This window comes from Monodelphis domestica (genome assembly GCF_027887165.1).
Source record: "Monodelphis domestica isolate mMonDom1 chromosome Y unlocalized genomic scaffold, mMonDom1.pri SUPER_Y_unloc_1, whole genome shotgun sequence".
NCBI lineage: Eukaryota > Metazoa > Chordata > Mammalia > Didelphimorphia > Didelphidae > Monodelphis > Monodelphis domestica.
In genome coordinates, this window is record NW_026605000.1 from 360,700 (window position 1) to 500,000 (window position 139,301).

At 35.6% G+C, this 139,301-nt stretch overlaps 5 protein-coding genes across 12 annotated transcripts in view; 2 read left to right on the top strand and 3 right to left on the bottom strand.

The window, feature by feature from the left end:
* LOC130456237 (PHD finger protein 6-like) overlaps positions 1-827 on the bottom strand; it is a 20,723-nt gene extending 19,896 nt beyond the window's left edge. The window contains exon 1 of the mRNA XM_056809919.1: positions 460-827. Coding sequence (XP_056665897.1) covers positions 460-569 — 110 coding nt within the window. The 5' untranslated portion in view covers positions 570-827. The remainder of the gene's footprint in view (positions 1-459) is intronic.
* Positions 828-8,620: 7,793 nt separating this feature from the next.
* Positions 8,621-14,820, top strand: LOC130456242 (P2R1A-PPP2R2A-interacting phosphatase regulator 1-like). 2 transcript variants are annotated; one of them, XM_056809934.1, is made up of 5 exons: positions 8,621-8,767; positions 8,886-8,974; positions 11,248-11,309; positions 12,189-12,285; positions 13,285-14,820. In XM_056809934.1, exons 1-5 carry the CDS (start codon positions 8,636-8,638, stop codon positions 13,433-13,435), a joined length of 531 nt encoding a protein of 176 aa, XP_056665912.1. In that variant the 5' UTR covers positions 8,621-8,635; the 3' UTR covers positions 13,436-14,820. The 2 variants fall into 2 exon arrangements, with proteins under 2 accessions (XP_056665912.1, XP_056665913.1); XM_056809935.1 differs by having other exon boundaries at positions 11,251-11,309.
* Positions 14,821-21,537: 6,717 nt separating this feature from the next.
* LOC100379645 (RNA binding motif protein X-linked) lies at positions 21,538-29,272 on the bottom strand. Of its 3 annotated transcripts, none has more exons than XM_056809902.1 (9): positions 29,132-29,272; positions 27,626-27,752; positions 27,352-27,458; positions 25,278-25,449; positions 24,283-24,435; positions 22,769-22,883; positions 22,571-22,696; positions 22,395-22,483; positions 21,538-22,138 (listed from the first exon to the last, which is right to left on the bottom strand). In XM_056809902.1, the coding sequence occupies exons 2-9, from the start codon at positions 27,732-27,734 to the stop codon at positions 21,831-21,833; spliced, it is 1,179 nt and encodes a 392-aa protein (XP_056665880.1). In that variant the 5' UTR covers positions 27,735-27,752; positions 29,132-29,272; the 3' UTR covers positions 21,538-21,830. The 3 variants fall into 3 exon arrangements, with proteins under 3 accessions (XP_056665880.1, XP_056665881.1, NP_001166928.1); XM_056809903.1 differs by lacking the exon at positions 29,132-29,272 and adding an exon at positions 27,927-28,050; NM_001173457.1 differs by lacking the exon at positions 29,132-29,272 and having other exon boundaries at positions 21,755-22,138; positions 27,626-27,759.
* A 17,692-nt stretch (positions 29,273-46,964) lies between these two features.
* Positions 46,965-86,072, top strand: LOC130456239 (PHD finger protein 6-like). Of its 3 annotated transcripts, none has more exons than XM_056809921.1 (12): positions 46,986-47,095; positions 48,784-48,823; positions 54,660-54,823; positions 54,981-55,082; positions 70,502-70,635; positions 70,834-70,877; positions 73,561-73,697; positions 73,888-74,031; positions 77,300-77,404; positions 79,336-79,469; positions 82,541-82,676; positions 84,754-86,072. In XM_056809921.1, exons 3-11 carry the CDS (start codon positions 54,686-54,688, stop codon positions 82,665-82,667), a joined length of 1,065 nt encoding a protein of 354 aa, XP_056665899.1. In that variant the 5' UTR covers positions 46,986-47,095; positions 48,784-48,823; positions 54,660-54,685; the 3' UTR covers positions 82,668-82,676; positions 84,754-86,072. The 3 variants fall into 3 exon arrangements, with proteins under 3 accessions (XP_056665900.1, XP_056665899.1, XP_056665901.1); XM_056809923.1 differs by having other exon boundaries at positions 73,564-73,697; XM_056809922.1 differs by lacking the exon at positions 48,784-48,823 and having other exon boundaries at positions 46,965-47,095.
* A 10,755-nt stretch (positions 86,073-96,827) lies between these two features.
* Positions 96,828-121,159, bottom strand: LOC130456240 (P2R1A-PPP2R2A-interacting phosphatase regulator 1-like). 3 transcript variants are annotated; one of them, XM_056809925.1, is made up of 8 exons: positions 121,055-121,159; positions 112,682-112,725; positions 112,533-112,587; positions 103,045-103,143; positions 102,838-102,926; positions 100,503-100,561; positions 99,527-99,623; positions 96,828-98,527 (listed from the first exon to the last, which is right to left on the bottom strand). In XM_056809925.1, the coding sequence occupies exons 1-8, from the start codon at positions 121,142-121,144 to the stop codon at positions 98,377-98,379; spliced, it is 684 nt and encodes a 227-aa protein (XP_056665903.1). In that variant the 5' UTR covers positions 121,145-121,159; the 3' UTR covers positions 96,828-98,376. The 3 variants fall into 3 exon arrangements, with proteins under 3 accessions (XP_056665903.1, XP_056665902.1, XP_056665904.1); XM_056809924.1 differs by having other exon boundaries at positions 100,503-100,564; XM_056809926.1 differs by lacking the exons at positions 96,828-98,527; positions 100,503-100,561.
* Positions 121,160-139,301: the final 18,142 nt, after the last annotated feature.

A 139,301-nucleotide genomic window follows, 5' to 3' on the forward strand; every position in this document is an offset into this window, starting at 1 on the left:
GATTTTAAACTTATATGGCTGTAAATTTTAAAAATCGTATTTCATTAAAAATTATGTTATTAAAATCACCGTTTATGTTAATTTAAAAACAACAAAATAAAGCTATTGATATTATTTAAAAAAATTAAACGTTTACCAAGTGAGCCTAAATGATCTATTATTTATTTGATGCTATTGTTTTCTGAGATTTTTTCATTTTAAAAATTATGATCACGTCTTCTTTGTCCACATTTTTGGTTAAAATAAGAAGACGAGAATACGAGGTTAAGTATTTTTACTGGTCGGTTTTTTTAAAGAGTTAAATGATTTTGGTTTTAAGGTTTTGTTTTTTTAAACTGGTGGAAATTGTTTTACTTAGCTACGAAAAGGGTTAATGAAAGTTGTTTTCCTCAGTAAACGGTCAAATATTCAACAGAAAAACACAAGTCATATCCGTCCCACCAAAATTTTTTCACCAACCTTAATCCTTGAATCAGAGGAGCGCTGTTCGATCTCCGTAGGTTTCCTCCTTCCATGGAGGGAGCAGAGGTGTTTGCCTCAAGGTCTAGTTCCATTTTTTCCTGAGCCATGTCGGAGAGAGGCAAGAAATCTTCCTGACTATCCCAGGACCTCCGAATTCAGCGCAAAAGAAAATCTGGTCCACGGACCACAGCGGTCCATGCTCTGGTTTATAATGTTCTTTACTCTATGTACTTTCAAAGTGAGTCCGAATTGTTCTAGTCACAAAATTTATTAAGCAAATCTCCTCCTATTAAGCTCACCCCAGAAGACGGAACCCTCCTCAAAAGACTGTAGGCATGTACTTCCGGGTTGTAGTGCGTGCGTGAGTGTGTGTGTGTGTGTTTTAAACTTGATGACGGTTAAGCTGGATGACTTCGTAGAAATCTCTTGAAATGCACACACATAAAGTATGACGCATCCCAGATAACTTTGTCACGATAAAAAATTAAAAATTTGTGGGGCTTCCCACATTTTAAAGAAACCAATGCCTCCTTGATTACCTAACATGTTTTTAGGGCTTTAAAATCTGAAAATGGAATTGGAAATAAAATACAATATATACAATATAAAAATTGAATTGGAAAATAAAAAAAATTAATTATATTACCTTGAGTACAACACAACAAAATATAAGAAATACAACAGTAAAGACAAATATTAAATTTCTTTTTCATTGCATAGTCTTAAATGCCAAATCATCATGGCCTAAAATTTTTTTGAATAAAACCAACTAATTTTTATAATTCCATTTAATATACCCAACTCTATTATAACTAACTTACTTTATGCAACAACAGAATTCTCTATCATTCACCTAAAATATTGAAATCTTACTTTTTCACGACTAAACTTTCTTTATACATATATATTTGCTACACAAATATCCCTGGACATCCAATTTCCAATTCTTTGTCACTACAAAAACAGCTGCTAGAAATATTTTTGTGCAAGGAGATCCTTTCCCCCTTTTTATTGTCTCTTTGAGATACAGATCCAGTAGTGGCATTACAGGATCAAAGGGTGTGCAATGTTTTATAATTCCTACACACTAGCATTTCTTTTTTTTTCTTTTTTTTTAAACCCTTACCTTCTGTCTTGGAGTCAATAGTGTGTATTGGCTCCAAGGCAGAAGAGTGGCAAGGGCTAGGCAATGGGGGTCAAGTGACTTGCCCAGGGTCACACAGCTAGGAAGTGTTTGAGGTCAGATTTGTACCCAAGACCTCCTGTCTCTAGGCCTGGCTCTCAATCCACTGGGCTACTCAGCTGCCCCCTACACTAGCATTTCTAACACAATATTAAATAATAGGCAATGTGTCTGAGGCCAGATTTGAACATAGGACCTTTAGAGTCTAGACCTGGCTCTCAATCCATTGAACCATTCAGTTACCCCCAATAAATATATTTTTAAAAATAACCAGCCCTTTATTCCTGGTATATAAATCCCACCTGCTCATAGCAAATGATCTTGTGATATATTTCCAGACTCTCCTTGATAGTATCTTATTTAAGATTTTTGCAATTATATATGATTAATTAAATTGACATATAACTTTCTCAGTTTTTGCTCTTCTTAGATAGCAGTACCATCCTTATGTCGTGGTAGGATTCCTTCTCTGTCAATTTTCTTAAATAATTTACATAGTATTGGGATTAAAAATTTGATATGGTTTGAATCCATCTGGGAATTCCATAGGGAGTTTTTTGATGGGTTGTTCAATTTCTTTTTCTGAGAGGGTTTTGATTATTCTATTTCTTCTTTTTTCTCAATCTAGACAATTTGTATTCTTGTTAATACTCAATCATTTAACTTATACTGTCAGATTTATTGGCATATAATTAGGCAAGTATAGCTGAAAAAAACTGCTTTAATTTCCTCTTCATTGGTATTGAGTTCACCCTTTTCATTTTTGATACTGATTATTTGATTTTTTCTTTCCTTTATAAATCAAATTAACCAATTCTAGTCTATTTTATGTTTTACATAAAAACAACGTCTAGACCTCTGAATATTACTGTTCCTCAGACTAAAACTGCCCCCGTTCTGGCCACCCCACCCACTAGATAAAACTTCTAGTTTTCCTGACCTATTTTCAAAAACCTTAAGAAAAATTTATCTGTAGCCTGGGAAGAAAGCCAACTATAAGATAAGAAACAATTTACTTTCAAAAGTTACTTTTTTGTCCCTAACTGAAAATCCCATGATAGTCACGGGTTTTTCTTGATCATGGGGGTTTTTACAGGTATATAATGTTGACAATCATGTGTTTAAGATTGTAAACATCACAGCTTCCCCCACCCCCTTCTATGAGACTGGATAAAGGGGAGGAGGAGAATCTTGTGTCAGGATTATTATAAAAGTCTGTGATGGTACCCAGAAGAGAGGACATTCTTGCCCCAAGCAAGTCACTTGTGTGGGCAGAATCCCTTTTCCTTACCTTCTCCTCCCTATTCCCCTCCCTCACCCTCTTCCTACTGTCCACTATTTTCTCTCAATAAAGCCACTTTTCTCTGCCAACATCTTATCAATCTTCCTTTCTGCTCATTAGAGTGATTTCTGAGGTATGAATCTCTCCAGAATTTTACTCCACACAGTTACTTTCTAATCAATCCTGTTAAAAATCTTTTCAACCAAATATGTTTCCAAACCCATATTTCTCCTACTGAAAATCACCCATGCTAATCTCAACATAATAAAAACAACTTAAAAGTATATTAACACATAATATAATTTAAAATTTTATTAGCAAAATAAAAATTAATTATTATATAAACTTGATATTATATACAAATAAACAATATTGATCTACAAAATATAAGAAATACAACACATAATACAAATATCAAATTTACTTATTCATTGGATAGTCTTTAAAAATAATAAATAATTAAGTCACCATATATGGCCTAAACAATTAAAAAAAAACCTAATTTTTAAAATTCCATTTAATATACCCATTTCTATTATAACTTAGCTAACTTTACTCAACAACACAATTCACCTAAAATATTATAAATATTATTTCATTGTCACAACTAAACTTTCTAAATACATATCTAATACACAAATATTATCTCATAACAGTTTTACAATACATTGACCATTTAAAATTAAACCTTTAACAAACAAACCAACAAAAAACACATGATTATCTAAATAGATGCAGAAAAAAACTTTGACAAAATACAACACTCATTCCTACTAAAAACACTAGAAAGTATGGGAATAGAAGGGCCTTTCCTAAAAATAATAAACAGTATATATCTAAAATCATCAGCCAACATCATCTGCAATGGGGACAAACTAGATGCATTCCCAATAAGATCAGGAGTAAAACAAGGATGCTCATTATCAGCTCTATTATTTAACATTGTACTAGAAACACTAGCAGTAGCAATTAGAGAAGATAAAGGAATTGAAGGTATTAAAATAGGCAATGAGGAGACCAAGCTATCACTCTTTGTGGATGATATGATTTGTCTACATAAGAATCCTAGAGTATCAACCAAAAAGCTAGTCTAAATTGCCAACAACTTTAGCAAAGTTGCACAAAGTAAACCTACTTAGTCATCAGCATTTCTATATATCTCCAGCAGCAAGAGTTAAAAAGAGAAATTCCATTTAAAATCACCCTAGGCAATATCTGCAGAGACAAACACAGGAACTATATGAACACAACTACAAAACACTCTCCACACAATTAAATCTAAACAATTGGAAAAAACATTAACTGCTTATGGGTAGGATGAGCTAACATAAAACACACACACACACACAAATCCTACCCAAACTTATTTACTTATTTAGTACCATATCCATTGAACTACCAAAATACTTTTTTACTGAATTTGAAAAAAAAAGACAAAGTTAATTTGGAAGTACAAAAGATCAAGGATATCCAGGAAAATCATGAAAAAAATGCAAAGGAAGGAGGACTTGCAGTCCCAGATCTCAAACTATACTATAATATATATAGTGGTCATCAAAACAATTTGGTACTGGCTAAGAGACAAAGAGGAGGATCAGTGGGAGACTTGGAGTAACTGACCTCAGCAAGACAGTCTAGGATAAGTCCAAAGATCCCAGTTTGGGGGACCAAAATCCACTATTTGATAACTGGTGGGAAAATTGGAAGACAGTGTGGGAGAGATTAGTTTTGGATCAACATCTCACACCCTACACCAAGATAAACTCAGAATGGGTGAATGACTTGAATATAAGAAGGAAACTATAAGCAAATTAGATGAACACAGAATGGTATACACGTCAGATCTTTGGGAAAGAAAAGACTTGAAGGTCAACCAAGAGTTAGAAAAAAATCACAAATGTAAAATCAGTCATTTTGATTACATCAAATTAAAATGGTTTTGTAGAAACAAAACCAATGTAAACAAAATTAGAAGGGAAGCAACAAATTGGGAAGCAGTCTTCATAACAAAAACCTATGGCAGCAGCCTAATTACTCAAATGTATAAAGAGCTAAATCAATTGTACAAAAAAATCAAGCCATTCTCCAATTGCTAAAAGGGCATGAAAAGGCAATTTTCAGTTAAAGAAATCAAAACTATTAATGAGCACATGAAAGTGTTCTAAATCTCTTATAATCAGAGAAATGGAAATAAAAACAACTCTGAAGTATCACCTCACACTTATTGATTAACATGACAGCAAAGGAAAGTAATGAATGCTGGAAGGGATGTGGCAAAGTCAGGACATTAATGCCTTGCTGGTGGAGTTGTGAATTGATCCAACCATTCTGGAGGGCAATTTGGAACTATTCCCAAAGGGCGATAAAAGACTGCTTACCCTTTGACCCAGCCATAGCACTTCTGGGTTTGTAACCCAAAGAGATAATAAGGAAAAACACTTGTAGAAGAACATTCATAGCCAGGTACTCTGTGGTGGCCAAAAATTGGATAATGAGGGAATGCCCTTCAATTGGGGAATGAACAAATTGTGGTATATGTTGGTGATGGAATACTACTGTGCTAAAAGGAATAAATAAAGTGGAGGGATTCCATGTGAACTGGAACAACCTCCAGGAAGTGATGCAGAGCAAAAGGAGCAGAACCAGGAAAACATTGTAAACAGAGACTGATACACTGTGGTACAATCAAATGTAATAAACTTCTCCATTAGTGACAGTGCAGTGACCCTGAACAAACTGGAGGAATCTATGAGAAAAAAACAAAATACACATGCAGAGGAAACACTGTGGGAGTAGAAACACAGAAGAAAAAACAACTGCTTGAATACATGGGTCAATGGGGATATGGTTGGGGATGTAGACTCTAAATGAACATCCTAATGAAAACACCAACAACATGGAAATAGGTTCTGATCAAGAACATATGTAAAACCCAGTGAAATTGTGTGTCAGCTATGGAGGGTAGACAGGGAAAGAATATGATTCTTGTAATCAAGGAATAATGTTCTAAATTGATTAAATAAAAAATTAAATAAAATGAAACCTTTGCTGTCTCAACCTCTCATTAGATTATCCTTAATATACCAAATTAATTTTCCTATAACAGGAGCAGAATTATACCATTATCCTACTCAAAAAAATCTGTAATGACTCAAATTTGTCTAAAATCTATCTAATATAAAAGTCTGTCATAAAATAAATTTCTATTTATCTTTTAAAATGATATTTGTATGAGTGGCCAGGTAGTTCAATGGATTGAGAGCCTAGTGACAGAAGACCCTGGGTTCAAATGTGACCTCAGATACTTCCTTGCTGTATGACCCTGGGAAAGTCACAGCATAAAATAAGTATTAAAAAAAAAAAAAGAACTATTATGGGATGGGGGGATTAGAGGAGGGGTGTAGCGTAGCTAGATGGCTGAGTGTATTAAGAGCCACGCCTAGAGACGGGAAGTCCTCAGATCTGATCTCAGGTGCTTTCTTAACTTTGTGATCTTAGACAAGTGATCTAACTCTTCTTGCCTAACCCTTACTATTCTGCCAAAACACAGTACTGATTTTTAAAATATTTTTTGTTATTTCCATATTGGTCACTGTTGTACAAACCAAGCTAAAGCTCCAAATGAAAACCATAACTACATTAATATTAAAGATAATATGATTTGATCCACATTCATTTGACTCCAATACTTCTTTCTTTGGAGGTGGATATATCTCCATCATAAATCTTTCAGAATGGTCCCAGATCATTGCATTATTGAGTGTAGTCATGTTTTCACAGTTGATGATAAAACAATATTGCTGTTATTACATACAATGTTCCCCTGGTTCTCTTTATTTTGCTCAATAGCACTTCCTGTTGATTGATCTTTCTGGCTTTTCCTGAAATCATCTTGATTATCATTTCTCATATTCTTACCAGCATATAGCATAATTTCTTTATCCATTCCACAACTAATGTGCAAATACTCAATTTCCAATTCTTTGACACTACAAAAACAATTGCTATATATATTTTTGTACAAGTAGGTTCTTTCCTTGATTTTATTGTCTCTTTGAGATATATAGATCCAGTAGTGGTATTTCAGAATCAAAGGTGCACTATTTTATTTCTCCTTTGGGCAGAGTTCCAAGTTGTTTTCCAGAATGGTTTAACCAATTCACAACTCCACCAACAATACATTACTATCTCAATTTTGTCACATCCCTTCTAAAATTTATTACTTCCTTTTACTGCCAATATTGGCCAGTCTGCTAGGTGTAAGGTTAGGGTTGAGATTCATCAGTGTGACTTATTTGTTTCATTATAATCAAGAGGACTTTAGAATATTTTTTCATATGATTATTAATTGTGTACTTCTCCATATCCTTTGGCCATTTGTCAAGTGGGAATGGTCAGTATTTTTCTAAATTTGACTTTGTTCTCTATAAATTAGAGAAATTAGACTTTATCAGAGAAATTTCTTAAAAATGTTATGTCCATTTTGCTGTTTTGCTTCTAATCTTGATTATTAGTTTTGTTTGTATAAATGTTTTTCATTTATTATGGTAAAAATTATTCAGTTAAGTCTTATAATGCTTTCTATCTCTTTTTACCCATAAATTCTTCCTTTCCCCAAATATTAGCCAGGTAAACTACTGAGTTCCTGCTGTGTATCACTCATTATAAATAAATCATATTATAATTTCACACTTATCCTGGAATAGAGAAAGATATTGGCCTATACCTCATTTCTACCATACTATTTTCCAATTTTCTTAGTACTTTTGTGTTGTCAAATGAGAACTTAAGGAGCTTTGCAGCAACTGCAGAGGACATGAGGCAGCCAATAGACATCACACAAAAAGTTTAGAAACTCAGAAATGCATAAAATATGTATATCGTGTTATGTGCTATCAACATATTTTCTCTTTTAACACCATAATATACACAATTTAAAAAAAAAGCTAAAATAAGTACAAATTTAAAGTTAGCAAAAAGGACACTAAAACAAAAAATTTTGATGTGGATTTTCCAGCTCACAGGAACATCAAACTCCTATTCTTTACAGTGTACCTGTACTACATGTACTTTTATTTTAACAAGAACTTTTTTCCATCTTTTGCCTTTATTCTTGTTCTCTCTGTTAAAAAACAAATTGTCAGAGTCATAATGACTCGTTCCCTTTCCTTCTGTACTCCCCCAACATGGATAAGAAGGATTTTTACAATCTTCCCAAGAATTTCTTGAGATTGGGATTGGTCTTTGGAAGAGGAGTGGGACTTTACCTGGACACCATCATAAGACTAATTCAAATGACAATGCCTATGTTTAAAAAACAAAAAACTTGAGGAAGAAAAGAAAGAGTTTATTATGTATCTGACACTGTTTTAAGCACTAGAGTTGTGGAACCATGTTAACTTTTGGCGAGTTGGCTTTTCTGATTCTTTAATATTGTTCTCAAAACAAAAACTCTTATGAAAGTAGTAATGCCAAGAAATATTTTTTCCCCAAAGTTGAATTCCTCAAGGACTTAATATTCATTATGGATCATATTTTTAAGATCATTTAGCTTAAAGCCCTCCTTTTTGTATGAGAAAACAGTTTATAAGTGAAGTTTATAAGGAATATGTATAAGAACTATAATAGTGGGTTAGGCTTCTGATTCCAAATCACTTTGCCCTTCAAATATCTTGGGTCTAAATTAATTGATCATCTGAAATGTTGTAATGGTTTCTTTGTGTTTTGTGTTTTTTTTTAAGAATGATAGTGATGCTGAGAAATCATCCTTTCTGAAGCTAATTGAAGCTAATTTTGTTCCAGTTTCCCCAGCACCTTCACCCACCAGGGGAATTGGGAAGGTAAGCCAAGGAAACAAAAGTTTTAAACAATTTCTGAACCTTTCTGGTAGTTTTCTTTTATTACAGTATATTTCAAAATAAGAAAGCATTGTTTCTCTTCCTTAAACTTTTTTTTAAGCAATGTTTCTCGCCATCATTGCAAAGTTTTGTGAGTAGCAGTGGATTTCCTCCAAGCCCTATTCCCAGTCCAACAAGACGATTTACAACGTAAGTACATGTATATTCCTTGGTTATAAATTCTTTGACTTCTTAATTGTGAGGACCTTCCTTTTAGGAATACAAATTGAAATGCCTTCATGCATTTGAAAATGCAATTTTAATTTCTGAATTGCCATGATCCCAAAAATTCACTGGGTACTCACTCTGCTGAAGCCTTTTGGTGTTAAGTACCCTAACCCTAAAAGCATACTTTTCCATTGCAAGACCTGAGAGCTTTGTTAAACTTGGTAAATCTACTGCAAGTTTCAGAGCTTTGTAGAATTGGTTCATCTCCATTCTGTAATGACTTGTTGAAGAAAGACTTTAATGGGTTATTTTGAAAAAACGAAGTAAGTAGATCTGAAAAAAAAATTTTGTTATATAATTTTGTGTTCTTCAAAATTCAAAAAATAATTTATATAATAAGCTCTTTGAATGACTTTTACTAGTCTAATATGAAGAATTACTTATCCACTTGGAATCTCCTAAACTTCCACATATATTTATTATTTATTAAATTTTTGCCCTTCTTTCAAAGTCCAGTTTCTTCTCCAGTCTACCCTTCTGCCCTCTCTCTTTTTTCCTCCTAAAAGTACAAGAGATCTGCTTTTCCAGAATCTGTTTCAATTCAATAAAATACAAAAGTGAGAAGTGACTAGGGATCGCATCCTCAAAGATTACACTGAGCATTTTACACATTGTCATTTTTCACTTTTGTATTTTGTTGAATTGAGACAGAAAGATTTTGGAAAAGGAGATAATTTCTACTTAGTAGCCTTTACGGAGCTCATAATCTTTATGCAAACAACTTTGCGGGAACTTGGCAGTGATCCCCAAAGGAAAGTATTAGTATTAAGGATGCTCTTTTAGCTAAGACTTGAAAGAAGTCAGGAAATTCAAGAGAGAGAAATGACGAGGGGGGGAGAGAGAGAGAGATAGGGGAGGGGAAGAGAGAGAGAGAGGAGAGATAGAGGAGAGACAGACAGAGACAGAGAGAGTCAGTCACCAGTGAAAAGCAGGCAGAGGTGATGAAGAGCTTTAAAACTGGTGAACAAGATTTAGTGCTCCTTTAAAAATTATTTTGATTGATAACATTTGTTTTCCTGTAACCTTTTGCTGATTATCTTCTATTCCCTGATACATAAGCCAAGTGAGCAAATATATTGAATACCCTGTTACTGGTAGGTCCTTAGTTCCTTTCAGCTCTCTCTCTCTCTTTTTCAAACCCTTAAACTTCTCTCATAATCAATTCTATGTATTGGTTCTAAGGCTTCCATCTTCCATCAGTTCATCCAACTATTCCCCAATAAATTCATGTTTAGCAATTCCCAAGTATTGAACATCAGCTGGGTTTCCAGTTCTTTTTCACTACAGGTAATTTGAAAATGTGTGGGACCTTTCTGTCTTCTTAACCTCCCTGGATTCCTTTCCCAATATTAGGCTCTCTGGATCAAGGTGTCTGGATGGGTTAGTCATAACTGTAACAAATTTTGAGGCTTAAAACTGAAGTGGAGTATTTTTAAAAGATGATAAAACTAAGGTGTGATACTTTCTTGAACAACTAATGTAAAATGAAAAGATGAGGTCATGAAAACTGAAAAAGCTAAGAACCTGACAGGTTTAGAATTCATTATTATGAAAATAGTGAAAAATAGATGACAGGTGGAATTAAGAATAATTGCATAAATCATTAAAGATGAGACTGAGAAATGATAGACAGCCTGTGTTTCACTGATGATGAGATGTAATGGATGGGTTGCAATCTATCCTCCTAGAGAAGGAAACCTACATTGTTGTGATTGTGGATATAATCCCTGTTGCCTGGTGTGGTGTACTTCATGAATTCCAACCCAAGCACAGGTTGAGTGCTTAATAAAATGTCTGTTAGACTCAAATGTTCATGTTTTTTTATAGTCCAGTTAATGATTTCTCATCAGCCATATGCTACATAGTTCCTTTTACTTAGTAATTAAGTATAAAGCAATATAAAACATCCTAAAAACCATATGGTTCTGTTTTAAGATTCAGAACATTGGGATAACTTTCTTTTTTTAAGTGAAAGATGGTCAATGGATTATATGAAGCATAATTATGTGATTATGATTAGCCATTGATCTTAGAACTAAAAATCCTTTTAATTGTTATGCTTTTGTCTTCCTTGTCTTAATAATTGTGCTTTTTGTTACTGTTAATTAATCATTATTTTATATATGTGTGTATGTATATATATATATATATACATATATATATATATATATATATATATATATATATAATTCTAGCAGAAGCCATAGTCCCATCAACTGTATTAGACCAGGTATACTTGGAGCAGTGAAAAGAAAAGGTACAGTATGTACACCTGAACTTCAAAATACAATTGTAAAGTGTACTTACAATTACATTATCAGCCTGTTGTCAATTCCATCTCTCCCCCTGCCTTGCAGTTCCAGACTCCTGTTGTTCATCTGTACTCTCCTCTCTTCCTTATCTCTTGACCACTTCATATCTATCCTGTCCTCTACCCTGTCTACTATGCCTCACTCCTCTTCTGTATTATATTAGATATTATATTTTTTCTCTAAGAGGGTTAGCTTCTTATAGTTAGTGTTAAATTTTTGTAAATCTGTCCCTAGCACTCAGAAGTTTTAACAAAAAAGTGTTGGACAGCAAGTTAAGTGAATTTTTGAATAATATTTTGCCTTTGTTGTGGTGGGTAATTGATTCATTTTGTTTCTTTGTTTCCTCTTTACTATGGTTCCCCCTTTCTGCTGTCTTGGGAATCAAACCATCCTTCAGTATGAATATTTCTTTATATACCTGTTCTAATTCATCTATTCTCATCTTTGTTTTCGTTTCATTTTATCACCCCATTTACTTCCTCATACACTGTATCAGAGACTGTTGTTACAATCCCAGGATATTTTTTTTTCCTCAGAGGAGGTGTATTTTAAAAGATTTTTCATCTTTTTTCTATTTTCCATCTGTTGGTTTCTATTTGTAACTTTAAGTGCTCTGTGAATAATGTGATATAATTGAGGACTTCACCAAAGTTCATTTAATTTTTTTCCCTTTACTGCCTCATGTTTCCATTTATAAAGATAGATAATGAGGCAGAGAGATGACATAGATAGCTTATGTGATGTATAACTTTAGATGGATGAATGGAGAAACTATAGCCTCTTCAAGCTGATTGGGAGTACTTTTTACTACTGCTCTTCCATAGGCGAAATGGAAACTGAAGATCAGCCAAAGAGATTTTTTAAAGGCATAACCAATATGCTTTATTCTGATGTTACACATCTGTCAGAGCTAAATGTGTGGTGAGTATTACCTTTGAATTTTTCATATCGATTAGATGTTAATCACAAAAATCTTAGCCATTTTTGCAAGCAGCCTACTTTGGATTTTTAAATAAACTTAATTTCAGGTTTCTAATATGCCAGATCAGTTCTGACACTAAGTATAGTCTTAATTTCATTTGTCTTTGGGCTTACTTCCACCATCTGAAATGTCTTCTTATACAAACAGGTAACTGAATGCTATTAGAGAAAAACAGTATAAATGTCCAAAGTGGGTGGCCAACTTTTATTCTTGTGTAATTTGTTTTAGCATACATTATTTTTTTTTAAAACCCTTTCCTTCCATCTTGGAATCACTACTGTGGATTGGCTCCAAGGCAGAAGAGTGGTAAGAACTAGGCAATGGGGGTCAAGGGATTTCCCCAGGGTCATACAGCTGGGAAGTACCTGAAGCTAGATTTGAACCTGGGAGTTACCCAACTGCCTCCAGTGTACATTCTTTAGAGGCTATTTCAGACTTCCTCAGACAACACCTCCACTCTTAAACTTTCCTTTGCAGTAGTAGACAAAAATATCCATCTTCTCTCCTCTCCTGTAGAATACATTTTATACTTATATAGATGAAAACCTAGAAAAATCTCATACCACTTAAATATCCCAGTACTAAACAAAGTAGAAGTGAGTGACCAGTGAAGTGAGGGGGTTTTACTTTGAGGAACAAAAGGGTTCCCAAATTCTGTTCATCATTTGTGACCCTAGCCAAGGTACTTAACCCTATTGGCCTTAGTTTCCTTATCTGCAAAATGAGCTGGAAAAGGAAAAGACAAATCAGTTGCTAAATGTCCTTGCCTTGAAAAAACACCCAGGAACAAGTTCTTACTTAAGTTGAAATTCTTTTCTCTTTTCATAGCAAAGGCTTTTAAAAAAACAATTGCATTAACATTTTTTTCATCACATATGAATTTTTAGTGGAGTAAATCATTACACATTTCAAATTTTCTGTGACTTTATTTGTTCCAGTTTGTCTTCAGATACCTTTGATGGAAATAATCCTACTGCAGAATCTTCTGGCAGTTCACCAGCTAAAGTCACTACTACCACTGACTCTCCCATATCTCCTTCTGAATCCAGCTCTTCATTTATGTCAGTAGATGAACTCATATCTAAATGAAAACCCATAGGAGACTTACATTTTCCAAATGAGAGAAACCATATTGGAGTGAACAGAAGTCTAAAAAATTTTTCAATTATTTCCTTTTTGACTTTACTCATTTTTAAAAAATTCTAAAGAATTTAACAGTTCCCAAAGATGCAGATACATAATAGAAAGCCTCTAGTCATTTTTTATTTAAAAAAAAAAGTAAAAACTGATGCCATATTTGGAAAAGTAGTAGAGGAATCAGATGATTAATTCCTTAAGCCTCTTCAAACCTCAGTGATGTGCAATAAGAATTCACACTCCCAAAGCCATCAAAGAAAAATCTGTGTTTCCATGTGAAGAAAACTATTGTATTCTAATTTTTCCAGTTCATTTCAGTTTAGCAAAATTTTATTGAATGCCTAATATTTGTAAAAGACTAAAGCAGAGTGAAATTTTTATTAGGCAGTAGTATGACAATTCTTAAGATAGATCTTGATTTTTATGGTTAAGCTAGAAATATACATATTTAAAATATTAACTGCTAATTTAAATTGCTAACATGTTGTAAATATTATCATTTCTCCCTTGTTAGACTAGAGCTATATAGGGAAATTTAATTCTGATAAAATGTACTCTTTCATCAGTTTGTAACACGTGCTTTGCAAATTACATACGCTCTACCTAATAGGCATTTTAAATAAATAATTATTTTATTAGTCTAGGTAATTCTGCCTACCTTCCTTAACAAAAAAGGAAAGAAAAGGTGTAATTCCATTCCAATATTTATCTATACCTGGAACAACTTTGAATTTTCATTGTATATTAAAAAGCCAATTTCTGACTTTTTTATCTTAAAATTAACCTTAAAAATCAATCTATTATTGTTTTTAAATTTATCAAGGATTTTTTTTTCTATTAGGGAAAGAGTAGCTCTAGAAAAATGACAGTTTTAAAACATTTAAGATGTTTTATTATACCACAAATAGCTCAGCAGAATTTTGAAATCCCATGAGACATTTTACAGAAATAAAAGGGCAAAAAACTGAAGATTGTGCTGATGAAGATTTGGGACGAGAACTTCACTAAGTTAATCCTATATAAGAGTTTTCATCATAACATTTATTTTCCACTCTCTCAATTCAGTTTTATCAACCAGTTATAATTTTAAAACACAGCATTGTGACTGAAGTGGCATTTTGCCACCACGTCGTTGTCTGTTCACTTAAATTAAATTTAAGGTTCCTAGATATCAAGATCATAAGGATGTTTAATAGAAGGATCCTTTTCTTGGAATTTTTTCCAGATTAATATTCTGACCAAAAGGTTACTTCACATTTACAAACTGTTTATTCTATGGTTTTGTATTTTTGCTGTCATCTCATACTTAATTAAAGCTACCACTTCTTGGCATCAAATGATTTCATTTTTCTTTTGTCTTCCGGAAAGATAATTTAAAATGTCTCTTCCATGACCCTCCTGAAATAATTAAGTAAAGGACAAAGTCAGGTATGAATTTGTCTTATTTCGCTTGTCATGTTCATGGGTTTCTTTTCAAATTCCAATAAAAGAGTTTTGAAAATCAGTTGTCATTTTTATTTTTATTTATTTGTTTGTTTATTTTAAGCCCTTTCCTTCTGTCTTGGAAGTATTGGTTCCAAGGCAGAAGGGCGGTAAGGGTTAAGCAATAGGGGTGAAGTGATGCGCCTGGGGTCACATAGTTAGTAGTGTCTGAGGCTAGATTTGAACCCCGGAATTCACATCTTGGCTTGGCTCTCAATCCACTGAGCTACCAGCTGCTCCACAATTGTCATTTCAAAAGAAAAATTCTACTGACATCCTTTGTTTTTATATCCCCTCCCTCTTCTTATCCAAAGATATGTTGTCTCCCTACAAAGATTTTATTTAAAATGAAAGAATAATAGTTCCAACAATGATAGTTATCTAATTAATAAATATTTATTAAGCAGAAAGTGTATACAAGTTTTGGGGAGGAATTAAGGTTTCAGATACCAATAACACAATAATGCCTGCTCTTTAAGCATACTGAAGGGGACAGTTTGTTTATATGGGAGCATATACATCCTGGATAAATATTAAAATACAGAATACCTATTAGCTCTGTGACCCTTGGCAAATCTGGCCTCAGACTCAATAGGTGTGTGATCCTATTCAGTTTCTTCTCCTATCAATTGAGCTTCAGAAGGGATTGGGAAATCACTCCAATATCTGCCCAGAAAACCCCATAAAGGGTTAAGACAGTCAAACACATCAAATGCAGCAAAGTCCTCAAAAATGGGGATTAATAACAAAGCAACTTTTCCTCTGGGTTGTTGTGAAGATCAAATATAGTGAGCATTATAAGTGCATTAGTTACTATTATTATTAGGAAGACATGGATAATACATGGAACTTTGGGAAAGTGATTCCTGGCTTTAGTAGGTAGCAGGTAAAGATGGTGCTTGAGCTAAATCTTGAAGGAGGAGAAACTGAGATCAGAGTGGGGAAAAAAAAAAGGCATCCTTGGCCTGCAAGTATTTTGACTGGAGATTAATTTGTGAAGCACTTGAAATATGAATCAGTCAAGTGTTTATTGAACACCTAGTGTGTGCCAGGGATACAAAGAAAAGTAAAAGATAGTTCCTACCTTGAAAAGTTCAGAACTTGCAAATGGGAAATACCTTTTTATTTTTTTATCTCTACTGAGAATATGTTTTAAAAAACTTTTATTTAGTCAATTTAGAACATTATTCCTTGGTTATAAGAATCACATTCTTTCCCTCCCTCCCCTCCCAACACCCCTCCCATAGCTGGCAATTCCACTGGGTATTACGTGTGTCCTTAATCAGAACCTATTTCTATGCTGTTGATGTTTGCACCAGGATGATCATTTAGAGTCTCCATCCCCAGCCATTTTCCCTCGACCCATGTGATCAAGCAGTTGCTTTTCTTCTGTTTTTCTTCTTCTTCTTCTTCTTCTGTTTCTACTCCCAGTGTTTCCTCTGAATGTAGATAGTGGTCTTTCTCATAGATCCCTGCAGATTGTCCTGGATCACTGCGTTGCTGCCAATGGAGAAGTCTATCACCTTCGATTGCACCATAAGTGTATCCATCTCTGTGTAAATGTTCTCCTGGTTCTGCTCCTCTCGCTCTGCATCACTTCCTGGAGGAAGTTCCAGACTCCATGGAATTCCTCCACTTTATTATTCCTTTGAGCACAATAGTATTCCATCACCAACAGATACTACAATTCAGCCATTCCTTCACTTTCCAATTTTTGGCCACCACAAAGAGCGCAGCTATGAATGTTCTTCTACAAGTCTTTTTGTCCATTATCTCTTTGGGGTACAAGCCCAGCAGTGCTATGGCTGGAGCAAAGGGCAGACAGTCTTTGATCACGCTTTGGGCATAGTTCCAAATTGTCCTCCAGAATGGTTGGATCAATTCACAACTCCACCAGCAATGAATTAATGTCCCTACTTTGCCACATCCCCTCCAGCATTCATTACTTTCCTTTGCTGTCATGTTAGCCCATCTGCTAGGTGTGAGGTGATACCTCAGGGTTGTTTTGATTTGCAGCTCTCTGATCATAAGACATGTAGAACACTTTTTCATGTGCTTATTAAGAATTTTGATTTCTTTGGCTGAGAACTGCCTGTTCCTGTCCCTTGCAAATGGGAAATAATTAAAGAAGAAAGACACTAGCTGATGGGCAAAGACTTCCTGTAGCACTTGGAGAGTTCAGGATAAGTGGGCATTTAGCAGCACCTTTTATTTTTCCTAGATATGGCCAATGAGAACTCTTGACCACATTTGTTTATAATAAAGCTTTCATTTCTCTCACTCACAGTAGGTGGAGCAGGGAGGAGTAAGAAACAATCATCTCAAGGCATTCTTGATCATTGAAATTATAGAACTCAATTAACCAGTTACTACCTCAAATGAAATGCATCTCATTGCCAATGCTAAATGCATTCAGTACAAAATATTTCATACATTAAGCATATGAAAACTTTGGGAAGAAAAATGGGATTTTAAAAGTTAAGAATTTCTGGACCTCCTTTTGTCTTCTGCTGGATAGTCCCATCTCCAGATTGCAGCTCCAGTCTCGCCTCTTCAGCTTTTGGGAGGAATTCTTTGTTAATACAACTTTCAGATATTATTTACTAACCTTTAATTCACCAGCAGTTGAGATTATTAGCAAAGTCTCCACCTAAGAAATACATTAGAAAACAACATAAGCAAAAACCCACAGAAGATGGAGAAATCCAGAGCCAGAGCGCTTCTATGAGAAGCTCTTCCATAAAAAAATTTATGACCACTTAAACCCTAAACCACAAAACTTCAATTCATGGAGAAACTTCCTCTATTTTAATCAACTTAAAGCAGTTACTCAGATCCTCAATGGAACCCTCTGGCTCTCTCATTCCAGCTGAAGCATCCCATTCAAAGCTTTCAAGCAACCTTTCACACCTCTGAACTACGCTCCTGGCCCTCACCTTTAACACAGACATGGCTGCAGTTACATACACAGGCACCAACACACACACCCAAAAACTTAGTCAAACTGAGCTTGTAGCTAGGTTGAACTAGACTCCATTTTGTCCAATTTGCCTTGGGACCAGCTTCTGCCATATCTCTTCTCTAACTTTTGCCTCCATCAGGCCCAAATGTTGAAAACATAAGTTGCAGAGCTCATGAGGTGGTTCCTTGGACTACCAGCTGCCTCCTCCTCCTGGGACCACAGACATGCTGTTCCCCATTTCCAGCAGCACCTGGATAGCTCTGGACTCTGCAGCTCTCTATGCAATCCACAGACTCCCACTTAATATCCCCTTAATTAAGAGTGTGTCACTCCCCAGTACTCAAGGCCGAGTCCTACCTTGAAGAGCCACTTACCTAGCCCTCTGCTAACTGGACTCCTGACTCAACCCCAAAACGGTCTGTGTGCGTAACTCACGTCTTGGGGTCCTTTGAGAAGGGGGGCTCAGGCAGCCAGGACTTTGAATCTCAGTGGGACCTCCAAATTGTCACTGGGAAAAACAGAACTATTAGTCAAAATCACTGTTTAATCAAGGGCAAGAGGGCTTCAGTTCTAAAAGTCCTTAGCACTAATAGGCCAAGCAACAGAGCTGTTCTCTCCCTGTGACTGCACAAAATCTGCATTGAACTCTGGCTGCTCTAGTCACTGAGCCCTGGGAGAGTTAACTGTGCTAGAATGCAGAATTCTCAGGAGCCACTAAAATTGGAGAGCTTAAATACCTTTCTAGGTGAAACATGGGGGCTGAGGAGGAGAGGGATAGTTGATTAATTTTACAATAGTAAGAAAGGAAAATGAGTTCCAGACAGACTCCCATGTGACAATGTCAAACCTGTGGTTTCTACCTCCAAACTAAATAAACTGGGGATCACTAAATCTCAGTAAGCTACAAGTTTGGGGACTTCTAGATTCCATAGTGACAGCCCCTAAGTATAAACTATGTGTCACAGTTGAGAACTTCAGGTGCCTGGAAAGCTAAGCAACTGTGTTAGCCCATGGAATTTCCTAGGCGATGTAGAACTAGCCGGGCCATATTTAGTAGTCCTCTTGCTCTGATCATCCAATTTCAGAGGTGCACCCCTGGGGTTCAGGAAGGATACCTTTTGCAATGATGCAAGACTCCAAAACCTAGCTTAAGAATAAAAGAGAAATGTATTAAGGTATTAAGGTAATGTTGAATCTGGCAAGAATGACATCATAGGTGGAGGCCTGCCTCAAAGAGAAAACGGCACAACTGGAAAGTTACGCTCTGAAATGACACAAATTCTGGGGATTTTATACTTTTTACACTGAGGACTTGACTATGGTGTGAGATGGGGGTTGAAACAAGATTTCAAGATTTGAATGACAGATTATGTGGCAGGAATTGAGGGACATTTCAGCCCACATCAAGCTTAAAGCACTTAGTCAAATTCAGGAAACTGATACACTTAATTATATCCTTAATTATATATTTGGATGATCTGCACTTCTTCCTGAGTTAGAAATCAATTATGTTTTCTCCAGACTTGTATCTTATTGTTTCTGTAGAGAGATGGAATCCTGGCTTCTCTTTGTCAGAGAACAAATTTCCACCATGACTTTGAAAAGACAGTATTACAGTTGTAATAAATTTGCTAGGTCACTTAAGGGGTCAATCAAACAGCTTCCTTTTCCATTATTTCTTTTTCTAACTTCTTTTACTCCCTCAGTTCAGTCCAGTGCTGAAAGATATCAAAGAACATATCTAGAAGTAGAGACAACTGATATAACATCTTAAATCTTGCCTCATCACTGTTTCAGAAAAATACTAGAACACAGGGAAAACTGGCAGAATGAAACTGACATTTCCAGAGATGGGATTCTTCAAACATAAAGCTTAGGAACATGTATTTCTTCTACTTTTTCTCATGACTTGGAGCAAGGAGCTTCACAAATTCTATAAAAGTGCCCACAGCATATATTTCTCACCCTGGGGTGCTGGCTAGCTGTAAAAAATAAAAATAAAAAATTCTCAGGTAAATGTTTCCATGATAACTTCAGTGCCTGAGCACTAAAAGTCCAGTTTCCCTGCAATGACTTTTAATATAACATTTCCAAAAGTGTATTTATAGAGCATAAGTCATCTATGTAGAAAGAATATGGGGTTAAATGTTGAGAACTAAAAAGGAATTGACAGCTACTTATTCTTCTCCTGATCTACTTCCCTGAAATGCAAATTAAATGTGTTGCTGTAATAGGACCTAAATGTCCCAATGCTCCCTTTTCCCTCCAAACAATAGTTAAAACTGATTCTTTCTTAAAAAGCAACAAAGTCGGGACTTCATTGACTACAGAATGGAGTAAGGATCAAGCTGTACCTCCCCTGAGCTTTTTTGTAGCTCCTGTCAATATTGATGTTGTTCTGGTGACAAGGGAATAAAGAGCTCGTCCACACCAGAGCATCACCTCCCTCAATAAAGTTGCCATTGGTGCCATTTGATTGCCAGCAGCCCTCCTGAGTGTTTTCTTACGCCTTAGAAACCCCAATTAGGCAGTCCCTGGTGATCCCTGACATCCCTTACTCCTGCGTCAGTAAACATTTGACAAAAATTATATACTCATGATCATGCAAAATATTTCCATATTTGTCATGTTGTGGAAGAAAAATCGCCCAAAGGAAATAAAATGAAAAATAGTATGCTTTGATCTGCATTTCAACGTGCCCTTCTGAAGGAAGACAACATTTTATCATTATGAATCCTTCAGAATTGTCTTGGATCATCATATTTCTGAGAATAGCTGTAATTCACAGCTGATCTGCATCTTTGGGATCTGCTTTGGGGTTCCAAAGCAGAAGAGTGGTCAGGGCTAGGCAATGTGGGTTAATTGACTTGCCCAGAGTTACACAGCTGGGAAATGTCCGAGGCCAGGCTTGAACCCAAAACCTCCAATCTCTATATCCAGTCACCCAGCTGCCCTCCTTTATATACCCTTTCACAATTGTATATATTCCCTTTTGCATCTTCTTTCCATTAGGTAAGTTCAAAGGCAAGGACCATTTGATTTGGTTTGGCTATTAAAGGATCTGGTTGGTGTCATGTCTAACTCTGTGACTATGTTTAAGGTTTTCTCATCAGATACCTAGTTTCAGAAGTATTTTCAAAGCCAAGAACCATTCCATATTCCCAGTTTAGCCAAATGCTTATACTTGGAAATGCTTACTCAACTTGTTTTAGTATAGTTCAACAGCTCCTTCTCCAGGTCACTTTATAAATGATTTGACCAGTCATTCACCTAGATGCCCAAGATCTGATTTTGACTTTTTTCTTCCTTTCCTATCTAGGTGTTCCACCCAGGTGCCCTTCTGGTTTTTCTAGATTTCTTAGCATTTTATATTTTGAGATTTACTCAGTGGGTAGACTTTTAAATTGTTACTTTCAATACATTTTTGCATGCATTATAAGTCTTATATGGACTAACTTTCATTTGATCTTATAAAATCCTAAATCTTATCAAAGTAATACACAGTACTCTGCACCCCACAATTAGTCTACTAGTTTTTTCACCACAGAACTCTTGGCATTTTAATAGATGTCAATCTTAGAATGTCTAATTAACAAAATAATCAAATACCTAAGTTCAGAAAAATTTTATTTTCAAAATAACTACATAAAATTCAAATTTTATAACATCAACTTCAAATTTTATAATTTTAAACTACTGCTTTAAAGAAATACAAACTATATAGAAACTAAATTTTTTTAAATTATGGTTAGCCTTTTCAGTACAACAAACTAGAATCAGAGAATAAAAACGTGCACAAATATATTTAGACCATGGTAGCTCTCTGTGGTTATCCAAACAAAAAAACCGAATTCTTAATTTCTCTGAAAAGGCATTTTTGGTTGAAAAAACTCAAGATTTCTTTTAATATCTATTTCTTCCTCCTCTTTCAGATCGACTTCCTCCACGGCCACCACCTCTTGGTGTTCCTCGGCTTGAACTGCTGTATGAATCACGAGGAGCAGGATATCCTCTATCCATTGAAGGTGGAAGCCCTCTGTCTTGTCTCCCAACGTGATCACGACCACTTGAGTAGATATCACTTCGGCTGCTTGAATAACTCTCTCGACTTCCACCATATCCATCTCGTGAGCTACTATAATCATCATAGCGACTACTTCCTCCATAAGAAGGAGGAGGTCCTCTAGCAGGTGGAGCACTACGTGAGTTTCCTACAAGGTCAATAGATAACTTTAACAACAAATAACTGAATTAACAAAATATTTAGTTGTATTTTTAGGGGCATAAAAATTTATTTTTCTTTGTATCGCCAATGCAAAGAAAAAAATGAAAATGAATTCTTCCATGGAATACCTACAAAGTGAAACTAAAGTAACTAAAAAACAAAACAAAACACCTTAGACCCCCCCCATACCTTGCTAATGTGGCATATGGCCTTGTTTACAATCTAGAAAATTATGTTCTTACCATAGCTCTCATAAGAATCTCTGTAGGACCCTCCACTTGGATGATCTGAATAGTCTCTCTCACGACCTCCACCATAGCTATCACGGTCACTAAATAAAGAAAATGTACAAAGTAAAAGCTATGAAAAGTTTCTGCCATGTACATACTCAAGAAATAAACCCATTTGGATATCATACCTATATCCTCTGGATGTATACTCATCACGTGAACTAGAATGCCCATAATCACGGTATGTGTAGTCCCTAGGAGGTGGGGCATAATCTCTGGTATCCCGAGAACTTGCATAATCTCTGCTGGAATAACTAAAATTAAAGGGCAAGTTAGATAACATAAAATGAAAATGCACCTAGACTAAAATGCATTATTTTATTTACCTCTCTTTAGTACGATAACCATCATCTCTTGGTGAAATATACACATCTCTGCGTGATGACATTGGTTCTCTTCGTGGAGGAACTCCATAGCTATCTCTTCCACGAGAAATGGGACCTTAAAAAAAAAGTTAAATCAACATATAAATTTTGAGGAATGATAAAAAAAAGTTCCATCTTTAAAGGATCTTAAAGGAGAAATAATGCAAATGCATACATATATGACCTTACAAATACACAAGAATGGGATTTTGGTACCTGAATAATCAAAACAAAGGAAACTAAATTCTGGACATTTATAACCTCTCTCTAAGCCTCAAGGTTACTATATACTAATCAACCTCTCAAGATTCAGAATAGCAGCATATAAAGTTAGGATGTCAGACATATTTCTGGAAATAGCTGTCAACTATGGGGTGACTAAAGGTTCTGACCCCATGATTATCTCCCCTTTTGGTTGTTTGCACTTCTGAGAGATTTATTTCAACATTTGGTTTTAGATCATCATTTCCTAAGCAACTCATTTCATCAATAAAGGAATGTCTTTAACTCTATTCTGGCTTTACCAAGTAGTCTTACTCAAATGAAATAAAGCATGTTGATTGAACTAAACAGGAAGGTGTCTCAATTAAAAAAAAAAATTCTTCCATTACTGACCCCAAGAATTTCCTGTAAGAGAAATTAATTTTTCAACTTCAATTCCTAATATGATTTCACTCTCTGAGGAAGGTAGGTAGGTAGTGAAACAAGTACAATCCTTACAAAATGAGGCCAAATGTTAGGAAAATCTAAATACAAATTTGGGTCTAGACACTATAACTGTGACTATGGTCAAAATGGGGAAAATAACAGGACTCACCTTTCTAGGTTATGATAAACTATAGTGCTTTTTGTAAAAGGTTAAAATGTTCAATGAATAAAAATGTTAGATGCAATGATTATGAAAATGTACAACCCCCCTCCCCCCCCAATTTATCAAGAGAACCTAGGGTAAGTTTTCTTTACTTAACATTTTTATTTCTCTTTTAACATAAATGGTAACATAAAAGTATAGTTTTATACTTATTTAAATCTTCAGAAAAGAATCCATACTTCCTAACTTTGCCAAATTTACCTATCAATCTATTTTCTCTCATTATATCCCAACAGAAACTACTTTCTTTCATCAATCCTGGTCTTTGAATCTGGTGGCATATTCTTTCTTAAACTACTTATACTAGCAATCTTAAACCCTAGTTTTTAGAGAGCAATTAAACAATCCTTTTTTGAAATTATAAGCTTATTTTCTCTATATATATTTTAGGTAAATGTGAATTTATACTGTTCTTTAATATCCATTATGCACCCATGACTTATTTTCACACTATAAAATTTAAGTCAAAGAATGTTATTTCTTTTTACATGACAAGACAACTAGAAATACATTCTTTCCCCACATGAAACCCTGTAGAAAATATATTTTTCCTAGTCAAATGATTTTCATTGATAGAAACCTTTCCAAAGCATGCAGAATTTACCTCTTCCTCCCATTCCACTACTGCTACGCACTGGTCCAGAAGGTGCAGACCTTTTTGGTGGAGGACCCCCACTTCGTGGAGGTGGGCCCCTTTTTACTGGGAGTGGTCCTCTGGAAGAACCCATGTTGAAATTAAGAGAATATCCACTGTCATCTATATTAAAAAAAGATAACAATCCATTATCATGGTTATCCATTAATCAGAATATATGATAAAAAATAATCATTTATCCAATGAAATAAAATTTGATATTAATGTTATAGCTCTTATTTTCACTTGATATACTTATATCCAAAGTAATACATTTATTTGAATTAATCAAATTGGTATATGCCCTCCACTTGAATCCAATTTGAAAAACACTTTTGTCTCTAGCTGACAAAGTCAATATACAAATATTCTAACTTCATCTTAACATCACATTATTGTATAAATATAAACCTAAATTTTTATGGGATGCTCCAACAAATGCAAGAATTCAGCTCTTGAGTATGAAACCTTCAACAGAAATGGGAGCCTGTAAAGCTTGACCCTTTTCTGAGTTTTAGATTTTTTATTTCCCTCAGGGGAGAACATATACCTATCAAAGACACCACAGATATTCTGAAGTCTTGAAGAAGTTATTTCATTCCATGAAATGGCTCAACAATATGAAAATCTTATGTCTTCTCTCATTACAAAGTAAACCACATTTTATGTGATGTAACAAAAGAACTTTTCAAACAAATTTTCAAAATTGGATATAATTTCAAGCAGCATTTGTCCTTTTTCCCTTTGAGAGAAAACTATGGCAAAACTTCCATTTAATCTATTTATGGAATCATGAAATTTTACCTGCATCGTAGTCTCAATAATTCAACTTCACACATATTTGCAAAGGAAGTGTTTTCCCCTTCTTACTTTAAGACTAGACAAATGTGCATTTGACAAAAACAACTATTAAAATTATGAAGTTGGAAATTTTTGTCAGCTCAGGCATTTGAGTACTACATTACCCATGTGCCCTCCACGAGGTGGTCCCCTCGCTCCACCACTTCCTCCTCTTCCACCTCTAAGACCTCTTGGAGGACCTCTGCTTCTTGGAGGGGGTGGTGGCCCTCGCCTACCACCACTTTCAAATGATGGCTTGGTGGCTTGTTCCACCTTAATTGATTTTCCATCTAAAGACTAAAAGGAACAACTATTTTATAAAGTGTTAAAATGAGCTTTACTTTAAAGTACTGACTTCTGATTTGTTCTCAACTTATGCTTAAACATGAAATTTTATTGCTCATTCAATTTTCCTTCAAAAAAGCGATTTTTCTCTCAAAGATAGCATTAATACTGACTTCTTCCAATAAATCTCACCAATAACGAAACTTTACATTGAGCATACGTTTTTATTTATCATGAGCAACCCATTAAATACCTTTATTTAGTATTCTTATACCAACTTTGAGAACTCCTTTGGCATTAAGGAAAAAAAAAGTGAGCCATCACGTTCTTAATTTGAGATGGGGTTATGTAGTAAGAAAAAATGTGAGATATCAAGTGAGTAAAAACACATTTTAGCCCCAGCTAAGTCACTTACTAGTTGCATACAACCTTACGTAAGTCAAATTAACCTCTCTGGTCCTCAGTTTGTTTCATCATCCACTTTCCAGGGCTGTTGTGAGGCAAAAATGAACTTTGCAAACAGAAAAGTAATTATGAATCATAGTAATCACATATTAAAAATCAATCATTTCATCATTAATTTTTAAACAAAATGTATTTTATCCAGTTTGATAACCCTTGGGTATTATTATGAATAGGTATTTGAGTTGCTATTGTTTTTTTAAATAACTGATTTAAAAAACTTAAAATTCTCTTCATTTTCATTAGCCTCATAGTACTATTATTTATTTTAAAAAGAAAATTTGCATATAGTTACATAGATCTTTTGCTCATTTCTTATTACCACCCGGTTCCAAAGTTCAGCTTTTTGCGTCTTTCTTTTACAGATGTTATTAATTTTCTTAGTTTTATCACCACTTTTGCTGTTTTTCTACTAAAATGTTTATTTCTAGTTCCTAGCTGGCTTTCTATTTATAGTAGAATATGTCAACATAAATATTCAAATTCTGTGTTTTAAAAACAAATTGCCCCCTTTGTAGAAATGTAAGGATATTACTTTGAGGAAGGCAGTTAGCTATTGAGACATACGCTTCAGTTTAATGAAAAAGATTTCTATAAATTTAACTTCAAAAAATTCCTTCTCTTAAGTTGTGGTTTGAATGTTTGGGTTAGGGTTCTTTGAATTTTTCAGGTGATTGGTTGGTTACTATGACTACTCTTTTTTTAAAAGGTTAAAATAAAAATTGTTTAAGTACTTTTAACTTTATTTTTCATTTGTCCACAAATATATTCTGTAAAGTTTATCAAATAAAATGTAAACTCTTGCTAGATCTAGATCTTTGAAGGTTAAATGTGATCCCAAAGTATTGTGGATATTAAAAAACTTTCAGAAAGACATTACTTCCATCATTTGATTCACCAGAACTCTAAAATAACCAATATGGGGAATACATCTCTTTACAAAAACAGAAATCGAAAATAATAATGTGCAACTGGGTTGTTCAGTGGATAAAAAGTCTGACCTGGAGACAGGAAGACCTGGGTTCAAATGTGACCTCAGACACATTTTAGTTGTGTGAGTCCAGCTAAGTCACTTGGTCACAAACTGCCTAGCCCTCAGTTGTTTTGCCTTGAACCCAGCACACAGAATTAATTATAAGAGATAAAATTTGGTAAGGAAAGATGGTGAAAAGTGTTGCCCAAGGAAGATTGTCCAGGCAAAATAGGAAAGATAGAGAGGTTAGAAATACAAGAGGTACAATTCAGTGAAAGAAATCTTGAAGAAGACCCGAAGTGATTTCCTTAAAAGTTATTTTGAGAACACAAGTTATTTTAAGTTTTGGTTTTTGGTTAGCAGATTAAAGACTTTAATGTTATAATGTAACCATAAAAGCATTTTTCTGAGATTCTATTCAGAAGACAGAAAAATGAAACAAGTTTGAATAAATGAAATAGGTACAAATGAAAAATTACCTTTCCATTCATGTCTCTTGCAGCATCTTTTGCATCAGCTGGGCTCTCAAAAGTTACAAAAGCAAAGCCTCTTGATTTATTAGTTTCTCGATCTTTCATCAAGAGAACTGAAAAATAAGTTTTAAAGTGAAATTTTACTTAATAACCTTCAATTTATATCTAAGTGTAAATTTGTGTCTTGATTTGTAAGGTACATAAATTTATTTTCTACGATGATCTGAAGTAATGTTTCCAAAGAAGTATTCTGATAGCCGGCTTTAAAACAAATAGTTACCTTCTACTATTCGGCCATATTTTCCAAAAACTGCTTCAAGACCTTTTTCATTTGTTTCTGTATTTAGACCACCTATAAACAACTTCCCCGGACGATCTGCTTCCACCATTTTTCTTTTTTAGATGATCTGTGAAGAAATAATAAATGTGGTTATAGCCTAACAAAATACTTAAATTTTCATATCAAATTTCAAAGTTACTATTTTATTCCATTTTATATAAGTGTGCAATTTTGTGGTTTGTTAATTATTCCGAATAAATTTTCCTCAGATAATTTTTTAAACCCATCGATAATTTCTTACCTCAGCTCGATCCGATGGGCGGGGCGGGATGGCGAGAGATGGGAAGAGGCACCAAGCCGACAGGGGAGGAGATGGAGTACAGCGCGAGGTTGAGGTAAAGGAATAAGGCGCGAGGCTAAGGGGAAGGGGCGGAGCGACGTGAGGCGGAGGGAAGAAGCAGTGAGGCTAAGGGGGCGGGGCGAGGCTAAGGGAGGAGGCGGCAGAGTAAAGCGCGAGGAGAGGGCGGAGTAAAACCCAAGACTGAGGGGGAGGGGCAGAGAAACGCGGCAGACTGAGGGAGTAGTAACGGGGTGGGTGGGGGCGGAGACAAAGCGCGAGGCTGGGGGGAGGGGCGGACCAAGTCATCAGGCTATGGGGGCAGGGAAAACTGGGGGGAGGATTCGGAAAGAGGGGGGCTGGAGACCCTTAAATATTTACTCCTTGATATTTTTTAAGTATGTATTTTTTAAAGTCGATATTCAAACACCTGTCTAGTGACCCTATTTAAAGATGTTTTCTCACCCCCATAAACTTTAGTTTGTATATGTAAGATATACAAAATGAATTCTTTGCCAAAATTGTCTATTATGTAATAAAAGTTTTTAATCTGGTCAAATTTTAAGTAATTCTTCCTTTAAATTTAAAATACGTCACTATGCCGCCACTGTTTTGAAGTAAAAACTAGGCGCCAAGTGATAACAAAATGGCGTCTATGCTAATCTGTGACACGATCGACGCAATCCGGCACTTCATTAGATCATTTTTATGTAAAAACGGAGGAGCAACACATTTTAAAGGAATCAAAATGAATCAACATTTTTCTTTACTTCAGATTTTACCTCAGACTTAATATTTCTTCGTTCCTCCCCCACCCGGAAACCCCGCGCTGTTCAAACTAGAAAACCGATTCTGAAGAGAAAGCACTGCTAATCACGGTGCAGTTTTAAGCCATACGTACCTCAAAAAATAAAATTCATCACATATTTTTCGTCCCTCTGAATTCTTTAAAAATAAAAAGCGCAACAATAGGACAATCGAAAATGGCGACCAAAAACATTTTGGTTACTTGGGCAACGGTTACCGTATCTTTTCAAACAACCCAAGTCGCCACCCCAAAAAAGTCGAATTTAAAATTAACAGATTTATCATAGTTTAGTAGCACAGCTTTCCTAAATGACATCTTTCCAAAACCAAAAGATACCACAAATTCCTCCCTAAAACCTTACCTTCTCTTTCTTCAACTCCCACCGACTACGTACAAAGATACCGACCACCACAACTGCGCCACGAATAACGAAGAAAAAAAAAGGGCCGGCTAATTTTATGCGGTCTCAGAACGAGGCTGAAAGACCCGGATGTATAACCGTTTTTGCATTAATTCTAAGGGGGGAGGGGTGGCGTATGAAGGGGGGCGGGGAGGTTGGGAGTCGGGGGTGGAGATGGGGGGAAGGGTATTGAATCATACTGGCACGTGATACTCCCTAAAATCTTATTTAACATGTTTAAACAGCTTCAAAAAATACATATTAATTAATTGCTAGGCCAGTATAGAGTAGGTAGAGGCAGTTGATTCCTTATTTCTAGAAATTATAACTTAATAGAAAATATTTTAGATTTTTAAATTCATAGTAGCATTCTAAATTAGTATTAAAATGACTATTAAAAGTTGGTAGCAATAAGAATAGAAAAAAAACCAAAATAAAAGTAAAATATTTTTCATGAACTAAAATCTCTAATATTTTAATATAAGAAGTACTAGAAAGAAAAAGCCAAATTATAGATAAAATTAATGGTGGAACAATAATAGATAAAAACAATAAAATCATTAGAAGTGGCCAAAAAAGGAGTTCCTTATTTGTTAATAACAAGGTCAGAGTAGACCAGTATTATTTAACATGGAGTTGATGAACTTTTTTTTTTTTTGCTATCCAACTGCTACCAACAGCCCAAGAGAAATAGGAACCTTGGGACAGGCAGCATTGTCAGATCTTTATTTCTCCTTTTAGACGGACTCTCATAGCAATTTTCTTGGGCACTAACATTATGGAGAAAGAAACAGGCAAAGCCAAAGACTTCCACACGTATAGGTAGGCAAGTACTATCAGTTCTGCAATTTATCTTTGGTATGGCTTTTAAATATTGCAAAATTTAGGATTTGTTTTTTAATGTCTTAACTGCCTTCTCTTCTCAGTTCCTGACTAGGAAAGCCTGAATCTAAGAGCCATGGAAATAACTACCTTAGGAAATCATTCCTGCAGTTGAAGAGTAGGAAAGAAAATGGTTAGCATTATCAAAAGGATCAACTTTAAAAATTAGTATAAATAGTGGAGTCAAGAAGATTGGTGGTTATCCTTCATTCTTGAAGAGGACCAGAATGACCTTATGTTGAGGCCAATGTATGATTGATCAGACCAATATGATTTCAAAATGCTTTTACATAGGTTGGGTATAAATAGTCCTTATGAAAATTAGGGATGGAGTGGTATTTCAATTTGTGCACCTCTTGTTTCTTTTGCACTTTTATAATTCTACTTTGCTTACAGAGCACAGTTGCTTTTTTGATACAAGGCATGTTATGCTAGATTGTATCCTATGCCAGTGTCTTCCATGTCTCACAATTGATGTCTCACAATTGATGCCAAAGTCCTTCAGAGACATCTTGAGAATATTTTTGTATTAATTATTCTGTCTTCCATGTGGGCACTTCTTTTATGTGAGTTCTTCATAACACAGTGTTTTAGGCAGAAGTGTATTTGGCATTTGAACAAGGTAGCCAGCCTATTGCAGTTGAACCCTCCAATAGAGTTTGAATGCTTGGAAGTTCAGATTGAAAAAGAACTTCAGTGACTGTTACTGGATCTTGCCATATGATCTTCAGAATCTTTCCGAAGGTCATAAAATGGAGGTGATTCTATTTCCTGGCAACATGTAACAATGAGTAGTATTATGATAATGCAAAACTACTTCCACAATGATCTAAAAAAATGTACCAGAGAGAATTCTGATTTGGAAGGCCAAGAAAAAGTCATACTGATTCATTCTTCCAATCAGTGTTTAGAAAAGCAGATAGATATTAGGAATGGCAATTAAGCATTAGAAGAAAACCAAAACTAAGTATATAGACTTCAAGAGATCCCAAGGTTCCTGAACTAGCTTGGCTTTCTAATACTTTTACATTATTATAGGTTTAAAAAAGGAACGGACCAAGCAATTATATGAAAATATCAAAGATGTCTTATTTTGAATTTTCTATTTATATTTTCAAATGATTAATTCTATGTTTTGCCTCACAAAAATCCTTGTGATTTCATGCTCGAAATCTCCTAACAGACAATAGTTTTCTCTGAGTAGGTAGCCAAAAATACTACACTTTAAAAACTAGCCAGACTGAATCAATTAACTTCTTCTTGTGGTGCACAGAGAATGAAGATGACATTTTACACACAGCATGGGTGCCTATAATAGAACTAGTAAGAAGAAAAGACTTCTTTGCCTTTCTCTTTCTTATAAATAGGTTTGGAGGGTTTGTTTCTATTTCATTTTGGGTGCCACTGATAATCCCTCCTGGACCAGGACTTTGAATTATGGTGACCTTGCAGTCAGGATTCCAAATGGCATGTTACAACAAGGAAAGCCTTAGTTCTAGACTTAGAATTGTGCCTGTGCTATACAAGACCTGAGCTATAACTATATAATTCCTCCTTCCCTCCCTATAGTTGCTGTAGGTTGGGTGGAGGTTATAAGGAACACGGTGAATAAGTTGAAATATCTGTGATTATATCTTTTAAGATAAGTTTAAGATAAGTTTTTTCTTTTTTCTTTCTTTCTTTTTTTTTTAACTTGGAGGTAGACGGGGATCATTCCTTGCTGTTGAAAGGTGAGATAGAACCCAAAGCCCTTGTCAAAGAGCCTAGATACCTTCTGTGTCCCTTAGGGAGTAGCAAGTATTTTTTGTCAATCCATAATCTTTTACTTACTATAAAAATTTGTGAATGACAGACACAGAATAAGGGATCAAACATAATTTTCTATAGATCAGGTGAATAACAATAAATAATGCTAGCAGAGAAAGCAAAACCAAAAATTCACAAGAAAATTATCTTGAAAGGAACCATAGACCACAAACTAATATCAATTCTAAACATGTATGCTATGGTGTCTAAATTAGTAATGGAAAAGCTAACTGAACTATTAGAAAACATAAGCAGTTAACAATAATATAGGAATCATAAGAAAATATTGATAGTAATTAATAGTAAGAATTCAAAGATAATAATAGGAGATAACCCTCAGAATTAGAAAGATGAATAAAATAAAACTATTAAGAAAAAAATTTAATTGATAGAAATTAACATATTTAGACTTGGAAATCTAAATTATGTGACAGGAGAATCTCTGGCTCTTCTTGCTATGTCTGTGATAAGAGAAAGATGATGTGTCAATTCCTCATTTGAGTTTCTAGATTTTATTCTTGAAAGCTCAAAGATCACAAAACCTGACAAACTAAAGGCTTGAAAACGAAGCCCTGCTTTTGATCAGTGGGCAGGTATCCTTACCTTTACCTTCTGTTGCTAATTTCCTAACATGGATATCTTTATTTTCCTCTCCCATTTTCTGTCATTTTCTACTTCTTTGTACTGTTTATTCTAATAAATATATTCTATATAAAATTGGTAACAGTCCTAGTCTAGGCTTTCTTTTTTAAAAATACTTTTTTTATACAGAAGAGTCTGTATACAGAAGATTTCTAAACACAAATAGAATCTAAATATCTTTATGTTGTTTTACTGATTGACAGCATTATTTAATCAATGGATCCCGTGCATAATTTATCTCAATTACTGTAGTAAAGAAATACTGGAAATTCTGGGAAGAAGAATGGCAAAAATAAATTTTGATCAATATCTTATGCCATATTCCTCATTAAGGAATTACATTACATACCCTTCATATATGCACATAAAATGTATTCTTAACCAAACTAAAGCTAGAGGCAATGCCAAAGATAATCTGTATAAAATTGAAAAACTTCAGTGAAAAAATTTTAATGCATCTAGGATAAGAGGGAAAGAGTTTAGAATGGGCAAAACCTGAGAATCACATTTTTCAGCAAACATTTGGAACTTAAAATAGAAAACTCAGCAACACCATCTTGTAAGAAATAACAAAAATGATAAATGTAGAACACAGAAACAAATGTTATATGAATCTATACAAAATAAATTAGGAGAATCCAATAAATCATGCACATAACAACTACAATAATGAAAATGGAAAAATAAGCATAAAACATCAAAAATAAATATTTCAAAATTACAGGTAACAAATCTGGTCCAAAAAGAAGGTACTTCCCATCCTAAGCCTTTTTGGAGGTGGGACAAATCAAATAAAAAAAATTTTTTGTTACATTTTGAGTTCTGACCCATATCCCTTTTTTTTCCCCCTCTCAGCTCCACACTATAGAATGCCAACATTTGACACAGGCGTGTTAGTAATATATACAATCTATCTCTCTTCTCAGGTACTTTTTGTATTTGGTTTGAATATTGATATTACTCAGAATAGCTTAGTTCACATTTACACTTTGAACAATATTTCTCTTATTATCTATATACAGAGTTCCCCTAGCCCTACTCATTAAACTCTTCCTATTCTTCAACCTGATTATCATTTCTTAAAGCCCAGTAGTTTAATCATGATCATATAACACAACTTATTCAGTCATTCCTTAATTGATGACGATTCATTCAGTTTATAGTTCTTTGCTAACGAAAAAAGAGCCATTTACTTTAGAATGCATAGGTTCTTTTCCTTTTCTCCCAATCACCTTGGAAAACAGACTTAATAGTGATATTGCTGGGTCAAAGGGTCTACAGTTTTATGATTCTTTGGGCAAAGTTTGAGATTGTTCTTGGAAATGGTTGGATTAGGTCTCAGTTCCACCAATAGTCTTTTTGTGTCCCAATTTTTCTACATTCTACCCAACCTTTGTGATTCATTTTAGCTAGTTTGCTCAATATTAGATGATATTTCAAAGTTGTTTTAATTTAGAGCATTTTATTATATGACTACATATACATATATCTATACACACATATGCACATAGCTTTGATTTCATCTTCCTAAAACTGTCTCTTAATATCCTTTGACCATTTACCAAGTGGGGAATGACTCATATTCTTATAAATTTGAAAAAGTTCTCTGTGTTTAAGATATTTGAGATAGAAGACTTTTATCTAGGGAAATATCTATTAAAAATAATTCCAAATTTCTGCCTTTCTTTTAATCTTGGCTACACTGGTTTTCTTTGTACAAACTCTTTAAAATTCAATGTAAACAGAACTGTCCCTTTTACATCTTTCAGTGCTCTTGATTGCTTACTTATAATTGGTTCTTATCCATAAATCTGATAGGTAATATGTTCCATGTTCTAGTAATTTAATACAATATCTCAATTTTATGCCAAATAAATTTATCATTTTTATCATATCTCAGTAAATGGTGTGAGATATTGGTTTATGCCTAGTATCTGCTAGATAGCTTTCCAGTTTTCCCAAAATTTTTTACTAAATAGTGAATTATTATCCCCAAAATTTAAATTAATACATTTATCATTTCTGCTGTATAGTATAGCTTATCTTTCACTTCCACTGTTCTACCTTTCTATTTCTTAACCAACACCAGACAATTTTGATAACAATTACCCTCTGATATAGTTTATTTGTAATTGTTAGATATCTTTCTTTTATAGTGTTCATTAATGCTTCTAAAATTCTTGATCTTTTGTTCTTCCAAATGAATTTTGTTGTTATTTTTCTAGTTCAACAAAATAATTTTTGTAATTTAATTGTGAAAGGCATTGAATAAGGAGATTACGATTTGTCATTTACGAATTGTCATTTTTATCATATTAGCTTGGTCCAATATAGACAGAGGAAAAAAGAACAATAGCAATTGCAAAGATAACATATTTCCAGTATGAATGAAAATGCAGCCAGTAATGGAAAGAGTGGCCAAGAAGGCTGTGTCGTCTGCTTTGTCAGAAGAAAGTCAAATTTCATTACGAGCTAATAGATGGAGGGAATTGGAGAAGGAATTGGAGAGTAATAAACTGGAGATGGCTATCAAGACAGTAGATGGAAGATATTCTTCCTATTTGCCTTTTCTAATTTTCCAAGTGCTTACAATCCATTTATAAAAGTATCTCTTTAGAAGTTCTTGCTTCATTAAAAAAAAAAAAAATTCTAGTTCAGTGTGTGCACAACCTATTTTAATTTGAGATTTTGCTTTTAGATATTTCACTCTTTTATTTTTGTATCTTGGGTATTCCATATTAGCTAATTGTCTATGTGTGAATTTGAATGGGGGACAGTTATTTGTTTGCCAGTTCTATTCTACACTTCAGACTTGGTGCTAAGGCTGGGCTTTGATGTTCTTCTACAAGAAAGATTTGAGCTGATAGTATTATTGTTTTCTTAGTATTTCAGTTTAATCCATGCAAAGACAGACTGGGGACATTGTTCAAATACACACTTCTACTGGACTTTATTTTTATCAGCCTTTTGGGAAAGCTTTATTGTCTGAGAGTAGCAGAATTGGAATTAAGCATTCAAGATGGAAAGTTACCTAATTTCCTTTGTCTATTTTATTACAGATGTTTAAGACAATACATTTACTATATTAAAAGGGAAAAAGAGCCTCTCTTTGGCACCACATCCAGGAGAGCTATTCTCCCATATTTTTACTCTATAGAATATAAGCTCCTTGGAAATAGTGATTATTTTTCCCTTTGTATTTGTAACCTGTGTGATTTGGTGCTTAATTGAAAAGGAAGAGAACAAGAATTTATTAATTAGTTACTTTGTGCTACGCACCATAATAGGTACCTCAAAATTATTTAATTTGATCTCACAACAGGGGAATAAATCCCTATTTTAAAGGTGAGAAAATTGAGTCACTCACAAGGTAATTGATTTATTGGAGATCACACTGCTAATAAGAGTTTGATAAGATTTTGAATTAGAGTATTTCTATGTTGGGTGAGAATTTAGGTTTAGATTTTCCACTATTTAGCTGACTAGCTGTTTAAAGAAGTAATGCCTGAGTAAGATGCATGCATATAATCAGCTTTTCAAATTGTTAGAGAAAAGATAAAATTAACAGAAAACAAAACAAAGAAAAAAACATATCTATATTTCCTGTACAATTAAAACATCTGTACCTTAACTTGTTTAAATAAGTTTGCTAAAGATTAAATGAGAGCCAAGATGGCAGAGTAAAAGTAGTGAAAACTCGAAACTACCATGAGAATATTTTCCACTAATTTCTAAATAATGGGGGGTGGAGTCAAGATGGCGGCTTAGAAGCAGCAAAAGTTCAGAGTCTGAAAACCCTTTCTTACCGATCACAAACTGAATGCTCCTAGGAGACTAAAATTCAAACTTAACAACAGGACAGAGGTGGGGAACCCTCCTTCTGAATTCAAATCAAAAGGTATGCTCCCCCAAAAGCTGGAATCTGAGAACACTCGGGTCTAAGGGGAAGGCAGAGGGAAGGTCCTAGGACCCCTCTCCCCCAACCCAGAGGGCTGAGCCCCCGGCTGCAGTGGGAACCTCTGGGTGGGCAAAGGTTCTGGTTTGGAGGATCTACCTTGTGAACAGTGGGGCTCTGGGGTTGGAGCGTCCAGCATGGACAGTGGGGAGGAAGCCAGGGAGAGACTGGGCCATGGCTGGGTCCTTCCATCTGGCTCCAGTCTCACCAGGAGGTTTTTGCCTCGGGGCACATCCAGACCAATCCAGCTGAACCTAATCCCATCAGGACTCCTCAGAGCTCAGGGAGGCCAGGGCCCCCCCTCCTCCCCTCAGTGTGCAGGGCCTCCAGCAAGGACAGGAACCTCAGGGCGGGCAAAGGCACTGGGGAACCTTGTGGACAGCGAAGAAGCAGCTGGAGAGAACTGGAGAGAGCCCGGGCAGCCCAACTTTCCAGGAATCTTTGGCCTCAGAGCACATACAGCCCAACACAGTTGAACTTAATCTGATCAAAAGCCTCCAGAGGACAGGGAAGCTAACATTCCTCCCCTAGAAACTGTACCAGGAGATCTGACAAAGCTCCAAGAGAGGAGACTGACAGCCCCAAAACCAAAAAAATTGAAAGGAGCAAGTGCACAGACAAATATGGGGAGCAAAGAAGGGGTAAACTCGAGCAAACAACAGAAAAAGAAGAAATAAATTACAATAGACAACTTCTGCACAGGTAATGAGCAAAGAACAAACGAAACTGAGGGGGAGGGATCAGCAAAGGAAGAAAAGAGGTCATTGGTAAGTCTTAAAAACTGTTGTTATTACCTGGGCAGCAAACACTTAGAGGGAACAGTGACAAACTGTATAGGATGAAAGGATAAGACATAAATAGGTATATAGATATATGCATGCATAAATACATACACATGAGTATGCATATATATATATATATTATATATATACATATATATAATTAGAGCTTAAAATAGGTTAATATTAAAAGAAATGGGAAAAGAAACAAAAAGGGGCAAATTTATATGTCACAAAGAAGCTCATGGTGGGAGGGGGGAGAACATCAATACACTGGAAGGGTAAAGAGGTCAGAGACAGGAAATACTCAACTTTTACATGCTTTGAAATTGACTCAAAGAGGGAAAAACAATCCAATCCATTGGGGGAAGAGAATAAATTTGTGCCCTATAGGGGAGTAGAAGGGTAACAAATGGTCTGGTGGGGAAGGAAGCAGTACAAAGGAGGGAGGGGGTAGGGGTTTATTTTAGAAAAACTACGGGGAAAATAAGGGGGGGAATAAGAAGGGAAGGGGGTAGAAAAGGAAGTAAAATAAGGGTGGGAATAAGGGGGACTGTTTAAAAGCAAGCATTGGTGTAGAAGGAAATAGTGAAAGAAGAAAAGGCAGGAACAGGAGCAGAAATCAAAATGCTGGGAAATACACAGCTAGTAATCATAACTCTGAATATGAATGGAGTGAACTCCCCCATAAAACACAAGCGAATAGCAGAGTGGATTAGAATCCCAAACCCTACCATATGCTGTCTACAAGAAACACATATGAGAAAGGTAGGTACACATAGGGTGAAAGTAAGAGGCTGGAGCCAAATCTATTGGGCATCAACTGACAAAAAGAAGGCAAAAGTCGCAATCATGATATCTGACAAAGCCAAAGAAAAAATAAATCTAGTTAAAAGAGATAGGGAAGGTAATTACATCCTGATAAAAGGCAGTATAGACAGTGAGGAAATATCTATACTTAACATGTATGCACCAAATCAAATTTCTAAACAAGAAACTAGAGGAGCTCAAGGATGAAATAGATAGAAAAACTATACAAGTGGGAGACCTGAACCTTCCTCTATCTGAATTAGATAAATCAAACCAAAAAATAAATAAGAAAGAGGTAAGAGAAGTGAATGAAATCTTAGAAAAATTAGAGTTAGTAGACATGTGGAGAAAAATAAATAGGGATCTTCTTTTCTGCAGCACATGGTACATTCACAAAAATTGACCACATATTAGGGCATAAAAACATTGCAAACAAGTGCAAAAGAGAAGAAATAATAAATGCAACTTTCTCAGATCACAGTGCAACGAAAATAATAATTAGTAAGGGAACATGGAGAGGTAAATAAAAAATTAATTGGAAAAAAAACAATACGATTCTCCAAAACCAGTTAGTTAAAGAACAAATCTTTAATAAATAAATAAAGAAAGAAAGAAACAATAACTTCATTGAAGAAAATGACAATGACAAGCCTCATTGGGTCTTATAAAGTTAGAAAGTAACTGAATATACATACCTTCAATTTTTGAACCTTGGGGCTTATGAATTCCTTTGAGCTCTTTTTGCCATAGCTTGCATATAAGCCATGGGCTATTCAATTCAGCCCATTTATTGCTGTTAACAGCACTACTATCCCAAGATGTTTGGAATAGACAACTGTGCGCAATTATTCACAAGTTCTGTAATCACTTTGCTCACTTCTTCATTTTGAGCTTAAACCCATAAACCAGGAGAGTAAGTATCTCCCATTACCTTTCAGTGATTAACCTTTTATCACAGGAGCATGTTAAAATGCATCCTTTGTTCCACAATGTATAGTGGACATCTTTCCCTCTACTGGAGCAGAGAATGCTAGTAGCTGTCTGCCCAAAACAGCAGTTTCACAGTTAGTTGTTTTTCTCCTAACTTTGCAAGACTTCATACATAGATGCTTAATATTTGCTTTTCCACACCAATAATAATAAAACCATCATACCATAAATCACGTATGATTTTACCAACTTTTGCTGTGATGCATAGGTGTTATTATTTCTAAACTATCATAGTTAAATTCATAACTAAAAAGATTTTGATATTGTGACTAGAATTATTAATTTTATCTACCAACTTTGCAAAATTTCACTGCAAAAATTAGATCATATTCTGCAAGTAACATTTGAATTTGCATTATTATCATAAGTCTTATATTAATATCATGATCAGCTTCAATAGCTGTAATTCGAGTGAGTGGCAGTATTGCCCATTTTAAATCATTAATAAATAATTTTACTGGCTAACAAATTACTTAATAACCTTGATAATTAACTACTGGTTAACAGATTGAATCCTTTCTACTATATGTCCACTCAGCTGAGAGTGTGTTTCATTTTTCATAGTTTAAGCTATACTAGTTATAAATCATTTGCATTCTGGATACAGTTGCATTAATATGCCTCATAAAGTTTCTGAACTGCATACAGGTTGTTTATTAATCTCTGCCCATTTTTTATCTTGTTGCTTTTATGTCCTGCTTAAGAGATTTTTAATAATTCCCACCTATTTAAAATTTAAATGTATTAGAAATTTCTTCAAAGCATACACTAATTCATGCTAGTCATAGAAGCAATTACACCTAGTAATAATTTGCCTTTTGATAATATTCAGTGTATGTGATAAAAGTTTGTAATTCCAGTTGCAGGAATTCTGCCCTCTAGTTGGCTTAGGTAAGCCTCGTGGCTCAGAGAAAAAACTTTTCCATGCAGCTTCATATCTAATCCCAAAACCTTAAGAAGTCCTGTTTGCACCTTGGTGGTTGATTTACAGTTAACATTTCATTGCAGAGAAAACATCTCTTGTCCTGATATTCTGTAGCATATGCCAAAAGTCAGATAGAGATTTTTAACTTTTTAACTTTTTCTATCAAGAAATATAATCAGACATTCCTTTACAATATTGCCATGTCCAACCCAAATTAGAACAATTTAGTTTTAAAATTTTACTTCACTGTAATTTCATCCTGTTGTAGTTGTCTTTTTAAAGTCAGATTTTTCCTCCTGCCTTACTAAAGCTATACAGACTTTGTAACCTCAGGAGATCCAGGTGGAGGAGGGGTGACTACAGCATGGTATTGCACTGCTGACCCCTGATCCGGTGTGTGTGTGTGGAATGGCATTCCTTAACAGAATTAGAGTGAGTAGGAGAAAGAGTTTCTGAGCTTTTTAATTGCTCTTTTGTTTATTTAAATCCCAGGAGCTCTAGGCAGCTCCTCTCTGTTCCTGCTTTCAGCTTCTGCTGAAGCCCTGGAAAATGCTGTGTTTTAACGCCTGCCCCTTTGAGTCTGGGGTTTGCACGGCCTTTTTCTCTTTTAACTCAGAAGTTAGGATAGATAGAGTAACTGAACACATATTTATAAACGCCCATAAATTAACAATTACTTGTCCAATCTGATGCCCCTCTCTCTTGTATTTCTTTAGTTTCTGACCAATCAGGTCCCACTCATAGCAACACCTTGAGTTTGGCTTTTGAGACCTTATTTCTGCTATTCTCAATTAACGACATTAACAGTCTGAGAGATAGCAAGGTTAAGATGACGAATTCTGTCCCATCCCTGACTGAAATCTTACCCCAGTAGGTCACTCCAAAAGGGAAACAGTTTCGGGCTTCAGTCCTTCGTCCTTTTTTCTTCTTTTCTTCTTCTTCTTCCCCCAATTCTCCGGAGCGCTCCCTGAAAACGTCTGTGTTAGAAAGGAAAGATAGCAACCCACGTTGGGCGCCAGATGAGGCGAGAGATTGGCCAGCAACCCTCACCCCCAAGAGGAAAGATAGATAGAGGTTTGTCTCTGGGGGAACCAAGGATCTGAAGCTGGAGGGATGGCAAGAAAGAGACCAGACATCGAATCATGTATCAATTGAGCTCCACTGACTTAAGCTCCGGCCTTCCACTTCATGGATACATGAGACAGTGAGAAGACCACCACATAATGTCATGGGCATCAGAAATGAGCTTAGAGATCAGGAGAGACAAACCACAGTCCTTAAACCCATGCTATTAACACGGACGGTTACGGCTAAATGATAGGGATAAGAGCAATAAAGGAGAAAGACGGAGCATGGCCAGAGGCCTGCTCCATGAGAGAGAGAGATAGTAGTCAGGAAGAAAGATGAGTGGGTAAAGCTGGGCTGGGCCTGTGGGCTCGTGTATTTATTGATTATCATATGCAAAGATACATAATGCATAGTAATTAATGACATAGGGGATTATCATTGGTAGAAAGGTAAATTGTCATAAGATAAGGGCGGATCCTTCTTCAGCCTGGGGAGAACAAAGAAACCTACTTTTGCGCCCAAACTAGTTAGGATCAAAGTTCATTGCCTCACTGGCTATGCGCAGGGTGGAGAATGAGCTCTTCTTAGGTCTAACTTTATGACTTAATTATCTGTCTTGAGTAAACACAACTGTGGACTGCTACAGACAGTATCCAAGATGAAAAGGGAGACCTCACCTCTAATGAAGAGGAAATCAAGGCAATCATTAAAAACTACTATGCCTGATTATATGGCAAAAAATATGGCAATCTAAGTGATATGGATGAATACTTACAAAAATATACATTGCCTAAAAGAAGAAGAAATAAATTACCTAAACAACCCCATATTAGAAAAAGAAATTGAACAAGCCATCAAAGAACTCCCTAAGAAAAAATCCCCAGGTCTAGATGGATTTTCAGATGAATTCTATCAAACATTCAAAGAACAGCTAACCCCAATACTATACAAACTATTTGACAGAATAAGCCAAGAAAGGGTTCTACCAAATTCTTTTTATGACACAAGCATGGTACTGATCCCAAACCTAGGCAGGTCAAAAACAGAGAAAAAAAACTATAGATCAATCTCCCTAATGAATATAGATGCAAAAATCTTAAATAGGATACTGGCAAAAAGACTCCAGCAAGTCATCATGAGGGTCATCCACTATGACCAGGCAGGATTCATATCAGGAAAGCAAGGATGGTTCAATATTGGGAAAACCATCCACATAATTGACCATATTAACAAGCAAACTGACAAAAGTCACATGATTATCTCAATAGATGCAGAAAAAGCCTTTGATAAAATACAATACTTATTCCTATTGAAAATACTAGAAAGTATAAGAATAGAAGGGCCTTTCCTAAAAACAATAAACAGTATATATCTAAAACCATCAGTAAACATCATCTACAATGGGGATAAACTAGAGAAGCCTTCCCAATAAGATCAGGAGTAAAACAAGGATGCCCATTATCACCTCTATTATTTAACATTGTACTAGAAACACCAGCAGTAGCAATTAGAGAAGAAAAAGAAATTGAAGGTGTTAAAATTGGCAATGAGGAGACCAAGCTATCACTCTTTGCAGATGATATGATGGTTTACTTAAGGAATCCTAGAGAATCAACCAAAAAGTTATTTGAAATAATCAACAACTTTAGCAAAGTTGCAGGATACAAAATAAGTCATCAGCACATAAGTCATCAGCATTTCTATATATCTCTAACCCATTTCAGCAGCAAGAATTAGAAAGAGAAATACCATTTAAAATCACCCTAGACAATATAAAATACTTAGGAATCTATCTGCCTAGACAAACACAGGAACTATATGAACACAACTGCAAAACACTTTCCACACAGTTAAACTAGATCTAAACAATTGGAAAAACATTGATTGCTCATGGGTGGGACAACCTAACATAATAAAAATGACAATCCTACCCAAATTAATTTACTTATTTAGTGCCATACCCATTGAACTACCAAAAAACTTCTTTACCGAATTAGAAAAAAACCATAACTAAGTTCATTTGGAAGAACAAAAGATCAAGGATATCCAGGGAAATCATGAAAAAAAATGCAAAGGAAGGAGGACTTGCAGTCCCAGATCTCAAACTATACTATAAAGCAGTGGTTATCAAAACAATTTGGTACGGGCTAAGAGAAAGAAAGGAGGATCAGTGGAATAGACTTGGTGTAAATGATCTTAGCAAGACAGTTTATGACAAACCCAAAGACCCCAGTTTTTGGGATAAAAATTCATTATTTGATAAAAACTGCTGGGAAAATTGGAAGACAGTGTGGGAGAGATTAGGTTTGGATGAACAGCTCACACCCTACACCAAGATAAATTCAGAATGGGTGAATGACTTGAACATAAAGAAGGAAACTGTAAGTAAATTAGGTGGGCACAGAATAGTATACATGTCAGACCTTTGGGAAGGGAAAGATTTCAAAACCAAGCAAGACTTAGAAAGAGTCACAAAATGCAAAATAAATAATTTTGACTACATCAAATTAAGAAGTTTTTGTACAAACAAAACCAATGTAACTAAAATTAGAAGGAAACCAACAAATTGGGAAACAATCTTCATAACAAAAAGACAGACAAAGGTCTAATTACTCAAATCTATAAAGAGCTAAACCAGTTGTACCAAAAAATCAAGCCATTCTCTAATTGGAAAATGGGCAAGGGACATGAACAGGCAGTTTTTAGCCAAAGAAATCAAGAGTATTAATAAGCACATGAAAAAGTGTTCTAGATCTCTTATAATCAGAGAGATGCAAATCAAAACAACTTTGAGGTATCACCTCACACCTAGCAGAGTGTTCAACATGACAGCAAAGGAAAGTTATGAATGCTGGAGGGGATGTGGCAAAGTGGGGACATTAATTCATTGCTGGTGGAGTTGTGAACTGATCCAACCATTCTGGAGGGCAATTTGGAACTAATCCCAAAGGGCAACAAAAGAATATCTGCCCTTTGATCCCCAAAGAGATAATGGACACAAAGACTTGTACAAAAATATTCATAGCTGTGCTCTTTGTGGTGGCCAAAAACTGGAAAACGAGGGGATGCCCATCCATTGGGGAATGGCTGAACAAATTGTGGTATATGTTGGTGATGGAATACTATTGTGCTAAAAGGAATAATAAAGTGGAGGAGTTCCATGGACTCTGGAACAACCTCCAGGAAGTGATGCAGAGCGAGAGGAGCAGAACCAGGAGAACCTTGTACACAGAGACACATTGTGGTACAAGAGAATGTAATGGACTTCTCCATTAATGGCTTTACAATGTCCCTGAACAACCTGCAGCAATCTACAAGGAAAAAACAACAACAACAACAAAAAACTATCCTCAAGCAGAGGAGAAACTGAGGGAGTAAAAACACCAAGTAAAAGCAACTGCTTGACTACAGAGGTTGAGGGGACATGAGGAGAGACATTAAATGAACGCCCTAATGTAAATACCAACAAGGAAATGGGTTCAGAGCAAGGACACATGTGATACCCAGAGGAATCGCCCATCAGCTAGGGAAGGGGTGGTGGGGGGTGGAGAGGAAGGAAAAGAAAACGATCTGTTTCCAATGAACAAAGTATGAAAATGAGCAAATAAAATAATTTTTAAGAAAAGTAAGCAAGACAAAGAAAGAGTCACAAAATGCAAAATAAACAATTTCAATGACATCAAATTAAAAAGGTTTTGTATAAACAAAAGCAATGTAACTAAAATGAGAAGGGAAGCAACAAATTGAGAAGCAATCTTCATAACAAAATCCTCAGATAAAGGTTTAATTACTCAAATTTCCAAAGAGCTAAATCAATTGTACCAAAAATCAAGCCATTCTCCAATTGGTAAATAGGCAAGGGACAGGAACAGGCAGTTCTCAGCCAAAGAAATCAAAATTCTTAATAAGCTCATGAAAAAGTGTTCTACATGTCTTATGATCAGAGAGCTGCTAATCAAAACAACCCTGAGGGATCACCTCACACCTAGCAGATGGGCTAACATGACAGCAAAGGAAAGTAATGAATGCTGGAGGGGATGTGGCAAAGTAGGGACATTAATTCATTGCTGATGGAGTTGTGAATTGATCCAACCATTCTGGAGGGCAATTTGGAACTATGCCCAAAGGGTGATAAAAGACTGTCTGCCCTTTGCTCCAGCCATAGCACTGCTGGGCTTGTACCCCAAAGAGATAATGGACAAAAAGACTTGTAGAAGAACATTCATAGCTGCGTACTCTGTGGTGGCCAAACAGACGGAAGAAACCAATAAGAAGGTTCAGTGGCTGAGAGGGCGACACAGCAAAGCACTGTGGAGTGTTTCGGGCATGTTGGAGCACAAAAGACAACCCGGCCATTCAATCCCGCTGAGGAAGTCTCCAGGTGTAACGATTTTTCATGCCAATGGACCCAGGCTTCCAACACTGAAACAGTGGGACTGTCTCTCTGCATCGACTTTTCCTCTTAAATCTCCTTCTCGCACAAGTGTTTTTGTGCACACCTCTACAACCCAGATGAAAGGGCACAAAGACATTCCTCATCCTCGCTTACCGAGAGACTACTACTACATATAATATGCAATATCACAATATAACATAATTTGTTTTAAGTATATAATAAGTTATAATAAATATTAGCTATATACAAAAATCTCTAACTTTTCTCCCCTTCTTCTACCTGTCTCTCCTGTCCTTGACCTCTCTCCTCCCCCAAAGCAAAGAAATTCTTCTTAAGGAGGGGAGTAAAACTGATTGCATACATTGAGAATATATACCCTTGCCTTTGATATTAGAATCATTACTGTGTATTAGCGCCAAGGCAGAAGAGTGGTAAAGGCTAGGTAATGGGGGTTAAGTGACTTGCTCAGGGTCACACAGCTGGGAAGTGTCTGAGGCCAGATTTGAACCCAGGACTTCCCATCTCTAGGCCTGGTTCTCAATCCACTGAGTCACCCAGCTGCCTCCTATTTTACTTCTTAAACGGGCTTTTAAAACGACTTCTGTTTAGATTTGTCTCTTACTATTTAAAACTATAAAAAAACCACTCATCTATCATAGATGAAAATGCACAAAGACAATCGTCATCCTCAGTTACCAAGAGACTACTACTATATATACCCATATGTAAAATGGGAATGATTCTAGTAGTACCTATTCTCAGAACTGTAAAGGTCAAATAAAAAAAATATTTCATTAAATTGTATATATATATTATATATGCATATATTTTCATTTTATTTTCATTATTTTTTTTCATTTTTTTCATTATTTTCATTACTGCCATAATGACAAATATTTCTACAGGTTTATCCTGTGTTAACTGAAGGTATTAAATTATTATTAAATCTATGTAGCTGTCACATCTATTATCTCTTTATGTTGTAGGAGATGAATAAAAATTTATTTTTCTTGTTAAATTTGTTTCTTTTAAGTGTATGAATTCAGGATTTTTATTTTATAAACAAATAGAATTTTTTTTCAGTTTTCCTCTTTTATTACTTTAGTTTATGAAGCAGTTACAGCAGTGCAAGAAAAGATGTTAAATATATAAATTTATAAACTGTGTATGTATACAGGAAGTCCTTTAATATTGTTTTGTTGAAGGTGACTTTTATTTTTGTAATAATTTATCTTCTTTATTTTTCTTTAACTTTCCCCCACAAACTTCCCCGACATTTATATTTGTTGTTATTTGAGTTAATTATTTTTGGTGTCTGAATGACTGTTAAGTACAAGTTCTGGAGTATTTGGGTTTGTATTGGAAGTTAAATTTGAGAATATATTTATTTTTATTATAATAGCCACGGTTCTTAACTTTTCTTTACTTGTCAAGCCGCAAAATCCACAAGCTTTGTAGTTTCCAATTAAAAAAAAAAGCGATTCTTAACTACGCATGTGTAATAGAAAAGCAGGGGCGAGTTTAAAAAAAAAAAAAAGGAAGATTTTGCGCATGCTCTGTAGCTAGGTGACTGAAACGCTGTTTAGGCCTTGGAATGTGCTCACGTTCTAAGCCTAGGTAATTTGTCGAGTTTCTTCCTTCCCTAACTCACAATTTTCTTTGGATGAAAGGGGTAAGTCACAATTATTAAGATTTATCGTTTTTTAGGGGTTAAAATACTGCTTAGAAGGAGGGAAACGGTGGGGCCTACGGAGCGTGGGAAGATCTTTTTAAGAGAAAAATTGATAATTTGAGTTTTACAGTTACGATCTCTGATTTTACAAAATGAACCTTATAGTATTATAATGAGTAGGAGGTTTAGAGTTCCAAGTAATGTAAATTGTTTAAAGCTATTATTTACAAGTTATCCAGCAGTTAAATGTTATATTTAGGGTATGTAATTAATAGTTTATAAAGAAAACGTTGGCCTTTGAGATATTTGCCCCTCGGGATTTTTATAATTACTATTTTTAACAGATAATTTTTTAATTTTTAGAAGCTATATTCCTCAAATATTAAGTTTTGCCTACTTCAATCCTTTCTTTTATAATTATATATTTTAAAGTTATTTAAGAGTTCTGTGTTCCAGTTGCCAGTTAACTTAATTCCAAATAAATATTGTAATTACTTTATTACATATTTCAGGATCTATTATTTGCAGTTTAACTATATCCTAGGGAAACAATAATTATATACGTTATTACTTAAGAACACCAAAAATTTGAAAGATGAATTTTAAAATGTAGTGAGCACTACAAGTACTAGGGAAACAAATAAGTAATAAAAGAAAAAAGTTGGTTCAGTTCTGAGAGACGTTTTAATGGGAGAGACAACACATCTAGAAAAATTTTAAATTAGATCATATGGAAAAGTACCATTGTTTTTAATGTAGGGACAGAACAAAGGAAAAAACTTTTTTCCTTCTATTGAGGAAATGATATTTGTTTCCAGTGTTGAACTTGAACCATTTAACAATACAAAGGACTTTGGAGACAATTATTCTAATTTCCATATCTTATATAGCTAAAAAGATTAGTGCTTCTGCATCCACAATAATAGTTTCCAGATTACATTTCCAGATGATTTAAGTCTTATGATTGTATGGGAAGTCAGGTTTCCACTGGAGGGATTCTTTAGACCTTGGGAAATTAATTACTTCTCTTATTTCAGAATCTAAAATATGATATAAAAGCTAAAGTTTCTGATCTTAAAAAAAGGTAGTTAAGATTTTAAAACTTTAATTTCTATTAAGAAAACATAAGAGATTAAGTTTGATTTACCTTATAAGAAATAGGTAGCCACTCATAGCTCTCCAAAACTAAAATGACAATCACACTTATGCTTTAGAAGTATTGCTTTGACATTTTAATATGATATTTTGTATCATAAAAATACTAGAAGCTGAGAGGCCATTTAGGATATGAATTTAATCATGGTGTTTCATGAAAAAGAATGTGGATTCAAATTTCACACCAATGGAATTTATGTACTTATATTAATGTTATATAATGTAATTATATTTATTTTGTACCTTAATACCCTAAGTATGTAGCTTTCACTTAAAAAAATCAATTTCCTTATTTGTAAAACTCATCTGCCGACTCTAAATTTGTGATTCTGAGAGGAAAAATAATTCCAGAAAACGAGCCCACTTTTATTACCTTTACCATCACCAACTGATAATCACTTACTACCCAAATGAAACATTCCCATCTTTCCTACTTTTAACCTATATCTTGCTTCTGAGGGAGGCAATTCAAGTACTGTGTTTGATGTATAATAGGCAGTTCACACAAAGTATTGACCACTTGCCATCCACAGGGCTACTGAAGACCCAGATAGAAAAATCCTGGTCACCAAAGTAAGTGCCCCTGTCCAATGTTTAAACATCAGAGATTAATGGAATTTCATTGGTGGATGTGACATTAAGAGAGATGTTAACATATTCTTTGATATTATTAATGAATTGAGGACTTTTCTGTCTGAATTATAGCTAAAATGTTCTCTGGGTTTGAGAGTAGGAGCTATTCATGTATTCATTTAATTTGTTCATTCAGAGAAATACTTAAAGTCAGATAAGTAAAATGACTTCCTCCAAATCACTAAATTTTTAGAAGGTAAAACTGAGCTTTTACTACCATATAATGCCAGAAATTTGTAACTCTCTCAGATTATGGGCCAATTCCAGCCATTTATTTGTTACGAGAAAAAAAAAAGCAGAGTTTTAAGTAAATTCATTTTTTCCAAATTTAAAATAGATTTGAGTAAAATTCTGAGTGAGATTATTAAAGATAAATTTAAAAATTTCCTAAATACATATGGCAAATAAAAGAAATCATTATTTCTTCACATGAAAGTGAAACCTAGTTTTTATATCCTAATCCTTAAAACACTTGTTTAGATACTTGAATGTTTCTAGGGTTAGGCAGTGTTAATTTATTTTTTAAAAACACTTACCTTTTGCCTTAGAATCAATAACCCTAAATTCCTACTGTGTGTTAAGGGCTAGGCAATGGGGGTTATGACTTGCTCAAGGTCACATAGCTAGGAGACCAGATTTGAACCTATAATAGCCTGGCTTTCAATCCACTATACACTCTGCAGCATTAACTTTGACTTTTTGTTTTGGAATCAATACTGTGTATTGGTTCCAAGGCAGAAGAGTGGTCAGGGCTAGGCAATGGGGGTTAAGTGACTTGCCCAGGGTTACACAACTGGGTAGTGTCTGAGGTCAGATTTGAACCTAAGATCTCCCATCTCTAGGCCTGGCTCTCCATCCACTAAGCAACCCAGCTGCTGTAAAGATTAAAATTTAGGGGAGACTGAGGCAGGTAGAAATTAGTTCTCTCTGCAAGGAGTATAATTTTTATGAGGTTTATTAAAGGTTAAGGATTTAAAGAAATACAGAATCAAAAAGCACATGTCTAGGCCCAGGGACCTAGACAACCTCATCTACATTATGAAAAGAGACACATCTGCTCCAAAATGGAAGTTGAAAAGAGAGGCCGAGCCTATTCACAACCAGGTTTAAATACCCCATCTCGCTCTCGGCCCAGGCGAGAATTCAGTGAGATTAGAGGGCATTCTGGGGAAGTCGACCAATAATTGCTGGACGCATTGACAAAAAAGCCAGTTAGGGGGCAGTCCCCTTTCTGGCATGAAAGTATACATACAAATAAATGTTCAATCAACCACACCCAAAGTTTATTTTTGTGCAGCTTGTGGCCTGGAGGCTTCTTCATGGTATCTTCTCCAACAGTTCAGTTCTCGATTCAGAGAGGTGGCATCTTTTTTTACCTAAAATTCTTCTAAAAAGGAATTTAAACTTTGCAATTTAAATAATGATATTTTTACATTCCCCCCATTAAGAGGGTGATATAAAAAAAAAAGGATCACTTAGGGATGCATGGCTGAGGTATGAGGTATATGAATCAATTGGTAAGAGAAATCAAAAAGACATCAGAAAAATCCAAATGAAAAAGAAAAATTTCTGGATGAAAATATAGACTATCAAAGTCTTATGTGTAAAAATTCTAAGTAAAAGAAAAATAAATCTATAACAGGTCCTTGAATCAGGGCCCAATAAAAATGATCTAAGCAATGATGCATTTACCCAGCCAATAGCCAGGACTACAGAAAGGTACCACACTATGAAAGGCAGAAAAGGGGACCAGATTATATGAGCCAAGGTTTCGGGGATACTCGTCTGTGAGTATTTTCAGAGTGAGTGTGGACACAAGGAAGGCCTACATCTTAACCTAAGTCAAGTGTCGCAACCCCAAGACTCACACTAGGTTCAAAACCTTTGCATTGGCCTAGAAGTGCATCAATCCATCCTGGATTGCGTTTTCTTTGGCTCTGTGCAATGGCTCTTCTGTGTATCTCTTGTCCTGGAATCAGATAGAATCATTAAGCAAAGTCCCATAATTTTTTAAATAATTAGTGGCATCATTTTTATTGTCATGAGCTTTTGGGTTATGCATTAGCAAATGTATTTTAAACTTATAGTACTGAAAAGTCAAAAAGTTAAAGAAAATCTTAATGCTGGTGTGTAAACCTCAAAATTTCTTAGACTTATAAATGTTGGAAATTTCACCATTGGGAAATTTCATACTTGGAAAATTTCCTATTGAGAGTGGGAACTCTATTGGAATGTGAACCCCATTGGCATGGGAGGTTCCTCCTCCTCCCTTCTTAAGATTACTTTAGGACAGAAACCTTTTGCTGAACAATGGAAAGGGCTTTGACCTATGCTTAAGCATAGAACAGGAATTTCTTTGAGTCATGATTGATTTTAGAATTGATAAAATGGAGATACTTGGAATGACAGAACCAGGTCTTGGAAATTGCAATCTCCACCCTACTCAGGCCTAACAGGATTTAGGAAGGGCTGCAGCATAGATCAAAATTTAATTATTCCAATCTCTACCCTACTCAGGGTAACAGGATTTAGGAAGGGCTGTAGCAAAGGATCAAAGATTTAATTATTTGAGAATATGACCTTCAACAGACATGTGCAAAGCCACAGACCTCTGGGCGGTCCTGGGTTAAGCGAGAGCCACCATTGGCACAGGGGAGACATGGACAGTGATTGGTAGATGTGAGAACTGAGGGGAGGGAACTTGGATGGTTTGCTTAAAGATAGAGGGGTCTGAGGACTGAGGGGGGGTGTTGGTTGGAGAGTTTTGGCCCTGAGTGGTTGGAGAGGTGCTCTGAGAAGCTTGCTCTGAAGGAAGCTGGAGGTGGGGGCCTCTGAGACTGTTTCTCCATTTTGGTCACGTGAGTAATAGGGACTGATCTCCTTTCTTTGCCCCAGCTATCTAAGGGCTTGGGCCTTTTGGCCCAGCCTAAACAGAAGAGGTATTTAAGCCCTATTCCCTTCTCTCCCTTCTCTCTCTCTCTCTCTCTCTCTCTCTCTCTCTCTCTCTCTCTCTCTCTCTCTCTCTCTCTCTCTCTCTCTCTCTCTCTCTCTCTCTCTCTCTCTCTCTCTCTCTCTCTCTCTCTCTCTCTCTCTCTCTCTCTAATTCCTTTCTTCCTCGTGTTTGTAATTAAACTCCATAAAAGGTTGACGGCTGACTTGAGTTTTCATTTAGGAATTACATAGCTGAATTCCTTGGTGACCTTAAATTAATATATATCAGTCTTTTAAAGTGATTTCCTTGTCACAGGTGACATGTGCTTGAAATATAAAAAAGAGAAAAAAAACCTGAAAAAGTATATTGCACATGCAAGAAAATGTAATAATAAAAGAGCTTTTAAAAAATTAAAAAATATAGCTTATAATCATTGACACACTGTGTCAGCTAAGAAAATACAGAATACAAGCTTTCTCACCAAAAATGAGATCCATTTCCTCTTCATGTCTGGCCATGCTCCACTGTGAGTGAAAACTAATGAATTGAACAAGGTAACATTTTTCATTTTCAAAGAACAGTATTACAAATATGTAGATATCAATATCCTCAAAATTCTTAATAGCCCAATTAATTACAATAGCAAACAAACACACTATCATATTTCTCACAAGTTGCTGTATAGCATTTTTAAAACCCTATGAATTGATGGATATTTGTCAAAAGGTTTTACAATCATAGCAAATCTTTCAACCTTGGTAATAAACATATTTTTAAACAAAGTAAAACTCATCTTGGGTTAAGAACATAATCAAGAAATATCATTCTGGTGGAAGTAAAGTAATGAGCTGAAGAGTATAAATGAGAGATGCTTCATTTTTGGAGGCTTTTTTAGGGGTACAAATGCCCTGAGATTAATTGCCCTAACTTCCATTCACATATTTAGAAATGTGGGAAGGTTGGGGGTTATAATTGTATTTCACTTCAGCTACTAGAATAGGCCTTACACCTCATGTTAGGGGCAGGCAAAAATAACCAGAGATTGTTAAAAAAAAATTCCAAAAATCATATTTAAAAAACCCTTAAAATAATTTTGAGATATTTAGCACATTAAATTTTCTAAAGGTTGTTATAGCAATTGTAACCAGTGCTGAATAAGTCCATCTATCCTCTCTGTGACAATTTACAAAGGCAAAAATAGAAAAAAGCTGTTTTTTCATATATAGGCTTATTTACAATAATATTTTTTTCAATATGGTTATAGGGGAAAAAAACGACAGAATTTAACAGTAGTCAAAACTCAGTACATTCAAATGAACAGTGTAACAGAATAATATTGAATCCAGTAATATATGAACTTAAAATCACAAAGTTAAACTTTAAACAAAACAATCAGGAAAATGCAATAGAAATACAGAGATTTTTATAACCATTGGAGTCTGAAATGCCTTAAAAACATACCTCTAGTCTCTTTGAAGTTCCTTGGGTTCTTATCCATTTAAATGCCTATTGTTGGAAGGCAGAGTGGTAAGGGCTAGGCAATGGGGGTTAAGGGACTCATCCAGGGCCCCACAGCTGGGTAGTATCTGAGTCCAGATTTTAACCCAGGACCACATGTCTTTAGGCCTGGCTCTCAGTTCACTGAGCCACCAATTTGCCCCTTCAAAGTTAGTTGAATCTTCTCCCTGACACGCAGGTGAAGGCAATAAAATTACCAGAACAATCAAAAGGTATCCTTTTAAATAGACCATTGCTTTTAAGTTCCTGTTTGGAAAAGTCTGTTTCTTCTCCTCTCCCTTTTCTCTCTCCCCTCCTACACTCTGATCCGCCCAGGTGGTCAATACCCATCCACAAGGCTTAGCCTAAGGGAAAATTACCCATTCTCCTTTTTTTTAAACCCTTATCTTCCGTACTGTGTATTGGTCCCAAGGCAGAAGAGCAGTGAGGTCTAGGCCCATGGCACACATGCCAAAAGAGGGCATGCAGAGTGCTCTCTGAGGTATGTATTGTTCTTTGTCTCCCCTCAGTTCATTAATAGAAAGGCAGAGGGACTTGGACAGAGCTGCTCCCTTCCTTTTCACTTACTTCCTCCCTTGTCAGGGGTAAAGTAGACAGTTCTCATGTGGCAGATCTGGAGGGGAGTGAAGTGCTTGGGTCACTCCCCTCCCTCTTTCTATACTCTCTGAGGACATTCTTTACTTTACCTGTCCCTCCAGCAACCCAAAGGAGTGCTTTCTCCTTGTGTGGGTTAAGGATGGGATATGACACTCAGTCTCTAAAAGGTTCACCATCATGGTCTAGGCAGTGGAGATTGTGTAGCTCACCCAGGGTCACCCAGCTAGGAGGAGTCTGATTCAATTTAAACCTAGGCCAGGCTCTCAATCTCCTGAGCTACCCAGCTGCCCCTTAACCTAATTTTTTTTAATCTAAAAGTGCAAATTTAAAGAGGACAGTATCAAAACAAGACATCATGAGGAAGAGATCTTCTGGAGATCCTGTTAAAATATAGGATCTTAAATGAATAAAAGTTAAAATTTTTGTTTAAAATTTTATTTAAAAACTAGCTGAAATTTTTCTCAATTAATTAATAACCTGATTCTGAGGAATTATAGACTTCACTAGTCAGCTAGTGTGGCCCTTGACACTGAAAAAAAGATGAAGGATTTAGTGAGGTTTGAAATACCTTGCTTGAGGTTATACAAAATCTTCAAGTGGAGTGGTCTTTCCTTTTTATCACACTGCCATCTGAAATTTGCACAACCAGCTTTTTGCTATTCATAGCTAATAGTTTTTCTTCAAAATGAATTACATTGCTTTTTTAATGTGCTTTGTTGTGTCTTTTAGGTATTCAGTGTCATTAATTGGAAACAATGACAAGCTCAGCTGGGCAGAAAAAAGGGTATTCAAGAATGCATAAATGTGGGTTTTGTAAATCTAGTAGAGACAAAGAATGTGGACAGCTATTAATATCTGAAAACCAGAAAGTAGCAGCTCATCACAAATGTATGGTAGGTATAATAAAAAAAATCTAAATGGTATTTACTAAATACTAAAAATTTTTATTTCTTTAGAATTATATCCTTTGTATATTTTAAGAGTATATATTACATGATGCTGTGGCAAGATCAGAGTGATTTTTAAAGTTTCTTTTTGTATAATTTATAGCTGTTTTCATCTGCTTTGGTATCATCCAACTCTGATAATGAATGCCTTGGTGGATTTTCTATTGAAGATATTCAAAAGGAAATAAAAAGAGGCACTAAACTGGTAAGCCATACAGTTTTTAAAAAATAAATATGTATTTTTAAGATACAAAATTTTGCCTATATTTTTATTTCTTAATTAAAATAAAACATACCCTTACCCTCTGTCTTAGAATCAATACTGTGTCTTGGTTCTAAGGCAGAAGAGCAGTAAGGGCTAGTCAATAGGGGTTAAATGATTTGCCCAGGTCACCCAGCTAGGAAGTGTCTGAGGTTAGATTTGAACCTAGGACCTCCTGTCTGTCTCAAGGTTCTCAATCTACTGAGCCACCTAGCTGCCCCCTATTTCTTAAATTTTTTTAAGAGTTAGGGAGTCTGATTAAGTCTGTGAGGGAACTTTGTGGAAAATTTCTATACTGATACAGATCCACAGCTTGACTATAACTTAGTTTTAAGGCACTGAGAGGTTAAATTAGTTGTATTTTATCACCTAGTTAGTATGTATCAGTAGTGGGACTTGAACTGTGACCAACCCTAATGGAACTGAATAGTGCTAAATATTTGAGGCAGCAGAAAATATAACTAATGATAATAACTGTAAATAAGTTGTGCCATTAAGTGCTGGATACTTAAATTTTGAGAATGATCTGCATAATTATAGTGAACCCCCACAGAGTCTTAAAAAAATGAAAAGATCCCTGTTCCCAAGTAGCTTCCATCCAGTATGGGAAAACAGCACAAAGGTATATGAAAGCATATAGAAAATATATTAAAATAGCTGAATTTTTTAGCATAGTTTGGAAAACCTTTAAGAAGGTAATATTGGAGCTGTCTTGAAGGAAACTAGGGTTTCTTTGAAAGACAGAATTTAGAAAGGACTTCATTCTAGGTAGATAAAAGATGGTGCATTGTGTTTTAGTAACAATATGAGTACTGTTTTGGTTAGCTCTTCCATAAAACTCTTTTGTGGAAGTTGCCTTCTAATTGGCCTTCCTATGTCTAGGAAATTTTAACTTTTAGAATTTTTAAGTAACATAAAGTCATAATACAAGATTAATAACAGTTTTTGTCTGTTGATCTGGAACAATAATCTTTAGTTTAGATCTACTGAATTCCTTCTACCACTATTCACCTATATAAAATCAGTATGTGCTTTCTGAATAATTAAAAAAGAGAGAGAACAGATAGGTAGGATAAACCTTGAGATAAGAGAAGTCTCTTTTTTTTTTTTTAAACCCTTACCTTCCGTCTTGGAGTCAATACTGTGTATTGGCTCCAAGGCAGAAGAGTGGTAAGGGCTAGGCAATGGGGGTCAAGTGACTTGCCCAGGGTCACACAGCTGGGAAGTGTCTGAGGCCAGATTTGAACCTAGGACCTCCCGTCTCTAGGCCTGGCTCTCAATCCACTGAGCTACCCAGCTGCCCCCAAGAGAAGTCTCTTAAGGATCCCTCTTTTGGCCTTATTCTTTTTTTTTTCCTGTTGCTATATTATTTAATGATCTCATCAGATTCTATGGATTCAATAATTGTCTGTGTGCTGATAATTCTCAGATTTCCCTATCCTCTCTATACATTCTATAGCTCACCTTCTGTTTACTCTTGAATCAGAGATCTTTGCCACATAATTTTCAGAAAAAATTAAGTTAATTTATTGAGAACTACCTTATTTTCTTTCTTCCTCATGTGCATCACTCAGGTATCTTCTACCACTCTCCTTCATTCCAGTCTCACATGAAATAGTCTTATTCCTTTTCAGGGCCATAAACATTTCCTTCCTGAAAATAAACCTCATTTGATCCTTCTATTCCAACCAGCTACCATTATATAATGATAGCTTTGTAGCTAAATTTTAAAAAGGCCATATACACTAGGTCCTTTTGCTTTCTCTCTAACTTTTTTCTTGTCCCCATACAGTTTAATTTCCTATTGTTCCACTGAAACTGCTCTCTCCAAAGTTACCGGTGCTGTCTTAGGAGCCAAATCCAATGGCCTTTTCTCTGTGCCCATTTTTGTCCTCTCTATTGCTTTGAACATTGTTGATCACTCTATCCTCCTTGATGTCCTTCTCTCTTGGATTTTAGGACATCCCTCTCCTAGTTCTCTTTTATTTCTCTTTTTATCTTCCTCCAGATAATTCCCTCTAACTATAGGAGTCTCAGGGTTCTGACATGGCCCTTTTTCTTCCTTTAGACTATTTTGCTTGGTAATCTCTTTAACTCCCAGAGATTCAGTGATCTCTTCTATGGTAATAATTCTCAAATCCATCTTTCTTGCCCCAACATGTCTCCTTACTTCCAGTCTCACATCTCTAGCTATCTTTTTAGATATCTCAAATGGATGTGCAGTATATATCTTAAACTTAAATTTTGGAAAATTTAATTTAATTAATTAATTTAGAATATTTTTCCATGGCTACAAGATTCTTATTCTTTCCTTCACCTACCTCCACCTCCGTCCCATAACCCATGCACAATTCTGCTGGGTTTTTTACATGTCATTGATCAAGAACTATTTTCATATTATTGATATTTGCACTAGCGTGAACACTTAGAGTCTCCATCCCCCATCGTGTCCCCCTTGACCCATGTGATCAAGTGGTTGTTTTTCTTCTGTGTTTCTACTCCCACAGTTCTTCCTCTGGATGTAGATAGCTTCTTTCTCATAAGTCCTTCCAAATTGTTCAGGATCTGTGCGTTGATACTAATAGAGAATCCCATTACATTCGATTGTATCACAGTGTATTAGTCTCTGTGTACAATGTTCTCCTGGTTCTGCTCCTCTCGCTCTGCATCACTTCCTGGAGGTTGTTCCAGTCTCCATGAACTCCTCCACTTTATTATTCCTTTGAGCACAATAGTATTCCATCACCAACATATACCACAATGTGTTCAGCCATTCTCCAATTGATGGGCATCCCCTCGTTTTCCAGTTTTTTTGCCACCACAAAATACAATGATAAATATTTTTTTGCAAACAGGTCCTTTCTCATTAAAAAAGAAATCTTTTTGGAATACAGATGTAATAGTATTAGTATTGAATCAAAGGGCAGACATTCTTTTAAAGTCCTTTGGGAAGAATTCCAAATTGCCTTCCAGAATAGTTCAGTCCATTCACATCTCCACCAGCTAGTGCTCCAATTTTGCCCTATCTCCTTCAACATTTGTTATTTTCCTTTAGTGTCACATTGGCCAATCTGATAAGTATGAGGTGGTACCTCAGAGTTGTTTTAAATTGCATTTCTTTAATATTTTTTCATGTGATTATTGATAGCTTTGATTTCTTTATCTGAAAACTGCCTATTGATATCCTTAAGGAATGACTTTGATTCTTAGAAATTTGACTTAGTTCTTTATATATTTGAGAATAAGACCTTTATCAGAGAAATATGCTATAAACATTTTTTCCCAGTTTGTTGCTTCCTTTCTAATCTTGGTTGCATTGGTTTTGTTGGTACAAAAACTTTTAAAATTAACAATCAAAATTGTTCATTTTGCATCTTTAATGTTCTCTTTCTTTTTAGTCATAAATTTTCCATAGATCTTATAGGTAAACTATTCTCTATGTTCCCATAGTTTATTTATATAATATTACTCTTTCTGTTTAAATCATATATCCATTTTGACTTTATCTTGTTGTGAGATATTGATCTAAATCTAATTTTTGCATTAGAGAATTTTTCTAGTTTTCTCAGCAGTTTTTCTAAAACAATGAGCTGGGATCATCAGACACTAAATTTTTGAGGTTGTTTATTCTTAGTCTATTTCAGTGAGCCATCCTTTTATTTTTTGGTTTCTAATTTTAATAAAATTTCCTGAGGAAGCCTTTTTTCCCCTCCTAATCCATTTGGAGTTTTTAGATTAGAATATTATTACTATTTCATATGGAGTTAGAATTTTCTTGGCAGAGATACTATAGTGGTTTTCTAGTTCTTTCTCTAGCTTATTTAATAGATAAGGAAACTAGAGACCCCAGGGTTAAGTTACTTGCCCAGGGTCATGTATTTAATATTTAGTAAATGTCTGAGACCAAATTTGAACTCATATCTTCTTGGTTCTACCTAGCTACCCAGCATAATACTGGCAAATCCTTATTAAGTCATGTTACCCTAGGCAGGTCAGAGAGAGAAAGACAGAGAGAGGTAGGGAGAGAGCAAGAATATCCCTTCTACAGAGACGAGAGATGGAAGAAAGAGAGAGTGGTATTCAGAGAGAGAGAGAGAGAAATAGGGGCAGAATGAGACAGAGAAAAAGTTTGAAAGAAGGAATGACTGAGAAAGTGGGATAGACAGAGAGAAAAAAGACAGAAGGAGAGAGAGAGAGAAAGAGCAGAGTATAGAGATAGAAATAGTGTCTGAGGGAGAGGGAGAGACAAGGAGAGGAGTAGGGGTAAGAAAAGGGTAGGTTATACATGAGGCAATATTTGCCAGGCTGAACAGTCTAGAATCCTGGGCCCCAGAACCTTTGGAATAGCAATGCTTTCAGTTAAGGTCCTCAGAAATCCTTCACGGGTAGCAACTTTAGTGGAGACACAACTTGGGGATGACTCCTTCAGATGCTTCAGCTACAACTACAGAAGACCCAGATAGGAGTACCCTTGCTGCCAAAGTCCTTAGACCTGACAAATTGTTCACATCAGAAATGGAGAGGATTTTCTCAGTAGAAGAGATTAAAGATGATAAAGATTAAAGAAAATTTAGCAATTGCTTTGCCATTGCACCATAAGGTTCTTTCTTTTTAGTTTGGGACCTTTACCTCTGACTTGGCAGCTGAAATCTTTTCTGTGAATTGTTTACCTCATTAGATTTGAGCTTAAAAAGCATTGAGTTTCTCTGTGTTTATCCAGTATTTAGCATAGCACTTGGCTATGAATCATCTGATAAAGCCTTCATTCATTCCTATATAGCAATGCTGATAATTATGTGGATTTGTCTTTTATCTTGCAACTATGCTAATTGGTAATATTTATATCTTACATTTCCTTTTCTTGTTTTGTTGCTATAGCTAGCAATGTTATTTAGCATATTGATATTTATAGGTATTTTAAAGTATTTTGTTAAATAATAGTTGTGATTATGAATGTCTAGTTCTCTCATCTTGTTAATCAACCTTACCTTTTCTCCAGTATGTGTAATTTTTGTTTTTGGTTCTAGATCAAGATTATTTACTATATTAAACATTGCATTTATTCTCACAATTTACAATTTTTTAGTGAAAATAGTATTGAATTTTATCACAACTTTCTCTGTATCTATTGATATAATCATGAAGTTTTATGTTAGATATCACAAATACAAAAACATACAAATACAAAATCAAATACAATTATAAGTCATGTTAGCAAAGTGCCTGGCACATAATAGTTTAACAAATTAACAAATAATTGTGTTCCTGCTATAAATCCAAATAGTCATAGAGGGTATAATCTAATATTTTTGTTTTATCTTTTCTGATATGTATAATTTCTACAATAATATTCAGAAGGCTTATTTTGTAATTTTCTTTCTGTTTTGTCTATCCTTGAAACCAAAGTATCAACACCCTATTTTTATTTTACAAAAATTTTCTTCTTAATATTAATAATGCAATTATTAATTATTAACAAGTTTACATAGTATTAGAAGAAAATGTTTGTTAGAATTGGTGAATGTAATTGGACCTTGAGTTTTTTTTCTCCTCCCATTGTTCATTGACTTCTACTTTGTTTAAACTGGGTTATTTCAATGGTTTGAGATTTTACATATTTCGCAGTATTCACATTTTCTCAGTATTTCTTTAATTAGTGTTTTTGTCAGCATTGTACATTGTACATTGGTTTTAACTAATTTTCTTAATTTTTAAATTTTATTCTGTAAATTTTGTAATAAGTTTTCCCTATTAATTTTGAGACTCACAGTTTTTTTTTTCTTGTATGCTTTATAGTTTTTTTTAGGTAGCTATGTTTCTGATTAAAATTTAAAAAAAAAACAGGTCCTACTCTATTTTTCAATTTGGTGATCTTTTGGCTATTTCACTTTTTAATCTTTTTTTTTTTAAGTTTGTACTGATAGCTTGAGGTAGTGCTATTTCATCATGTGATTAATCATTGTGTTGATCAGAGTTATATACTAAGTTCAAAGTTGTTTGTCTTTGCAATATTATTTTATTTTCTAGTGTTTCTGATTACCTAATTTTGTATTGTGTTCATTATAATTTTTCTAAGTTTTTCAGAAATCATCCACTTAATTATATCTTGCAGCTGTGACAAGGGAATCACTTTAAAAGACTGATATATATTAATTTAAGGTCGCCAAGGAATTCAGCTATGTAATTCCTAAATGAAAAACTCAAGTCAGCCGTCAGCCTTTTTTGGAGTTTAATTACAATAGGAGCAAGAAAGGAATTAGAGACAGAGAGAGAGAAAAAGGGAGAGAAGGGAATAGGGCTTAAATACCCCTTCTGTTTAGGCTGGGCCAAAAGGCCCAAGCCCTTAGATAGCTGGGGCAAAGAAAAGAGATCAGTCCCTATCACTCACGTGACCAAAATGGAGAAACAGTCTCAGAGGCCCCCACCTTCAGCTTCCTTCAGAGCAAGCTTCTCTGAGTCCACTGCAATCACCCCGACCAAACTCCTCAACCCCCTCAAGTCTCCAGACCCTCCTATCTTTAAGGAAACCATCCAAGTTCCTCCCCTCCATTCACCCATCTACCAATCACTATTCATCAATTTCCCTGTGCCAATGGAGGCTCTAGCTTAACCCAGGACTGCCCAGAGGTTTCTGGCTTTTGCACATGTCTGTTGAAGGTCATATTTTCAAATGATTAAATCTTTGATCTAGGCTGCAGCCCTTACTCAATCCTGTTAGGACTGAATAGGGTGGAGATTTATTCCAAGTATCTCCATTGTATCAATTCTAAAATCAATCATGACTCAAAGAAATTCCTGTTCTATGCTTAAGCATAGGTCAAAGTCCTTTCCATTGTTCAGCAAAAGGTTTCTGTCCTAAAGTAATCTTAAGAAGGGAAGAGAAGGAACCTCCCATGCCAATGGGGTTCCCATTCCAATAGACTATCAGTAAGAAATTTTCCAAGTATGAAATATCCCAATGGTGAAATTTCCAACATTTATAAGTCTAAGGAATTTTGAGGTTTACAATCCCCCCTGATGATCATTGGGAGACTAGTCTCCCCATTGATCATTTAACATAATCAATTTGTAGTTCTAAATTCACTTCTAACTAAAGATATACACAATATTCAATTTTCTAAGAGAAATTAGAATAGTGAAAGAGGAAATAGAAAAGAAAAGAAAGCAAAACCAATGTTTGCTAGGCGCATTGACAGAAAGCCAAATTAGGGGCAGTCCCTTTTGGCATAAATGTGTACAGTTACAATAAATGTTCAATCAAAAGTTCAGTCCAATCAATCACATCCAAAGTTCATTCTTGATCTTCTTGATGAAGTGTAGGTTTTCGGCATCTTTCTGCAACAGTTCATTCTCTGGATATAAAAGTTTCAAGCTTCTTTCTTGAAGATCTTTTCTGGAACAAAATCAAAATCTTTGAATTTTTTTATAACAGTAAAATCTTAAACAAAATTCTTGGATTTTTTCAAAAATACAATCTCAAACAAAAAAAAATTCAAAAATTCTTAGATTTTAAATTAAAATACAATCCCCTCTGAAGTAAGTATTTTAAAAAAAAATCAAGTTTAGCTCAGAATGCAATGTTCAGTTATGGGGGTGTATGTGTCAATTATCAAAAGAATAGAAAAATAATCAAAAACATAAGAAAAATTCAAAATAGACCTTGTATAGGTCCAGTTTAAAGTAATTTCTATCCCACAAGTATGTAGGACAGAATGCAGTAATATTTCACTTAGCCATTTGTAGCCAAGACTACAGGAAGTTGCCATAATATAAGAAGAAAAGAATTAGAATTCTATTTTGATGGGGAAATGTCATTCCCTTGTCTGATTTTTTTTCCTTCAGAGATATAGGGAGCCAGCATGATAGTCAAGCTTTGTACTTGTTTGAGTACTTCGAAAAGAGTGTAGATACAAGGAAGTCCTACGACTTAAACATAAGTTAAGCGTCACAACCTCGAGTCTCACGTTAATATTTCATGTGTGCTCTATTGGCACTATTCAGGTTTAGTCTGTGCTCCTTGTTTTTATCCCTTTTCCTGGAATCAGACACAAACATTAATCACAGTCCTATAATATTTTATCAATAAATGGCAGGTTCCCATAGTTTAAAGCTTTTAGGCATATATTGATATTATAGCAAGAGTATATATATTAACTTGTATTACTGCAGGGAAAAATAATATTAATATTAATTATGTGTACCTTCAGTACAAAAAATGAGAAAAAAATCAAATATTCTGATAAAAAAATAAAAGAAAAGAAATAAGAAAAAATAAGAAAAAAAATCGGTAATTCAATATATTCTTGAGAAAAAAAACAGCATCCATTTGTCTATGGATTATTATCTCCAATTCTTATGATAAGATAGAGTCACAATTTATATGATAGGATAGAGTCAATCAGTCTCAGCAGAAGATGCTTTCTTCACATGTGAGCAGTGAATCCAAGAGTCTCTTTCTCCAATCTTTATAGATGTTGGAGTAGTTAATAATATTTGGAATGGCCCTTCCCATGAAGGTTCAGTTGCTCCAGTTCGCTTGAAATTCTTGATATAAACTTTATCTCCTGGGTTCAGGTCATGCAGAGAAAAGTCTAATGGTCCAGCTTGTACTGCAGCTCCGGATTCATGAAGTTCACGTAGTTTGTGCTGTAACTCCTGTATATAGGAAGCAATAGTAATATCTCCCCCTAATAGCGATGTATAAGCCGGGGAGAAAGGCTTAGCCTGTATAGGCGGATGTCCAAAAAGCATCACAAATGGTGAAATATGTAAGTCTCCTCTAGGCCTGCTTCTAAGATAAAATAGGGCCAGAGGGAGAATTTCAGGCCATTTTAAATGGGTCTCAGTGCATAATTTGCCAATCATAGTCTTAAGTTCTTTATTCATCCTCTCCACTTGGCCTGAGCTCTGGGGGTGATATGGAACATGGAATTTTGGAGTTATCCCCAAGCAAGAATATATTTGATTTAAGACAGAATCGGTAAAATGACTCCCTCTATCGGAGTCAATACGTGCTGGTAGGCCAAAACGAGGAATAATTTCTTTTAAAAGTATCTTTGCAACAAAATCTGCTGTGGCTCGGGTCGTAGGAAATGCTTCCGGCCATCTGGTTAGTTGATCTACGATTACTAGACAAAATTTATAACGTCCAGACTTTGGCATTGTTATGAAATCTATCTGTAGATGTTCAAAAGGTGTGTAAGCCAGAGGACGTCCCCCAAAGGCTTTTCCACGATATGCATGTTGGTTATATGCCTGGCAAATAGGGCAGGCTGAACATACTTTAGAGGCTACAGTAGTTATACCAGGGGCTATCCATACTCTCGACAGAGTCCACGATGCCCTGGGTGCCAAAATGACCATTTTTATGAATAGATTGGCAAATTTGGTTATAGAAACTTCTAGGGAGCAGGGGTTTTCCTTCAGATGACACCCATACTCCATTAATTTGTTTTGCTTTAAATTTTTGTTTCCATTTTTCCACTTCCTTTTCATTATAGGAGAGTGATAAATTTAAATTATCAGTGGTTGTTAATGTTAAAATTAATCCAGGTCCTTCTATGGCTGCTAGTTTTGTAGCGGCATCTGCTCGGTCATTTCCTCTAGAGACAGGGTCAGAGCCACCTGTATGGGCAGAGCAATGAACTACAGCTAGGGCTTTAGGCAGTTTGAGAGCAGAAAGAACTTCATTAATAATTTCTGCATTAGCTATCGATTTTCCAGCTGAGGTTAAAAATCCTCTCTGGAGCCATAGCATCCCGACTGAGTGACAAATGCCAAAAGCATATCTAGAATCCGTATAAATTGTTGCCTTTTTATCCTTGGCAATTATACAAGCTTGTTTTAGAGCTATGAGTTCTGCTCCTTGAGCGCTAATGTTAGAAGGTAGTGAAGCTGACCATTCAGTGGCAAATTCTGAGACTACGGCAGCTCCAGTATAACGTATGCCATCCCTCATAAAAGAGGAACCATCGGTAAATAAAATCAGATCTGCATTGTTTAAGGGAGTGTCCAAGAGATTATCTCGAGGCTTTTCTGCCATGGACACTAATGTTTCACAGTTATGTAATGGTTCTCCTGAAGTGGGTAAATCTGGAAGCAAGGTGGCAGGGTTAAGAGTTGAACAGCGTTTCAAGGTAATATTTTCACTATTTAATAAGGTTATTTCATACCTTGTAATTCTCTGATCCGAGAATGCCTGTGTTCTATGTTTTACCAATAATGCTTCTATCTCATGTGGGCACATTATTGTTAATGGACATCCCAATACTAAATCAATGGTTTTTGTTACTAGTAAGGCTGTAGCAGCTACTCCTCTAAGGCATGGTGGTGCTCCTGCTGCTACTGGGTCTAGTTGGGCAGAATAATAAGCAATTGGGCACTGAGAAGGTCCCAAAGTCTGAGTTAACACACCAGAGGCTACTCCTCTTCGCTCATGCACATATAAAGTAAATGGCTTGTTGTAATCTGGGATGCCTAGAGCAGGGGCAGACATGATAGCCTTTTTTAGATCTGATAGAGCTGACAAGTGTTCAGGCTCTAATTTGAGGGGTTCAGGAACCGAATCCTTTGTTAATGCTATAAGGGGTTTAGTGATTTCCCCATAGCAAGGAATCCATTGTCTACAAAACCCTGTTGCTCCTAAAATTGCTCTCAGCTGTTTCTTAGTGGTAGGAGCACTCAATTTTTGAATGTTCTCAATTCGTTTTGGAGAAATATAACGAGCACCCGCAGTCAAGATGAATCCCAAATATTCTACTTTTTGGAGACACCATTGAACTTTATCCTTAGAGATTTTATGTCCTCTTTTGTGCAATTCCAAAAGAAGGTGTTTGCTATCTTCTTGACATGTTTTTGCATCTGTTGAAGCCAAGAGTAGATCATCTACATATTTGATTAATTTGCTATTTTTAAATGTTATATTGTCTGTGTCTTGGCTCAAAATTTGCTCAAATAAGCTCGGACTTTCGACATAACCCTGTGGCAGCCGACACCAGGTATATTGTGATCCCTTCCAGGTGAAAGCAAAAATATGCCTGGAGTTTTCATGTATTGGTATGGAAAAGAAAGCTGAACACAAGTCTACTACTGTAAAGTATGTAGCCGTGCTAGGAATAGATGAAATAATAGTATGTATGTTAGAAACTACGGAGTGTCTCTTTATAACGTGATTATTCACTGCCCTTAGATCCTGTACAAATCTATAGATGTGCTTGCCATCGGGCCCTTTTTTTGGTTTTTTAATTGGCAGGATGGGCGTGTTGTATTCAGATTTGCAAGGGATTATTATTCCCTGTTCTATTAATGAGGAATTCAGCTATGTAATTCCTAAATGAAAAACTCAAGTCAGCCGTCAGCCTTTTTTGGAGTTTAATTACAATAGGAGCAAGAAAGGAATTAGAGAGAGAGAGAGAAAAAAAGGGAGAGAAGGGAATAGGGCTTAAATACCCCTTCTGTTTAGGCTGGGCCAAAAGGCCCAAGCCCTTAGATAGCTGGGGCAAAGAAAAGAGATCAGTCCCTATCACTCACGTGACCAAAATGGAGAAACAGTCTCAGAGGCCCCCACCTTCAGCTTCCTTCAGAGCAAGCTTCTCTGAGTCCACTGCAATCACCCCGACCAAACTCCTCAAAAAAACCAAGACTCCAGACCCCCTATCTTTAAGGAAACCATCCAAGTTCCTCCCCTCCATTCACCCATCTACCAATCACTTTTCATCAATTTCCCTGTGCCAATGGAGGCTCCAGCTTAACCCAGGACCGCCCAGAGGTTTCTGGCTTTTGCACATGTCTGTTGAAGGTCATATTTTCAAATGATTAAATCTTTGATCTAGGCTGCAGCCCTTACTCAATCCTGTTAGGACTGAATAGGGTGGAGATTTATTCCAAGTATCTCCATTGTATCAATTCTAAAATCAATCATGACTCAAAGAAATTCCTGTTCTATGCTTAAGCATAGGTCAAAGTCCTTTCCATTGTTCAGCAAAAGGTTTCTGTCCTAAAGTAATCTGAAGAAGGGAAGAGAAGGAACCTCCCATGCCAATGGGGTTCCCATTCCAATAGACTATCAGTAAGAAATTTTCCAAGTATGAAATATCCCAATGGTGAAATTTCCAACATTTATAAGTCTAAGGAATTTTGAGGTTTACACAGCACAATAGCATTCTGTCTAATTCATATACCATAACTCGTTCAGCTATTCTCCAAATTATGAATATCCCCTTAGTTTAAATTCCCTTGCCACTATGAAAAGTGTTAAAAAATATCATTTGAAAAATTGTGCATATCTTCATTTTCTTTCCTTTAAGGAATAAAAATAATAATAGTTTCTGATCAAAGTTTATGTAGTTTAATAGATTTTAGTCATAGCTCCAAATTGCTTTCCTTATAGTTGGACCATCCTGTAAGATTTAAATTAATATCAATCACTCTAAGTATTAGTTTTATAAAGCTTATTAATAATTATATTAAAGTAGAAGAAATTAAAAAAAGAAGAAATTCAAAGCCTAAATTTCTAACTAAAGTAAGACCATGTTTGTAAATTCTCTTACCTGGCTGACAGCCAGCTTCAGCAGCTGTGTTCAGGGAAAAAGAGGGAGGTGAGGTTGCACCAAAACTTTATCCTATGTATGTAAGCACAAAGGGTTTGCACACAGCATGAGCACACAAATGGGATGCTAGGTAAGAGAGTCCTGGGGAGCAAATTCTATCCACACAATTCTACCAATAATATATTAATGAATCTTTTCTCTTTTTTGTCCAAGAACAATTTCAAGTATTTTTTCATATGGCTAATCTTGGTTTGTTATGTTAGTTTTATATGTATGCTAGCTTGGGGGCAGCTAGTTTGCTCAGTGGGTAGTGCACCATACCTGGAGTCAGAAAGAAAAGTTCAAATATAGCCCCAGAAACTTATTGGCTTTGTGACTCTGAATAAATGACTTAACATTGTGGGCCTTGATTCTCTCATCTTTAAAATGAGCTGAAGAAGAGCATGGCAAACTGTCCATTAGCTTTGCCAAGAAACCCCCAAAATGGGGTCACAAAAGTTTGGATACAACTGAATAGCCATAACAATAATATTGGATTTCTTTCTCTGTAAAATTGTTAATTCAATTCTTTGACTACTTAGCATTTGCAGAAAGTTCTAATTCTTTTACATTTGAATACATTCCCTATTATAGCTTAGAAATGAAAAAGTGCAAATATTTTTTCCCTCAGTTTTCTTATTTTATCTGTTCTTGTTTTATTTCCCACTGTTAATTCACAAAGCTGATGCTAAACTGGAAAGATAGGTAATTATTATTCCAGAGAGAAATGTAAGGATTTTAGGTCATTTAAGTAGAAGAGTTATGGTATGTGCCTGAGTAGAAAGTGAGGGTATAAGTCCTAGGAGTTGAGGAGGCAGTTGTGTTTGAGGGTACCCCAGTATGTATGGTGAATTCCCTTAAACATGAGAACTGTGGTTGGGGTAGAGAGAAATAATGAGTCAGATGTTTAGTTGTCTGAGAAAGGAGGGAAAACAACCTGGAAATCAGCATTCAACATTAGTAAAGGTCTGGATAATTTCTGTTGATAATTTTTTTGAAAACCACAAAGCCCCACCACAAACATTAAAGGAAAGAAAGTCTGAGACAACCTCTGAGGCATGTTAGATTTGTTAAAAAGAATTTGGTTTGTGATGAGTTGATTTATAATGAATGTAATTCTGTACAAATAGTAAATTGTAATCCATGGAGAAGAATGATCCACATTTCTTTTGCTTTTAATTCATAATTTTACATTTTGAATATGAGGACAATAGTTAGAAAACTGTACTGGATCCCTGATCTTAGATTTTATTTTAGTTCTAGCCTAAAAACTTTGTGTTCCAAGGTGAGCTACTTAGTCTCTTTCTCCCTGGTAAATTTGGGTAGTATCATAGCATTTGTACTTTTAACAAATGGAGATTTTTATGATAAAATTGCCTTTCAAACATGCAAGCACTATTGAATTGTGCTAAAAATTTAAAGACAAGGTAATGATTCAAAAATGCTTGTGGACAATGCAGTGGCAAAATATTTTGAGATTAACTATAGCATAGGAAAATGTTGAATTACTTTTTTTTTTTAGTTTTTTAGCAGAACAATAATTTCCTAGGAAGTCTTTCCATATAAGGCATCTCTCCTCTGCCATAGAGTCATCCTGTTCGTTCGTTCGTTCGTTCGTTCGTTCGTTCGTTCGTTCGTTCGTTCGTTCGTTCGTTCGTTCGTTCGTTCGTTCGTTCGTTCGTTCACTCATTTCATTCATTTCATTCATTCATTCAAAAACTTTGTATTGCTTCCTAGGCAGATGAGCAGTAAGGGCTAGACTATGGGGGTGAAGTGACTTGCCCGGGATCAACCAGCTAGGAAGTGTCTAAGGCCAGATTTGAACCTAGGACCTCCTATTTCTAGGCCTGAGAGCCATCCCATTTAATAAAAAGCCCCCCTTTTTTTTAAAGAGAAAAAAAATCAGCACAATTGATACTTCTAGACCTCTCTGTAAGGAATGAATCAGTGGAGAGGGCAGCCCTCTATCTACTGAGCCATATATTTACCTCCTAAATTTACTTTTGTTTTCTTTCCATTTATATTGTTGGAATTATTGTCTATAGCATTCTCTTGAGTCTGCTTATTCTGTAATGAGTCCATAGAGAACATTCCATGATTTTCTGTATTCATCTCAGACAATTTCTTACAGGATAGTTATATTTCATTTTCTGGTCGATGGACATCTAATTTGTTTTCAGTTCCGAGTTTGAAAAAAAAGTACCATTTTCAAAAGTATTTTGGGGGTGTTTAGAAATTTCTTATCAGTGGTTTCCTTTGTATATATGTCCTGGATTAGAGCCTTTTATTAAAAGGTTTTAGATACTTTTAGCTACTTTATTTGCATAATTCCAGACTACTTTTAAAAACCATTTCACAGTTCCATCAGTTATGTATCATCATGTCTGTTATCATTCTGTATCCCTGCAACCCCAAAGCCTTCTACTACCATTTTTGGGTTGTTTTTGCCATTTTGTTATGACATCTCAGTGATTTTTTTTTGCATCAGTTTTATTATTACTGACTCAGAGCACGCTTATTACTCTTAGTCATATTAGCTACTCAATGGGGCATGATAATGTATTAAATTTTAAGTGTGTAAAGTAAAAGTAGTTAGTTTTGGTTGAAATAAATTACAAATGAGAGTTGAATGACAAAATGAATGATTATTGCTAGTACAATTATTTCAATGATTAATCCTTTTTTCTTGGAACTTGATACATATCTGTTCTAATAATATCTAACAATATTATGCATATAGTGAAATCTTACCTTAATTATTTTATATTGCTGTAGATGTGTTCTTTATGCCATTGTCCAGGAGCAACAATTGGATGTGATGTGAAAACATGTCGTAGGACATATCACTACGTCTGTGCCTTACGTGACAAAGCTCAAATGCAAGAGGAACCTCCACAAGGGATTTACATGTGATTACTTTTCTTTATTTTCCAGTTTTATATATGTTCTGCATTTTTTTGAGAGCATGTAATCAGTTATTCTGTTGCTGGTGAAATGAATGAAGTTATTCAAATCTTCTAAAAATTTTATAATGAATAAGCAATTGCTTTTAAACAAAATTAAAAATTGATTTATTCCTTGGATAATTTTTAACTTTTATTTTATAGGCTTTATTGTAAAAAACATAAGAAACCTGGACATAACTCTGAAGGTAAAACTACTCAATGCTTTTACTTTTTGGTAAAATATAGAAGACATAGTAGCAAATTGTATAAAGTTGAGAAGAGTAATTAATATTAGCATAATGATCTAAAAAAATAGGATTTAAAATTGGAAGGGACTTTGGATGTCGTTTAGTCCAGGTCTTTCCTTTTAGAGATAAATACAATCCAGACATTTTGAGGTTTACACAAGATTGTACTGAGAAAGAGGGGATGGAGAAGAGGGAGAGATGAAAACAGAGGAAGAAATTGAGAGTAAGTGTCTGATTTAGGACTCATTTTACAATATAGGCTTTTTTTTCTCGCTGCTTCTTTTTAAATTTTTTTTTTGTGACATGCCAGTAAGTAATTTATTGTTACTCTTATTTTAAAATTTTATTGATTTCTCTGTAAAATTTAGGCTTTATAGCTTTATCTCTCATAAAACCCACATGATGATAGTAGGCATAATTAATATGACTCATCAGGAACCATAGAAGAACAAGAGTAAATATTGTCATCAAAAAATTGTATAATAAGACAACATAGCCTAGTCCAGGGGTGCCAAACCTTTTAGAGTTTTCATATCCAAATAGTATCTTCAAGCTGCCTGTGAGCCCTGCCTTGCCCTCATTATCCCAGACAGCAGAAGGAGGAAGTGCTTGCATTAGGCTGCTGGGCAGAGGAGTGGGCCATGTGAAAAATGCCCGTGGGTGCTGTGGAGATGGGGAACAGTCCCTTCAGCAAGCTGGGGTATGCATGCAGCCAACATGTGCCTTGTTTCATGACAAAAATAGGAATGACAGGTAATCAGTCAGAGTTTTCATAGGTGCCCATGCAGTGATGGGGAAAAGTGAGAAAAGCCTCTAGTTATTGAGTTACAAACTTTGGGGGAAATAGATATGAAAGAGAATTCACAATTTAATATTTTTGAAGCATAGTTGTATTGCTTTCCAGAATAATTGGTCTAACTCATAGCTCAACCAGTAGTGCATGAGAATATTTGTTTTCCCACAGCTGCTCCTATAATTTTTGTGTTTGGTAATTTTTTTCATAAGACTGATAGCTGCTTGCTTTCTCTGAAAACTTACTATTCTTTGACAATCAGTTTGGGAACAGGTTTATTCAAATACCATATTTATTTTTAAAATGAGATATTTTGAGAAAATTGCCAGAACATTTCCCCTAGTTTCCTACTTTTCTAGTAATATTACATGCATCCACTTAATGCAAAATCTTTTAAATTTTATGTAACAAAAATAATTTTTCACATTTGTGAGCATTTTTTTATTGTTTAGTCAGGAATTTGTTACATTTGAAAAATGAATAAACTGAGAAAGAGAATGGTCTGAGTATGACTAATTTGTTGAATAATTTATCAAAACAATGTAGCATAAATAGAATCAATAAAGTAGAAATGTGAGATAATAATTATTTTGCTCTTTTAAAACTCTTCATCCTTTATGTATAAATAGCATATCTGTTTTAAGATTTTTTTCCTGTTTGATAATGATGTTGGCCTCTACTTAGTTTCTATCATTCAGTTTTCCCAGTAGTTTTTGTTGAATAGTGAGTGCAGAGCAGTAAGGGTTAGATATTTGGGTTAAAGTGACTTGTTGAGGTTGTTCACACAGCTAAGATTGTCCAGTTTTTCTCTTAATTATTTTGATTTCTGTTTTTGTTAATGTTTTGTAATTGTGTTAAAATGGTTCCTATATATTTTATAGTAAAGTAGTTTAAGTAGATTTTGAGTAAAATTTGATTTCTTTATCTCAATTTTTTTTTTGGATAATATACTGAAATGCTGATGGTTTGTTTAGATTAGTTTTACTCATGCTTAATTTGTCAAATTATTTTTCTTGTCATTGTAAGAACTAATAGACTATTAAAATTATTGTTTCTATGAGTTTTTTTCTTTGACCTGTTCATTCTTTGGTGTTGAATTATTTCAATTCTTCTTAACTTTTAATTTTTTGTTTTAATTTAGTGTTTTGTTTCAGTGGCCCTTTTATGAATATAAATTTCTTTGCATTATGATTGGTAAAAGATGTTTTTAATATTTCTGCTTGTCTGCATGTTTGTGAAGTTTTTATGGCCTAATTCATGATCTTCTTCTGTGACTGCCGTGAATATCTGAGAAGACATATTTTTCAGTTGCCATTCAGTGTTGCCAGAGGTCTATCACGTCTGGCTGGAGAACCTTCCAGTAGGCAACAAAAAAAACAAACATGGATTATATCGCTGTATTTCGAAATATCTTGTAATTTTTGGTAATATTTTGTAATATTCTCTATCTCTTGCTTGGTCTTAAATTCAGAAAGCAGTAACAAATAAATTAAGTGATATACTTAAGAGCACACTATTATTTGCATATGAAGTAAAAACACTAGTAGAAATAAGGAATGAAATAATCCATATTCTTGAGGAGTTTGAGGGACAAGTCCATGTGTAAGCACATGCTGAGTGAATACAAAGGAGAATAAAATACATATTTGTGTTAAAATTCATGCTTAGGACAAATTCAGGGAGATCAGGGTTTATTAATTTTGTATATGTTTGTATATTTTTCACCACATATTGGCTGACTGTTTTGTTTGGTGTTAGAGGCTTTTGAATCTGAAAATCCAGAAGTGGGTGGTTAGATGGAGAGACCAAGTTAGAGTTCCCATTGTAAATTTTGTTTTAACTCTTAAGCAGCTGGCTTAGAAGAAAATTTCAATGAATGTGAACTGGCACTTTCACCAGTCAAGGAAAAGAAGATTGGGAAAGGAAAGCCAAGAAAACTTATTTCACGAGGGCAATCAGAAGATACAACTTCAAATGGGACAGATGTAAGAAGAAAAAAACCAACCCTATTGATTCTTATTTTCTTAGAAAATAATATGAAAAGTATTCAATGTTTAATTTTATACACCAGAAACATTTGAGAGATTAATTCTTTTTTTATAGCTTGCTTAATATACCTTTAAAAGAACTGTTATTGTTATTAATTTTCTACTCTTTCTCTTTTTTCTTTTCCAGAGAGATCGGTCACCCCACAGAAGTAATTCTAGTGACCCTAGACCCAAATGTGGATTCTGTCATGTGGGTGAAGAAGAAAATGAAGCAAGGGGAAAGCTTCATATATTTAGTGCTAAAAAGGCAGCAGCACATTATAAATGCATGGTAAGAGGGATTGTGAAGGGGCCTGGGTCCCCATGGCCACAAGGACGCAGCTCCCCCCTCCCCCCCAGCCTGGCTGGGAGCTAGATGGGAGCCTCAGTGGAGGCAGCAGGGCACTGCAGGAACTCTGGGAGAACTGGGGGAGTAGGCCATGGACATGGGATCCCTAAAAGGTTTGCCGTCACTGGGCTAGATAATAGGCATAAAGTGGTTTGCATAATAATAATATTATTATTAGATAATAGGCATAAAGTCATACAGGTATTAAGTGTTTCAGGCCAGATTTTTGAATCCTCTCTTCTCTCCCAGATCTGTCTCTACCCCCCAAGCTATCTATTTGCACTGACATGTCTGTTACATGAGTTTGGCCTTCCCATGAGTAAATAGTATTTCTCAAATTTGGATCTGCCTTTTATTTGTCTATACAAACCCTGTGGATAGCCTAGGCAAATCACTTAATTCCTGTTTGCCTCAGTTTCTTCTTACATAAAATGTGAATGATAATAGCATTTGTTATTATTTAGTTATGTCTGATTCTTTGTAACCCCATTTGGGGTTTTCTTAGCAAATGTACTGAAGTGGTTTGCCATTTCCTTTTCTAGCTCATTCTACTGAAACTGAGGCGCACAGTGCTAAGTAACTAACCCAAAGACATAATTCCATATCTGAGGTCAAATTTGAATACAGATGTTACTGACTACAGGTCTTGCACTCTGTCTTCTGAGCTATCTAGCTACCTCATAGTAACACCTATCTCCTAGGTTTGTTGTGTCAAGTGAGATAAAAATTACAAAGTGCTCAGAAAAGGGCTTGGTACACAGTAAGAACTATATAGAAACTATTGGTGTTTTAAAAATTGTGTTCCATATAGTTTCAAGAGTATCTAGCATGTAGACTCAGAATTTTACATTATCTATAATTTTTTTGGTGATATGTGAACATACTGTACAACTTTGCTGAAATGATTCTTTCAGTGAGGTTTTAGTTAACTCTCTAGGATACTTTAAATCAATTCAGAAACTGATTGGTTTTCTTTGGATGGGTCATGCATCAATAAGAAAATAGGGTTATATTCAGTTTTGCTTGATATGTTATTCTTGGGTATTAGGCTATATATTCTTTGCCTTCTGAAATATGTTCTCAAATTTTCTTTTTTTTTTTTTAAACCCTCACCTTCCATCTTGGAGTCAATACTGTGTATTGGCTCCAAGGCAGAAGAGTGGTCAGGGCTAGGCAATGGGGGTCAAGTGACTTGCCCAGGGTCACAAGGCTAGGAAGTGGCTGAGGCCAGATTTGAACCTAGGACCTCCCATCTCTAGGCCTGGCTCTCAATCCACTGAGCTACCCAGCTGCCCCCTGTTCTCAAATTTCCACTTGTTTAAACTAGTAGCTGATAACCTTGTGTAATCAGTGCCTCATGGGTAACTGAATTCTTTGGGTCATTGGCAATATTATTTTTCTGTGGCCTTAAAGCTTTGGATTTTGGCTACATATGCCTGGAAATTAAAATTTGAGTTTTCTTTTAGGACAAGACCAGTAAAGACAGTTTTTCCTTTGCTTAATGTTTCTAAGATATCTGGCAGTTTTCCTTAATGATGTATGATCTTGAAAAATGGTTTCTAGAATCTGTTTCTAGATATTGTCATAGATATTGGAAAGTTTGAGAATTCTTAAATTATCTCCACTTGTCCTGTTTTTCAGGTGAGATGATTTTGAACTATTTCACATTTCCTCAATTTTTTCAGCTTTTGAATTTTTGTTGTTTCATTTGTTTCGTTTTCTTATTTCTTTATGACTTCTGTAAGCATTCATATTCTTTGGGTCAATTCTAACTTTTAGAATTATTTTTCTTCATTAAATATTTCTTTCTCTTTTTGCAAGCTGATAATTGTCTTTTTATGTCTTTCTTCCCAGGCTCTTGGTTTGATCAATCTCTTTTTTCCTCTGCATTCATTCATTCATTCATTTCTTAATAAATAAATGTAAAAAACCCTTACCTTCTGTGTTAGAACCAATACTGGTTCTAAGTCAGAAGAATGGTAAGGGCTAGATGATAGAGGTTAATTGAACTGCACAGGGTAACACAGCTTTGAAGTGTACGATTTGAAACCTCCTTCTACTGGGCCTGGCTCTCAATCCACCGAGCCATTCAGCTGTGCCTTGCTTTTTGTTTTTTAAAGAAAACATATATTTTTCTAATTATGAAAACCATTTTTAGCATTTCTTTTTGAAAATTTTGAGTTCCATGTTCTTTCCCCTGCTTCCTTCCCTTCACCTCATTGAGAAAGTAAACAGTGTGATGAATGTTACATATCTGTAGTTGTAGACATTGGTTTCATATTAGTCATGTTGTGAAAGAAAATATAAGCCTTTTTCTTCTCTAAGAAAAATGAAGAAAAATTTTAAAGTATGTTTTTGATTTGCACTCAGGCCTTTGGAATTCTCTTGACTCATATTGCTGGGAAGGCTAAGTGGATTCCTTTCTTGTCTTCCACTGTCCAGGAAGTATCAGTGGTATCAGCTCAGCAGTCACATCTGCCAATTTTTAGATGTTGCTCCTTTGGTTTTGGTCAGTTGAAGTAAATAGAGCTTGGGATTTTCCTCAATGATCTTAGGTGACCCGGCTTGATTAACCATTTTTTTCTGTATCTTCTCCAGTCCAAGGCAACTTATTCATGAAAGAGAACACTTAAGATAATTGTTAAAATGCTTTCATTGTCTGTATATTTTAAAAATGTTTATATTGTCAGGAGTTTGTCCAGTGTATTAACTTGAAGATTTTACATTACTCTTGGATACTCTTAGATTTGCAACAGACTCTACATGCACTTATTCTTTATTTAATCCTTAGAATATTCTTGTAAGGTAAATACCATTTGCCAGGCTTTGTGCCTGTGCTAATTGTTGGGGTTATAGAAACAGGCAAAAAGCACAATAAGTACCGCTTTCACCATAGTGGTAAAAGTAGATAATGGGCTGGTCTTGAAATTAGCTGTGCTTTAGAGGAGATATTATATAACACATAGAACTCCCAGTGCTTTTAGTATAAATCATGTAAGAAAAGTTGCTTTTTTTAGCTTATTTTAAATATTAAGAACAGTAGGGTAGTTAGAATTTTAAGTGAAATTGTTAAATTATACCTCACCTTCTTTAAGGTTAGTTAATTTTGAAGGAACCACAAGAACCCTGGCATTTATTACAGGTTAATGAAAAAAATTTTATTGTGACACACTAGCCAAAACAAATTCATTCATTTGGATTTCTTTTGTAGTTATTTTCTTCAGGTACAGTTCAACTTACAACAACGTCACGGGCTGAATTTGGTGATTTTGATATCAAAACTGTGCTTCAAGAGATTAAGCGAGGAAAAAGGATGGTACGTATACTGCGATAAGAACAGGGGCTTGGCTAGCAACACCCTGCTTGTATCTAGGGTCCTGTGAAGACCCTGTGAAGGTCCTGTGAAGTCCTCATTGGGATAAGGAGACAGCGATGATCATAAGAAGGACGGCTAATTCAAAAGGACCACTGATGCAGATAGTATTCAGTGACATCAATGGCAACTTTATTGAGGGAAAGGGTGATACTTATAGGAAACTGAATTGGTATCCCAAACATACCCATCCACACAGTTAGGGGTAATATTTATGTGGCAGCAGACTACATAAAGTATCCATAAGATACATGAACACAATCTGAAGATGATGTCTCTTCTGTTATAATCGCCATTAGAGTCTTCAGGGATATGATAAACAAACTTGGAATTCCCAGGGCAAGCTGTCCTAGGTTCATTCCCACATCACCCAGGCTTATTCAGTGTACTATATATTCCTTTATGTAGGGGTCTAACAACTCATCAATACTGTGCTACTTTTATCTTTTTTGTTTTAAAAGTGATTCAGTGAAAATTGGAAAATAAAAATGGAACAAGTGTTTTATAGTAAAAGTGGCTATTGGAGTACTGAAAAACATAGTAACTGTTTTCCCGTTTTCATAGTTTCTGTTTTAAAAGTTTTAAAAATTTGCATGCATAAAAATTATAAAAGCATATTGTAAAAAATTGTGTTCTATTTTTAAAACTAAATTATCATAAGTTCTAAGATATTATGGGGTGCTTAGAAGGGCATGGACATTTCTACTAATGATTTCATTTCAAATTTATTTTTCTTTATATTTTTATAATGTGTTCATAACTTAAAACATTTTTTCTTTTTATTGTGTTTTCCTCAAATAGCAGTTATCCTCTGATTCCTTAATGTCGACATACATATGTATGTTATTTTTATGACGGTTATCTTATATAAATATAATCATATAATCTGGGTACATTTTTTTAGGTCAGAAATGTCTATTCTTCCTAGTAACAATTTTATAATTTTTGTGAATAAGACTGTGAAGTAAGCAGTTTATAAGAAACATTTTACTATGCTATGTAGTCAAAGAAAGAAAGTAGCTCTCCAGATTATGAAAGGAATTAGAGTTTATCAGTTTTTCTTATGAAATGCCTATTATTAATTGTTTTTTATTTGGGTGTAAGCACTTGAATGTATAATTCTCTGTAATTTTCAAACAAGAAGGAGACTTTAAACTTTTTCTCTCAGAACTGGAGAGCCTGGCATCTTTTTTAATAAAAAATTTCTTTGTATAATCCATATAGTCACTTTTAAAGGCTATTGAAGGCTTAAACTTAGAAATGCTTTAGTTAAAAAAAAAAAAGCGTATTGGTAGTAGTCTCTCGGTAAGCGAGGATGACGATTGTCTTTGTATGTTTTTGTGCACAAAGACACCTGTGCATGAAGGAGATTTAAGTGGAAAAGTCGGTGCACAGAGAGAGTCCCACTCTCTCGGCGTTGGGAGCCTGGATCCAGTGGCACGAAAAGTCATTACACCTGGAGACTTCCTCAGCTGCATTGGATTTATACTTTAAAATAGTTAAAAAAGAGTACACATGACATAAAACATCTTTTGTTATTGGGCAAAATTTCTTAGTTTACTAGGTTTTGTTAAACTTATTTATATTAGAGTATTAGACTTTGGCAGGAAAACAGCTTTCAAATGTAAGCCAAAAGTAATATACCCCAAGATGATTTCCAGTTAATCAGTATAATCTAGGATGATTTCCAGTAAATGTCTAATAATTATTAATAGGGCCAACAAATCATGTTATAGTTTTGATAGAGATGATTATCACAATCTGCTATTCTATTTTAGATGTCTGTATTAAGACCAATTTAGTTAATTCACACAGGAAATGTGAACTTAACCTAAATCTTACTAAGGACACTCTTGCATATTTCTTTGTTACAGAGGTGTACCCTTTGTAGCCAACCTGGTGCAACTATTGGGTGTGAAATAAAAGCCTGTGTAAAAACATATCATTACCACTGTGGTGTACAAGATCAAGCTAAATACATTGAAAATATGTCACGAGGAATTTACAAGTAAGCACCCAAATGATCCTTTAAAAACATGCTAATTAATCAAAGAAGTCTTTTTGAGCTGTATGAGAACTTATTTTGAGTTCCTTCTAGATATATCTTTCAAAGAAATTGAATGACTCTATTGGCAGGGAAAAAATCATCATAATGAAGAATTTTTCAGTAACTGTGTCTGGAAATAAATTCTAGTCATATACACGTTAGCTAAATAGTTCTCTGGGAATGAGTCAGGAGAGAGAATTTGATAGTTTTCATTACAATTGTTATGTTTTTTTTCTTCTCACAGAGGCATCATAATCAGACTTGGAGAGCTCACTTTAGATTTCATCATTCAACTGATAGGACTCTTCCCAATTTTTATTAGTAAAATCTCATAGATTTTCTTTGTCTGTCATTTGTTGATCACTCTTCTCTTCCTGGCTGTTTTCTCCTTTTTGGGTTTTTGCAACATTGCTCTCTCCACATTCTTCAATCTGATTCAGTGTTATTTCTAACTCTCTCCTTTGTGGTTTCATCTTTCATGGGCTACCTCTCCTATTGTTCACTAAATCTCATCCCTGGATGTTCTTCTGTTAGTCATCTCTTTGCAAATGACTCCCTGATGTATCTATCCAGTATCATTATCTATCTCCTGGATTTCCATTCTATATTACCAGTTGCCTTTTAAACATTTCAAACTGGAATTCTTGGAGATATATCAAACTCAGCCTGCCCAAGATGGAATTTGTCTATCTTTCTCCCCAAATACAGCTTTCTAATGACATTTCTTCCTATTAAAGTCACTACTATTCTTTCAGCATAACTTTCTCCAACCCACATAACCATACAAATATCAACCACTTTCTTCTCCTCATTCCCTTTCATTTGAGGTGGGGAATTAAAATAACTCTAGCCCTAAATTCAATACATTTTAGCTCTGTAGCTATCACCAGCACTCTTCTGAGGTTCTTTCAGACTATATTAATTGCCCGGTCAAAAATCTGGTGGCTTTTAACTACCAGGTAACCACACTTCTTTAATGAAATCATGAACTTTTTCTTAAATTCAACTCCTGTGCTTATATTTTGGGACTTTAGCAATACTCCTCTAAACACCCTCAACAGAAAGATGGCCATTACTTTTATTCTTGTGATTATCTGCAAAGGTACCAATTTCCTTTTTTTGTAAATTCTGAAATTCCCTTATCAGACCACAATTTATTATTACAACTCTCCTGCCTTGTAACCTTGTATTTTATTTATCATCACCTTCAATTTCTTGGTCCTTCACTTCTCTCTAATATCATCACCTCTGCAATCAATGTATCTGCTGCCTTTTCTCCCACTCACATGCTGCTGAATGAAGCTGAAGGAAAACAAAACTATGTTATTAACTAGATCCAACCCACCTTCTAAACTAGTGTTAAGGTAATATTTTTATGCCTCCCTGGCTAACTCACTATTTCACCTATTAACACTATGACTTTTTCATCTTTTCCAAAACTACTGTGTCTTCTCATCCTTTCAGCATCTCAGCTGAGAATTTCACCAAAAAAACTGAAGCCATTTGCCCAGCTCTCTTTGTCCTCTTCTCATGTCACACAATTCATAAGCCTTCTGCCCATTGTCCTTCTTTCCAAGGCAAACTCCCTACAAATAATTCCATTGCCTTCTCAACCATTCTTTCTTTTAGTATTAAGTCTCTTGTTTTATTGCTTACTTTTCTATTGTCTTTTAACATTCTCATGTTTCCCATGTCTTAAAAAAATATTTTCACTTGATTTGAACAGCTTTTGACATATCTCTGTTCTCTTCTGTAGCTACACTCCTTGAGGAGGTTGACTACAATAGGTGCCTGTATTTCCTTTCCTCTCATTCTCATCTTAACTCTCCATTCTGCCTTCAAGGCTCATCATTGAACAGAAATTGCTCTCCAGAATAGTCTTACTTCTTGGCTTCTGTGTAATCTTTGACACTATTGACCACTTTATTTCCATATTCTCTGCTGTTTACGTTTCTGTGATGTTACTCTGTTTTTGTTCTGACTTCCTCCTCGGAGTCTGTGTTGCTTGATCTTCATTGTGTACAATAATAATTTTGTTGTTTGTGCAGTTGCTTTCACGTTATGTCCAATTTTCATGACCCCATTTAGAGTTTTTTTGGAGAGATATGGGACTTCTTTGCTATTTCCTTCTCTAATTCATTTTATAAATGAGGAAACTGAGACAAACAGGTTAAGTTACTTGTCCATGGTCACACAAGCTAGTAAGTGTCTGTACTGTGCATGACTTGAACTCAGAAGAAGGAGTCTTCCTGACTACAGATCTGACCCATCTGCTATGCAACCCAGCTAACCCAAATGAGAAGTAGAAATGGCCAACTACTCTAGTATCTTTGCCACGGAAATCCCTCATAGCACACAGAGAGTTTGTGACAGCCAATAGTGACAGCAAATCTAATATTTTTATTTAAGTCATTCTGGTTTATTGTGACAGTTGAAGTTAACAGTGACTTTCAAAAGTCTGCACTGGAATAAATAAAATATATTTTTGTGTTTATTTTTTTGGTTCTCTCTTATTAAAGGCTTAAAGGTCACAATTTGTAAATCAGTGTTGGTTAAGTTGCTTAAATCGTAGGCAGTCATTTTCATTAGATCTGAAATAAAGTCATGTGCCTGTCAGATTACGGATTTATTTTACGCTTATTCAGCTCATTTAGTAACTGGTGTTATACATTTCTTCTAATTATTAAGGAACATTAGAAAGTTTATGGACAAGCACATTTCATGTGAACTTGGAATATTTTTCCAGGTCCATTTTGTTTTATTATACATTTGAGTGTTAATGGAAGTTAAAATTAAATTTAAAAATTTTAAATAAAAAGCTTCAAATGAATTATTGCATTGTTCTTTGATACTTTTCACAGTAGCTTGCAACATAATTTATTGAAGGAATGAGATAGCCTGAAAAACTTTGAATTTCTAAATAAGATTTTCAAAACACACATATTTACAACATATTTACCGGAGTCAGTTTCATTTTCTGAACTGTGTATTCATTGACATCTCCTTAACTTTGCTTCTTTTGATAATTTTAGACTATATTGTAAAAATCATAGTGGCAATGAGGAGAGAGATGAAGAAGATGAAGAACGAGAAAGCAGAAGTCAAAAAGAACTTACTGACTGTTGTGATCCTTCTCAACAGCAACTTAGTGGAAACTGAGTATGGAAGGTAATCCTGGCACCCTCGTTACAAAGATATTTTGTTTAGATTATTTTATTGTTTTATTTTCAATATCTGTTACAGTGTTTTTTTAAACCCTTACCTTTTGTTATTCCAACTGGTAAGGGCTAGGCAATGGGGGTTTTGTCTGAGGTCAGATTTGAACCCAGGACCTCCCATGTCTAGGCCTGCCTCTCAACCCATTGAGGTATGTAACTGCCCCATTAGTTTGTTAAAGACAACTAATTTATAACTACTTTTAAAAATATTTAATAATGTGTATGTGTGTAGGTATATGTACATCTATTTGAAGGAAATACATGTTAATGTAAATATATAGATGCATCTTAACCATGGTTGTCTTATCAACTTGAATAGGCTGAAAAGCTAGTTAGAAAGTTGTAAAAAATTTCAACATGTATGGTTATTTTTTCCTCATTTCCTCTCCTGACAGAAATGCTCCTATTTTTAAGCTTTTATGAAGTGGCATATCATCATTCTACAAAAAGCAAAACAAACCTCTTTTCTTACATTTATAAAAAGTTAGTGAAAGATTAACATGAGAAAAAATACTTTTGGAGTAAATAACATTTCAAAATTTGAAAATTTAGTTATTTGGTGAATATGAGCAAGAGATTCATGATAGTTTTTTTAATTTACTACTCAATGAAGAGAGTTTTTTCATTGCAGAGTAGTCTAAAAAATTACAACATTTGAAGCTGAACCCTTTGTTTCCTGTCTTCATGGCCTGTTGCTCTTTGGGAACTTTGGGAAGATGTGGCTAAAGTAACAAATGGAACAATGGGAAGATAGAAGTTTTTTGTAGTATCTTGACCCAAAATGTATGAAATACTGTAAACATGTGAGAATAATTTTTCTCATGAGGCATTACTTAACTGTTATGACGATTTTAATATTTTTCATGTGTATTTACTTCATGTTTTGTCTTTTAACTAAGTTGAAGCAGCTCCACTCACTGGTTTAAGTGCTAACTTTGAAATTAATTAGTGTACGGAGCTTTGAATCTCAAACACTCCTTAAGCAAATCATTTAACCTACAGATTGGTACCATTCATTCAAAAATATTTAGATATTTTTCTATTAGATTATGTTAATAAATTTCTTTAACATAAAAAATGTTGGAGATATTTTTAAGTAGATCCTTTTTTTTCAGGTGTTGTTTGGGTTAAATGTCCCTTCCAACACTGTGATTCCAGATTGATTATCTTTGGCATTTTTACTTCTTTTAAAAAGTGCTTTTTATTAAAAAACAAAATAAAATGATTCCCATAAAAAACCAGTGCAATAACAGCCTTGCTTTTTCCTAAGAAAAAATACATTTTCAGTTTCAAGTGAGGATATAGAAAACATTTTCCATCATTGTAGGGACTGTGGAATTGGTTTGTATATTTAGGGGACTTGTAGCCAGGAAGGAAGGCAGACTAGTAGAAACATTTCATGAGGTGTGGTGGAGAAAGACAAAGCTTTATAGTGAAGATTCTTAACCTGGATCTATGAATTTACATGTAGATACACGCATATGGATATTCATATACATAACCTAGTTAGATAGTTAAATGTAAGTATAAAAACATTAAATGCCAATATAGGAAGTATGGTGGCAAAGTGGATAGATTTTTTCTTAACTGGTCTCTTTTGTAATTCTATGGCTTTTATTTTATGCTTTGAGATATCAACTATACCAGATTGCCGAGGGGGTGGGGCCCATGATAGACAAAAAAAGTTGATTTATAAGAAATCAGTTCCAGGCTTCATGCACAGCAATTTGGAGGTAAGGTTTTCAAGTGAAATGATACACGATCTGCTGCGCTTGTATGTAAATTAATAAGAAGGATCCCTTGGCACATACCCTAAAACATAGGGTTACTATGGTAAAAATGATCATTTGTGAATTTAACAGGAAAAAGTAAGAGATTTAAAACACTACTGTTTTTCTGTATTAATTTTCACTCTTAAATCAGTGATTTTAATGTAATCACTCACATTTTTATGTGCTTTAAGTTTAAAAATGTTTTACGCATACTGTGAAGTGTATAACATTAATTTTATTTGTTCCATATTACAGTTGGAAAATAGGATTCAGAGGCCTGAGAAACTTGACCACCAAACCATCAGATTTGTGACTATAAATGTTAGCGAGCCAGGAATCAAACTGACTCCAGGTACCATCTTCTGCCTACAACATTATGTTACTATGTTCTTCATTAAATATCAATAAGAAAATGCCTTTTGAAAAAAAATAAAATGTTTCCTATTATCTGAATATAATTTTCCTCAAGTAGACATAGTTATGAAATTTAATAAGATCCAACATTTTGAATGCTAGGCTAAGTACAAATGATGACTTTGTGAAACACAAAATTAGTTCCTATAGTCTTTTTTATTAAAGCCTACTTTCAGAAAGGCTTACTTAAAAATTTCTGTTTCTCCGTTTAAATTGTTTTTGTTTCTAGGCTCTCAAAACTAGTTACCAGTAATTGTTTTATTTATTTTTACCTTAGAACAGTGTTCTTTTAAATAAGAAAATTATAAAAAAATATTCCATTGTATTGCCACCTACTCTTACATTATATAAACAAGAATGATGCTTAAAAGTACTTTTTTGCTTTGAGTTCCTGAATGTAGATATAATTTGTGACTTGAGAGATGTTTTTTCTAGCTGTTTTCTTTTTGTGTAGTTTAAAAAGTACTTGAAACAAATTGGTTTCATTCTTGTAAGAAATTGCTTTTAAATATAAAATTTAAATTTAGTGTATTCACATTTTGTCATATATCCTTAGTGCCTTACACTATAAAAATTATACTTTTGTGCCCAGGTTATTATTTTACTGAGTGTTAATTATAATATGATATTAAATAAATTTCCTTTAGCCCTATGATTGCCTTTGCCCTTAGTGGTGGTTTTTGTAAACATAAAAAATCATTTTATAGTCAAGTAGCATTTATTTTAGTTTTTCTTGGCATTTTCATATAAATTTATTCCTTGCAGTTTTTAAGAGTACTTTTTTGTGTCTTGTAATCTTCCATGAATATACTAAAAATTACTTTGGAATACTCTCAGTTTGTGGAAATTGTAGTAAAATACTTGCATTTCATGTTATTCCTTTAAAATGTATATGCACATTATATGAAATTTCTGTATTCCCAAATTCTCTAATAACTTAAAAATATTATACATTTCTTCTTAGAAGTGTTAACCTGCCTGTAGAGAGGGCAGTTTAGGAAAACTCAAAATTAACTGAAACAGTGACATTTTAAAAATGAAAATATTCTTGCTTTGTGAAATGTGGTAAAACTGAGCTAAAATGCATATTTTTTCTTTAAATTGCTTAAAATATAAAAAACAAAGTGGACCCTTTGGATTAAAAACATTCCTCATAAGTATGTCCATTTTTGGTTCCATTGTCTTTATTTCTAGATATACTTGCTAATATTTCTTTTGGCTATGTTTTGAATATTGTTATTTTCTTCTCATAAATACATCTAGGGCAGTTTTTAGTAGTGAGTAGTTACATATAGTTGTCATTATTCATCAGTTGCAGTTGCATCTAATGAAGTGTCTACTGTGTTTGAATATGAAGACAAAAATGAATTTCCACTAGATGGGGTATGCAGGAGAATGGAAAATGATCTTCTCTGTTGGTTTTCTTAGGATTCGGGGGCAGCCTATTATTCTCCTTTGTATGGGGTTAGCCTTTATTTCTTTATTGTCCTTTATAGGATGTATAACAAGTATAAGTATCTAAAGGGAGGGAAGAACCTCTTGGCTTATTTCAGAAGTCCCTTGCTTGAGAAGTGAGATGAGTTTTTCCTCTCTTTTCTTTTACATTTATCTACTTCAAAAAACTGATGACTCATAAAGCTTCCTCAAGAATGGACAAATGAATACTAATTAGGGTGGGGGGCACGCCTTATAGTGGTTTCCAGAGGCCTTTAATGAAATGGACTTTGGAGGGTTTCTTTTTTTTCTCCAGATTCACTTAGATTGATGTGATTTCTTTAATCCCTCTAAAGCCAGAAGAAATAGTTCTGAGAGTGTTCATTTTTCTACTAAATACATTGGCTTATCTCTTTCTAGCTCATTTTTTGAGAGACTATGTCTTCTGAGATCCTCAGTTAGCTTAACCTAAGGTTCCATGACTTGATTAGGATGCCATTTAATTTCTTTGGGCCATCTTGGTAGAAAGTCTTCGGAGTGAGTCACTTAACAGCAAAATGACCAGTTGATCTCTTCCCAGGTCAGGATGTAGGCTTGAGAATAGATCACAGCTTTAATAAATTTCCCTGGTTAATCTGAAGTCATTAGGATGTTTAACTAGGCAGCTCTATGTGCAATTTATATAGATTAATTTCTTCCTGCTATGGGAATTCTTTTAAAGGCAACATAGAGACAGAAAGAACCCCATGCCTAATCTTTTAACCTTTTCTTCTACCCTTCCTTATGTCTAAACTTGTGGGATCATGTGAGGAATGAGGTCTGGTCCTGAAGTTGCAGCCTCCATCTCAGCAAGGAAACTGGCATTGTTCTGGCCAGTTTTTACTCTATGATTCTATGGGTCTCACATAAACAGAATTCATATTCCTAGGGTGGATTCCAGGCCAACCTGATGAAGAGGGAAAATATCTTAAGACCAGGTTAGTAAGATGGATTATCCTAGTGTTTTCTAGGATGGGTAGGGAGAAATTTGTACTATCCAGGATATCCTTCTGACAAAGAGAAATTTGACAAACTGATAGTAAATTAATGCAATATTAAATTAAATTCTCCTTACTGACACTTTTCTTTTAGGTTCCTTCCTCATACCAGAGAAAGTATGCATTCATCTGTGTCAGTAGTGCTTGTGCTCAATCATCTTCTTTTCTCCCCCCAACCTCCAGTGAACTGATTTTAGCAATTCAAAGGAGCCTTCCTCAGGGAATAAGTAGGCTCATTGCTGATTTAAAAAAAAATACTGTGCAGGGGGCAGCTGGGTAGCTCAGTGGATTGAGAGCCAGGCCTATTAATGGGAAGTCCTGGGTTGAAATCTGGCCTCAGACCCTTCCCAGCTGTGTGACCCTGGGCAAGTCACTCAACCCCCACTGCCTAGCCCTTACTGCTCTTCTGTCTTGGAGCCAATACACAGTACTAATTCTAAGAAGGAAGGTAAGGATTATTTTTTAAAAATACAATGCAAAAGAGTATGGGACTCATAACATTTAAATATCTTAGGGCAGATGAAGAATCAGGCTGGAGTTGGGAGATCCTGTATTTAAATCTGATCTCAAAAACTTTCCAGCTGGGTAACCCTGGGCAAGTCATTCAACTCCAGTTGCTTAGCCCTGACCTCTATTCTGCCTTGAAACCAACAGTATGAATTCTAAAACAGAAGAAAAGGATTAAAAAAAAAAAACAAAAAAACCAAATCCAAACCTCTAAACATCTTAATGGATGGGGGAAGGATTAACCTTTTGTAAGAAAGAGGAATATCTTGAATGATATTAAACATGATGACTAGACAAGGAAGATTTTTTTTTTCCTGAGAAGCTCTGGGGGGAAGTAGGGAAAGAGAGAGAGATTCCCTTTTGTTGAGGTTCTGAAGCCCCACCCAAACTGTCAGCAGTTTATTTGACCAGTTTGAACTTCCTTCATTAACCTGGGGTTGTCCTGAGTGAGTGATGTTGGCAACCAACAGGGTCAGGGTCTCTCCATCAACTAAATGGGCATCAGGACAAGAAAAGAGACAAATACTCTGATAAAAATTGATTGCTTCTCCACAGGTCTCCAAAGTTCAATGAGTGACCCTTGCTTCAAGACCTGGATCATAAACACACTTTTCACCAGGATTTCAGCAAGCAGTTTAGGGCAGTTAGGTGTAGTGGTAGACTACTTGATCTGAAGTGTTTATCTTCCTGAGTTCAGATCTGGCTGTGTGACCCTGAGCAAGGCACTTAACCCTGCTGGCCTCAGTTTTCTGATCTATGAAATGAACTGGAGAAGCAAATGGCAAACCACTCCAGTACTGTTGCCGAGAAAACCCCATATGGGATCAGGAAGAGTTAGACACAACTGAAAAGGACCAGACAAAATAACTGGCAAAAGACAAAATGACTGAGCAAACAAAAGTTTGATCTGATTCATAATCAGGACCAAGCTCCTTCCTCACTAGAGTTGGACTGGTAACTTAAGGTGAGACAGACATTTATTAAATAGAAACGGTTAATCAGACATGACTAATTATTTAAAAGGAAAAATTCAACATAAATCTGATTTCTAATCGGGTGAAAGACTACAAGTTAGGAAGAGAAGGTGGAAATTTCCTGAATTCCGGAAAAGAGATTTCCCTTCCTCCTAAGTAACTATAAACAATCAAGGGAGAATGGAAACAATAACTCACTGTTCAGATTAGGGTTAGTTATCAGACATGGATTGCTTGAAATATACAATAACACTTTGCATCAGTCTTCATATCTGGTCAATGTATCCAGATCATTATGTGAAAGATCTCTAAAGAGCAGCTACAAGCAATTAGGCTACCCAAATGTACAGGACTAGCTTCAAATAATGCAGTAAAGTCTTCTCCCCATTTCCACAGTTAAATAAAGTTTCCTTACAGGACCGAATTTGAGTGTGGCCCACATTGAAGACATAAGGAACTGAGCTAGTTCCAGAATTTGAGTCACAAAATGGAGTAATGTGGTTCACTCAATTCCCACAATTAACCATTTGCTGTCTTACTGCCTTCTACAGTTTTCTCACAATTTTCTTCAAAACCAGAATGCCAACAATATATAGTCACAGATCATGTACCCAGTTTATTTCTAATAGTCATAGGAAGATTGAAGAAAGAAATGCAGGAAGAAAAAGAAAAGGAAAGAAAGAGATCTGCCAGAGGACTAGCCAGATTTAACAGATTATATATAAATGCAGAATGGGCCAGTTTACTGCTCTATCAATGAATAGGAAACATATAAGGAGTATTTCAAAGAGGGTTTGTACCTCTGGTTGGAAGAGTTTACCAAAGCCCTTTCCAGGTCTATTTTGGTGCCAACCCACCTCTCAAGTGTAGCTCCAAGAAGCTGCACTATATGCCCAATAGCTACATGCTGGCAAACCATCAGGTCAGGTGGGTTAAACCAGGTTGTGAGTAAGCAATTCAGTCTTCCAGTCCTTCAGTGAGCTGGGGGAAGACTTATGAAGTCTTTTTCTCAGCAGAAGGGACAGATGAGAAGTTTGTTCCAGTGGTCCCAAATGTGACTGAATGTGGTACTGAGGAGTAGATAAGAATTTGATTATGCAAAATTGAATGAGTGATATCTTTATGACTCGAGCATAAATTGAATTTAAGTGATGCAGAGTTGCACACAGTCAGTGGCCTCACTCTTTCAGAGTCATTGAAGTCCAGTGGCCACAGCAAAGTCAAGACTAGGATGCAGTGGATGATCCTGATGTGTAGCATCCACAGGACTCTTTTCCATTGTGTTTATGACTTGGAATTATTTAGTTGTGGTTGGACTCTGAATATTTATATAGGTGGTTGCCAGGGATTTAATTTCTAAATCCCAAAATGAATTCTAAAGTAAATGGAATTTATGGTAGTTTATTTACAATATTTACAATCAAAGGAAGATATTAAGGAATGATAGAGAAAACTCTGGCTTCTTCTGATATCAGTTAAAATTTCTAAGCCCCAGCCGGGGGAAGAAAAAAGCAAGGTCCACTAAGTCAGCCTTTCACTCCTAAGGAGACAGTCTAAATAAATAGAAAGAAGCCTGGGTGTCTGTCTTCTAGTCACTCCTCTTGAGTCAGAGCCTCCAACTCGAAACTCAAATCGGAATACATCTCAAATCACCAAATCTGAAATGTCTCCTTTTAAAGAATCTTTTTCTCTTGTGTCACCTCCCCTAAATTTCACATCTACCAATCACAGCAGATGCTTTTCTCCAGGACAGCTCACTCTTTAGTTCTCACGTTCTCTGGTTAGATTTTCTTTTTGGGTTACTCAACACTTTTTTTTTAGTTAAAATGGTTAGATGTTCTTCAAATACTGACATTACCTTTTGTGGATTAATATCTAAAAATAAATTGTGGATTACAATTCTAGCTTCACTATGAAAGAAGAGCTAAGTACCTTCATTGTTACAATCAGGGGAGATTATTACAGTCTTCACAGAATAAATTGTTCTTATCTACCCCATCTACCGGAGGGTAATATTTATACTGTTGGAGTAAATTACCCCTCCTCTAAGTCACCAATAGGTTTGAGACCTGTTGGTTAATCGTGACCTGGTTGTCTGTGTGCTGAGATGGTTTTACTGAAGTGTGAACCCTGTGCATTCTACAGCATCTTTGAAACCATAGGTGAGAGCTGAGTGAGTGCAGGTAGAAACCAATGGGTTCAGCAACCCCTCACCCCAAAGATGCAGATCAGCTGTGAATTACAGCTATTCTCAGAAATATGATGATCCAAGACAATTCTGAAGGATTCATAATGATAAAATGTTGTCTTCCTTCAGAAGGGCACGTTGAAATGCAGATCAAAGCATACTATTTTTCATTTTATTTCCTTTGGGCGATTTTTCTTCCACAACATGACAAATATGGAAATATTTTGCATGATCATGAGTATATAATTTTTGTCAAATGTTTACTGACGCAGGAGTAAGGGATGTCAGGGATCACCAGGGACTGCCTAATTGGGGTTTCTAAGGCGTAAGAAAACACTCAGGAGGGCTGCTGGCAATCAAATGGCACCAATGGCAACTTTATTGAGGGAGGTGATGCTCTGGTGTGGACGAGCTCTTTATTCCCTTGTCACCAGAACAACATCAATATTGACAGGAGCTACAAAAAAGCTCAGGGGAGGTACAGCTTGATCCTTACTCCATTCTGTAGTCAATGAAGTCCCGACTTTGTTGCTTTTTAAGAAAGAATCAGTTTTAACTATTGTTTGGAGGGAAAAGGGAGCATTGGGACATTTAGGTCCTATTACAGCAACACATTTAATTTGCATTTCAGGGAAGTAGATCAGGAGAAGAATAAGTAGCTGTCAATTCCTTTTTAGTTCTCAACATTTAACCCCATATTCTTTCTACATAGATGACTTATGCTCTATAAATACACTTTTGGAAATGTTATATTAAAAGTCATTGCAGGGAAACTGGACTTTTAGTGCTCAGGCACTGAAGTTATCATGGAAACATTTACCTGAGAATTTTTTATTTTTATTTTTTACAGCTAGCCAGCACCCCAGGGTGAGAAATATATGCTGTGGGCACTTTTATAGAATTTGTGAAGCTCCTTGCTCCAAGTCATGAGAAAAAGTAGAAGAAATACATGTTCCTAAGCTTTATGTTTGAAGAATCCCATCTCTGGAAATGTCAGTTTCATTCTGCCAGTTTTCCCTGTGTTCTAGTATTTTTCTGAAACAGTGATGAGGCAAGATTTAAGATGTTATATCAGTTGTCTCTACTTCTAGATATGTTCTTTGATATCTTTCAGCACTGGACTGAACTGAGGGAGTAAAAGAAGTTAGAAAAAGAAATAATGGAAAAGGAAGCTGTTTGATTGACCCCTTAAGTGACCTAGCAAATTTATTACAACTGTAATACTGTCTTTTCAAAGTCATGGTGGAAATTTGTTCTCTGACAAAGAGAAGCCAGGATTCCATCTCTCTACAGAAACAATAAGATACAAGTCTGGAGAAAACATAATTGATTTCTAACTCAGGAAGAAGTGCAGATCATCCAAATATATAATTAAGGATATAATTAAGTGTATCAGTTTCCTGAATTTGACTAAGTGCTTTAAGCTTGATGTGGGCTGAAATGTCCCTCAATTCCTGCCACATAATCTGTCATTCAAATCTTGAAATCTTGTTTCAACCCCCATCTCACACCATAGTCAAGTCCTCAGTGTAAAAAGTATAAAATCCCCAGAATTTGTGTCATTTCAGAGCGTAACTTTCCAGTTGTGCCGTTTTCTCTTTGAGGCAGGCCTCCACCTATGATGTCATTCTTGCCAGATTCAACATTACCTTAATACCTTAATACATTTCTCTTTTATTCTTAAGCTAGGTTTTGGAGTCTTGCATCATTGCAAAAGGTATCCTTCCTGAACCCCAGGGGTGCACCTCTGAAATTGGATGATCAGAGCAAGAGGACTACTAAATATGGCCCGGCTAGTTCTACATCGCCTAGGAAATTCCATGGGCTAACACAGTTGCTTAGCTTTCCAGGCACCTGAAGTTCTCAACTGTGACACATAGTTTATACTTAGGGGCTGTCACTATGGAATCTAGAAGTCCCCAAACTTGTAGCTTACTGAGATTTAGTGATCCCCAGTTTATTTAGTTTGGAGGTAGAAACCACAGGTTTGACATTGTCACATGGGAGTCTGTCTGGAACTCATTTTCCTTTCTTACTATTGTAAAATTAATCAACTATCCCTCTCCTCCTCAGCCCCCATGTTTCACCTAGAAAGGTATTTAAGCTCTCCAATTTTAGTGGCTCCTGAGAATTCTGCATTCTAGCACAGTTAACTCTCCCAGGGCTCAGTGACTAGAGCAGCCAGAGTTCAATGCAGATTTTGTGCAGTCACAGGGAGAGAACAGCTCTGTTGCTTGGCCTATTAGTGCTAAGGACTTTTAGAACTGAAGCCCTCTTGCCCTTGATTAAACAGTGATTTTGACTAATAGTTCTGTTTTTCCCAGTGACAATTTGGAGGTCCCACTGAGATTCAAAGTCCTGGCTGCCTGAGCCCCCCTTCTCAAAGGACCCCAAGACGTGAGTTACGCACACAGACCGTTTTGGGGTTGAGTCAGGAGTCCAGTTAGCAGAGGGCTAGGTAAGTGGCTCTTCAAGGTAGGACTCGGCCTTGAGTACTGGGGAGTGACACACTCTTAATTAAGGGGATATTAAGTGGGAGTCTGTGGATTGCATAGAGAGCTGCAGAGTCCAGAGCTATCCAGGTGCTGCTGGAAATGGGGAACAGCATGTCTGTGGTCCCAGGAGGAGGAGGCAGCTGGTAGTCCAAGGAACCACCTCATGAGCTCTGCAACTTATGTTTTCAACATTTGGGCCTGATGGAGGCAAAAGTTAGAGAAGAGATATGGCAGAAGCTGGTCCCAAGGCAAATTGGACAAAATGGAGTCTAGTTCAACCTAGCTACAAGCTCAGTTTGACTAAGTTTTTGGGTGTGTGTGTTGGTGCCTGTGTATGTAACTGCAGCCATGTCTGTGTTAAAGGTGAGGGCCAGGAGCGTAGTTCAGAGGTGTGAAAGGTTGCTTGAAAGCTTTGAATGGGATGCTTCAGCTGGAATGAGAGAGCCAGAGGGTTCCATTGAGGATCTGAGTAACTGCTTTAAGTTGATTAAAATAGAGGAAGTTTCTCCATGAATTGAAGTTTTGTGGTTTAGGGTTTAAGTGGTCATAAATTTTTTTATGGAAGAGCTTCTCATAGAAGCGCTCTGGCTCTGGATTTCTCCATCTTCTGTGGGTTTTTGCTTATGTTGTTTTCTAATGTATTTCTTAGGTGGAGACTTTGCTAATAATCTCAACTGCTGGTGAATTAAAGGTTAGTAAATAATATCTGAAAGTTGTATTAACAAAGAATTCCTCCCAAAAGCTGAAGAGGCGAGACTGGAGCTGCAATCTGGAGATGGGACTATCCAGCAGAAGACAAAAGGAGGTCCAGAAATTCTTAACTTTTAAAATCCCATTTTTCTTCCCAAAGTTTTCATATGCTTAATGTATGAAATATTTTGTACTGAATGCATTTAGCATTGGCAATGAGATGCATTTCATTTGAGGTAGTAACTGGTTAATTGAGTTCTATAATTTCAATGATCAAGAATGCCTTGAGATGATTGTTTCTTACTCCTCCCTGCTCCACCTACTGTGAGTGAGAGAAATGAAAGCTTTATTATAAACAAATGTGGTCAAGAGTTCTCATTGGCCATATCTAGGAAAAATAAAAGGTGCTGCTAAATGCCCACTTATCCTGAACTCTCCAAGTGCTACAGGAAGTCTTTGCCCATCAGCTAGTGTCTTTCTTCTTTAATTATTTCCCATTTGCAAGGGACAGGAACAGGCAGTTCTCAGCCAAAGAAATCAAAATTCTTAATAAGCACATGAAAAAGTGTTCTACATGTCTTATGATCAGAGAGCTGCAAATCAAAACAACCCTGAGGTATCACCTCACACCTAGCAGATGGGCTAACATGACAGCAAAGGAAAGTAATGAATGCTGGAGGGGATGTGGCAAAGTAGGGACATTAATTCATTGCTGGTGGAGTTGTGAATTGATCCAACCATTCTGGAGGACAATTTGGAACTATGCCCAAAGCGTGATCAAAGACTGTCTGCCCTTTGCTCCAGCCATAGCACTGCTGGGCTTGTACCCCAAAGAGATAATGGACAAAAAGACTTGTAGAAGAACATTCATAGCTGCGCTCTTTGTGGTGGCCAAAAATTGGAAAGTGAAGGAATGGCTGAATTGTAGTATCTGTTGGTGATGGAATACTATTGTGCTCAAAGGAATAATAAAGTGGAGGAATTCCATGGAGTCTGGAACTTCCTCCAGGAAGTGATGCAGAGCGAGAGGAGCAGAACCAGGAGAACATTTACACAGAGATGGATACACTTATGGTGCAATCGAAGGTGATAGACTTCTCCATTGGCAGCAACGCAGTGATCCAGGACAATCTGCAGGGATCTATGAGAAAGACCACTATCTACATTCAGAGGAAACACTGGGAGTAGAAACAGAAGAAGAAGAAGAAGAAGAAAAACAGAAGAAAAGCAACTGCTTGATCACATGGGTCGAGGGAAAATGGCTGGGGATGGAGACTCTAAATGATCATCCTGGTGCAAACATCAACAGCATAGAAATAGGTTCTGATTAAGGACACACGTAATACCCAGTGGAATTGCCAGCTATGGGAGGGGTGTTGGGAGGGGAGGGAGGGAAAGAATGTGATTCTTATAACCAAGGAATAATGTTCTAAATTGACTAAATAAAAGTTTTTTAAAACATATTCTCAGTAGAGATAAAAAAATAAAAAGGTATTTCCCATTTGCAAGTTCTGAACTTTTCAAGGTAGGAACTATCTTTTACTTTTCTTTGTATCCCTGGCACACACTAGGTGTTCAATAAACACTTGACTGATTCATATTTCAAGTGCTTCACAAATTAATCTCCAGTCAAAATACTTGCAGGCCAAGGATGCCTTTTTTTTTTCCCCACTCTGATCTCAGTTTCTCCTCCTTCAAGATTTAGCTCAAGCACCATCTTTACCTGCTACCTACTAAAGCCAGGAATCACTTTCCCAAAGTTCCATGTATTATCCATGTCTTCCTAATAATAATAGTAACTAATGCACTTATAATGCTCACTATATTTGATCTTCACAACAACCCAGAGGAAAAGTTGCTTTGTTATTAATCCCCATTTTTGAGGACTTTGCTGCATTTGATGTGTTTGACTGTCTTAACCCTTTATGGGGTTTTCTGGGCAGATATTGGAGTGATTTCCCAATCCCTTCTGAAGCTCAATTGATAGGAGAAGAAACTGAATAGGATCACACACCTATTGAGTCTGAGGCCAGATTTGCCAAGGGTCACAGAGCTAATAGGTATTCTGTATTTTAATATTTATCCAGGATGTATATGCTCCCATATAAACAAACTGTCCCCTTCAGTATGCTTAAAGAGCAGGCATTATTGTGTTATTGGTATCTGAAACCTTAATTCCTCCCCAAAACTTGTATACACTTTCTGCTTAATAAATATTTATTAATTAGATAACTATCATTGTTGGAACTATTATTCTTTCATTTTAAATAAAATCTTTGTAGGGAGACAACATATCTTTGGATAAGAAGAGGGAGGGGATATAAAAACAAAGGATGTCAGTAGAATTTTTCTTTTGAAATGACAATTGTGGAGCAGCTGGTAGCTCAGTGGATTGAGAGCCAAGCCAAGATGTGAATTCCGGGGTTCAAATCTAGCCTCAGACACTACTAACTATGTGACCCCAGGCGCATCACTTCACCCCTATTGCTTAACCCTTACCGCCCTTCTGCCTTGGAACCAATACTTCCAAGACAGAAGGAAAGGGCTTAAAATAAACAAACAAATAAATAAAAATAAAAATGACAACTGATTTTCAAAACTCTTTTATTGGAATTTGAAAAGAAACCCATGAACATGACAAGCGAAATAAGACAAATTCATACCTGACTTTGTCCTTTACTTAATTATTTCAGGAGGGTCATGGAAGAGACATTTTAAATTATCTTTCCGGAAGACAAAAGAAAAATGAAATCATTTGATGCCAAGAAGTGGTAGCTTTAATTAAGTATGAGATGACAGCAAAAATACAAAACCATAGAATAAACAGTTTGTAAATGTGAAGTAACCTTTTGGTCAGAATATTAATCTGGAAAAAATTCCAAGAAAAGGATCCTTCTATTAAACATCCTTATGATCTTGATATCTAGGAACCTTAAATTTAATTTAAGTGAACAGACAACGACGTGGTGGCAAAATGCCACTTCAGTCACAATGCTGTGTTTTAAAATTATAACTGGTTGATAAAACTGAATTGAGAGAGTGGAAAATAAATGTTATGATGAAAACTCTTATATAGGATTAACTTAGTGAAGTTCTCGTCCCAAATCTTCATCAGCACAATCTTCAGTTTTTTGCCCTTTTATTTCTGTAAAATGTCTCATGGGATTTCAAAATTCTGCTGAGCTATTTGTGGTATAATAAAACATCTTAAATGTTTTAAAACTGTCATTTTTCTAGAGCTACTCTTTCCCTAATAGAAAAAAAAATCCTTGATAAATTTAAAAACAATAATAGATTGATTTTTAAGGTTAATTTTAAGATAAAAAAGTCAGAAATTGGCTTTTTAATATACAATGAAAATTCAAAGTTGTTCCAGGTATAGATAAATATTGGAATGGAATTACACCTTTTCTTTCCTTTTTTGTTAAGGAAGGTAGGCAGAATTACCTAGACTAATAAAATAATTATTTATTTAAAATGCCTATTAGGTAGAGCGTATGTAATTTGCAAAGCACGTGTTACAAACTGATGAAAGAGTACATTTTATCAGAATTAAATTTCCCTATATAGCTCTAGTCTAACAAGGGAGAAATGATAATATTTACAACATGTTAGCAATTTAAATTAGCAGTTAATATTTTAAATATGTATATTTCTAGCTTAACCATAAAAATCAAGATCTATCTTAAGAATTGTCATACTACTGCCTAATAAAAATTTCACTCTGCTTTAGTCTTTTACAAATATTAGGCATTCAATAAAATTTTGCTAAACTGAAATGAACTGGAAAAATTAGAATACAATAGTTTTCTTCACATGGAAACACAGATTTTTCTTTGATGGCTTTGGGAGTGTGAATTCTTATTGCACATCACTGAGGTTTGAAGAGGCTTAAGGAATTAATCATCTGATTCCTCTACTACTTTTCCAAATATGGCATCAGTTTTTACTTTTTTTTTTAAATAAAAAATGACTAGAGGCTTTCTATTATGTATCTGCATCTTTGGGAACTGTTAAATTCTTTAGAATTTTTTAAAAATGAGTAAAGTCAAAAAGGAAATAATTGAAAAATTTTTTAGACTTCTGTTCACTCCAATATGGTTTCTCTCATTTGGAAAATGTAAGTCTCCTATGGGTTTTCATTTAGATATGAGTTCATCTACTGACATAAATGAAGAGCTGGATTCAGAAGGAGATATGGGAGAGTCAGTGGTAGTAGTGACTTTAGCTGGTGAACTGCCAGAAGATTCTGCAGTAGGATTATTTCCATCAAAGGTATCTGAAGACAAACTGGAACAAATAAAGTCACAGAAAATTTGAAATGTGTAATGATTTACTCCACTAAAAATTCATATGTGATGAAAAAAATGTTAATGCAATTGTTTTTTTAAAAGCCTTTGCTATGAAAAGAGAAAAGAATTTCAACTTAAGTAAGAACTTGTTCCTGGGTGTTTTTTCAAGGCAAGGACATTTAGCAACTGATTTGTCTTTTCCTTTTCCAGCTCATTTTGCAGATAAGGAAACTAAGGCCAATAGGGTTAAGTACCTTGGCTAGGGTCACAAATGATGAACAGAATTTGGGAACCCTTTTGTTCCTCAAAGTAAAACCCCCTCACTTCACTGGTCACTCACTTCTACTTTGTTTAGTACTGGGATATTTAAGTGGTATGAGATTTTTCTAGGTTTTCATCTATATAAGTATAAAATGTATTCTACAGGAGAGGAGAGAAGATGGATATTTTTGTCTACTACTGCAAAGGAAAGTTTAAGAGTGGAGGTGTTGTCTGAGGAAGTCTGAAATAGCCTCTAAAGAATGTACACTGGAGGCAGTTGGGTAACTCCCAGGTTCAAATCTAGCTTCAGGTACTTCCCAGCTGTATGACCCTGGGGAAATCCCTTGACCCCCATTGCCTAGTTCTTACCACTCTTCTGCCTTGGAGCCAATCCACAGTAGTGATTCCAAGATGGAAGGAAAGGGTTTTAAAAAAAAATAATGTATGCTAAAACAAATTACACAAGAATAAAAGTTGGCCACCCACTTTGGACATTTATACTGTTTTTCTCTAATAGCATTCAGTTACCTGTTTGTATAAGAAGACATTTCAGATGGTGGAAGTAAGCCCAAAGACAAATGAAATTAAGACTATACTTAGTGTCAGAACTGATCTGGCATATTAGAAACCTGAAATTAAGTTTATTTAAAAATCCAAAGTAGGCTGCTTGCAAAAATGGCTAAGATTTTTGTGATTAACATCTAATCGATATGAAAAATTCAAAGGTAATACTCACCACACATTTAGCTCTGACAGATGTGTAACATCAGAATAAAGCATATTGGTTATGCCTTTAAAAAATCTCTTTGGCTGATCTTCAGTTTCCATTTCGCCTATGGAAGAGCAGTAGTAAAAAGTACTCCCAATCAGCTTGAAGAGGCTATAGTTTCTCCATTCATCCATCTAAAGTTATACATCACATAAGCTATCTATGTCATCTCTCTGCCTCATTATCTATCTTTATAAATGGAAACATGAGGCAGTAAAGGGAAAAAAATTAAATGAACTTTGGTGAAGTCCTCAATTATATCACATTATTCACAGAGCACTTAAAGTTACAAATAGAAACCAACAGATGGAAAATAGAAAAAAGATGAAAAATCTTTTAAAATACACCTCCTCTGAGGAAAAAAAAATATCCTGGGATTGTAACAACAGTCTCTGATACAGTGTATGAGGAAGTAAATGGGGTGATAAAATGAAACGAAAACAAAGATGAGAATAGATGAATTAGAACAGGTATATAAAGAAATATTCATACTGAAGGATGGTTTGATTCCCAAGACAGCAGAAAGGGGGAACCATAGTAAAGAGGAAACAAAGAAACAAAATGAATCAATTACCCACCACAACAAAGGCAAAATATTATTCAAAAATTCACTTAACTTGCTGTCCAACACTTTTTTGTTAAAACTTCTGAGTGCTAGGGACAGATTTACAAAAATTTAACACTAACTATAAGAAGCTAACCCTCTTAGAGAAAAAATATAATATCTAATATAATACAGAAGAGGAGTGAGGCATAGTAGACAGGGTAGAGGACAGGATAGATATGAAGTGGTCAAGAGATAAGGAAGAGAGGAGAGTACAGATGAACAACAGGAGTCTGGAACTGCAAGGCAGGGGGAGAGATGGAATTGACAACAGGCTGATAATGTAATTGTAAGTACACTTTACAATTGTATTTTGAAGTTCAGGTGTACATACTGTACCTTTTCTTTTCACTGCTCCAAGTATACCTGGTCTAATACAGTTGATGGGACTATGGCTTCTGCTAGAATTATATATATATATATATATATATATATATATATATGTATATATATATATATATACATACACACATATATAAAATAATGATTAATTAACAGTAACAAAAAGCACAATTATTAAGACAAGGAAGACAAAAGCATAACAATTAAAAGGATTTTTAGTTCTAAGATCAATGGCTAATCATAATCACATAATTATGCTTCATATAATCCATTGACCATCTTTCACTTAAAAAAAGAAAGTTATCCCAATGTTCTGAATCTTAAAACAGAACCATATGGTTTTTAGGATGTTTTATATTGCTTTATACTTAATTACTAAGTAAAAGGAACTATGTAGCATATGGCTGATGAGAAATCATTAACTGGACTATAAAAAAACATGAACATTTGAGTCTAACAGACATTTTATTAAGCACTCAACCTGTGCTTGGGTTGGAATTCATGAAGTACACCACACCAGGCAACAGGGATTATATCCACAATCACAACAATGTAGGTTTCCTTCTCTAGGAGGATAGATTGCAACCCATCCATTACATCTCATCATCAGTGAAACACAGGCTGTCTATCATTTCTCAGTCTCATCTTTAATGATTTATGCAATTATTCTTAATTCCACCTGTCATCTATTTTTCACTATTTTCATAATAATGAATTCTAAACCTGTCAGGTTCTTAGCTTTTTCAGTTTTCATGACCTCATCTTTTCATTTTACATTAGTTGTTCAAGAAAGTATCACACCTTAGTTTTATCATCTTTTAAAAATACTCCACTTCAGTTTTAAGCCTCAAAATTTGTTACAGTTATGACTAACCCATCCAGACACCTTGATCCAGAGAGCCTAATATTGGGAAAGGAATCCAGGGAGGTTAAGAAGACAGAAAGGTCCCACACATTTTCAAATTACCTGTAGTGAAAAAGAACTGGAAACCCAGCTGATGTTCAATACTTGGGAATTGCTAAACATGAATTTATTGGGGAATAGTTGGATGAACTGATGGAAGATGGAAGCCTTAGAACCAATACATAGAATTGATTATGAGAGAAGTTTAAGGGTTTGAAAAAGAGAGAGAGAGAGCTGAAAGGAACTAAGGACCTACCAGTAACAGGGTATTCAATATATTTGCTCACTTGGCTTATGTATCAGGGAATAGAAGATAATCAGCAAAAGGTTACAGGAAAACAAATGTTATCAATCAAAATAATTTTTAAAGGAGCACTAAATCTTGTTCACCAGTTTTAAAGCTCTTCATCACCTCTGCCTGCTTTTCACTGGTGACTGACTCTCTCTGTCTCTGTCTGTCTCTCCTCTATCTCTCCTCTCTCTCTCTCTTCCCCTCCCCTATCTCTCTCTCTCTCCCCCCCTCGTCATTTCTCTCTCTTGAATTTCCTGACTTCTTTCAAGTCTTAGCTAAAAGAGCATCCTTAATACTAATACTTTCCTTTGGGGATCACTGCCAAGTTCCCGCAAAGTTGTTTGCATAAAGATTATGAGCTCCGTAAAGGCTACTAAGTAGAAATTATCTCCTTTTCCAAAATCTTTCTGTCTCAATTCAACAAAATACAAAAGTGAAAAATGACAATGTGTAAAATGCTCAGTGTAATCTTTGAGGATGCGATCCCTAGTCACTTCTCACTTTTGTATTTTATTGAATTGAAACAGATTCTGGAAAAGCAGATCTCTTGTACTTTTAGGAGGAAAAAAGAGAGAGGGCAGAAGGGTAGACTGGAGAAGAAACTGGACTTTGAAAGAAGGGCAAAAATTTAATAAATAATAAATATATGTGGAAGTTTAGGAGATTCCAAGTGGATAAGTAATTCTTCATATTAGACTAGTAAAAGTCATTCAAAGAGCTTATTATATAAATTATTTTTTGAATTTTGAAGAACACAAAATTATATAACAAAATTTTTTTTTCAGATCTACTTACTTCGTTTTTTCAAAATAACCCATTAAAGTCTTTCTTCAACAAGTCATTACAGAATGGAGATGAACCAATTCTACAAAGCTCTGAAACTTGCAGTAGATTTACCAAGTTTAACAAAGCTCTCAGGTCTTGCAATGGAAAAGTATGCTTTTAGGGTTAGGGTACTTAACACCAAAAGGCTTCAGCAGAGTGAGTACCCAGTGAATTTTTGGGATCATGGCAATTCAGAAATTAAAATTGCATTTTCAAATGCATGAAGGCATTTCAATTTGTATTCCTAAAAGGAAGGTCCTCACAATTAAGAAGTCAAAGAATTTATAACCAAGGAATATACATGTACTTACGTTGTAAATCGTCTTGTTGGACTGGGAATAGGGCTTGGAGGAAATCCACTGCTACTCACAAAACTTTGCAATGATGGCGAGAAACATTGCTTAAAAAAAAGTTTAAGGAAGAGAAACAATGCTTTCTTATTTTGAAATATACTGTAATAAAAGAAAACTACCAGAAAGGTTCAGAAATTGTTTAAAACTTTTGTTTCCTTGGCTTACCTTCCCAATTCCCCTGGTGGGTGAAGGTGCTGGGGAAACTGGAACAAAATTAGCTTCAATTAGCTTCAGAAAGGATGATTTCTCAGCATCACTATCATTCTTAAAAAAAAACACAAAACACAAAGAAACCATTACAACATTTCAGATGATCAATTAATTTAGACCCAAGATATTTGAAGGGCAAAGTGATTTGGAATCAGAAGCCTAACCCACTATTATAGTTCTTATACATATTCCTTATAAACTTCACTTATAAACTGTTTTCTCATACAAAAAGGAGGGCTTTAAGCTAAATGATCTTAAAAATATGATCCATAATGAATATTAAGTCCTTGAGGAATTCAACTTTGGGGAAAAAATATTTCTTGGCATTACTACTTTCATAAGAGTTTTTGTTTTGAGAACAATATTAAAGAATCAGAAAAGCCAACTCGCCAAAAGTTAACATGGTTCCACAACTCTAGTGCTTAAAACAGTGTCAGATACATAATAAACTCTTTCTTTTCTTCCTCAAGTTTTTTGTTTTTTAAACATAGGCATTGTCATTTGAATTAGTCTTATGATGGTGTCCAGGTAAAGTCCCACTCCTCTTCCAAAGACCAATCCCAATCTCAAGAAATTCTTGGGAAGATTGTAAAAATCCTTCTTATCCATGTTGGGGGAGTACAGAAGGAAAGGGAACGAGTCATTATGACTCTGACAATTTGTTTTTTAACAGAGAGAACAAGAATAAAGGCAAAAGATGGAAAAAAGTTCTTGTTAAAATAAAAGTACATGTAGTACAGGTACACTGTAAAGAATAGGAGTTTGATGTTCCTGTGAGCTGGAAAATCCACATCAAAATTTTTTGTTTTAGTGTCCTTTTTGCTAACTTTAAATTTGTACTTATTTTAGCTTTTTTTTTAAATTGTGTATATTATGGTGTTAAAAGAGAAAATATGTTGATAGCACATAACACGATATACATATTTTATGCATTTCTGAGTTTCTAAACTTTTTGTGTGATGTCTATTGGCTGCCTCATGTCCTCTGCAGTTGCTGCAAAGCTCCTTAAGTTCTCATTTGACAACCCATAACATACTGAAATCATGATGGCAAAAATTGTGATGTGGAAGAGATATGTATATATGTTTATATATGTGTACAGGTGCCAAGATATCTGATAAAGTTGTTTTTTAAGTATATCTTATTCCTTTTAGAATTGTATGTACCAGGCTGTCTCTACTCTTTTAACATGGTATTTTTGAAATCTCATGTTAATTCAATTGCAGCACCTTGATCCTCAAATTCTTTCTTTCTGGTTGTTTCCTGAATTTTTCCTTTCACAAGAAAGCTTTTAATCTTACGTAAGGCATCCCTGAGGAATTTATAAGATGGAATTCCTTTCAGGAGGAATTCAGTTGGATGCTTGTATTTTCATTTTCCATGTGGTGATTCTAAATATCTGGGCACTTTTGCTTTTCTTATGTTTTACTGACATATAACATATAGGCTATTTAGGAGTGGAGGAGTAGGTCGTCACTTTCAGGTAATCCAGTGATTTCTTTTCCCAATTCTCCCTCTACTCCTTTCATATCATTTATGAGACTATTTTGTTTTTATAGTATTTTATTTGATCATTTCCAAGCATTATTCATTAAAGACAAAGATCATTTTTTCCTCCCCTCCAACCCCCCCATAGCCGACGCGTGACTCCACTGGGTATCACATGTGTTCTTGATTCGAACCCATTGTCATGTTGTTAATGTTTGCATTAGAGTGTTCGTTTAGAGTCTCTTCTCTGTCATGTCCCCTCAACCGCTATAGTCAGGCAGTTGCTTTTCCTCGGTGTTTCTACTCCCACAGCTTGACTTCTGCTTATGAATAGTGTTTTTTCTCCCAGAAAATTATTCCTTTAACACAATAGTATTCCATCACCAACATATACCACAATTTGTTCAGCCATTCCCCAATTGATGGGCATCCCCTCGTTTTCTAATTTTTGGCCACCACAAAGAGCGCAACTATGAATATTTTTGTACAAGTCTTTTTGTCCATTATCTCTTTGGGGTACAGACCCAGCAGTGCTATGGCTGGATCAAAGGGCAGACAGTCTTTTATAGCCCTTTGGGCATTTCGGCATCCAAATTGCCCTCCAGAATGGTTGGATCAGTTCACAACTCCACCAGCAATGAATTAATGTCCCTACTTTGCCACATCCCCTCCAGCATTCATTACTTTCCTTTGCTGTCATGTTAGCCAATCCGCTAGGTGTGAGGTGATACCTCAGAGTTGTTTTGATTTGCATCTCACTGATTATAAGAGTTTTAGAATACTTCTTCATGTGCTTATTAATAGTTTTGTTTTCTTTATCTGAGAACTGCCTATCCATGTCCCTTGCCCATTTATCAATTGGAGAATGGCTTGATTTTTTGTACAACTGATTTAGCTCTTTATAAATTTGAGTAATTAAACCTTTGTCAGAGGTTTCTATGAAGATTTTTTCCCAATTTGTTGTTTCCCTTCTGAATTTAGTTACATTGCTTTTGTTTGTACAAAAGCTTTTTAGTTTGATGTAGTCAACATTATTTATTTTAAGTTTTGTGATTCTCTCTATGTCTTGCTTGGTTTTAAAGTCTTTCCCCTCCCAAAGGTCTGACATGTATACTATTCTGTGTTTACCCAATTTACTTATGGTTTCCTTCTTTATGTTTAAGTCATTCACCCATTTTGAATTTATCTCGGTGTAGGGTGTGAGGTGTTGATCAATTCCTAATCTCTCCCACACTGTCTTCCAAATTTCCCAGCAGTTTTTATCAAATAGTGGATTTCTGTCCCAAAAGCTGGGATCTTTGGGTTTATCGTATACTGTCTTGCTGAGGTCGCTTGCCCCCAGTCTATTCCATTGATCCTCCTTTCTGTCTCTTAGCCAGTAGCAAATTGTTTTGATGACAGCTGCTTTGTAATATAGTTTAAAGTCTGGGACTGCAAGGCCCCCATCATTTGTGGTTTTGTTTTTCATTATTTCCCTGGATATCCTTGATCTTTTGTTATTCCAAATGAACTTTGTTATGGTTTTACTAAATCAGTAAAGAAATTTTTTGGGAGTTCCATGGGTATGGCACTAAATAGATGAATAAGTTTGGGTGGGAGGGTCATTTTTATTATATTGGCTCGTCCTATCCATGAGCAGTTAATGTTTTCCCAATTGCTCAAGTTTAGTTTTAGTTGTGTGGCGAGTGTTTTGTAGCTGTGTTCATATAGTTCCTGTGTTTGTCTCTGGAGGTAGATTCCTAGGTATTTTATTTTGTCTCAGGTGATTTTGAATGGGATTTCTCTTTCTAGTTTTTGCTGCTGAGCTGTGTTGGAGATATATAGAAAAGCTGATGATTTATGTGGGTTTATTTTGTATCCTGCAACTTTTCTAAAGTTGTTGATTATTTCAATTAGCTTTTTGGTTGAATCTCTAGGATACTTTAAGTAGACCATCATGTCATCTGCAAAGAGCGATAATTTGGTCTTCTCCTTGCCTATTTTGATGCCTTCAATTCCTTTATCTTCTCTAATTGCTACTGCTAGTGTTTCTAGTACAATGTCAAATAGTAGAGGTGATAATGGGCATCCTTGTTTCCCTCGTGATCTTATCTTATGCATCTAGTTGATCCCCATTGCAGATGATATTAGCTGATGGTTTTAGATATATACTGTTCATTATTTTTCGGAACGACCACTCTATTCCTATACTTCCTAGTGTTTTTAAGAGGAATGGGTGTTGTATTTTATCAAAGGCTTTTTCTGCATCTATTGAGATAATCACGTGGTTCTTGTTGGTTTGCTTGTTGATGTGGTCAATGATGTGGATAGTTTTCCTAATGTTGAACCAGCCCTGCATCCCTGGTATAAATCCTACTTGATCATGGTGGATGACCCTTCTAATCACTTGCTGGAGTCTTTTTGCTAGTATCCTATTTAAGATTTTTGCATCTATATTCATTAGGGAGATTGGCCTATAGTTTTCTTTCTCCGTTTTTGACCTGCCTGGTTTTGGAATCAGTATCATGTTTGTGTCATGAAAGGAGTTTGGTAGAACTCCCTCTTTGCTCATTATGTCAAATAGTTTGTCTAGTATTGGGATTCACTGTTCTCTGAATGTTTGATAGAATTCACTGGTGAATCCACGAGGCCCTGGGGATTTTTTCTTAGGAAGTTCTTTGATAGCTTGTTGGATTTCATTTTCTGACATGGGATTATTTAAGAATTCCATTTCTTCTTCTGTTAGTCTAGGCAGTTTGTATTTTTGTATATATTCATCCGTATCACCTAAATTGGTATACTTATTGCCATGTAATTGGGCAAAGTAATTTTTAATGATTGCCTTAATTTCCTCTTCATCGGAGGTGATGTCCCCCTTTTCATCTTTGATGCTGTTAATTTGCTTTTCTTCCTTCCTTTTTTAAATTAGACTGACCAGTACTTTATCTATTTTGTTTGTTTTTTTTCAAAGTACCAGCTTCTTGTCTTGTTTATTAGCTCAATGGTTCTATCACTTTTGATTTTATTAATTTCTCCCTTAATTTTTAGGATTTCTAGTTTGGTTTTCTGCTGGGGGTTTTTAATTTGATCGCTTTCAAGTTTTTTTATTTCCATTTCCAATTGATTGATCTTTGCTCTCCCTAGTTTGTTAATATATGCACTCAGGAATATGAATTTACCTCTGATTACCACTTTGGCTGCATCCCAAAAGGTTTGAAAGGATATCTCGCCATTGTCATTTTCCTCAATGAAATTATTAATTGTTTCTATGATTTCTTCTCTAACTAAACGATCTTGGAGTATCATATTGTTTAATTTCCAATTAGGTTTTGATTTGGTTTTCCATGTACCATTACTGATCATTATTTTTATTGCCTTGTGATCTGAAAAGACTGCATTTATTATTTCTGCTTTTCTGCATTTGTGTGCCATGTTTCTGTGACCTAATGTATGGTCAATCTTTGTGAATGTGCCATGTGGTGCTGAGAAGAAGGTGTATTCCTTTTTATTCCTATTTATTTTTCTCCATATGTCTATTAATTCTAATTTTTCTAAGATTTCATTCACTTCTTTTACCTCTTTCTTATTTATTTTTTGATTTATCTAAATTTGATAATCGTTGGTTCAAGTCTCCCACTAATATGGTTTTACTGTCTATTTCTTCCTTCAATTCTCCTACTTTCTCCATTAGAAATTTGGGTGCTATATTATTTGGTGCATATATGTTGATTAGTGATATTTCCTCATTATCTAAAGTCCCTTTTAACAAAATATAATTACCTTCCCTATCCCCTTTGATCAGGTCTATTTTTGCTTTGGCTTTATCAGATATCATGATTACCACTCCTGCCTTCTTTCTATCAGTTGAGGCCCAGAAGGTCTTACTCCATCCTTTAATTCTGACCTTGTGGGTGTCTACCCGCCTCATGTGTGTTTCTTGAAGACAATATATGGTAGGGTTTTGGATTCTAATCCATTCTGCTATTCGTCTTTGTTTTATGGGTGAGTTCATCCCATTCACGTTCAAAGTTATGACTGTCACTTGTGGACTCCCTGGCATTTTGATATCCTTCCCTAATTCTAACCTTTCTTCTTCAGCTCTACCTTTTAGTCCAGTGATTTACTTTAAATCAGCCCCCCTTGTACTTCCCTTTCCACCCACCTCCCTTCTTCTTCCCTCCCTTATTTTCCCCTGTAGTCTTTTAACACCCCCCCCTTCTCCCTGCCTTGTACTGCTTCCCTCCCCACCAGTCTGTTTTTTACCCTTCTACTCCCCTATAGGGTACAAATCTATTCTCTTCCCCAATGGATTGGATTGTTCTTCCCTCTTTGGGTCAGTTTCAAAGTACATAAGAGTTGAGTATTTCCTATCTCCAACCTCTTTACCCTTCCAGTGTATCGATGTTCTCCCCCCTCCCGCCATGAGCTTCTTTGTGACATATAAATTTACCCCCATTTGTTTCTTTTCCCATTTCTTTTAGTCATAACCTCTTTTCTTTTTTAGCTTTAGTCATATGTATATATGTCCTTTCATCCTATACAGTTTGTCACTGTTCCCTCTGAGTGTAGTTCTTCTAGCTGCTTAGGTGATAGCAACAGTTTTTAAGAGTTGCCAATGATCTCTTTTCTTATAGGGATACATATCATTTTAACTTATTGAGTCTCTTAAAAAAATTTTGTTGTTGTTGTTGTTTTTCCCCCCTCTTTTTTAATTACCTTTTGATGATTCTCTTGAGTTCTGTGGTTGGACTTCGAATTTTCTGTTCAGGTCCGGTCTTTTATTTATGAATGCTTGGAACTGTTCTGTTGTGTTGAATGACCATACTTTCCCCTGTAAGAATATAGTCAGTTTTGATGGGTATTTTATTCTTGGCTGTAGGCCTAATTCCCTTGCTTTCCAGAATATCGTATTCCATGCCTTTCGTTCCTTCAGTGTGGATGCAGCCAGATCCTGTGTTAACCTCACCATGTTTCTATGGTTATCTGAATGGCTTCTTCTTGGAAGCTTGTAATACCTCTTCTTTCATCTGATTGTTTTTGAATTTGGCTATAACATTTCTTGGTGTTGTCAGTTGGGGATTAAATACAGGGGGTGATCTGTGGATTCTTTCAATCTCCACTTTCCCCTCTTGTTCTAGGATCTCGGGACAGTTTTCCTGGATAATTTCCTCTAGTATTATGTCCAGGCTTTTTCTTTTGTCGTGGTCTTCTGGTAGTCCAATTATTCTTAAATTGTCTCTTCTTGAACGATTTTCTAAATCGTCTGTTTTGTGAATGAGATGCTTCACATTTTCCTCAATTTTTTCATTCTTTTTGTTTTGTTTTATAGTGTCCTGCGGCCTTGTGAGGTCACTTGATTCTAGTTGTTTTACTCTGGTTTTTAAAGATTGGATTTCATCTCTGGCTTTTTGGTTGTCTTTTTCCTTCTGATCTGATTTTCTTTGAAGATCGTCTTTCATCTCCTTTGCCTCATCTTTCATCTCCTTTGCCTCATTTTCCAGCTGGATGATTTTGGGTTTCAGGACACTATTTTCTTGTTTTAGTTCAAGTGCCTCTGTTTCCAGATGACTTATCTTAATTTTTAAGTTCTTTTCCCAATTGTCTTCAGCCTCTCTTAGTTGTGTTTTGAGTTCTTCCACAGCCTGTATCCAGTTCGCTGGGATTTCTGGTTTATCGTTTGCTGATCTCTCCCCCTCTGTTCCATTTGGTGAGTAGTAGTTGTCTACTGTAGTTTATTTCTTCTGTTTCTGTTGTTTGTTCAAATTCACCCCTTCTTTCCTCCCCGTATTTGTCTGTGCTCTTGTTCCTCTCATTTTGTTTTTGTTTTTTGGGGACTTCTATCAGTCTCCCCTCTTGGAGCTTTAACAGAGGATCTCTTGGTGTAATCTCTGAGGGAGGGTTGTTGGGGGTTTGAGCTTTCCTGTCCTCTGGAGGCTTTTGATTGGCTTAAAGTCCAGCAGTCAATGAGGATGGATGGGGAGCCTGGGCTTCCCTGTGTTTTTGAGACTTTTGATGGGATTGAGTTCAGCTTAGTTGGGCTGGGTTTACTCTGAGTTTTAAACTTCCTGGACAGCTGGAGCAGATATGGAGGATCTCCAAAGCTCTGGCCAGGCTGCCAGGTCTATGCTCCTTCTAGTCTGCCATCTTGACTTCGCCTCTAGGTTTCTGTTTTTTCAGAGGACCCTGCTCTCTAAGGGGGGAGATGCGTGGCCTCTCTGGGCTCTGAGGGCTCCTGATGGGATTAGGTTCACCTGGTTTGGGCTGGATGAGCCCTGATGCAAAAAGCCTCCTCTTCCACAATCTGTGTTGACTGCCTGAAGACTGGCCCGGGTTGTTTTCAAGGTAAGCCCTTCACTGGTCCTGAAGTTTTTGTTCTTTCAGAATCAGAACCTCTGAGGGCTCCTGATGGGATTAGGTTCAGGTGGTGTGGGCTGAGTGATCCCTGAGCCAAAAAAAGGCAGAGAAAAAAAAAGCAGCAACCTCCTCTTCCACAGTCTGTGTTGAATGCCCAGAAACTGGCCCGGGTTTCTTTCAAGGTAAGCTCTTTGGAGCAACCCCTTTGCCAGCCATGAGTTTTCTGTCCTTTCAGTAGCTCTGAGGGCTCCTCCCTTGAGACTCAGATGGAAGGACCCAGCCAGGGGGCTACAGGCTTCCCCGTTCTCTCTATGTTTCCCTGCCGTCTGTGTTGGGCGCCCTGGAGACTGGCTCAGGTTGCTTTCAAGGTGAGTCCTCAGAGCCCTGAGGTTCCCGCTGCTGCTGTGGGCTCAGCACTCTGGGTTGGGGGGGATGGGTCCTGGGACCTTCTTTCTGTCTACCCCTTAGATCCGAGTGATCTAGGGTTCTGGCTTTTGGGGTGCGGTACCTTTTGATCCAGGTCCAGGAGGAGGTTTCCCCAGGTCTATCCTGTTGTTCAGCTTGAATTTCGGTGGCCTAGGAGCACTCTGTTTGCAATCGGTAAGGAAGGGTTTCCGAGGTCTGAACTTTTGCTGCTTCTATGCCGCCATCTTGACCGGAAGTCCCCACTGAACTGGACAATAGCTGTAGCCACACCAAGATGCCAGAAAGCCCAGCATGCTGCCACTAGCCACCTCTCTGCCACCAAAGGTACTCGAGACTATTTTATTTTTGTAAATATTCATCCATTATCACCTAGATTGCCATATTGGGCAAAATAGTTTTTAATTAATTTCCTCTTCATTAGAGGTAAGGTCTCCCTTTTCATTTTGGACACTGTCAATTTGGTTTTCTTCTTTCCTTTTTTTTTTTATTAGATTGACCAGTACTTTGCCTATTTTATTTGTTTTTTCAAAGTACTGGTTTCTAGTATAAAACTATTTAAAACAATCTTTTGCTTCTAACATTTCTATATGTATAAGCTTTGCTTTAATTTGTGGCTTTGCCTGTAGATAGCTTTAAGTCATTCTCTTTCCCATCATTTTCATATTAGCTCCACAGCAGAGACACAGGCTGGAAGACTTTGTGCATTGGTGTAATAGTACCTTGACTTGATCCTTAGACTTTTGGTTTCCTAACGTTGACCTGGCATGGAAAAATGATTCACTATTGTTTTGTTTGGGATTTTTAGTTAGGACTTTGTATTCCTAACTTTTGTTATTGTTGTAATAATTGAGTGGGGAGAATGTATTGACTGTATTTCTTCCCTATTTTGGCCGATCCTCCAAAATTACCTATCTGATTCTTCGACTACACCTTTTAACTGTTGGTCACCATTTCTTAATGCAGAGCCTCTCTAGGATTTCATGACAATGAAATTCATACATAGATCCATACACACATACATATATATGCAAACATACACACATACACATATATATATTTTATTTCATATATATATTGTGTATGTGTGTATGTGTAAACTATATATATATAGTTTATATATCTAGTTTGGTAGTGTTTTATGCAAGACAAGTAGATTTCAATTGAAGATACATGTTAAAAAAATTTAATTACTTTACCAGATTCAGACTTTCTTCCCAAGACTGACTGATCTGCATTGCAGTTTGCACCTCTCTATAAACACAAGAGAATTGATTGGTGATTTATGGAATTTTTTTCTTGGTAAGAAAATAATAATCATTATAACACTTTAAAATGTTATACCTACCTTTCGTGTACAGTTTCTCTGTTTATCAAGTCCATTCCTTCTTCCTGGAAAATCAATAAAATTTAACTTATTATGGTCTTAAACAACCTTATTTAATTTAAATGTAATCTTATTTTCAATTTATTATTACTGTATTACAATGTACAAATAAAATTTAAATTTTTCTGAACAAAGTGGATCAGGATTTGGGTTAGTATCATGCAAAACTTATTTCTATATAACAAAACTCTGAAACAAAATTATGAATAAACAAATGTGAGAAACAGTATGCTTTGATCTGCATGCTGACTCCCAGGGTTCTTTCTCTGGGGCTGGAGTGGATCCTTGGCCATAAATCCTTCATATTGTTCTGGATCATTTTATTGCTGAGAATACCTAAAGCTTTCGCAGTTGGATTATATTGTTTTATTGTGTACAACATTCTCCTGGTTCAACTTATTTCACTCTGTTGGTCGTATAAGTTTTTCCAGTTTTTTTCTGAAAGCATCCTGCTTATCATTTCTTAAAGAACAAAAGTATCTCATCACCAACATGTACCACAATTTGTTCAGCCATTCCCTAACTGAGGGACATACCTTTAATGTCCAATTCTTTGCCAGCACAAAAAGAGCTGCTATAAATCTTTTTGAACAAGCAAGCAAGTCTTTTTCTTTTTTGATCTCTTGGGGATACAGACCAAGTAGTGGTATTACTGAATCAAAGGGATTGCTCTTTGGGCATTTGAACAAAGAATCCTTATTTCATCTATAAAAGGCATAATACATGTCTAAAATACTTCAACATATAAGGGATTCAGGAATTATTTAGATAATAGATATTTCATTGCCAAAACAAAGATGAATCAATCATGTTTTTCTGATATTCACAGAACTCTTTTAACTATGTTTATCCTATGGGCTTCTATAAAAAGAAAAAAATTCCTTGTATGTTGTCTCTTTCTGTAGCACACTTAGTACATAATAGGGACTCAGTTATTCACACATATACCCTAATTAATCTAGTGCCAGGTGTAATGCTTTACAATGGCTATTTAAGTGCTGGTGGGAGGAAGGTTATGAGAACTTTGGAGGTGATATTTGATTCTGGAGATGATAGGGAGCCAATGGAATTTATTGTTAGGGAGTAGGAAATAATGACATGGTCAGACCCGTATGTTAGGAAGATCACTTTGACAGCTGAGTGGAGGGTAGTAAGATAGAGTGAGGAGTCCAAGTGACACCAAAGAGCTGAGCTTGGGTGACTGGGGAAGATGGTCATGCCCTCAACCATAAAAAAGAAGTTGGAAAGAGATGTTTAATGACAAAGAATAATTTACCCAGCAAAAGAGAGGGTTAAAATGAGTCATTCTTATGAAAAAAATCAGTTGAGTAGAAACTTAATGTCTCTTTGTTTTAATTTCTTCAGCATAAATTTAGGATAACAACAGCACTCAGTACCTTCTTCTCAAGGTAACTGTGAGAATGAAATAAGATATTTGTAAAAGCCCTTAGCAGTATATAAATGCTTATTCCCTTTCCCTTTCCCTTCATCTTTTTCTTCTGTAAGAGCCTTTCAGATACTTGAACTGGTTTCTTCTTTCCAAGATAAACATTTCTAGATCCTCATACAGCATGAACATGTAGAAGGCCCTTCACCAGCTTGGTTACCCTTCTCTAGACATTTTCCAGCTTATAAATTAATTCCTCTTACTGTAGTATTTAGAATTAAAAACATATATCTAGAAGAGGTCTAAGAAGAATATGGTAGTGTGTTGTATTTCTGGAAAATCAGTGCTAAAATCAGTGTTTTAATTAAATAGTTCACTTTAATTTCTAGATTTTTTTTGTTGTAACTGCTTTTTATCTATGCTTTTCTGTCTTATGGTTGCAAAGCTATTTTTTTGTATTCAAATGCTAAACTTAATATTTAGTCTATTGATTTTTACTTTGTCAGATATAGTTCAGTGTTCTGCCCTATGAAGATCCTGTTGGATCTTAATGCTGGTGTGTGAGTTTTGTGTCATCTACAGATATATGAGAACACCAATTATGCTTTGATTTTTGATTTAAGTTTCTGATAAAAAATATTAAACAGGAAAGGCTCAAGTAAATATTTCTGAGATATTTTATCATAGGATTTCCTGCAAAACTGATTAGTGTGAACTACTGACAACTATTTTTTTAATCTAGCAATTAATAACAATGAAAGTTACCACTTATGTGCCACTTACTGGTTGCAAAATACCATGTGTCTATATAGAGTGAATGAGATTCAGTGTATAATTCTCATAGTAATTGGCTTGTTGTAATCCCAATTTTAAGATTCCATAATATTACTATTTATTTGAGTAGAGCTGCCTCATTTCCCCCCCTAAAATTTTTCATTTTTTTGATCTATTTTCAAAAGCCTTGAGAAGAGTTTATCTGTATCCTGGAAAAAAAGCCAAACTATAAGATAAGCTGAAGGAGGGAAAGTACAGTGAGTTTCAAAAGTATCATTATGTTCCCAGCCTGGGAATCCAATGATAGTCATGGGTTTTTCTTGATCATGGAGGTCTTTCGGGGTACATAATGTTGAAAATCATGTGCTTAAGACTGTAAACAACACAGCCCCCCTTTCTGTGGGACTGGATAAAGGGGAGGAGGGGAATCTTGTATTAGGATTATTACAAAGGTTTGAAGTTGTATCTAGAAGAAGAGAGGACATTTTTGCGAGGAGTAAGCCACTTGTGTGTGAGCAGAATCCCCACCCCCCAATGCTTTCTTCAAATAAAGCAGCTTTTCTTAGCCAGCATCTTATCAAGTCTCCTGCTGCTCATTAGAATGATTTCTAGGGGTGAAAGCATGCCCCCCAATTCCATTCCACACATAGGTATGTTTATGAATTCACAATTTCATTTGACTATCACAACAACCTATGTTATTAATATTCTCACATTTTATAGATGAAAAAAATGAGGCTTAGAGGTCAAGTGACATGACCAGGATGTCAAAAGTAGTCCGAAATAAGTTTTAACACATATCTTCCTGACTTCAAGTCCAGGCCTCTTCCTCATCAATTTTCTTTTTTGCCTATTAATTGTTTCTCTTTAATCTTCTGTACTGAATCCTCGTCCTGATCATATTCATCTTTTATCCCTTCTTCCCTTCCTAATCAAAATTCTAGAAGATGATCCTTAAAAAATTATAGTCTTAAATTCTCATCTGGCTTCTGACCTCATTACATACTGATTCTTCTCCTTACAAAATTTTGCATAATTTTTACTTATCATATATGATGCTCTCTTGGTCAAAAGAGTTATTTGTTGAAGTCTAATTTTTTCACATTCCCTCCAACATTTATCATTTTTCTTTTCTGTCATATTAGCCAGTCTGATAGGTGTGAGGTACGTACTTCAGCTATTTTAATTTTTAATTCTCTTAGTAATGATTTGAAACATTTTTTCACCTGATCAAAGATAGTTTTAATTCTTTCTTCTGAGAATTGCCTGTTAACATCTTTTGACCATCTGTCAATTAGAGAATGGTTCACATTCTTATCATTTTGACTCAGTTCTATATATATCTAAGAAACCAGGCTTTTGTCACAGACACCTGCTAGAGAATTTCCCCTTAATTTGCTGTTTCCTTTCTAATCTTGGGTTTTATTTGTGCAAAACCTTTTAAATTTAGTGTATTCAGTATAACTCTTAATGTTTTTAGAATAAATTCTTTCCTTATCCCTAGCACAACCATTTTGTGCTCCCCTTATTTGTCTGTGTATCATCCTTTATTTCTAAATCATGTATCAATTTTGATTATATTCTGATATATGATGTGAGGGTCTAGTTTCTATCATACTGTTGGTTTCCAGTCTTCTCAGCAGTTTTGTTGAATAGTGAGTTTTTTCCCCAAAATCTAAAATCTCTGGGTCTGTCAAGAATGAAGGAATGATCATCAATTTACTATTGCATCTTGACACCTATTCCATCGTTTCTTAGCTAGTAGCAGTTTGTTTTGATGGTTGTTGCTTTACTATAGTTTAAGATCTGGTACAATCACCATTCCCCCCACCCCCCACTAATTTTCTTGATATTCTTGGTCTTTTGATTTTCCAACAAATTCTACTGTTTCCCCCCTAGCTCTATGAGATAATTTTTTTGGTAGTTTGATTGGCATGGCACTGAATGGGTAAATTAATTTAGGTAAAATTGTCATTTGTTGGTTTACCCTTGAGCAATGAATGTTTTTCCAATTGTTTCAATAGGCATCTTCTTTTCTCTTCATATGTCCTTTCTTGCCAACGTAATCAGATTTCACGTTTTTAATTATGTATAATCTTTCTTTTAAACTTTTAAAATGTCTTTTTTTAGTCAATTTAGAATATTATTCTTTGGTTACAAGAATCATGTTCTTTCCCTCCCTCCCCTCCTCCCAACCCTCCCATAGCCGATGTGCAATTCCACTTGTGTCCTTGATCAGAACCTATTTCTATGCTGTTGTATGCACTACGATATTCATTTAGAGTCTACATTCCCAGTCATATCCCCTCGATCCATAGATTTAAGCAGTTGGTTTTCTTCTGTGTTTCTACTGTGGAAGAGAGAAATTATAAGAAAATGCATGCAAAGGACAGAAGCTGGAGATGGGTCATCTGTCAGTCAAACGAAGATTCCATTTGGAATGTGCCTGGGAAACAGTTGGAGGCAAGAGCCAACTGCCATTGGGGAATGGCTGAACAAAGTGTTATATATGTTGGTGATGGAATACTATTGTGCTCAAAGGAATAATAAAGTGGAGGAATTCCATGGAGACTGGAACAACCTCCAGGAAGTGATGCAGAGGGAAAAGAGGGGAGCAGAACCAGGGAAACATTATACACAGAGACTGATACATTGTAGCACAATCGAATGTAACTGCTTTGCTATTAGCAGTAATGCAATGACCCAGGACAATCCTGAGGGAATTAGGAGAAAGAATGTATCCACATTCAGAGAAAGAACTGTGGGAGCAGAAATGCTTTAGAAAAATATGTGATTGATCATGTAGCTCAATAGGGATGTGATTATGGTATGATGTTAAAGGATTACTCTACTGCAGATATGAATAACATGCAAATAGGCTTTGAACAATGATAAATAGATAACCCAGTGGAACTGGCTTATCAGTTCCAGAGGGAGGATTGTGAATCTTGTAACCTTGGAAAAATGTTCTAAAAAAAAATAGTAATGAGACATTGGGGGAAAAAGAGAAGGTTATGTTGACTTGGTGACTCATTGTTCCTAGCCCTGCTAAGTAGGTTTTAGGGGAGGCTTTGCTATTTGCAACTATTCAGATTACATGTTCCTTGTTATTAACATAGTCTGACTGATAAATTGTAATGTACTTGCTACCCTGGGGAAGAAATGAGATGCAAGGGCCCAAACTCTTCTGCTGATGTTGAGCTATATGATCAATCAGCTTGAGAACATTTTGCTACCTTGATATATTCATAATAAATTTCTTTTGGTACTCTTTGTTTAAGTTTTGTCTTGTTAAATCAGGGTAAAAGCTCAAAGCATTTTCCTTTCAATAGTTTCCCTCAGGGCACTGTCCTGGGCTATCTTCTGTTTTGCAATTCCAACTGCTTTCAGATATTTCAATGTCCAGTAGACATTTTATACTAAACATGTTCAAAATCTCTTCCCAAATTTTCTACTTACTTTCTCTAATTACTGTCAAGAACATTACTATCTTTTTTAACTTCCATTATTATTTTTCATTCCTTATATTTTTTCTTGCTTCCCATTTCCAAGCTATTGACAAAGTAAGTTATTTTCATCTCTGCAACATTGATTGAAAATGCTCTTTGATCTCTCCCCTGACACTGTCTAGTGTAAGCCCTTATCAACTCATACTTGGACTACTGCAACATACAACCTGTTGATAGGTTTGCTTGTCTCAAGTTTCTCTCCATTCCCCACTAAGGCACTAAAGTATTTTTTTTCCAAAGTAACCTTTCTGGGGAAGCTGGGTAGCTCAGTGGATGGAGAGCCAGGCCTAAAGACAGTAGGTCCTAGGTTCTCAGACACTTCCCAGCTGTGTGACCCTGGGCAAGTCACTTAACCCCCATTGCCTAGCCCTTACCACTCTTCTGCCTTGGAGCCAATCCACAGTATTGATTCCAAATGGAAGGTAAGAGTTAAAAAAAAAAAGTTACCTTTCCTTTGACTGTGCTAATTAATGACTTTTCTCTCTCTTTTTTTTGAGACTGTTGGATTCATCCAGGTGATATCCATTAAAGTGAGTAATACTAAAGGATCTGTTCCGTAACACTTTCTTCCAAAGGGAAATGCTTCTCCTCTCCTCTCTGATATTTCATTTGGTGAGATCCCTGATAAGAATATTCATCATTCTTTGCTTCCTCCTCCTAGGAAATAGTTCCATGAAAGGCTACTGAACCTATTATAAAATAAAATCTAACTAATATTTATGTAGCACTTATGTGCCACTGTACGGTAAGGTAGGTGCTATTTTAATACATATTTTATAAACAAATTGAGGTCAGTGATTAAGAGTGGCTCAGGGTCAGATAGCTAGTAAGTGTCATAAATCAAATCTGCATTCAAGTTTTCTTGACTCCAGGTCTGGTGCTTTTTAATCCTTTGTGCCTGCTATAATTTCTGCTGGGAGCCAACAAAAGTCAAAGTGAGATATTTTTCCAGTCTAAAATAATATAAAGAGTTTGGCAGAAGAGGTCTGTGACAGAGGTGGGGGTCCAACCAGAAATATATACTTTGAAAGCACCAGCCAATGGAGTGGTTACAAAAGTAGCAGTAGCTTCAGGAGGTCTTAGGCCAGTGGACCAGATGAAGATCAGATAACTGATCAGAAAGAGATTACAGAGGACTCTTATTAAGACCTGGTTCTATCTGGGAATTGGATTACCCATTTGAAATTCTAAAAAGGAATCCTTTTGGTTACAAAGGAATATAGGCCTTAGTCATTAGTGTTTGTAGTTGCAAGGGACTCTCGGACCATTTCTTGGGTAAAGACCAGAATAAGAAAGTAGTTAACACACTACTTCCATGATCAGCTGTCTTTCTTCATTTGAAAGAGACCCAATGACATCATGGGGTGATAACTTGTGTGTGATTTGGTTTTCAGTGATGCAGAGATGAACAAAATGGTCAGGTTCACTGTCTTCTAAAATCATCCAAGTTCAATGACCAGACAAAGTTGGGACAACTGGTTGATGTCCTATGGTTTAGTGGATGTCCTTAGCCTCTTTTATGCCTTCCAAATTCTAAGTGAGCCACTGGTGCTTGCTTCAGCAGCTGTCATGGCCACTGGAACAAAATGATCTTCTGCTTGGGGAAGTTCTTCACCTGCTTGGAGTAGCCACAGGTGAGAGTCGAGTTCCAGGTGGACACTACAGGTGAAGGAGCAACCTTGGAAGCGGCTCTACAAGTCCTCGTGGTAGTCCTCCCTGAACTCCCCCCGGATCACACTACCTTGAAAGCATCAAAAAAATGCAGACACCCAGAACTTATTCTGAAAACAGCAGCATGAAAAAGTTTGAAGCTTGGGGTTTGTTTGTTTGTTTTTTCTTTTTCCATCTCTAACACTGATACATAAGCTTGTTTAATTTTAAACATATTTTTAAATAAAGCAAAAAAAATGATGATCATGATAAAGTTTATTTAGAAAGGGAAAAGTATTATATCCTTTACGTTTGATACGTTTCACATATATTCAATATAAAGTAGCAATTATGAGAATTTTTTGTTGTTGCTGTAATGAAGTTTACTAGTTTTTTATGTTTTATATAGACTCAGTAAATATAGTAACTCAGTGAATAGACTGCTGGTTCTGGAATTAAGAAGACCTATGGGATGTATTCACTTAACCTTTTTTACCTATAACAGAGGTATTGGGAAATTCAAGTAAGTTACTATATGCAAAGTTAAAGCATAAAATGCTACCAATTCTTATTTTTAAAAGATATTCAATTTTACTAATTGTCTATGACAATTTTCCATATAAATTTTTTAAAGTTATAAGATTCAAATTGTCTCTCTCCCTCATTTCCAAGAGATGGCAAGTAATTTAGATCTCAGTTATACATGCATTATCATGCAAAATACATTTCCCCATTGCTCATTTTTATAAGAGACACAAGAAACTAAAATCCCCAAACTAAAACCCACATAAACCAATGTGAAAAATACTCTGTTTTCATCTGCATTCCACCTCCAATGGTTCTTTGGATGTGGACAGCATTCTTTGACATGTAATAAATATATCTGAGAACTGTTGTTCTTTATGCATTAAAAAAAAAAAGAAACTTTCCCTCTTTGTAGGCATTTAAAATTAAATAGTAGAATTTAAAAGCTCAATCTGCATTGTTGGCAAATAACTTTCAAATGATCCTTACCAGTTTAATTTGATGAAGACGACTATTAGAAATACGAATAGGAGATGATGGCAGTAACTGTAAAACAAAAGAGCAAAATTTAAATTTCATAGTACTTGAGTACTAATATTCCCATAATATTTAAAATAAATGACATTAGTAGACTTTTGAATATATTATATCTTTTATGAGCCTCCAATAACATTCTTCTTTGATGCATTATTGTGCTTTGAGCTACTAGAGATGGACACAGACTATAATTTCTGGTAGGCAAAAGTTACAAAGATTTCAAATACTACAACCTTAATGTGTGTTGTCCAACAACCAGCCTATTTAAATTTAAAGAATTATTACTAAAGGACTGGCTATCAATTAACAGAAATATCAACTAATAGGAGAATTTTATATTCATGACAACTCATACATGTCTATTTAAAATGTGTCAGAGAAATTAAGCTCCACTGTTTTAGATCACTGACTAAAATATAAAGAAACAAAAGATGAAGAAATGTTATGCTGATCATTATGAAAATCCTTTACTATTTTTATTAAAATTACTCTCTTTCATCCTTCAAATTAAAATCTGGTGAATATTCCATCAATCACAAACATTGCTTCTGAAATACTCACACACATTATAAAAACAAACTTAAATATAATAATAGAACATAACTATAGTAGTAAAATTTTAAAAAGATAAACTCAAAAGTTTTATTACTACTAAAGATACTAAACGGCAAATTTCTACTATTTGTATTAGCTTATGGTCAGGAAATATTAGTGTTATATATTCTTCCTGCTTGAAGAAAAACTGGCTGTCAAATGATCATATTTTAAAGTCAAAATAAAAATATGGCTAACCAAGAAAAGGCACAGTGTTGGTGTCTATTTTCTGATTCTAGATTTTATTCCATTAGAAGTGGTTTCCAATGACACAGAAGTTGTTCACTAAACTTTTAAGGAGTATTTCAGGTAGATGGCTAGGTTTTATACCATGATTTGGTTCAATATAATTAAGTGAATTACTAATGAAATAAAAATATATTTGTAAATCTTGAATATTTTCTAATAAATCATATTCAAATGATTGATAAAATTTGTTTCATAAGCATAAAAGACTTCCATAAAACCCTAAAGACAGTGTAAGTTTAATAGAGATTTTGAGAGAGGAGACTAACTATAGAAATCAAGACAATGAAAGAACATGAACAGGACATCATTTTCCTGGTAAAGAAGCAGCAAACAATAACCAATACATATCGGAAGTTTTGTTAGCTAGCTCCAACCTTGCTCTTACCACTCTGCTGCCTTGGAACCAATATTCAGTATTGATTTGAAAACTGAAATTAAGAGTTAAAAATAAAAAAGACAAGGAATAGGATTAGTAGATTAAAAATAATAGAGTTTAGTGACTGTTGTAACCTCAGACAATAATTCTCTTGATGACCATAGATAAGGTCCTAAGTATTGTTGAACATTTGTTTCCTCTAATAAAAATCCTTTTCCATAGAGCAATTATGAGAAAAGAGATCTGCAAATACGTTAGAGACAAGTAATCTGTCTGTTGTAAATCTTTCATGTTCAATGTCTACAGATGTGGAACTGAACAAAAGTATAAAAGATCACTGAAAGCATCTTTTGGATACCTCTGGTACTAGATATGCTATCTAATGCATCCCATTCTCCATAACTTTGATTTCTTCCACAAGTTTTCTAAAGTTTTTTTACTCCATATCTTTTGAGGATGAAGAATATTTAGCACATTTAAAATTAACCAATGTTATAACAATAATATTCACAAATAAGTTCCTCAGTATTAATAGTTTACTTGTGTAATGCTCAAAGATGATTTAGGCCCTGTGTTGCAAAGAGATTTCTCCATCCCTAATTTTGGGAAGTGAGGAGTTTCTTGTGAATACATATGATCTCTGATTATATTCAGCAATGCTAAATATTTTTTCAGTGAGGTTTTTTTGCACAGATTCTATTGATTTTCTGAATCAACTAAACTGATTCAGAAAATCAGGGCCAATTAAAGCTAACTTTTCAGGAATTTCTCTTGGATCTGACAGTGAAATGCTTTCATAAATCCATTCATTTTTTTTTAATTTGGAAAATTAATCCATTCATTTCTGAAAACAAAACTTGATGATTTGGTCATTGGTTCAATACTTGTCTGTTTAAAGGACTTTCTGGTATCAACCTAACCAATTCAGAGGCTCTATTTTGAAATTGTTCTTTACAAAATTATCCATGTTCTCTTAGCATTTGACACAATTGACTATCTTCCTTTCTATCTAGATTCTTTTTTACTGTTCTTGGTTCTCCCCTTGCCTGCTTACTACACCTTTGGAAATCTTCCCAGGAATTTAAGGAACTCTGCACAGGTCCAACGGGCCACCCCACCTAAAAATGGAACAAGAGGTGGAGTCTGGTGCTGGCAGGTCACAATTCGGGCCTAAAGCTGTATCAAATCAAAACAGGTCACAGTTGGTATTAAAAAAAAGTTATAGTTACAGGAAGTGCAAAAATCCAAGCTGACTCCTAAACTGCTAAAAAAAACTCAAAAAAGGAAGTGAATTTTCTATAAGCTACATGATCACCTAGAAGAAATAGTGAAAGAAATGAAATTAAAATTTCTGGAGGAAAGTAGCTAGAAAAAGAAATGTAGAAAAGAATGAAATTTTAATGTTACACATGTAATGATGCAAGAAGGCATTCTCTCTTTGCTGTCAGATCTAATAATTCCTAATGTCTTTCAGGGCAAATGTAAATTCATTTTTTTGTTATTTATTTATTTATTTATTTATTTAATCTATCAATAAACTTTTCTTATATGTTGACAATGCATCAGGGCTATTCTAGGCAATGGATTACAAACACATTTTATTAGATAAAATACCAAGTACATATCTAAGTACACAGGAAATAACACATAGAAAAATGAAAGCAGTTAGGAGTAGTGGAAAAGTTAGGGGGAAGGGATAAAAAGAGGAATTCTAAATATGCTGTTTGGCTGAAGATGTCATGACTACATAAAGTATTTCATGGGACTCAGTTCACCAATAAAAAGCTAAAAAGTAAATAAATAATATGTAATAAAAATAAAACAAAGTAGCTTATGTAAATCTTGAAATCTCTCAGACTTGTGAATGTTAAAAATTTCCCTATCGGGGAATTCTTAACTCCTTGCTAAACAATGAAAGTACTTGGACCCATGCTTATAATAAGGCAAGGAGTTCTTTGAGCCAGGCCTGTTTTTAGAATTGATACAATGGGACGCTAAGTGCCTATAAAGGTGGGACAACTTGTAAACTACTTAGACCTAAAAGGTGAAAACTTACTCAGAGGTTTTCTCTTAATGAAATTAGTTGACACAGCAGCATTTTTTTTCCTCTCTTACTAAAGAGATTAATCTACTCAGCTGTGAATTCAAAACAGGCTGTCTTTTGGAAAACATCTACAGTGATTGGTAGATGTAGGGACTTAGGGGAGGTGACATGGGAGAAAAACCCCTATATAAGAAAAAGCAGCATCTCTTGAGGAGATATCCTTTTGGAGGATCTCTGATGAGGATCGCTTGGGAAGAATCTCTTGAGAGAGGCTCTGGAGAAGGGAATCTCTTGGAGGACAATCTCTAAGGAGGTCTCGCTGGAGCTCCTCTAAGGGGACTCTGTCCCTCTGGAGGCTCTGGAGAGAGGCCCTTTGGAACAGTCTCTGGCTGGAAGGCTCTCTGGTGAAGTTAGCTGAGATGGAGCTGGCCTGGTGTCACTAGAATTCTTGTTTAGGCAGACCTTGTGGTGAGTGTTAAAAAAACTGACTGACTGATTCTCTCTCTTAAGACTCAGGTCTAGGCCATATTGGCTTGAGGCCCTTCATACTTATTCCTTTCCTACTCTTTCTCTAATTCCTCATTATATTATTAATTAAAAATCTCTATAAAACCCAGTTGACTTGGGTATTTGAATAATTGGGAATATTTCCCTGGCGACCACCTTATATTTGATTTAAAAACCAAGACACTGTAGTGAAACATATTTGCTGCGGTCAAATTTACTCACCCTCTCTTATATCTATCATAATTTATATCTTCCACCATTTTAACTCACTACAGTTTAAGACCTCAACCATTTAAAATCTCACACTTATAAGCTAACTTTTCTTTTTTTTAATAATTTATCATAGCAACAAGAGGGAACAACTGCAATTTAAGGAGGAGATCACAGATCAGATATTCCCTTAAGGAATAACCTTCACAGATGAGGAAAGAACTCTTTCTGATTTTCTAGGAAAATTACAGAATCTTCTCAGCTACAATTCCAGATCATCTTTAATGTATTTTGCAGCTGCTTTAAATATGCTTATATACATACTTGTTATATTTCACTATGTAGTAAGGTATCAGGACACCGACTTCCATTTTCCCACCCTTTGAATCGCCTGTATCTGGTATATGGAAGAAACTTAATAAATGCTGATTGGGTGACTAACTGAACAAGAAAAAACAACATACTAGGGACTGTGTGAGAATTTTTAAAAACTCTAGTAAGCAAGAATGCAAGAAAAAAACACTAAAGGAACAGAAGGAACTGATGAGAACAATTTCAAGAGGGACAGTAATTCCTGGGTAAAACAGCAGTTTACTGGAAATCCTAACCAGAAACAAATTGATAGACCCAAATCTAAGTTGAACTTTTGCATCTCAGAGTAAAAGGTCAGAAGATAGGCCTCCCTCTGGGTCATTGAACTCTGGGAGAACTGAGAGCACCAGGACTAGAATCAGGAAGACCAATCAGGAAGAGTTCAAGTCTGACTTCAGATAATTCCTAGTTATGAGACTCTGGCCAAATCACTCAACTTCTGTGTGTCTCAGTTACCTCACCTGTAAAGAGGGAATGATAACAAAACCAGTACTCCATTCTCCTTGGTTACTGAAGGGGTCAGATGCGATAGTATTTACAAAGTACTTAACACCATGTTTGGGAGTGAGTAGATGCTGCATAAAAAATAGGTTTGAGAGTAACCAATAGGCCTTCAACCCATCAGTGACTTAAGGAAAAGTCTACCCCAAATATGTGAAGCCTTTCTCTGGAAGAAGGGTGGATGAGAACAGCTCATTCTAATTCTAACACCCATGAAGATGACTAAAGTAAGTGTAGTGGAGCTACACTTGGTCAGATGTCAAAGATACCAAAGATAGCCACTGTATCTCTGTTCTTCCACTTGTCTTGGCTTCTGTCTTGACACTGGACTTCAATGACTCTTGAAGAGAGACTGAGGCTAATGACTTTTGTGTAATCCTATCTTGCTTAAAGTTCAATTTATGTGCAAGTCAAGATATCAGCCCATGATGTCATTGGTCCCCTTCAAAACAAAGGATGGATTACAACAATATTCCTTTCTTTTCCCTTGTAAATCCTAAACTGGAGTCATATAGGCAAAATTTCAGGTCAAACATCCCTCCCTCTGCTGCCACCCACTCTAATCTGAATTGTGTAGAATTTAGGATTAATATCATGTCCAAATTTAAGAAATTTGAGAAAACATGCAAACAGAAAAAAACTTCAATAAAGAGCCAATATCAATAGAAGAACCTGTGAAGATTAAATTTAACTCTACCCTGACTGTGAAAATGAAATTAACTCCCCTGCCCATTTTTAAATTTAATCACCAAAAGTGTAAACACCCCACTAAAACATTTAGTGGGAAGGTCTGTGACCCACATGTGCAATAGTGGGTGACAAATCAGAATCTACTGACTGCCCCCTGGGAAGACTTAAGCAAGGCTTTAGACTATGATTTGTCCTCGTAAAAAGTGGAGGAAGGCACAGGAAGCGATGCAAAAGAAAGTGAGACACAGTTCTTTGTTCTTTGGAGTTGAGACTGAAGAATAATCTGCTGACTGGACCTGAGATCCTGTTCCTGTTCTTAAATCTCTTCCTTTGTACTGACGTGTGGTGAGTGAAAAGGCTAACTCCTTTCCTGGATTTTCTGAAAAAATTAGCCTCAGGAGAGACCTACTTCTTTTTTTTTTACACCCTTACCTTCCGTCTTGGAGTCAATACTGTGTATTGGCTCCAAGGCAGAAGGGTGTTAAGGGCTAGGCAATGGGGGTTAAGTGACTTGCCCAGGGTCACACAGCTGGGAAGTGTCTGAGGCCAGATTTGAACCTAGGACCTCCCGTCTCTAGGGCTAGCTCTGAATCCACTGAGCTACCCAGCTGCCCCCGAGAGACCTACTTCTTGAGAGAGACATCCCCAGGTCCTTGGCTTTGCTGAGGCCTCTCCAGCTAAGGACTAACTCTCCCTGCTGGGTTGAGCCAGGGGCTTAGGCTAGATATCTTACCCTATCCTCTCTCTCATTTTCGTACTTCATTCTTTCTATATTGTAAAATAAGTTGTAAATAAATCTCTTTGGAATAAATTAAATTCCTGGCAACCCTATTTTAAATAAAATCCGGTCCAATCTTTTTTATAATTAACCCTTCCCCCCCCTTACAAATCTTAAGACACAATCACAGAAGAGAATGATTTAAAAATATGTATCAACAAAGACTTGAAGATAAATGCAAACTGGATACAAGTTCAAGAATTCCAAAAAGGATTAAAAAATGATTTTAAATATCCAATAAAAGAAACAGACTAAAGAAAGAGAAATGTGGCAAGAAGTAGGAAAAAGAGATACTAAAGGAGAATTTTACAACTTCGAAAAAGGAGGTAAAAAAACATTTTGACTCCTTCAAAATCAGAAATGTGCAAATGTGATACTTACAGACTTCCAGTCAAGATGGCGGTGTAGAAGCAGCGAAAGTTCAGACCTCGGAAACCCTTCCCTACCGATCGCAAACAGAGTGCTCCTAGGCCACCGAAATTCAAGCTGAACAACAGGATAGACCTGGGGAAACCTCCTCCTGGACCTGGATCAAAAGGTACCGCACCCCAAAAGCCAGAACCCTAGATCACTCGGATCTAAGGGGTAGACAGAAAGAAGGTCCCAGGACCCATCCCCCCCAACCCAGAGTGCTGAGCCCACAGCAGCAGCGGGAACCTCAGGGCTCTGAGGACTCACCTTGAAAGCAACCTGAGCCAGTCTCCAGGGCGCCCAACACAGACGGCAGGGAAACATAGAGAGAATGGGGAAGCCTGTAGCCCCCAGCTGGGTCCTTCCATCTGAGTCTCAAGGGAGGTCCCAGCTTTAGGGCACCAGCTGAACCCAATCCCATCAGGAGCCCTCAGAGCTACTGAAAGGACAGAAAACTCAGGGCTGGCAAAGGGGTTGCTCCAAAGAGCTTTCCTTGAAAGTAACCCGGGCCAGTTTCTGGGCACTCAACACAGACTGTGGAAGAGGAGGTGGCTGCTTTTTTTTCTCCTTCCTTTTTTTGGCTCAGGGATCACTCAGCCCACACCACCTGAACCTAATCTCATCAGGAGCCCTCAGAGTCCAGGCAAGCCACAACCCCTACCCCCTTAGAGAGCTGGGTCTTCTGAAAAAACAGAAACCTAGAGGCGAAGTCAAGATGGCAGCCGAGAACGAGCATAGACCTGGTAACCTGGCCAGAGCTTTAGAGATCCTCCATATCTACTCCAGCCGTCCAGGAAGTTTAAAACTCAGAATAAACCCAGCCCAACTAAGCTGAACTCAATCCCATCAAAAGTCTCCAGAACTCAGGGAACCTCAGGCTCCCCATCCATCCTCACTGACTGCTGGACTTTAAGCCAATCAAAAGCCTCCAGAGGACAGGAAAGCTCAAACCCCCAACAACCCTCCCTCAGAGATTACACCAAGAGATCCTCTGTTAAAGCTCCAAGAGGGGAGACTGATAGAAGTCCCTAAAAAACAAAAAAATGAGAGGAACAAGAGCACAGACAAACACAGGGAGGAAAGAAGGGGTGAATTTGAACAAACAACAGAAACAGAAGAAAGAAACTACAATAGACAGCTACTACTCACAAAATGGAACAGAGGGGGAGAGATCAGCAAACGATAAACCAGATAAGTCATCTGGAAACAGAGGCACTTGAACTAAAACAAGAAAATAGTGTCCTGAAACCCAAAATCATCCAGCTGGAAAATGAGGCAAAGGAGATAAAAGATGAGGCAAAGGAGATGAAAAACGAGATAAAGAGGATGAAAGACAATCTTCAAAGAAACTCAGACCAGAAGGAAAAAGACGACCAAAAAGCCAAAGATGAAATCCAATCTTTAAGAACCAGAGTAAAACAACTAGAATCAAGTGACCTCACAAGGCAGCAGGACACTATAAAACAAAACAAAAAGAATGAAAAAATTGAGGAAAATGTGAAGCATCTCATTCACAAAACAGACGATTTAGAAAATCGTTCAAGAAGAGACAATTTAAGAATAATTGGACTACCAGAAGACCACGACAAAAGAAAAAGCCTGGACATAATACTAGAGGAAATTATCCAGGAAAACTGTCCCGAAATCCTAGAACAAGAGGGGAAAGTGGAGATTGAAAGAATCCACAGATCACCCCCTGTTTTTAATCCCCAACTGACAACACCAAGAAATGTTATAGCCAAATTCAAAAACAATCAGATAAAAGAACAGGTATTACAAGCTTCCAAGAAGAAACCATTCAGATACCATGGAAACATGGTGAAGATAACACAGGATCTGTCTGCATCCACACTGAAGGACCGAAAGGCATGGAATATGATATTCCGGAAAGCAAGGGAATTAGGCCTACAGCCAAGAATAAAATACCCATCAAAACTGACTATATTCTTACAGGGGAAAGTATGGTCATTTAACACAACAGAGGAATTCCAAGCATTCATAAATAAAAGACCAGACCTGAACAGAAAATTCGAAGTCCAACCACAGAACTCAAGAGAATCATCAAAAGGTAATTAAAAAAGAGGGGGGAAAAACAACAACAACAAAGGTTTTTTTTAAGAGACTCAATAAGTTAAAATGATATGTATCCCTATAAGAAAAGAGGTCATTGGCAACTCTTAAAAACTGTTGCTATCACCTAAGCAGCTAGAAGAACTACACTCAGAGGGAACAGTGACAAACTGTATAGGATGAAAGGACAAGACATAAATAGGTATATAGAGATATGCATGCATAAATACATATACATGTGTATGTATATATATATATATATACATGACTAAAGCTAAAAAAGAAAAGAGGTTATGACTAAAAGAAATGGGAAAAGAAACAAATGGGGGTAAATTTATATGTCACAAAGAAGCTCATGGCGGGAGGGGGGAGAACATCGATACACTGGAAGGGTAAAGAGGTTGGAGATAGGAAATACTCAACTCTTACGTACTTTGAAACTGACGCAAAGAGGGAAGAACAATCCAATCCATTGGGGGAGAGAATAGATTTGCGCCCTATAGGGGAGTAGAAGGGTAAAAAACAGACTGGTGGGGAGGGAAGCAGTACAAGGGGGGGGGGATTTTTTAAAAAGACTACAGGGGAAAATAAGGGAGGGAATAAGAAGGGAGGAGGGTAGAAAGGGAAATGCAAGGGAGACTGATTTAAAGTAAATCACTGGATTAAAAGGTAGAGCTGAAGAAGAAAGGTTAGAATTAGGGAAGGATATCAAAATGCCAGGGAGTCCACAAGTGACAGTCATAACATTGAACGTGAATGGGATGAACTCACCCATAAAACAAAGACGAATAGAAGAATGGATTAGAATCCAAAACCCTACCATATGTTGTCTCCAAGAAACACACATGAGGTGGGTAGACACCCACAAGGTCAGAATTAAAGGATGGAGTAAGACCTTCTGGGCCTCAACTGACAGAAAGAAGGCAGGAGTGGCAATCATGATATCTGATAAAGCCAAAGCAAAAATAGACCTGATCAAAAGGGATAGGGAAGGTAATTATATTTTGTTAAAAGGGACTTTCGATAATGAGGAAATATCACTAATCAACATATATGCACCAAATAATATAGCACCCAAATTTCTAATGGAGAAACTAGGAGAATTGAAGGAAGAAATAGACAGTAAAACCATATTAGTGGGAGACTTGAACCAACCATTATCAAATTTAGATAAATCAAATCAAAAAATAAATAAGAAAGAGGTAAAAGAAGTGAATGAAATCTTAGAAAAATTAGAATTAATAGACATATAGAGAAAAATAAATAGGGATAAAAAGGAATACACCTTCTTCTCAGCACCACATGGCACATTCACAAAGATTGACCATACATTAGGTCACAGAAACATGGCACACAAATGCAGAAAAGCAGAAATAATAAATGCAGCCTTTTCAGATCACAAGGCAATAAAAATAATGATCAGTAATGGTACATGGAAAACCAAATCAAAAACTAATTGGAAACTAAACAATATGATACTTCAAAATTGTTTAGTTAGAGAAAAAATCATAGAAACAATTAATAATTTCATCGAGGAAAATGACAATGGCGAGACATCCTTTCAAACCTTTTGGGATGCAGCCAAAGCAGTAATCAGAGGTAAATTCATATCCCTGAGTGCATATATTAACAAACTAGGGAGAGCAGAGATCAATCAATTGGAAATGCAAATCAAAAAACTCGAAAGTGACCAAATTAAAAACCCCCAGCAGAAAACCAAATTAGAAATCCTAAAAATTAAGGGAGAAATTAATAAAATTGAAAGTGATAGAACTATTGATTTAATAAATAAGACAAGAAGCTGGTACTTTGAAAAAACAAACAAAATAGACAAAGTACTGGTCAATCTAATTAAAAAAAGGAAAGAAGAAAAGCAAATTAACAGCATCAAAGATGAAAAGGGGGACATCACCTTCGATGAAGAGGAAATTAAGGCAATCATTAAAAATTACTTTGCCCAATTATATGGCAATAAATATACCAATTTAAGTGATATGGATGAATATATACAAAAATACAAACTGCCTAGACTAACAGAAGAGGAAATAGAATTCTTAAATAATCCCATATCAGAAAATGAAATCCAACAGGCCATCAAAGAACTGCCTAAGAAAAAATCCCCAGGGCCTGATGGATTCACCAGTGAATTCTATCAAACATTCAGAAAACAGTTAATCCCAATACTATACAAACTATTTGACATAATAAGCAAAGAGGGAGTTCTACCAAACTCCTTTTACGACACAAACATGGTACTGATACCAAAACCAGGCAGGTCAAAAACAGAGAAAGAAAACTATAGACCAATCTCCCTAATGAATATAGATGCAAAAATCTTAAATAGGATACTAGCAAAAAGACTTCAGCAAGTGATCAGAAGGGTCATCCACCATGATCAAGTAGGATTTATACCAGGGATGCAGGGCTGGTTCAATATTAGGAAAACCATCCACATAATTGACCACATCAACAAGCAAGCCAACAAAAATCACATGATTATCTCAATAGACGCAGAAAAAGCCTTTGATAAAATACAACACCCATTCCTATTAAAAACACTAGAAAGCATAGGAATAGAAGGGTCATTCCTAAAAATAATAAACAGTATATATCTAAAACCATCAGCTAATATCATTTGCAATGGGGACAAACTAGATGCATTCCCAATAAGATCAGGAGTGAAACAAGGATGCCCATTATCACCTCTACTATTTGACATTGTACTAGAAACACTAGCAGTAGCAATTAGAGAAGATAAAGGAATTGAAGGCATCAAAATAGGCAAGGAGGAGACCAAGTTATCACTCTTTGCAGATGACATGATGGTCTACTTAAAGAATCCTAGAGATTCAACCAAAAAGCTAATTGAAATAATCAACAACTTTAGCAAAGTTGCAGGATACAAAATAAACCCACATAAGTCATCAGCTTTTCTATATATCTCCAACACAGCTCAGCAGCAAAAACTAGAAAGAGAAATCCCATTCAAAATCACCTTAGACAAAATAAAATACCTAGGAATATACCTCCTGAGACAAACACAGGAACTATATGAACACAACTACAAAACACTCGCCACACAACTAAAACTAAACTTGAGCAATTGGAAAAACATTAACTGCTCATGGGTAGGACGAGCCAATATAATAAAAATGATCATCCTACCCAAACTTATTTATCTATTTAGTGCCATACCCATGGAACTCCCAAAAAATTTCTTTACTGATTTGGAAAAAACCATAACAAAGTTCATTTGGAATAACAAAAGATCAAGGATATCCAGGGAAATAATGAAAAAAAAAACACTAATGAGGGGGGCCTAGCAGTCACAGACCTCAAACTATATTACAAAGTAGCAGTCATCAAAACAATTTGGTACTGGCTAAGAGACAGAAAGGAAGATCAGTGGAATAGACTGGGGGCAAGTGACCTCAGCCAGATAGTATACGATAAACCCAAAAATCCCAGGTCTTGGGACAAAAATCCACTATTCGATAAGAACTGCTGGGAAAATTGGAAGACAGTGTGGGAGAGATTAGGAATTGATAAACACCTGACACCCTACACCAAGATAAATTCAAAATGGGTGAAAGACTTAAACATAAAGAAGGAAACCATAAGTAAATTGGGTAAACACAGAATAGTATACATGTCAGACCTTTGGGAAGGGAAAGACTTTAAAACCAAGCAAGACATAGAAAGAATCACAAAATGTAAAATAAATAATTTCGACTACATCAAATTAAAAGGCTTTTGTACAAACAAAACCAATGTAACTCAAATCAGAAGGAAAACAACAAATTGGGAAACAATCTTCATAAAAACCTCTGACAAAGGTTTAATTACTCAAATTTATGAAGAGCTAAATCAATTGTACAAAAAATCAAGCCATTCCCCAATTGATAAATGGGCAAGGGGCATGGATAGGCAGTTTTCAGATAAAGAAATCAAAACTATTAATAAGCACATGAAGAAGTGCTCCACATCTCTTATAAATGAGAGATGCAAATCAAAACAACTCTGAGGTATCACCTCACACCTAGCAGATTGGCTAACATGACAGTTATGGAAAGTAATGAATGCTGGAGGGGATGTGGCAAAGTAGGGACATTAATTCATTGCTGGTGGAGTTGTGAACTGATCCAGCCATTCTGGAGGGCAATTTGGAACTATGCACAAAGGGCAATAAAAGAATATCTACCCTTTGATCCAGCCATAGCACTACTGGATCTGTACCCCAAAGAGATAATGGACAAAAAGACTTGTACAAAAATATTCATAGCTGCACTCTTTGTGGTGGCCAAAAATTGGAAAACGAGGGGATGCCCATCAATTGGGGAATGGCTGAAGAAATTGTGGTATATGTTGGTGATGGAATACTATTGTGCTCAAAGGAGTAATAAAGTGGAGGAGTTCCATGGAGACTGGAACAACCTCCAGGAAGTGATGCAGAGCGAGAGGAGCAGAACCAGGAGAACATTGTACACAGAGACAAACACACTGTGGTATAATCGAACGTAATGGACTTCTCCATTAGTGGCAGTGTAATGCCCCTGCACAATCTGCAGGGATCAAGGAGAAAAAAACACTATCCATAAGCAGAGGACAAACTGAGGATGTAGAAACACCGAGGAAAAGCAACTGCCTGGCTACAATGGCTGAGGGGACATGACAGAGGAAAGACTCTGAGCGAACACTCTGATGCAAATACTAACAACATGGCAATGGGTTCGAGTCAAGAAAACATATGATACCAGTGGAATCACGCGTCGGCCACGGGGGGTGGGGGGTGGGAGGGAGGAAAAGAAAATGATCTTTGACTTTAATGAAAAATGCATGGAAATGATCAAATACAATACTATAAAATTAAAAAAAAAAAGAAATGTGCAAATGTGAAATAATAACTCCATGATAAAACAAGACACTTCTTATTTGGTCTACAGTAAGTGTAGTGGATGGAGCTTGGGTAGGGTAGGACAGACAGTTGCAGCCATGACATACCCAGACCGTATCATTATGACAAGTGTTCTGGGGGATTATTGGTGTGTTTTTCTCCTGCTTAAACATCATCAAAGATCCCAAAAAGGTGTTATCACCCATGCTCATATCCTTTACTACTTACTATTGTCTCTTTGTACCCACTACTATTATGGTTGAACTCAATCCTTTCTTTTAACCAGCTATAATTAAAAAAAAAAATCAGGTACCAAAAAATCAAATACCAAAGAAGATGATGACATCAGCAATTCTCTGTCATTAAGGCAAAGGAATCTTTTATGTATCAAAGTACCTCTTAATACAAGGAATACCAGGTGCTTTAAATACTTAAACTTCAAATATATATTTGAAAATACATTGAATATATTTGAATTTTCACCTTGTTTTTAAGTTCAGTATTTTCTTCTATTACATTCTACTGCCAAATTTTGTGCCTTCTTTAACCACAGGATGTGCCAAATTCACCCAAAGCATGTGGTCTCTTCTGAAGCAGAAAAATTTAATTTTAATGACATTCTTTTTCTCTTCCCCATTATGTGTCAGAACTTGAAGAATTCCTCTCCTTCCTTCACCACTTGCCACATTATTTAAGACTCCTATAGCAAGATGAATAGATAGTTTTGCTAATTTCCATGAGATTGTGTTCTGAAGAAATATGTATCCTCACGGTGTTAGAACTGCATTTTCTGAAGAATTTAAAACCAAATTTCTATCTCATTTTGGAATAAATTATTCAGTTTTCTCCAGGGAAAAAAACCCTCAAAGTCAAAATACTGGGTGAAAAGCCTAAAAATGTGAACTATCTTAGGAAAAATATCTAACCTGGAAATAGATTTAAGAATGTGGAAAGGAAAAGGAGAACTTGCATTTGCTTTCTGAGCTTCTATTACACATTTCTAATGACATATTCCTTGAACAATACCTGGACATCTGGAGATGACAAGCTAATCCTAAAATGTCTGGGCATTTTCCACATAGCATCTGGTGTTGCTGTAAAAAGGATCTGGTCCAGATATGCTAAAATGTCCAGCCCAGACCCCCACCTCTCCTGGCCATCCTGACAAGTGCATTTGTAAAATCCTGATAAGAATCTCAAACTTCAGAAGAGTTCTCTGTAACAAAGATGATCAGATCTTGCTCCTTCAGAACATATTCACTTTACAGACTAAGGAGCTTTTGGTCTATTTTAGGGTGATCTAGCTTCTCCTATTTTGCTACTATTCTCTCTTAATAAATAGATTGCAGTGACATTCCTGATGAAGGGTCAGAATTTCTTTATAATTAACAAGAGATAATTTAAGAACATATCTGAAGTAGTAAAAGACATGAGAAATAGTAGATAAATGTTGGCAAAACTAGGACACCATTGCATTGTGGTGAACTTGTAAAATGATCCAACAATTCTGGGGAATAATTTAGAACTATGCTTAAAGAACTATAAAACTGGGCCTAACCTTTGACCCAGTAATATCATTACTGGGTCTTTATCCCAAAGAGATCATAAAAAAGGGGAAAGGACCTTCTTGGACTGTGAATTTTAAAACTTCTCCACCCTACTCAGACTGTACTTTAGAAGATTTGATTTAGCCATCTCCTGATTGTAACAATGAAGACACTCTCTTTAACAGAATCAGGAATGTCTTGTAGTACTTTACATTACTCCACCCTACTTAGATATACTTTAGGAGAAGATAAAGTTGTAATCTCCTAATTGAACAATGAAGGTACTTAGTTCTCACATTATAGTGAAGCTAGAACTTTACGCTAAGTCTATTTTTAGACCTTAATACAAAAAGGTGTTAAGTAACTATAAAGGCGAAATTAACCACAAAAAGGTCAAGTAACTAATAAAAGGTGAACTTAACAAAGAAGTGTGAAGTAGCTCAAAAGATATAAACTAATCAAAGAAGGTGAGAACTAAAAGTATTGGTAGTCCTGGAGAAAGCCTTTGATGTGATTAGTAGATGTGAAAATTTAGAGGTGGAGACACAAGGGTGAAAAGTATATATATATTTGGGGTTTTTTTGTCTCTCAAAACCTCTTTCCCCAGAAAGTTGAATCTGGCTGATCACTTCCTGTGAGCAACCTGGGTGCCAGTTCTATCCTGGAACTCAGCCTGGAGGAGCTCACTCAGACAGCTTCCTTGAGACGGTCTCCTGGTGAATGATAAGACTGACTTCCTTTTCCCTTGGGCTCAGGGAGGCCCCTTTGGTCAAGGCATTTAACTCCTGCCTTGTTCAGCCTGAGCTGGAGCAGTTTAAATTAACTCTTTTTCCTCTCCCTCTCTCTTCTCCTTAAATTCTTTTCCTCTATATTAATTAAATTACCATAAATTTCCAGACTGACTTGGGAATTTTATTTGGCGACCATTTAAATCTAGATTTAAAGTCACAACTCTAAATTCATCTTTACATATGAAAATATTTATATTGGCCCATTTTGTGGTGGCAAAGAATAGAAAATTTAAAGGATGTCAAAAGGGGAGCACAAATTATGCTACACGTTGGTGATGGAATACTATTGCACAATAAGAAATGAAGCAGAGGATGATTTTTTAAAAAGTAGTAAAGATCTATATGAACAGACGCAAGTGAAACAAGCAGAACAAGAGAACGTTGTACACAGCAAGAGCAATATTATGGGATGACCAACTTTGTGAAAGACTCTAGCAACACAAAATCTAGGATAATTCTGAAGGATTTATGACAAAAAATTTCATTCACTTTCAGAGAAAGGATTGTTGGAGTCAGATGCAGATCAAAGCAAGCATACTATTTTCTACATTAGTTTGTTTATGATTTTATTTTGGACTTTTGGTTTTACAAGTGTATCTTTCTACAATAATGACCAACAAAGAAATATATTATCATGCAAAATAAATGTATAATCTATATTAAATTACCATCTGCAAGAAGTGGGAGGGAAAGGATGAAGGGAGTTAGCTTGGATCCTATAATGTTGGAAAATGTATGCTGAAAATTATTACTAAATGTAATTGGGAAAATAAAATATCTTTGAATAAAAAATGTACCTTAAAGTCAACAACAGCAAAAAGAACTCAAGAAGAAAATTACCCAGATCTTTTTGAACCACAAGGCAAAGTGGAAATATAATTTACCTGCCATCTTCTGAAAATGACCCCCAAATAAAAAACTGTAGAGAGGAAAATATGGTGTCTAAAGGTAAGATCAAGAACTGGCAGTAACAGGAAGGTAATCTCTGTGATCTCAGAAAGAGAGATAAGGAGGACATGGGAAGGCCTGAAAAGGGGGAAGAAGGGAAAAGGAGCCTTTGCTTTAGTGGTGGTTAGGGTTCTATTTATTGTGGATATGGGGACCTATGGGTTGGACATGGTCTGGGGAATTTATCTGAGCTTTGAAAAGTCTCCTTGTACTAATTTAGAAAGGAAAAGTTGGAACTCTTGGGAACAACTACACAAGGAGAAGTGTGTGATTTTGAGGCAAACTTGGGGGTCTGGAGTAGCTAGGGGAGGGTATATAGATAACTGGTGGGTTGAACAATCAGTGATGAAGTGGGAGAGGAGCCATACCAAGGGGAAATGTCCTCTTTGACAACTGCAATAGTTAGCTTTGTTCTAAGAGAGAAGCAAATGGAAAAGGGAAAAAGGATTGGAAGAAATTGCCTAGCAGAGACCTGACAATGGGTATCTTGAAGTTTTGAGGAACACAGAAAATGAGGAATACAGAGTAAAGGGATCCTATAACAGCAAGAACTGTGAATCAGAAAGAGTCTAGAATATAACAACTAAAAGAATAAATGACTGAGCAATGCTTAAACATCTGAAGATGCCAATTTCAGGAATGAATGACAATTGCCCACAAAAACAACTGCCTTCCTCAGCCTTAGTACTGGATCTCAAATATAAGGGGAGAGATAGATTTTTATATGTTAAAAATAATTAATCACATAAGGACAAATGATTTAAAAATATATATAAAAAGAAATTTTACAAACTTCAGTAATGTGATTTTTTATTGGTATAAAGGTTAGGGACTTTCCAAATTGGGAGAGGGAAAGTAAACATACTATTTCTTGAAATCATAGAGATTCTCCTGTTCCTAAGTGTCTGTAAATAATTAAAAGGAGCAAGAAAACAACAACTGACTGTTGAAAATAGGGCAAATTTCAGATATAACATGAATTGCTTAACATGTATAACTTTCAGGAAATTCCCTGTGAAGTAAAACTTCAAAAGAAGAGGGAATAGATAGGAAGAGAGCTAGATATCTATCTTTAAAAAAAGATTAAGAAAAAGTAACTAAAAAATTGTTTTTTTCACTTGAAGAGTGAAAAAGGAAATCCTTTTTCCAGAGGGAGAGGGAGAGGGAGAGGGAGGGAGGGAAGGAGAGAGGGAGGGGAGAGGGAGAGAGAGAGAGAG

Excerpts from the sequence above, each read along its gene's own strand:
- LOC130456242 (XM_056809934.1), top strand. The coding sequence starts at position 8,636 with ATGGTTTCTTTGTGTTTTGTGTTTTTTTTTAAGAATGATAGTGATGCT. Across the intron at positions 8,768-8,885 it reads CCACCAGGGGAATTGGGAAG|CAATGTTTCTCGCCATCATT; the intron begins GTAAGCCAAGGA and ends CTTTTTTTTAAG. Across the intron at positions 12,286-13,284 it reads CTGTCAGAGCTAAATGTGTG|TTTGTCTTCAGATACCTTTG; the intron begins GTGAGTATTACC and ends TATTTGTTCCAG.
- LOC100379645 (XM_056809902.1), bottom strand. The coding sequence starts at position 27,734 with ATGGTGGAAGCAGATCGTCCGGGGAAGTTGTTTATAGGTGGTCTAAAT. Across the intron at positions 25,450-27,351 it reads CAAGAGACATGAATGGAAAG|TCTTTAGATGGAAAATCAAT; the intron begins GTAATTTTTCAT and ends TGTTCCTTTTAG. Across the intron at positions 22,884-24,282 it reads TAGTGGAATGGGAGGAAGAG|GTCCCATTTCTCGTGGAAGA; the intron begins GTAAATTCTGCA and ends TTTTTTTTTAAG.
- LOC130456239 (XM_056809922.1), top strand. The coding sequence starts at position 54,686 with ATGACAAGCTCAGCTGGGCAGAAAAAAGGGTATTCAAGAATGCATAAA. Across the intron at positions 73,698-73,887 it reads CAACTTCAAATGGGACAGAT|AGAGATCGGTCACCCCACAG; the intron begins GTAAGAAGAAAA and ends TTTCTTTTCCAG. Across the intron at positions 79,470-82,540 it reads ATGTCACGAGGAATTTACAA|ACTATATTGTAAAAATCATA; the intron begins GTAAGCACCCAA and ends TGATAATTTTAG.
- LOC130456240 (XM_056809924.1), bottom strand. The coding sequence starts at position 121,144 with ATGAAATTTAAATTTTGCTCTTTTGTTTTACAGTTACTGCCATCATCT. Across the intron at positions 102,927-103,044 it reads CCACCAGGGGAATTGGGAAG|CAATGTTTCTCGCCATCATT; the intron begins GTAAGCCAAGGA and ends CTTTTTTTTAAG. Across the intron at positions 99,624-100,502 it reads TGGAGCAGTGAAAAGAAAAG|GCGAAATGGAAACTGAAGAT; the intron begins GTACAGTATGTA and ends GCTCTTCCATAG.